At 39.7% G+C, this 112,321-nt stretch overlaps 6 protein-coding genes and 1 long non-coding RNA gene across 8 annotated transcripts; 5 read left to right on the top strand and 2 right to left on the bottom strand.

Annotated features, from left to right (window-relative positions):
• The first annotated feature begins 10,819 nt into the window (after positions 1 to 10,819).
• Positions 10,820 to 60,569, top strand: notch2 (notch receptor 2). The gene is made up of 35 exons (XM_044128656.1): positions 10,820 to 11,171; positions 25,392 to 25,473; positions 38,527 to 38,801; positions 40,047 to 40,254; positions 40,383 to 40,516; positions 40,893 to 41,015; positions 41,492 to 41,725; positions 42,016 to 42,171; positions 42,269 to 42,454; positions 43,057 to 43,170; positions 43,283 to 43,396; positions 43,483 to 43,716; positions 46,108 to 46,218; positions 46,333 to 46,525; positions 47,375 to 47,520; positions 47,711 to 47,824; positions 47,949 to 48,068; positions 48,152 to 48,304; positions 49,084 to 49,312; positions 49,432 to 49,633; positions 49,853 to 50,006; positions 50,186 to 50,370; positions 50,465 to 50,597; positions 51,036 to 51,287; positions 51,451 to 51,563; positions 52,892 to 53,427; positions 53,521 to 53,850; positions 54,446 to 54,591; positions 54,836 to 55,037; positions 55,152 to 55,239; positions 55,322 to 55,475; positions 55,561 to 55,880; positions 56,376 to 56,523; positions 57,037 to 57,134; positions 57,343 to 60,569. The coding sequence occupies exons 1-35, from the start codon at positions 11,099 to 11,101 to the stop codon at positions 58,771 to 58,773; spliced, it is 7,491 nt and encodes a 2,496-aa protein (XP_043984591.1). The 5' UTR covers positions 10,820 to 11,098; the 3' UTR covers positions 58,774 to 60,569.
• A 2,325-nt stretch (positions 60,570 to 62,894) lies between these two features.
• slc35a3a (solute carrier family 35 member A3a) lies at positions 62,895 to 70,814 on the top strand. The gene is made up of 8 exons (XM_044128655.1): positions 62,895 to 63,363; positions 63,446 to 63,644; positions 64,771 to 64,925; positions 65,014 to 65,136; positions 67,194 to 67,368; positions 68,907 to 69,025; positions 69,162 to 69,295; positions 69,375 to 70,814. The coding sequence occupies exons 2-8, from the start codon at positions 63,455 to 63,457 to the stop codon at positions 69,463 to 69,465; spliced, it is 987 nt and encodes a 328-aa protein (XP_043984590.1). The 5' UTR covers positions 62,895 to 63,363; positions 63,446 to 63,454; the 3' UTR covers positions 69,466 to 70,814.
• Positions 70,815 to 72,847: 2,033 nt separating this feature from the next.
• fam78bb (family with sequence similarity 78 member Bb) lies at positions 72,848 to 79,784 on the bottom strand. The gene is made up of 2 exons (XM_044128654.1): positions 78,148 to 79,784; positions 72,848 to 75,699 (listed from the first exon to the last, which is right to left on the bottom strand). Exons 1-2 carry the CDS (start codon positions 78,501 to 78,503, stop codon positions 75,177 to 75,179), a joined length of 879 nt encoding a protein of 292 aa, XP_043984589.1. The 5' UTR covers positions 78,504 to 79,784; the 3' UTR covers positions 72,848 to 75,176.
• Positions 79,785 to 79,955: 171 nt separating this feature from the next.
• Positions 79,956 to 82,822, top strand: rex1bd (required for excision 1-B domain containing). Its single transcript, XM_044128653.1, has 5 exons — positions 79,956 to 80,140; positions 80,425 to 80,507; positions 81,327 to 81,531; positions 82,232 to 82,320; positions 82,449 to 82,822. The coding sequence occupies exons 1-5, from the start codon at positions 80,138 to 80,140 to the stop codon at positions 82,519 to 82,521; spliced, it is 453 nt and encodes a 150-aa protein (XP_043984588.1). The 5' UTR covers positions 79,956 to 80,137; the 3' UTR covers positions 82,522 to 82,822.
• A 142-nt stretch (positions 82,823 to 82,964) lies between these two features.
• crlf1b (cytokine receptor-like factor 1b) lies at positions 82,965 to 97,721 on the bottom strand. Its single transcript, XM_044128651.1, has 8 exons — positions 97,664 to 97,721; positions 95,747 to 96,025; positions 94,473 to 94,602; positions 94,175 to 94,347; positions 91,337 to 91,494; positions 90,904 to 91,072; positions 84,743 to 84,924; positions 82,965 to 83,963 (listed from the first exon to the last, which is right to left on the bottom strand). The coding sequence occupies exons 1-8, from the start codon at positions 97,719 to 97,721 to the stop codon at positions 83,940 to 83,942; spliced, it is 1,173 nt and encodes a 390-aa protein (XP_043984586.1). The 3' UTR covers positions 82,965 to 83,939.
• On the top strand, positions 91,481 to 92,599 carry LOC122838201. The gene is made up of 3 exons (XR_006371858.1): positions 91,481 to 91,584; positions 91,953 to 92,167; positions 92,254 to 92,599. It is a non-coding gene; the product is annotated as an uncharacterized LOC122838201 (long non-coding RNA).
• A 1,637-nt stretch (positions 97,722 to 99,358) lies between the features above and the next one.
• Positions 99,359 to 110,716, top strand: tmem59l (transmembrane protein 59-like). Of its 2 annotated transcripts, XR_006371857.1 has the most exons (9): positions 99,359 to 99,739; positions 100,893 to 100,998; positions 101,336 to 101,430; positions 101,615 to 101,767; positions 106,516 to 106,621; positions 106,843 to 106,957; positions 107,410 to 107,527; positions 108,866 to 109,667; positions 109,778 to 110,716. XR_006371857.1 is itself a non-coding variant. In XM_044128650.1 (8 exons), exons 1-8 carry the CDS (start codon positions 99,401 to 99,403, stop codon positions 109,022 to 109,024), a joined length of 1,191 nt encoding a protein of 396 aa, XP_043984585.1. In that variant the 5' UTR covers positions 99,359 to 99,400; the 3' UTR covers positions 109,025 to 110,716. The 2 variants fall into 2 exon arrangements, 1 of the variants encoding a protein (XP_043984585.1); XM_044128650.1 differs by having other exon boundaries at positions 108,866 to 110,716.
• The last annotated feature ends 1,605 nt before the right edge of the window (positions 110,717 to 112,321 follow it).

Below are 112,321 nucleotides of genomic sequence, written 5' to 3'. Positions count from 1 at the left end.
TGAACAAAGGGCATGAACACATTTGCAAGGTTCTGTAAGTGAGGATCTATATCATTTTTGCACAGACGCAGTGTGGTGGGAAAGTGAAACGTAACAAGGATCCGCGGATGTGTCCATCATCTGATCCAGCTTCCCACCTCATCCCAGCTGCTTCCCTTTCTCTTCCCGATCACCATCTCCTGTCAAACTCCTGCATCATCCAATCAGAGCAAAGGGAAGCTGCAGAGACAGCAGCTGTATGGCAGAGATGAGGCGCCATAAAACACAGAAGGCCGAAAGAGGAAGTTGAGGGGGTCTGGTGCATTATTGGCACACAAACACACACAGACACACACCGGTTCCTGGGAACTATAGGAACTTCTCACGGGAGGTGAAGGTGCAGCGGGAGGGGGGTGGGGGGATTAGTGTGGAAGTTTTTTTCTTTTCTTTGTTTTCTTTGGCTTGAACCTGCATTGCATATTGTCTCAAATCTACAATATCATCTTGGATGACTTTCCTCTCAAGACGTGGCATGTCTACTGCAAAAATAGCTGACCTGAGATTCTGTGGGTGTCAGGAAGGCTTGTGAAATATTTATACATGTTCACAAATACAGAGTTAAGATTAGAGGAGAGAAATAAGAGCCAATGTTAGGAGGAAAAAAAAAACAAAACAGAAGCTTGTAAATCTTCTTCACATTTGTCACATTCTCAGCAAGGTTAACACAGCGCAATGAGTCATAGACCGGTCAGAAACACACCTCTGGATTACACCTCTTCATCCATTCTCTCCATTACCGAGGAGTCCATCCGAATCCCACATCTTGACTTTATTACACTCGCAAACACTGTCTTACGAATACTCACCTAATTCATCATTTCCTAAAACTATTTATTTCGACATTTGTTTAAATAATGACAATGTCCATTCGTAGCAGGGGCACAACCACACACCCACACACACACCCACGCACACACACACAGACACACAGACATGCAGCATGCAATCTGAAGCTGTTGGCTGGGAGAAAGTAATGGCTCATGTGTGAATTCCAGCCATGCCTGTCTTTTAGCAGCTTGTGAATTTATGATACAATTAGCCCTGGAAGATGAGTGCTGCGTCCTCATTTTACACTCCATAACTTGTGCCGTGTGAGTTAAAAGTGCAAAATGCAGACGAGCATGGCTTGGAGGCCCAGTGTGTTACACTGGCCGGTCTCCGTACCTGAGACCAATAGAGAAATCTTTATTTACATCCATTAACATTTTTGTAAAGTTTTTCATATTTTGTATCAAAGTAACATGACTCCAGTGTATTCTTAGAGCTGGGCGTTCACGTGATATTTAAAGCGTTCCCGTCTATGCACAGATGTTCACAAACATGCTTCCATGCATTTGAGTGTACTACATAAACATACAATGCACTTTCTCCTCTGTGCACAGACATTTTAAATATAAATTCGGTGGAAATAATAGTTTTTAGCGTTTTTAGAAAACAGGAAGATGAGGCTGAAGGCTGTGGTTTTCTTGTAGGTTTTTGGTGAACTTGTTGGTCCACCTCCTGATCAGACCAATGTAAATGAGACAACAACCCTCAAGAGATTTTTCTGCATAAGTAAAAGATTACATATTATATCGGCGGTGTCATCTGCAATCTTTAGGAGCCTGCTGATCAGGAGAGATGCAGAAGAAGAGACTAATATTTGCGGATTAAGCGTTTTATATGAGAAGGAGTATTCACTTTTGAAATATACACATTTTTAATTTATTTTACAATTTATTAAAAAGGGATGGTGAAGATGACATGTTTTTGTCAATAATCAATGGAAAAATCTTGATTTGATTTATAGAAAATAAACCTTCCTTTAACCAGCTATTTTAATGTTTCCACTGTTATTTTGAGAAATTATCTTTGATTCTGAGCTTCAAGTCTCCACAGAACCTCCATCACCTCCACTGTACTTTCTTTTATAACTAATCTCAACCTGTGTTTTACTGAGTCTTTGTTCAGGGTGGAGTTATTCAGTCCCCCTGAATAACTCCACCCTTAGTCCTTAGGGGGACTAAGGGGACTGCTCAGTCGAGGTCTGAGCAGTCCCCTTAAAAATGGCTTTGAACCGGAAGCGATCACCTGCAGTCTAGAGTCCTTGAAATGAATCAGATCAGTTGTCTGATTCATTCATTCATTCATTCATTCATTCATTCATTCATTCATTCATTCATTCATTCATTCATTCATTCATTCATTCATTCATTCATTCATTCCTTATTCATTTAATTTTATTTCAAGCATCACCACACACTTGTGGTGAACACAGCGGGTTTTTCACACAATGAGGGGGTAGGAGTGGGTAAAACAGGGGGTTATGCTGACGCTGCCACTACTTGTGAAATCATTTATAGTGGTCTTTAGCTTGGCTTGTGTCTGTAAACAGTTACTGCAACAGTTTTTACAATTTGTGGTCCAGGTTATGTAAGGCGATATGGTCATTTTGGACTAAGATGACCAAAAGCCACAGAGCAGTTAATATCAACACCCTGTACTACATTAATCATTTAAGAGTTTGTGACTTCCTCACAGAAATTTCAGTTAGACGAGCCCACAAAAAACAAACCAAAAAAAAAAAAAACACCAACTCGAACGCTGCTTTGCATAAGTATTCCAACACGTTGAACTTTTTCAAATTTCATCACATTGCGACCGCAGATTTAGGTGTTTTCTGTTGGGGTTTGATGTGATAAACCAGCACAAAGCAGAACATAGCAGACTGAATGAAAAATCTACTTTCAATTTTCTTTCACAAATAAAAATCTGAAAAAGGTGTGGCACTGATTCAGCTTATTTTATTATCATTTTACTACCCCAAAATAAAACCCACTACAATTAAATGCCTTCAAAATTCACCTATGAAATGAACAGAGCTCTTTGGCGTGTAAATGCAGCTGGCCTCAGAGGTTTGCTACAGAAAATTAGTGGGAAAACACAGCAGACAGGTCAGGATAAAATCTTAGTTTAAGATGAGGTTGTTTATACTGGGGAGAAAAAACTGGCGAGGTCTGCACATAACCTGACCAAAGAAGGTGGTGGCTGCATCTTGCTATAACAATCATTTTGTTCCCCGGGAACACTGGCTAAATACAGGACGGTCCAGAAATAAATCTTATTAGTGGTTTGTAGAGGACTTGAAACTGGAGAAAAGGCTCACAATCCAGCGGGACAACAGCACTAAACACACAGCTGCAGCTACAACGAGATGTCAGAATGTCCTCATAAAAGTCTCGGCCGAAATCCAGTCGAGATTTGTTGGAAAGCACTGACGCTTAGAGGCGTTTACTATCCAGTTTGACTGAGCTTGAGTTATTTTTGCAAATAAATGTAGGTTAAATTTAATGCAATAATTTCTCACTGTAATAATTTCCCAATTTCCCACTGTGCACTACTTTCTGTTGGCCTACATAAAATCAGAAAAAATGTTCTGACGTTTGTGGTTGTAAGAAGAGCAAATATGAAAAAAACAGTTTAAGAGTTTTGAATACTTTCACGTGGTTATGCGCTAAATCCCTACCAGGAAACAAAAGATGTGTTGAATCATCATTATAATTAATATTTGTGCTGCAGGTTGATCTTTGCCTTTTATAATCTGCTCAGGATATTCTAATCTGAGGTGCCTCCACTGGTCTGGAGATAACCCGTCCTCTGAGAAGTGACCATGGCTGAGCAGAGTGTTTGAGCGACGTAGGGGTTCGTAATCATCCCTCAATGTGGTTATGTGCTGCAGTTCAGCCGGGAGCTGTTTGTGACCGAGGGAATTGGGAACGAGGGTGGTGTTTTGCATGTGTGCGTGTGGGTGGAGAGCGTAAACCTTGCAGGGCCCGGATTGCACTGCTGGGGATTTTATTTTCCCACAGCGTGGTATAAATAGCCCGCTGGTGTGGGGTGATGGCGGGCATGCTGGGGCGCTCAAGGGAGGATCCCATCCACACACAGCAGCACATTCCTGTCCACCTGGCCCAGCCACAGGTCAACTTACAGGATGTGTTCATATTCAGACGCCCTTTCTCCTTCCACTACTCCTTCTCACCTGTTCAGTCACCCCTCCTCTCCTCAAGATATCTGCCATCAAGGGGCGTCTCTGCCAGCGTCATGCCGTGGCGGTCACTGACTCTCCACCTTTTGACCGTCGTGGAACGCTGTGACGCAAACATTCACTCATGGACGCTGTCTGGGCTTCTGACACAAACATACTGATACATTTCCCTCTTTCCAGCAGGAAACCATCAGACACTAAGTCAGTGTATCAGGCTCTGGAACATGCACTTCACTGCACGAGTATGACCTTTGCAGATGACCTGAGATGTATGTTAACAGATTGTACAAACAGAGTAAATCACCTTCAAGCTAAATTGCGAGAGATGAATCTGAGTATTTTTTTTCAGATTTATGACTTGGCTGCAATCTGTTTAATAAACCTTGAAGCTGAAGCTCTTTAAAAACTTCCACAGGCATGTTTACCTTCATTGGAGATTATCCCATGCCTAGCCGAGTGAATGATTACACCGACACTGAGTGGATTGGTGAGCTTTTTATTTTTCTCCTGTGATAGCATTACTGTCCCCAGTGTTGACACTTGAGTCATAAAACGTGAAGTTCACACAGGAAAATTATTTAAGCCGATTAAATACCTGGAAACCTTTGAGTCTGATTTACATCACTCTCTAAACTAGAGGCGATGTGGCTTCTTGTCAACTAGATGCTTATATCGCTGGTGCAGAGAGATTCGACTCTAAACCTATCAGGGCATCAACTTCAAATGTTACACAAGTTATTTTCTTTAAACTGCTGCAGAATTGATATATAGGCGACATTTTTGCAAATAGGATGCTAGTGCAAAAAAGATGTACTAACTAGTTTTTTTTCTTTCTCTTTTGCAGAGGCCTTAGCATATCACTAAAAAGGGAAGAGGTGATTATCAGACCTAAATATGCATTCTCTAGTTTCCTGTGTATGAGGCAAAGCATCAGAAAGAAAGTTTCATATTAATCAGAGTTTGTTTGGAACAGAAGTCTTGATAGTCTTGATGAATGCACATGAGTTATTAAAGATTTACTCTGGCCTGTCTGAGGTTCGCAAATCTCTACAAAGCTGCAAAATTGTCAACAACTGAATGAACCAAAAATTAGTTCTAAGAACAGCAACATAAATTGCATTAACTCAATAAGTGCATAAAGAGCAAAAAGGGTCTTTGAAGCTAAAAGGAAACCAGAACCTCTGTTCTGTTCTGCTGCTGATGCGTGCAAATCAGCTGCCAGAGCCAAGTAATGAAAAGTGTATCATTCCCTGCTGCTGCTAATTATAGAAAGGCATCAGATGCACACTTCACACTGGCTCTGATGTCCAAAGTGCAAAGGCAGAGATTCTTCCTGAGCAGCAGGTATGGATGTGGTTTCCCATGGCTATGGGACTGTGGGAAGATGGCATGTTTATGGTTAGGGGGAGCACACCAGAGCACACACATCCTCCCCAGCATAATCAGTCAATACTATCTGCCCTGCGAGAGCCGTGAGAGAGAATAAATCTACAGTCTGACAGCTGGAGTCACCCTGACTGATGAAGCTCCATATCAGTGTGAAGAGCCCCCCGACACTGATGAGGGCAGCTCTCTCACCAGCATGGCAGCTGCTGATGGCTGTGATCCAGGCCAAGTTTTATTACTGCTCTGCAGTACACCTGATATACAAAGGCTTAATACTCACGGGAGGTGATTTAAAATGAACCGCGTTAAAGGTGAAGCGGTGAGGTCACAGCTTTGGTTTTCTTTCTTTTCAAAAAGGACTTCATGCCGACGTATACTTACAGTGTCTTGCAAAAAGTATTCCTACCCCTCGAACTTTGTCACATTTTGTTGCTTCACAGCCAGAAACAGGTCCTTTGGTTGAAGAAATGTATATGAATCGTCAACACAAAACAGTGCTAAACTGTGATGTCTTAGTAAACGAATCCATTTCAAATAGCAAATATTTTCCTGATGAAAATTTTAAACGTTTGGCATGCTTATGAGTCAGGTATGGATTCTGTGTCTTTCCTCTATCTCTTTTATCTGCTTACACACACACTGTCGCTGCTCACATAACCGTATCACATACGACTGGCGACAGTCACACATAAACAAAACGAAACTGATTACACTACCCTTTAAGGAGCGTACAGAGTAAGAAGAATAAAAGCAGAACTTGTGCTATGCTCTTTGCTTCACTTGGCGTCAGCCCTCAGGTGAGCTGAGTGAGACCCGTCACTGGACAGTGGATGTCACTCTGTATCTGTTCCATTTGTATGACTTCTAACATCTGATCATTTTTCGGCATTAAAGCCTGTTTTATATGTGACCTAATCTCATTATTTCTCAAGTTAATAACACTGAGGAGTTTTGCTCAGGTCCCAAACTGGTAAACGGACCTGAGTAGTGCACAGAGGGGAACGTGGATGAACTACAACGAGTCAATATTTTATATTTCTGGGCAGTTTTCAGCTGCTACACTTTTTAGTAGAGTACAAGGCACAAAGTTCCAGCACAAGAACATTGAGGCTCTGGCTGCATGTAGAGGGTCTTTGTCCTGCTGGAAGGTGAACCTTCACCCCAGTCTCAAGATTTTTGTGGCCACTAATGAGTTTACATCCAAAACATTTTTGCATGTAGGCCAAAAACAGTTACATTTTGTCCTCATCTGACTACAGTACCTTTTTACCACACATTTTCCATACCTCCAAGTGACTTGTGCCAAACTGAAAACAGCTTTGACTTCCTTCTAATATCCGCTGTCTTCTTGCAGCTTTTTCATAAACAGCAGATTTGTGGAGTGTAAAACTTGTTCTTTTTACAGATTATTCCACTTGATCAAAGGATCTCTTCATCTCCTTCAGAGTAACCATGGCCACTTCTCTAAATAATGCTCTCTTTCCCATGTCTATCTGTTTAGGTGGATGATGCTTTATAGCTGCCTCATATTCTTTTTGTTATTGCTTCCAACAATGTTTGCTTGAACATTATTTGCATGACTTTATTTTATTATTTTAAGTGCTGGCTGCTCACATAAAAAAAAAACCCAGAAACCACATTGAGGTTTGCGCTTGTGACATGACAAAATTTGAAAAGTCAAATGGATTGAACATCTTCCGTGAAAGTGTGTAGAATCTTTGGCACGTAATCCAGAAAACGGGGTTTTGGGGAATTCAATATGACCGCTTAAAGAAATATGGCACTTTCTTTGCACCTTGTTTTCAAGTGTTTTCTCACAGACTCTACGGCCTTTCATCAGTGCAGTGGCAAGGAAGAACTAATCAGTATTTTCTGCCTATGCGGCAGAGCCGCGCCCTGCTCTCAACCCATCTCTCCCAAACTACAGAAGCCCACATCTGGAGTGACATCACTAAGAAAACAGCCCTGCAGACAGAGTGATCCTTTGACCAGATGCATCTCACATTACTGTATACTCTAAGACTGCGATTGGATCCACCAAAGGTTCGTTTATGACCCTACAAACAATTTAGAGAGAATCGTCTTGCAACAAGTCAGTGAGCAGATAGTAGGTGGGGGAAAGCAAACACAAGGCCAAAAGGCAGACCTTTTGAATATGAAATGCGTCTAGCCAAACGTTTGAGCACCGCTGCCGCGCCAGCACATGATAACAAACCACACATGAAGAGCAAAAGTCTGACACTGGCCAGAGCAACAAAAGCACTCTTGGTACGAACCCCCTGAGGAGATCAATTTGCTCTCCTCTGGTTCCAGGCTTTTCAACGGGGTTGAATAGAGGACAAAGGGCAGCTCGCAGCAGCAGGAGGTTCAGCAATGTTTTTCTAATGGGGTGTAAAGATAAACAAATGAGCAGGAAGAGACATGAGGACATCCCAGACAATTTGGGGGAACTTGTGATTTACACCTGGATTATTCACCTTGATAAGGGATAACGAGTCTGAGATTACTGAGATCTGTCGTGGTTTATAAAGTATAAGTGTCAGTGAGTACTATAATTATACTGAAAAACAGGACTGCAGGGATAACAAATCAAAAAAATTTAACTTAGCGAGACTTTTTTTCTTATATTAAGAAAATTAAAATATCATCACCTTTCTAAAATAATGGCCTAAGTCCATTTTTTGTTGAATTTTTTATTTTTTATTTTTTGGCAAAAATATCATCCCAGCTTTATTGCCAAAAAAAATATTTAGGGGGAAAAAAAACTTGGCAAAAAATGGCTTAGACCATTATATTAGGACGGTGTATGTGTGATAAAGAAATTCATCAAGCTATTAGGAAGAAAATTGTGGATCTCCAGAGGTTCGATTCATCCTTAAGTGCAGTTTTCAGATTCCTGAAAATGCCATCTGCCCAAGCAAGTATGTATCATAGAATCACAAAAACCATGGGAATGTCACAGTGTTCAGGAGGAAGAGGTGGCTTTCCTGTTCAAGTGATGAACAATCATCTCTGTTAAATGTGTGAATCAACCCCAAATATATGCAAAAAGACCTTGAGAAGATTCTGGCTGAAACTGGTAAAAGTCCCCATGCATAGTGAAACAACCCACGTCCAGACACTCAGAAAGGAAGACCATATGACTCCAAAAGCATACAAGGCCAGAGATCTGCTTGCAAGTAGACAGAGGGACAAAGGGTTTTAATTCTTTGAAGTGTTTTGTCATAATTAGAGTCATTACCATTACATTTGGAGGACAAGGAGAAAAGCTTGGAATACTGAGATTACCATCCCAAATGTGAAGTCCTGTGGTGTCAGCATCTTGTTGTGGGGGGTGTTCTGCTTAAAAAGGAAGGAACATAATGGGTCATTATGTGGAAATATCAAAACAGCATCACAGCAACTTAAAGCCTGCATGGACACAAATGGCTCTTCCAAATGGACAGCGACCTTAATCCTTCCTCTATTTTAGTTGCAGTGCAGATTGGCTTAAAGTCAATGTTTTGGAATGGCCGACACAAAGCCGTGTGAGAAGAGCTGAAATACAAGGCAGATTACAAGCCTGCCATAGTTACACCAGCTTTATTGGAAGGAATGGGACAAAATTCCAGCAACACAATTTATAATTCAACCAAATACCATCTGAGTTTAAATATCGGTAAAAACTATTAACCAAAAGTGATCGTACCCATCATTCTAGGATTTAGCAAATACGTATGATTTCTGGGATTCCGAATTACTTACAGAAGAATGTAATGTATTCTTATTTAATTTCACACAGAGAGAAAAAAAGGTATGTGTGTCTTTTTAAACAGCATAAGTAAAAATGTTTTTTCCAGTCCACAACGCTGGAGCCAGTCATCAGCATTTGGAGAAAGTGTTATATACTTCTGAGGTTATTAAACTGGATATTTTTACAAAATTCCAAAACTGATGAAAAGATATGAGGAAAATTGATCAAAAAGGCTGCCTACATACCAATAGCAACAGAAACTGCAGAAATGTATTACAAATATCACTTCATGTGACAAAAGCTTTCATACAGTTCTGAGAGTAGCTGTACGTTTTATTTCTTCCAATAAAACATAAATGTACTGTGCTTTAAACTGAAACCAATTGTTTTTAGTTTAAACAACCTACATGGTGAAACATGGTGGTGGCAGATTTATTATCTAGGATAACCTTTCTCCAGAGGGCACTGGTTGTAGTTAAAATTATAAAAAGGTCCATATCAGTTTAGACCCACAGTCTTCAGGTATTTGTGAGAAAGCTTAAGACGATGTTTCTTTGTAAAAGTGAGACCAACGTAGGTCCACTTTCGCAAACTTAATTAGACAGAAACTTTGTGCAGCAACCCAAAAAGGGCTGCGTACAAGAGATGTCTCCACAACCTGATAGGAAAACATTAGCAAAGACCGGGATTGTTGTTTTTTTTCAAGTCACATATGAATGGATGCTGAAGCTGAATGACAAAGTCCCCCAACAAAGCGTCAGTTTAAAGATTTGCACTTTTAATGCAGCTATTTTATTTTTCCAGTTTCCCACTGGAGCAAGTTTGTTTGTTTGTTTTGTAGTTATTTGGCAGTATTTTTGGAAAGAAGGGCAGATAACTTTTTAAAATAATGTTGTAATTTAACCTTGAGATATTGGACCTTTAAGCTTTTGAAACGCACTGTAAATGTCTTTTATCTGGTAAATTCTACTCAGAAATTTTAATTTTAATACCATAAAAAACGCTACACCAGTTTTTAAAAATATTAACAGTTTATTTTATTAGTGTGAGGACAGCCTTATTGACTCTAATCATGCAGTTATCAACAATTCTTTGCATATTATAGATGTTCTAGTCTGCTAATCCACCACTACTTTGTATGTAAACTCCAGTTTTTTTCAGCTCAGATTACCTGGAAGCAGGTAATCTGTGGACATGAACCCTGGCTGCGCATTATGGTAATGATCAGGGTAACTTAAGGTTACTTTAAAAGCAGACATTTAAGGCGTAGGTGTTAAAAGAAATACCGATGGAAAACGTGCATTTCACGGTGAGCAGAGAAGAAAGAAAACTCATTGAACGGGTTAACTTTGAGTCATACCAGACTCGCCAGAAGTAGAAAAATGAGAAGAAAAATTCCTCCGCCACAACGACACTAAGAGCGACTACTTCTATATTTTTACTTTTTACACACCCTATCTACGACAAAATGTCTCTTCCCCCGTATAATTTTTTTAAAAAATGCCGATGAATGCTGCCTTAAGTACATGAACCCTGTTATTTTAAAGACCAGCCATATTTTTAATCTAACTAATAGATCCCCTGGGTTTCAGCGGAAGGATATGATTTTTTCAGTGGTAGTGACTTCAGCGCTCTGGCAGCATAGAGAGGTGCGAGACTTTTTCAGCGCCGTGGCTACGCAGATGAGGTTAACTTTTTTGACGGGGTTATTTTTTTCATAGTTTTAGAATAACAACCCATAGAACACATGTAGACGAGTAATGGGATGTTGTAAGTAGCCGCTGAAGCTGATTTTGAACCATTTCAATTTTGCGTTAATCCTCCACTGAGACCTTTTTTTTTTGAGAAGTAACCGTTGAAGGGGGACAGCTCAACTTTTGGGCTGGCTGCCCTATGTGGATTTTACAGAAAATATGGAACACATACCCGGTTTCTGCCTTGGCAAGGCCCTAGTCTTGGTCTTCTACTTCACTCGGCTAACTCTAGGTAAGTTTTCTATTTGTTGAATTGTACAGTTGTTTTGGCACGATTTCATAGTTTTTGTGAAACACGTTTTGTCGCCTCGGCATCTGTGAGACACGGGGCAGGCATAGCATCACTTTGCTTCGCTCTCCGCCTATGTGCTGCTGTCTGACTTTATAGTTACGCTAAGAAGAAGTTGAGCGATGGTTAAGAAAACCCTCTAACTTTAAGGGAAGTTCACATTTCGGTGAATATCGTTCTTTTTGCCTAAAAATAGGTGCACGCGTGGTTTTTTTATTCACACCTTTTACCAAAACTTTTTTTTTTTTTACCTTCTACTCACGCACTGTAAATTTGTGCGTAAAATGGTTGCCTTCTTCCTAAAATGTTTAAGGAATGTATTTTACATTTAAAAGAACTGTGAGCAGTTTGTTTCTGATAATATGGTCATAACTTGCGCTGTCTTGCACCACTGTCCAGATGTTTTCAAGCAGAGCTAAAAACTCAAAATGGACACTTTACATTCATTAGGCTGCTGTGCTGAATTAGTCGAGCTGTCAGTAATGATGAATTGGATACTTTTTGAATTTTATGTTTCATATGCTGCAAAGTCCCTGCCTTTTCTCTCTTATCAAAGACAGTGAGCTACCATTGTAAGGTTTTCAACCTGCTGGGTTAAATGTCAAGTGCACATCTTCACAGTGTGTGGGATAAAAGGGCAGGGAGGGTGAAACATAGCGATGCACTCTTGACCTGGCCAGATCTGACCGTCTGACTTCAGATTTTGACTGATTCAGATTGCTTTGTTTTAAAATTATTTATACAAACAATCAATTATGCACAGCTTTATAGAGAATAGGTCATTTTTGAATGTAATGATCCCTTCACACAGTTGGAAGTGGGGACCTTAAATACTGTTGTCTGGTTTTCTATGAGGTGTCGATTTCGGATTTTTACCAATTCAAGTGCCTTTTATTTTAAGTACTTTAATACATATAAAGCAATAAAAAGTCCAGCAGGCCCTTTTATACAGGTAGCCATTTTAAGTTTAGAAATTACAAGATTATTCCCATTCACCCCTCAGAGCATATATCCATGATCCTGAACTTTTATCACATTTTCAGAAGTTAAAAAAACCCCCAAAATGCTGTTTGTTTATGAGTTATTGACCGTAAACAGGGAATGCATAATTTTGATGTATTTAATGAGTAATTAAATAAATAATCCTAAAATGGCCTCCAAAGTAGGGGCTGTACACTACTGTGTTTTTGACACAAATAAAACAAAGTGCCCGTACATTATTACTTATTGGCTATTACTAGATTTTGTAAACAGAGCAGCCATATTGGTTCCGAATATTGGGTTACGTTAGAAACCTTTCACTCCCCAACTTCAAATTGTGACTTGCATGTAATATGTATTCTCATATCAAGCAGGCAGTAAGTAGAGGAAAAAAAACAAACTTTTATGATATTAATGCAATTACAGCAAATCTGCGCAACATATCATCGTAGCAACAACAGTGTGTGCACTATTGCAGTTGTAAAGGATGCAGTGTTGTTCAGGCTATTATATTTCAGGTGACATGGATTAATTCTCTGTATGCAAATAACATATTTGGCCAGTTGAAACAACTCTCACTGTGTGTGGGTCAGCTTTCCCATACATTGGATGGGGAAAAAAAAACTTTCAACTCATGGGAAGTGGTGGAGAAATCATGATGATGATAATGAAGATGATGGGGAAAAAAAGAGAAAATTGAGGGAAATGTGGACTAATTGCAATTAATGTTATCATTGCAATATTAAATAACATGATCAAAATGACATATTTTCCTGAGATGCAGGCCTCAGGCACATGCTGGGAAAGGACATTTTTACAACTGGATTTAGCTGGTTCCATGAACAGAAACATGTATAACAGAATATCTTCAGTATCTATGAAAATCAACAATTTCATACTTTTGTAATTGGCTGTTTTATACCCAAGTCTTTTGACTTGTTCTTGTCCAGTGGGGGAAGGTTTGGTACCTCTTTAGCGATCATGGATTTAGAGTAATTTTCTAAAATCTGATCATAGTCCACTGTAAGGAAATGTGATTGTTGTCAACCAGATATGGATTACAGAGAGTTATTTTTGCTTTGATCAGAGCTCATAATCCTGAAGCATTATCGGGTCCATCCATGAGTCAGAACCACATTCAGAGGAAGGGGAGTTCAATTTAAAGTCAGTTATAATTCAATTAGACAACAAAATTTCATTACAGTTTAGATTGAAGCATTTTGTGTTAAACGACCTAATTACAATGAAAAATAAACGTGGTTTAGTACATGGTGACAAAAGGGTTTGTATGGGTCTAGAATGCACAGTGGGGCTACAAACTGACCAGGATCCCTTATGAACTGATCTATGGATAATAATAATAATAATAATAATAATAATAATAATAATAATAATAATAATACAAGTATTGGACCTTCTTGTGTGAAATTGACTTGTAGTGTGCTAATTTGCTATTTTTCTTATATTTGTGATTATGCCAGCTTTTATTTTCACACTCTGCTGTGGATGTGAGTTAAAATGTCGCTATGCAGTTTTCATGCAAATCTACCAAAGTGGTAAAATATATTTTACATCAAAGGTCTTTGAAACTATGTAGCTCACATTTGATTGATGTTTGTTTGCGTTTCCTGTTTTTTTTCTCGGTCGTGCTGTTTTTTCTTTTTTTCATGCACCATAAGTTACTTATGAATGGTGATATCACACAAAGGACGAAAACACAATGTAGATGTGCTGCAGGCTGTGCAAGGAGAAACACTGGAATGCTGTTGGTGTTTGACATTCCTCCCTTCTCTGTTGTTTCCCTCCCCTTCTTTCTCTTAAGCACACACACGCACACACACACTTACGCTCGTTGCACTGGGATTTTCTCTTCTTTCTATTTTCTGTGTTTTTACCTGCTAATGATTGTTTGAGGCTCTGCGCTGTTCCGTCCCATTTAAAACTATTGCAGCCTTTAGATTTTTAACCCCTAATGGAACTGTGTTTTATTTTTTGAGTGGAAACAGCAAAAAACATGCAAAGTGGCTCCTTAATTGTGATTAAAATACTCTCGTCAACTACTTCTTAGCAAACAACGGATGAATCCATTCAATGTAAAAGGTTCAGTGTATTCTATAAGCGTAAATCAGCATTCAACGTTTGCTGATACTGTAAATTGGTGATTATTCAGCTTTGTTTATTCATTCAGCCACTGTGCTTTGCTATGTTGTAGAGTTAGAAATGTCTTGCATATCTGTGCAAGACATGGGCCCGTATGAGATTCTCACTGTCTTCAGTAAATACACCATGGTGTCACCACAAAACCTTAAAACTAAAATGTCAACCTTGGTTTAATTGCCGTTATTTGAAACAAAAAAAAACCTACAAGGTATTCAAACTGGGTCACATATACAATATGACCGTTGTCTACAACATTCATTTATTTTGGTGAATTTGATTTATAGACCTAGGCACAAATACAAACTTGTTTAATTTATTACTGCCAATGTGAAAACTACTACACATGCTGTTATGTTTTTAATAGCATAACAAAAGTAGAACAAACGTTATTGTCTTGTTAGTTAGTCAGGTTGTGTGCTTCGGTAGCCAGCCTTAACATATACACATGACACTTGTAGATTCAAAACTGTGGGATTTTAAACAGTTACTTAATAGGAGTGATTTGTTGCACTCCTTTAATGTCCACACCATGACTGTCTGCGTTTTTTGAGACTGGAATTATTTTTAAACACTAAAGTCCGACATTCAGCAAGCTGACTTGCTGTGCATAGCAACAGGTGGGATGCTGTGTTAATCAATGTTTAATAAATCTGGAGATGAACTTCAGCAATTTATCTGACATCCCATTAAAAGCGCTTGGCAAAATGAAGTTGTAGCTTGATACATGCCTCGTTCTAATGTGTATGCCCCACTAACATTTATGAGCAAAGATGTAGACAAAGAAGTAGCAGTGTAGTTTAGCCTTTATGTGGTAAGTAACAAATAACATATGAATCTTTAGAAAGAGAAACTTCACAATATCAAATTATGGAAGTATGTTATAATTTATCATTCTTCGGTTCAGCTCTTCAGGTGTTTAACTACTGTATTCGGTGAAATATTTTTTGGGCCAGCATGCCTCTGTGGGTTTTGCATTTCTGGAATATTCACTGTTGACAATTATTTATTTATTTATTTATTGTCAGGAAGCACAATAACACATATATTGTCTTTCTATTGCTAGAATGGTCATATGTGGTTTGTAGAGATCCAACAAGGTCAGCCTGTAAAAGACTTCCTTTGTATTTGGGGTGTGGCACCAGCAAAGTAAAACGTCTGCAGGAGGTTTGCAAGATAATTTAACATATGAATGTAGCACATTTAACACGTTTTCTGGAACATACAGAGAGTGACTTGGTGTGCAGGCTATTAAAGAGTGGCTCCTTCAAACTTTTGTATTGTGGCTGCCAGTGTGTATGCTTCTTTTCCCTCATTGGGGGATCATGTGAATGACTTCAGTTACAGAAATCCTGAAAAAGTCCTTAAAGGCCATTGTTGCATTTATTGAAAGTAACACAGATTCATTTCATCCTCCTGTGCGTTCCAACCAAAGCTTCCCCATGCATTCCCTATGAATTCATCTGACATTTTTGAAGTTTATGCAGGAACAGCAACAGTTTGAATTGTCATGACTAAATTGTGAACAGCTCTTATTCTCATTAGTGAAAACTGCAAACCCCCCCATTGGGCAAACTAAATCAAGATCATATGTAATCATGTGTAAATATTAGGTCATCTTCTGGTGTTGTAAGCAACACTGCTGAAATCTTTCTATGTGAACTGAAGCCTTGGTGTGGAGTTTTTATATCATCGTGTTGATTCATTGCATTGTTGAATATACAAGTTTTCTAGTGCATCTTTGTGAGAACATATGCCTGGCATAGATAAAAAGGAATCAATAATCTCAAAGCATTTAAATTTGATGGCTGAGACTATTTGGAAAAGTCTAAGATTGATGCTGTCATTGCTTTCATAATCACACAAAACAAAGCGATTAAAGCTGAGCGCCTCAGGGGACAAGCAGTTTGACCGACGAGTAGGTGCACAGCGTTCTCCTTCTTGAACAAGCGTTGGTGTCATTGTTGTGCCACACGACATAGTGCCACTCTTTGGGTGTGGGCATGTGGATGGCTACATATTTTAGCCTAGTGTGAACTGTAGACAAGCCACCATGCATATGTGTGTCTGTTTATGCACGTTGTGCTCTGCTTGTGCAGACCGACAAAGGCCAGCAATTGTGCCATCAGTGGTTTACTTCCATTTGACCCAAGCCGGAGCGTGGTGTGAAATGTGATTTATCTCCATCAAGCTTTGGCCTATGCGCTGGAAGACAAAGATTTTCATTGAACAGCCCACAAGACAGCATTATTTACTGACCTCCAGATTGGAGCGGAACATTGTCGCTGTTTGTTATAATATAAAATATAATCTCCATCCTCTCTGAACTCTATACTGACATCAGGTTGGGCTTAATTCATTGCTTTTGCATTGTCAATTTAATACCAGAAGGCAGAATTAAAAAATGCTGTTATTTTGTTCTTCTATTTGTATTTTTATTTATCAGTAGTTATACAAAAATCCAGAATCAACATGCATGTTGGATCTTCCTTCACATGTTTAGAAAGCTTATTTGATTAAAAATTAGTTAATTTTATTAAAGGTAGTGAAATTTAGACCAGACTTACACATCAGATTGTAGTATGGAGGAGAATGGGAAACCTTTAAGACAAAAAGCTTTCCCACAGACAAGAAGTGGGAATGGTTTCTGATTTAGCTAATAGTTCTCCTCATAAAAGTACAAAACATTAATTTTTATAATCTATTTCAATTTAAATTGTTCAATGCCGATAACTAACTAGACAGTAACAATTATGCCTTGGATATTTTCTCACAGCCTGTAATCCTGGCTATTTAGAAATATTTTCTGAAATATTAATACATTTAGCTACGTGGGTGAGGAATGCTGTGACTGAGTAGCCCGAGTGTGTGAAAAATTATCAAAACATCCAGATAATACGATAGCAGACTCCTATGTATCATCTTTAGCTACCGTGATTGAAACAGAGTAGAAATGATTAGTAATGCTTTGAATGAAGGAGAATTCTGAATATGAAAAAGGGTGGGGAAAGTCCCGAGGTTTGCCTTCTCTGGACTGCTCACCTTGTTTTTGTCTCCTTTTCCAATCACATTCTGACGCACGCTGACTGTAACATGTGCACAACAGTATGCTCTGGTGTCCTGGTGTTTCAAAAACAGCTCAGCCCAACGTTATATTCTGCTAAGACTCTACCCTAGTTTTTCCAAGCGTTTAGCAGGGCCACGACTGACACTTTAGGTCTTTTGACTTTGAACTTAATGGCTTTCTTTTGTTCTTTGTTTCAACCACACTTTTATTTTTTTAAAAACTACTGACCTGCTTTTATGTATTTTGATTGTTACTGGTGAATTATCACAGACTTTGTGACAAAAGGCTGTGATATTCTTGAACCCCTTTGTACTCTGAGTCTGCAATACATTAGAGTTTAGAGTTCAGAACAAAATTCTAGAGAATTAGCTTAAGACATCTCAGTTAATCACATAATTTACCTGTTTTTGCTGATGCTCATATATCTGTACAGTTAAGACACCACCCTGAATCTGAAGCAGACCTTGAAACCTGTGTGAGGTTTAGGCTGAGATCATCCGCTTGGACCCAGTGCTGTTTGTGTGGGCCAGCAAAGCTCCCTTCGGGGTAATACTGTTTAGTTAGAGGTTTCGCTCTCATACTCTCTCTCTCTACTTCATGCTGAGCTAAAAGTATTTTATTGCAAATTACCATGGCAACATTTTTTTTTTCACCTTGCTAGATAAAGAGGCTTGTGGAGCAATTCCAGGAAATGGGGTTACTTCCTCACTCAGCGCCAACAACTTCCTGCCCTCTCCTGTATGGATATGTGCCAGTCGTCAGCGACAGCCCCTTGTGCCTTTTGACTCCAGTTTCATAATTACTTCCTCTTATCAGTCCACAGCTTTTAGCTCAAAACGTCTTTTCTTCATTCTGCTACCTTTATGACTTTAATTTCTTTGCGGATTGAGCAAACCAGAGCTTGTTTGCTGTTTTGTTTTTAACAGCAAAGGATGTTCGTCCTACTGTTCTGCTGAAGACATTGTGGTGTCACATTGCTGTAAAGCACCAAAAATGTTAAAGAACAAGAAGGAGCAAATGAAACAGCCGTTGTGTTGCACTGCTGTTACACTAATGCATTTTTAATGTAGTCCTGAGTAGTCTGTGGTACAAACAGCTTACTGTGAAGACTACGGTAACTGCTCAGCTGTGATTTGTCGGTGTTGAAAGTGCTGCACACAGTGTGGGGTATCTTTTTTCAAGGTAAGCCAAGCTACTTTGCTGAATTAATCACAAGCATCTCCACTCTGTAAAAGAATTCATAGCACAAACATCCATCACATGTATTTCAGAGTATCTGCGATACACCAGCATGCCACCTTACAGATATATCACACAGGTCGTGGCACGTTTTTAATACTTGCACAGTGTAACCACATTGATTTCTTCTCCAAGAGCTTCTGAAGTATTTAAAGACGTACAAGTGCTATTTTAACACACAGCTCTTGACATTCATTCATGACACAGCCTAGTTAATTAGTGTGATTCTTATTTGAAATGATGAAAACAAACACTAAATCTTTTAAACAAAAATTGTGTTGTGTCTTTGTCTTTTAGCTGCTGGAAAAGGTGTTGCAATATTAAGGGCGAAGGCCCGGTTTGATTATATTAGGAAAACATGGATTAACTGCACGGTTGACACAGGGCTTTGTCGTACTAACTTCTTTTCCTGTATTTTTTTCCACCCAAAACCTATGAAAATACAGCTCTGTTGATTTTTAGCTTTTGAAGGTTTCTAGAACATGTGCAGGACTTTCTACATGTAGCCATTTTTGCTTGGTTACCTTTTTACCTAAATGAACAACTGCTTTCTGATGCAATTGCAACTCAGGCCTTGCAGAAAAGTCCTCCATCAGAAAACAGGGGCCATGCGGTTTGCTAAACCTCCCTCTGCTGTTATCCGCATTATGGGAATAGTTGGTGGTAAATGAAGCACGACAATAATTTCAGTGTCACACTGAAATAAATTGATGATAGAAACAAGAGTGAACAATTTTCTTTATCCACCATTTCTGGTTTATTCTAACTGTAAGCAAACCTGTTTCCAGTGTTATGATTTTGGGGTGATATGTGTGTAGTTTTCATTCCTGATCCCTAATAATAACTGCTTTCAGAATGCAGTTGTTGAAGTAATCAGATGATATACAGTGACTCTCGCGCATACACACCCCTTTTAAAATTCCTGGTTTTGAAACCCAACAAACTAAGGAAATAAATAATCTGTGAAGCTTTTCTACTAAAATTATTTTTAATTTCTTTATTTTGCACTTGCCTTTAATTCTAGTGAATTTGATAAACTTGAAATAAAGTTCGTATGTCCTAGTATCCAGCGTTTCCTTTAGCTAAAGCAGTAGTTTGCAGAGAGGTTGCAGAGCATCAAAATAGACTGGTTGTACAAAGATACAAGATAAAAGGTGGGAGTCTTTAGTCATGATTCAATTGGATTGTACTGCAGAAGGCTACGATGTGATTTTAAACTGACTAGACGTATCGCACACACACACACGCACACGCAGACGCACGCCCACACACACAAAAGCAAGACATTTTCGTTCAACCACCAGCTCTGGGAAAAAACATTTTTGGAGAAAATGACACCAAGGTGACAATATTGCTGTCATGTTTTCTGTCTGTAGCAGATGTAACTTCAAGTATGTGCTAGGAGACTCAAGAAGAAGATGTACCTACCTTTTCAGCATCACGTTGAGTCCAATCAAATATCCAAATCAACACAAAAATGAATTCACAGAAGAAATGGGAGGCTTTGAAGTTGCCTTGTTAGAGTCCAGAATTAAATCTGATAGGAAATCTTGGAAGTCATCTCAAGAGAGCTTCGGACAAGAGCTCGCCTCACAATCTGACAGAAATGCAAAACTTTTGTAGACTCAAGTGGACAAATATTATCAAGTTCAGATGTTCCATGCTGATAGATTTCAACAAAATAAGACTGAATGCTGAATTTGAATCTAAATGTGCTCCAGGAAGTAACAGTTAAAGGGTGTACAAAGTTATGACACCAGGTTATTGCGCCTTTTCTTTTGTTTTTATATTTCAACCAGAAGGATTTGTTTCCTTTTCATGAAATTGTGGAGAACTTATGGTTCTGCGAAGAAACAGTAGTACCATAAGTTGTACAAGTTGTAATCATAATCGAGATTTCTCCCACACTGACATTCACTTTTCACTGAGTTTGTTTTACATGTAAACCTTTCATGTTGATCATACTTATGCAGACCAAGAGCACACAAAACTAAAAGGTGAGGTGGAAGTCAAGTTAAGTCTAAAATAAAGACTTTTATTGAAATGACAAGGATCCAATTCATGGTTGAGGTCAGTCGGGCAGGTAATGTCCACACAGTCTGGTTTTTGTTTTACTGTTGACTTGGTCGATCGGGCCAATGTAGGTTCTCACTCCTGGGAAATATTTCTATCTGTGCTCCATTGATAGTGAGGTGTGAGAATAGTCATGCAAAAAAAAAAAAAGTCCTAATGCTGGTGTTCACATTCAGGATCACAATCTGAATGTGTGTGAACTTCCTGCTTGTTTTATTTTCCAAGAAGCCTGCTTTGGAAACATTTTCAAATCGTTCAGTCAGAGTGTTGGTAACCCCTGCAGGATGAGATCATTGACCTTTATGTGTCTGCTGATGTGGTATATTGCAGGATGTCCCAAATTTGGTAAAGCTATCGTGTCTGTGGTTACAACAGGTAGAATCGGAAGCTTGTCAAACCTGCTGGGGTAACAAAGGCCTTTGGTCTGAGCTTCAGTTCTTTGTTTATCTATATTTGATTAAAATGGATGAACTATGTTAAGTTAAAAGTGATAGGTAATAAAAGTTGTAAGGCCAGAATGAATTTCATGTAGCAGGCCTAACCACTTACAGACATAAAAAGTATACATGTTGTCTGAAATAAAACTTTTTTCTTCATTTTGATTTTTTCTTTGCTAGTGAGATTCATGTCTATTTTGGATCTTTTGCTATGTGGCTTACTTAGGGTGTTTTTAGCTTTCTGGCTAGCATCTGTGTGGTGCTGTGTAGTCAGCAACAACAACATGTGTTTGAAAAGCTAGTTTGAAACGCTACACAACTTAAAGAGGGCTAATGTTAATTCAAAATCTATAAAAGGTTTTACTGGAAGAATTTCTGTCTAGAAGAGATTTTGTGTTGCTGTGGATCCATACGCATTTCAAGTTGGTCATTTCACACAGTCTTGGTCTTTGTCTACTAGCTATTGTGCTTTTGTCGTGTTATGCAATGCAGTTTCGAGGAGAGGACATTTCATTCAGACAAATAGTCTAAGATTTGACCCATGACTCAGTAATTACCATATGGTTGGATGCTGTGGCTGTAAAAAAGAAGCAAGAAATGTTACCCCTCCTGTTGGTATGAATTGTTCACATTAGCCTTGTATTTCTGAAGCACATTTTTGGATATTTTTTTCAGACAGAGCTTTGGAAATCTCAGGGAATGCTCTCTCAAACCGGGAAACAGGGAATGGTTGGTGCAAACAAACATTGCACCAAAGAAGCAATGTTTGTTTGGCTGTTATTCATGCTGATTGCTGCTGGGCAGTTTCTCTTGATCAGCACTGATTAAGTAATGAGAAGGTCAAACACAGAAAATCAGAATACAGTGAGCCCTCGTTTTTCGCTGGGGTTGCGTTCCAAAAAGAACCGGTGGTAGGCGAAATCCGTGAAGTAGTTACCTTTATTTTTTACAATTATTATACAGCATAATTAAATACTCTACATTGAAACCAAAGAAAAAAAAACTTGTTTATAGGCCCAAGCATTTTTTTCAACAAATATAACTCTTTCTTACAAATAGCAACAGTAAAATAATCATTTTAATCATAAATACGAAGTACAGTAGGACAAATTGTGACTCACGTATTTCTCTGTGCCTCTGACTGTGACGCTGTGGCCTCACTCTGCTCTCTACTGTCTTTTTCTTCTGGAGCCTGTGGTGCAGGTGTGTTTTTTCGAAAGAAGAACACAGTTATCGGTAGTTGTTGTCGCTCTTTTTTTCTTCTGGGCAAAAACATTTACCAAAATTTGCCAAATACCGTAACGTTATTGGCACATACGTAGAGAAGAAGCGCGGAGACTGTTTAGCCAATCAGGATACAGAATACAATGCACTGTGAAAAAAAACTGCGCAAAAAAATCTGCAAAGCAGCGAGGCTGTGAAAGATGAACCGCGTTATAGCGAGGGTTCACTGTAATTGCGTTTAAATGTATCAAAACTCAGAACTCCCACCATGTTTGCCCTGTAAAAACATCAAACATTGTGTATTTTGATGCAGTTCTGAGTTTATTGAGAGATGGATAGATGTTAGTGAAATGTTCTTAAATGGTGTTTAGTTTTCTCTTAGACTCAGAACTAATAACTTTGTTAAAGAACCTGAAGTACATGTACTTTATATTTTATTGGTTATCGCCCTAACCCTTATGAGCAGACCGGACCTAAAACTCACTATCATCCAGGAAAAACTTAACCCGTTCATCTTACTGCTGGTGCATTTTCCATCTTACTATTGAATTACTACATTCCTCAATGTCTGAGAGCAGCAACATATCAGGCCTTTGTTCTTTTTAACATACATGATGATGATCAGTTAATGGAACAACACTTCATTTCTATTTACTATTGAATTACTACATTCCTCAATGTCTGAGAGCAGCAACATATCAGGCCTTTGTTCTTTTTAACATACATGATGATGATCAGTTAATGGAACAACACTTCATTTCTATTTACTAATTGAAGCCATAATTTCACTCAATACTTCCACAAAGTTGTTTATTTATGTTAGTGTAGTGCTAATGGTTGCTATTTATCAGAATTTGTGTTTAATAGATTTATGTACTAGTCATGTCCTGCTGTAGAAAACATTAAAGTGAAATGAAATTTTACTTATTTTGCCAGAATGAACAAATTCTTGTTGCAGAATTTGCATGATCTACTTCTGCAGTTCTAAAAATAGCTAAGCATTTTCTGTGGTTTTCATTATGCAGCAGCCTACACTTCTTTTTTTTTTACTCAAAAGATATCTAATAGTAGCAAAGGCTGAGTGTGTGTGTAAGTGTGTGTGTGGATGCCTGTAGGATTATAAATTTCACAGGGGTTTGTGTATTGTATCTCCATGTCTAAATGGGTATGCCTGTTTGCCACACTCTAAGGCATTAGTTTGCTCTCTTGCCTCCGCATGTTCAGAGATACTTCATACACAACAATTCGCAATAAACTTCTGACACTTCATAAGTACATGAAGTAGTCCAAATATTGGTGTTTGTGTCATCACAGGGAGTTCCTTAGTTGGGTGACATTGAGATTAATCTAGGTGCAGGAAGTAGCACAACTGCTGAGTGCACTTCCTGTAATGCAATGACTGTTTTGCGAAGACACAGTTTCTTCAAAATCAGCTGACCTGCCCCGTGTTTTGAAAAAAAAAAAAAAGCATCTTAATACATTAGAGGCTATTTAAGAAGAAAATATTATTTAACTACTGGTAATAACTCATGCCAGTTCTCTTTATAAAAAACATCCGTTAAGCATTGCTTTCCAGCTGTATCACATTCATAAATAAAATGTGAAAACCCCACTTCTGCTTGGCATGTTGTCTTGGCCTGGTGCGCGTGAGGACCTCTTGAGCCATGTGTCTCTGGTGGCTTGAAGGCACAATGGCTGATGTGTCTGGCAATAAGCGTTTCATTGGATGGGGAATAGTTGGCCTTTGTTGTCTTCTGCAGGATGATTTTTTTTCCCCCCCTGCCTAGCCATCCAGCTTTCTCGTGGCCGATGACTTGTTCCAGGACGGCTTTGCCAAGTTGGAAAAGAGAGTACAGAGTCTACTGCCTAATGTTATTTCTAAAATAAGCAATGAGGGGAGATTTAGCGCAAGCTTTTGGGATCTTACCATTTCCTTTGAAAGATTTCCAGGATTAATGGGCATAGCTAAGTTTAATTTTAACTCAATTTTAGCTTGTATGTTCCTCCTGGTAGAAATTTTTTTTTTTCACTTAAAGCTGTAGTAGTTTACTTTTGTTACATATTTTTTAAAAACTGTCACTATTTTGTGACAGTATAATAGCAGGCACATAATCTGTGAAAAGATCAATATCCTCCACCTCCTTTCTGAGCTTATTATTGATGTCTGAAGAAATGCTCCACTCCTATCCAAGAATAACCAATCAGAGCCAGAAGGAGGGTCTTAGCACTGTCAATCAACCATGTGTACTCGCTGCTTAATGTGCTGATGGCAGAGAAACACCCTAATATTATGAAAACTGTGTATCCGCCATCATCTGTGGTCTTGCTAATTAGCCTGAGCATTCATGACTGGGGCGAAGCCGCAGCGTAACAGAGAGCAGAGGGGGAGGGAGAGAGAGGGATGAGCAGCGCCACATGAGATTGTGATTGACTGGTTCTGATTGGTTGTATCTAGTTAGCACTTGGAATATTTGGAGAAGGCAGAGGAGTTTGATTTTTCCCCACAGATTATGTGTCTCATACTGTCTCATACTGTTGAAATCTGTCAGTTTCAACAGATGTAAAAAAAAAATAATAATTTTTTTTAATACAAATTACATAGTGAAGCTTTGAAGTGACAGCATCTCACATTTAAATTGGTATTCATAAAATAATGTTACTTAACTGACTAAGAAAGCAAAATAGTCATAATCTTAATGGTTGGTTTTCTAAACACGATCTGTAGCATATATTTTAATTTCATTTAATTAATTCAGAGTAGACAACAATTCACCAACACAGATGCATTCCAATAGGAAAATCAATATTTCTGCCACTGTTACTTTTTGTTACTCTGTGATACTGTGAGAATTGTCAAAATTGACCTGCAAAAAAAAAGATATCTTGTTCTGATTTCTGATCCGTTTTCAATATTTTGACTGAAACTTTAGCAGCAAATTAATGACTGTTACTGTAATTGTCTAACATGACTCATGTCCCTTGCAGGTCTGCAGTGTGTGGATGAAAAGGCGCCTTGTATTAACAACGCGACATGCCTGACCTTTAACAATGGCACAGAATACTGCAGGTAAGATCCACTGGCAAGATTCACAACCAACCACAAGCCTTTCAGTTTACTTTCCCCAAGTCACACTGTGATCTGAGATGTATAAAAATATAAGCACAGAGGTAGACATGTGTTTATGTAATAGTTGGATATGAAAGGCCAAGCCAAAAATATGGCTTCTAGGTCAACCACAGTCTCTTCAGGGAATCAAGAGGTTTGGTTTGATTGACAGATGGTTTTGATTGATTAACTACTTTTCCATTAGTAAATAAAAAAACAATTAACATTTTTTATTTCATGCCTTTATATCAGCATCATGTTTCAGGTTTGTTGGAAAACTATCTTGTTGCAATGACATTTTACTTTAAGAAGCAACAGACATATTTCCTCTCTCCATGTTATTACTCTTAATGAGTCCAGAACAACACATGCACACACATTCAGTGTGAACAGAATGAAAGGAAACTGTCCAAATCCCAAGGAAATTGAAGTTATCGAAGAGTGCCAAGTCCATGTCAGCTAAAAGCTAAAAATAAAATTTTTTTTCTGCTACTGGAGTAATCAAACCATGTAGGAAAACGACTGCAATGTAAAGAGTGCAACTACTACGTTTTGATGACTTATCCTAGTTTGTAATTAGGCCTGAGCTTTCTTTTTAATTCTGTTGCCACTCCCAAGCCCAATTCCCAACAAAAAACACACCATAGCTGGTTCATGAACCTGATCGTGTTTCATCAGATGTGATGAGAATGCTGAAACGTGTCTGTTCCCAGAGCTTTTGGAATGTAAGTACTTGGCTGCCGTTGTAGAAAGTGAAGATAAAACCAACAGCTCTTAATCACTATTAAGCATTTTCTCTGTTTAACTGAAGGTCAAGTAAACATTTTTCCTGCAGGTGCAAAGTTACCTGTTGTCAGCTTGCATGTGTGAGAATAAAGCTTTGTTGGAGTCAGTTAGGCTTTGACATTTCTCTAATCAAGGCTTTGCATTGTTTAAGGCAAAAAATGTATTGGATTTTGAATTCTAGTCACAATGATAAATGCAATGTGTGAAAGAAGGTCGGTTTTAATATGATATTCTGTGGTCTTCATTCAAGTTGTTATATCTCGAGAGATAAGAGATGGTTGTGGTGACCACTTAAAAGATGTACATATTGTAAGAACTGTAATATCGGTAGAAATTTTTCATCAACCATAAAAGACCTGACTTTAAATGTGGAACTGTGTGCAGTTAACACAAACATGAGCCAAGTTTTAGGGAACCGATGTTTTACAGTATGGATATTATTTTTAGGATATACATTAAAAAATATATATGCTAAGCAACATTTAGATCAGTTACAACTCAGCAACTGTGTGTCTATGTACAGTTGCAGATGATGAGGAGAAAGACAGTTAAAGACAATACAAATTAGGCCAAAAATTAACCAACACTGAAATTTATGACAATGACCACAAATGTCTTTTTTGTCTGTATATCGGTAGACTATGTTCATATCCCGTCAAGATGCTGTGCTACGTGTGCTACTTTTTATGATTTTAGTGATGCTAGCCTTGTATTGCTAATAGAAGATGGTAAACCCAGATTAAAATGTTGGCTTGGTAAACATTTTGTCTTTGTCACAAAGTGGTAAGTGGTGACATCATATTGTGTGTGTGGGAAAGTATTTGGTGTAAATGGGGACTTCTTTAAAATATAGGGATTATTTAATTATGCTCTTCCCGTATTTGAATAATGAATGATTACTCACCACAGAAAGACTAGAAAAATCTGTTTTGAATTGCCAAGGTATTGGTAGAAGGGCTAGCATCCCTGCGATCATACATGAGTTTCTCAGCATAGAAGAGTCAGCTGACAGAGAGCAGGCCTAGTGTTTGACTGATTCAGTTGCAAATTTTTTTTCCTACTGTCTACAAGCAGAACAACATGTGCCTTATCATACAGGCATAGTGTATGTACCCATGAGTGCATAGTTGGCTTTGTTGAACCTCTTGGCTTCTATTTCTATAATATTGTCGTTCAAAAGACACATTGTCCAAAAATCTGATTATACGTTTATTAAACTCTGCTGCAACTTAAACTCAAATAAACAGTCACTGTGACCTTTTGACATCAACCAGCTACAACATCACATGGATCTTTGTGGGAGTCAAACTGATTTGCAGAATAATTAAATAAATCCTTATTAGGAAAAGCTGGAACTATAAAATGCATACAGTTATGCTATCTGTTTGACATTAATAAAAAAGAACAGCATGTTAGAAATTGATGTTTTGTGCCACCTTTTATAAACAGAAAGCACAGAGAAATGAACACCGAGCTACGGTAATTTTCTCTGGTTAACTTCAAGATTAGCTTTGAATTGTTTCCCATTTTGATGTATTCCCTCCATGGTTTTTGTGTCACCAAACCTTTAGAAACTTCTGCTGCTAAAGCTGCACTGTTGAATCACATGTTTCATATGTGCTCGTTGTTGGTGTTTTGATCAGACATATTCACCTGTTGTGGCATAGTAAGCCATTTGGGTTGCTGATGTCTGTTGGTGGCACGTGTGGCTTTGTTGATCTTATTTTATTATCTTGATCTCTGCCACTGAGAGATTAAGGTAATAATCTCTCAGAGAGGTAGTATTGGACAGAAAGTAACAGAACAATAGAGGGAAAATGTTGTCCAGTTTAGTTATTCATGCTCTATTCAAATATAATCGTACACCTTTGACTTCCCACATTTTTAAAGAATTTTACAAAGTGGGGCATAACTATGAAGTGGATAGAAAATGAAATTTTTTGAACATTTCTTTTTTCTTTTTATGAAGACTGGGAAGCACATGTATCTCCTTTGTTTTGTTCACCATAAATAAAATCCAGTTTAACCAAATGTCTTCAGATGTCAGTTAGTTAACAAATAAACTCACTGTTTGTGTTTGATGGGTGTTGTATTTGTTTGGGAACATTACTACACAAACAGTTTAAGTACTAAGGAAGACATTAGACAAGTTTAGAGCAAGTTTTTAAGCAGAGTTAAGTTTTACAATTTCTGAAGCTTTGAAAATCACACAAAGTGCTTTTCATCCTCTTGTAATGGGAAAACCTCAAACTTGACAACAAGAGTTGCCTGACAGGGTAGGTAAGGAGTGGTTTATTCAGTGAACCAGCTGAATCATCCATTACTAACTGTGCATGAGCTGCATAGATCCACTGCTTAGTTGAGAGAATCTGTTGACAGGAAAGAATTGTAGTCGTGCAATCTCCAAATATTGCCTCTTTTGTATGGAAAACAGAAAACATGTGTAAAAAAAAGTGCAAATTGACATCATGCTTGTTAAAACAAATAGCTTGAAAACCAGACATTTCTTCTATTTCACAATGATGTACCGTTTTGTGTTGCTGAGTCTGTGTTGCTCTTTTGCATAAAAAATAGCTATGAATATACCTGAATGTTGTGTGGAGTATGATTATCTCATATGCCTGTCTGCCTGCTAAAGTGGAGGCAGAAGAAGCTGCTGCTCACAGTTCATGACTTCACTGACCTGCAGAAATCCAGTACATTCTCTAAATTCTGCAAATCTCATTTTAATCATGAGAATTTCATTTCTTTTTTCTCTAAACTTCTATTTAAATTAACTAAACATTTCCGCTTCCAAAACAAGTTAATAAGATATGTGCCTACGAAACAGCAGCATAAACTTGACTATTTTCTCAAAGACAATATCGTGGGATTGTCTTGCACCTCCATGTCTTCGTGGACTGAAATATTTTATCAGATGAAGTGAATGTCCGTGGGAGATGTCCATTGGCTGCTTTTGCAGGGCAGGGTCAGAAAAGCTGTCTAACCGGTGAAACTGCAAACCATCGGCTTTAGGTGTGTTAGGTGCAAGCTACAAGTCAATCCCTGTGAGGATCTGTCTGCGTTAGCCTGAATGGTAGGTATTTGTAACTTGCATCACAGTAAACAAGTTACCTGGTTACAGAACTAAAGTCCTGGTGTTGTCTTCAGGCCTGTGAGGATTCATGTTTAACTTAAGCGTGAGTTTGAACACCATGTTGTCCAGATCCTCTGAACAAGACCTCTTTGTCTTGCGCTGGCTTCGGAGCAAACTGATTACTTCTTCCTTCCTCTCTCACTTTGTGAAGCGGTTTTTTCTTTGCAAAGCTTTTCCGCACCATTTTTGAAGAGATTTACGGTGTTGTGTGGATCTGGTGCCTGTTTGATCTGACAGGTAGAATTAACCTGCAGGGCAGGCAGAGGAAGAGAAAGGGCCAAAACAAAAGAGGATGTCTCTTTTTAGGTAATGTGAGAAGGAATACCTCAGAGCACAACTCCTTACTAATGATGAGAGACTGTCGAGTGGGGGGGGGGATGGGAGGCTCGGAAGAAGTGGAGAGAGGAGTGTAATTTCCCTTCTTGCTTTGCCTCCTTCATCAAACTGTCACTCATCCATCCATTTTCCAGTCCAGCCCACCGCTGAAGGGATTTAGATGCCTCCAGACAAGTCACCTGGTCTGTTAATCTTTTCATGACTATTTTCTAATCTAGAAGAGGTTTGGAGGCAATAAATCACTAGTCTTTGTTTTAATAATCACGACTTGATCTCTATTTAGAATCTTAAGGCTTTGTGAGCTTTGTTCTGAACTTTCCCTTTCTCACTAATTTTTTCTATTAGTCACCGTATAGAATCACAGAAAACCTTCTCGATTTAAAAAGTCTCTCACACACACGCACATACACGTTCTAGACATCCCCTCTAAGTTTTGGGAATGGTTTCAGCACAAGATTTTAAACAAAGCTCCCCATACCCAGATGTGGAGGACTGTAAGCCAAAGCAGTGATTTCCCAATCTCACACGCCAAAGATTTATCTTTTTCCCACAGCTCAGCCAACAGCAGTCTAGTTGTGGTTCAGACTGGAACCACAGTGATAAGAGTTTTATTGTGAATGTGTGTTTGAACCCCTATTTGCTGTTTTATCTGGAAGTCTAGGCCAACCAGAGCTGAGTGCAGGCTCACATGCTGCCACTTTATATAGCTGGCTCTCAGTTAGCGCATAAAATCAATATTTGGATGAGTGAATTTTAGCTTTGCATGACTCATGTGGTATGTGACACTTCATTAGTACAGAACAGCATTGCAGCAACCTTGTGTTTCTGTATTGTTTGCCCTCAACTCCTTTTTCTTGCACAGTTCAGTGGACTGGAAGCTGTAAAGAAATTTGGATTCCTCAGAAAGGGGAAGACTTTCAAAGCAGTGGGGAATGTAGCAACCAGACCATAACCCACATACGGTGGAGTGGCAAGTGTCCCCTGTCACACATGAATGTCACACCATCAGGTTAAATGTACATCGGTCGTGTCTTAAGGTCACACACATTGTCCGCACATGCATTGTGATGATGAGTCCTTATTTGACACTACTGTAGTATTTAGATTTTTTTTTAAATGAAAAAAATTCCAAATAAAGCGTCACTCTAAGATTGGGGGAAAAAAAACAAAAAACTTAAAGTTTGTTTTGTTATTTGAATAAACGTCTTAGGGTAATGGTGATAGTTTGAATCTACATATTTATTCTAGTCAAAGAAAGACTAAAGAACACGTAATAATAATGAAACTAGAATCAAATAATCAAAACACCAAAACAACCCAGGAGCTGACATTTTTACATTTTTAAATTCATACATAGTTTTCTTCAGTGTATATGCTGAAAAAAGCAGTACCAAAAACACATCTTCTCTTTGTTTAGTAAACAAAAAGTAAAAACCGGGAAGGTACATTAAACTTCATGTTTTTATTTTTCTGTTCAGGAAAACATTCAGCCAGACAGTATCTCAAAACGTCCTGCTTTTTTCAGTTTCCAACCTATCATAGGCTGTCATTATTCTGTGTTAGTTATAACAATTTTTTGTAGCGTACTTCCACATTAGCCAGTGGTGTTTTATGCACAGTTTAGAGCTAGATGTGGAGCTTTTATATGTCGACCGACCCATTGTTGGAAACCTGACTTTAAGCAACCACAGGAACAGCATAATGACAGAGCAACATACAGAAACAGGCACTAGGAACATTCGCAGGCTGAACGGGACTTGTGCTGTGTACCATGGCAGCTTGGATGAGTCTTTATGGATGCATTTCTAAACATGGCTTGTGATTTTACCACTTGATGCTTGTGTGGACTCCACCCAGCGCGACACTCCTTTTTTCGGTCAACACTGATGGTTTTCGTCTGCCTGCCCGACTTCCTTCTCTTTCTGGTATGTCTCGCGCTCTCTTTACTTTACTTGGCTTTTTAGTTCCACCTCATTTTTCACTCTTTGCATATCTTTTGCCGTCATTTGATTTGTGTAGCTTTGAATAACCTTGATAGTCGCTAGCCCTCCTTCACTTTGTATCAGAATGAAAAGAAAATATTGGTAAATCATAATATGGTGGTAATTCACTTCCAGATCATGAAAAAAAGACTCAATTGAAGTTCAGTGTATCAGTAAAATTACATTTTGTTTCCTCATTTATTCAGCAGGCCCTGCTGTCTGAATTTAACCACTCAAGGCCCTTTTTTTTTCCAATTATTTTGTAGTTGGAAATTTTATTGTGCGTGTTGTTTGACGTCTGTTGTGCCATTTCCAACTTTTACCAGAATGGAATTTGTCTTTAAGTGAAGAATCTTATGTGATGCAAACTTTTTATTAATCAATAATTTTGAATCCGACATGAAATGAATGAATCACACTAATATCGCCATTTACACATCAAAGCAACTGCTTCCAGAGCTTTATCTTACCTTTCAAGAAGTGCTTGAAAATAAGGACTGTTGGTTGATGCTGTTATAGACCCAAATAATGAAAGGTTTTAGTTATGGTGCATTTTATGAATTGGATAGAAAATCTGATTTCTCAGTGTTTGACTTGCTGATCAACAATCAAAACCAATAAAGAGGCTTAAAACCACAAAAATAATGACCTTATTTCTCAAAAGCAGCTCTAAATACAGCTGTTTTTGATTAATTTATGGATCAAAAGTGTGAGACCCTTTGCTTTTGCTGCATTTAGTATTCCATGAAAAAGATACAAGTATTTGACCTGATGATCAGCAGTCAGAGCTGGTTGAGGAAACACTGACTGGCTCTGATCGTTGATTAATTGCCTCGTCTCTAATACTTGCTTTATTAGTGTTTTTCTCCATGAAATGAAATATTGTTCAAAGCTCGATCTCCATGCAGCCTTGCACAAACATTCAGTGAATAGGCCACCTCTGCTCCAGCCAAGTAAGGGGATGATCCGGGGATTGAAATTTGAGCTGGTTTTTACTCCGTCTTGCTTCTCTAACACCAAGTCTTCACGATGGCCGCAGGGGCTGAGCAAGTTATTAACCGTAGCTGGGAAAGGAAAAGTAGCAAGAGGAGGTTGTGGTGACATAACTGTAGCTGAGAATACAGACGTAGGTGGGAAGATTTGGCAGCAACAAAAACACAATTAGGCTGAAGAAAATCTTAGGACAAAGAAATGGGGGATAAAGAAATTTTGATATTAGATGGCTTAGTTCACTGCTCACTGAAAACCCCCCGCTGCTTGCCAGGATAGGCAGAGGTCAGCATGAGGTAGAGGAGGGGAATGAAGAAAAGGAAGGAGCACAAAAAAAAAGAGAGAAGAAGGGTGCGCATGAGATGGGGGCGTTAATGTGAACCAGCTGTAGAAACCTGACACCCCAAGAGTGGGTTTGAAAGGAGAGGTGGAGGACTGAGAAAGAGAGGGAAAGAGGGGCTTGCAGGAAAAGGCATGAGACGAGGGACGGAGAAAAGAAGAGGGGGGGAAAAGTCCTCATGAAGTACAACAAAGGAAGCCATAGATGAGTGAGGTAGCAAAGTCTTTCTCTGGCAGGCTGTTTTATAAAAGTAAAGGTATTATAAAGGTTTCTGACTAATGATTTGTGAGGAAATATTTGACTTTGTTGTGTGTCTAGAAATTTGTCAAAAGAATCACATTGGGGCCTGTGTTGTTTTTAACCACAGAGTGTGTGACAGAGTATTTGGTTAGAGCTTCCTCTGTGAGACACCACTCCCTGACAATAATGTGAATCATGCACAGCCTTGTCTGTTTGCCTCGGGCTCTGGTGATACAGCCAGTGGCTAATAATGAGCTCTCTATCTGGCAGCGAAACCTGAAGGACGGGGTATCGCTTCCTGACGCCACTGCGTTTAGCTCTGTCAACACTGGTTAGATAGCAGCGATTGAATTTTAATAGAGCCTACCATGCATCTTTCCTGTCAGCACTTCTAAATTTTCCCAAAAATCCATGACAAGCAACTAATTTTTGACAGGTGAGGCTGAGTTCAAAGAGACCTCCAGAACAGATGTTTTAGCAATTGAGCTCTGCTCCCTTAAAAAACCCCATTAAAAACACAATAAATCACCAGTAGATCCAGTGATTTAAAGCATATTTTATCTTATTAGGTCTGATGAGGTGGTATTGTCTCACTTTGAAGATTTTGGCTGTTTCCCACCTTTAAAAAAACAAAACAAAACAAAAAAAAAAACAAGTTTTAAGTGATGAAAGGTAAACCTTGTATTAACCAGGACATGCGGCTCTTTGTGTGACAGTCTGCTAATGTGATTCATGTTGCAGGGCACAAGGCCGTGTCATTACTCTGGGACAGAGGGCGCGGAGGTGGTCTGAACAAAAAACCAGCGAGCTGAGTTCCCAGGATGGCCGTCTTGTTGTGACATTGTGATGAAGCTGTGTTTGTGTTTACAGTGGGGAGTCAGACTGGGGAGGAAAGTGTGTTTATGTGTCATCTTGAATATTTGTGTTGTGGAGGAGTTGCGCTGCAGACCAGCTGATACAGATGGGGAAGACTGAGTGTGACCATGTCTAATTTGAAGTTTGTCCTGTTTTGAAGATTTCACATCTCTAATTTATCATCTTGTCTGCCTGTGTGCTGACTTCACAACACTATTTACGTTCCAAGGGAATTGTTTAGACTTTCAAATCATATTTCCATGAATACCGCTTATGATGCTCTTTGAATTATTATTTATGGGCCCCAAATTTTTGACACAAAACAAATATAACTCTCTAGGATTTTGTTTTATTTCTTAGCTCGTCAGCTTGTAGAGTTTTAGACATATGGATATTTTCTATTAATTTTAGCATGACTGGGAAATTAAAATAATACAAGTAAACAAAAAGGATAGAACGTTCAGTAAAATCTAACAAAGTAATGAAATTTCCGACGAAGGATAAGTTTGGACACCAAAACTTTTATTCCCCTGTAAAGTGGCTAAAATCACAAACAGGCTTCTCACAGTAGATTCACACGATTAGAACGTCGTTACTGTGTGTTCTGAAGGAGGTTTGCCCAGTAAACCTCAGACCCACAGTTTGATGTGCTCCTGACCAATGAAGTAAGAGTGACCTTCATGGTGAGATTGGAAGAGTTGTCTGCGGTGCTCATAAGGAAGATTGTAGCAGCTTATGTCAACATAGTTGGACCTGAACGACCAGTAAAGCTCAACCGATACAGCAGACTCTTACTATTGTTGACATGACAGTACATGTCTGTAGAATCTGAAAAACTCACATTTAACTTTTGTTTATGCAGACAAGTCTAATGCTGAATAATTTAGTCACCAAGGCAGAGAACTTGTTCAGCATAAAATCTACATTTAAAATATTCATTGTATTTGAGGGTTTCTGAAGAGATTGTGAGACCATCTATCAAAAAGCTACAGAAAAAAAAGCTGGAGCAGAACTGAACCCTGCAACATGACCTAACTTATACCAGTGAACTCATCAAGGACTGGCTGCAAAGTAGGAAACTGAAAGGGTCCAGTCAAAGCCAGATGTACCACTGGGACCTTGACCAATGTCAGAAACTCATGGATGGAATTGATTTCAGCCAAAGGGGAAAACACTAGCTATCAGGGCGTTGAGGGTTTGTTGACGCCTTGTTTAATGGATGAGAATAATATTTAATGAGTTGTGATATTTTTCCACATGGTTGTGGAAAGTTAAAAGAGTTAACTTTTTTTTTTTATCATTTAACTTTTTATTAGTTTTTTCCATTTTTGCTTACATATACAATATACATGAACACTTTACAATCAACATAACATAACATAAAACTTTGGCTTGGGAGCTGTTCCTCTATTTGACCTTAGTTCCATCTAGTTTGTCTAGTTCTTTATTTCCTGTCGCTGACTTTTGTCTTGAATGTTGTCCATTTCTTCCACTTCTCTTCCATTTGTGTTTGCTGTAGTCTCAAACGATGTGTCAGTTTTTCCATAATGTAGATTTCTTCTATTATTCCAGTCCATTGTTCTTGACAAGGGGGATCCGCCTTTCCCCATTTCCTCGTAATAGCTTTCTTGCTAGCTATTAACAGTATCTTAATCAGATACCTGTCTTTTGCCCTTACTTTGATCTTATTAAAATTGCAAAGATATAGTACCACACTACTCATAGGGATATCATATCCCAGAACCTTCTCCACTGTTACATGAACATTTTTCCAGAATTGGACAATGACAGGACAGTTCCAGAATATGTGAGAATGATCAGCATTCACTGATCCACAGTTCCTCCAACACCCCATGTTTGTGCCCTTGTACCTATTCTGGACTTTAGGCGTGACGAAAAATCGTATTAGATTTTTCCATGAGAATTCCCTCCATATCCGTGAATTAGTGGACGTCTGATGTGTTTCCCACATATCCAACCAGTCTTCATCTGTACTTGTCGTGTTAAGCTCTGACTCCCACTTTTCTTTTATATATTTAGTTGAATGTTTGTTCGTCATCAATTTTTGATATAGAGTAGAGATTATTTTAATTTTTGTTCCACTGGATGAATTTATCACAATTTTAATCACCCCATTCACTTCCACAGAGGGATCCCACCTGATTTCTTTCTTATAATAGTCTCTCAATTGCAGGTACCTGTAAAATTCATGTTTATCTAAATTATACTTCTCCTTCATTTTTTGAAAACTCTCCAGCTCCCCATTTTAAAAGAGTTAACTTTTTAATTATTTTATCCAAACACTTAGTATTTTCTTCAGAAAAAATTTATTTTATTACAATTATAGGTTGGTTTTGCAGCTGTGCCTAAGAACGTCTTTCTTAATTTGCCAGGAATAAACTTATGAGTGAATGCACTCGCAAAAGTGCTTTCTAGTTGAACTGCTGATAAGTGAGAGCTAATTAATTAAAAATGATCTGATTACTGTCTTTCTGGTTTATCTGTGCATCCATGCCTAACGAGACTGAAAACCATCAAAATAAACATATAGCTTTGTACTTTTTTTTTTTTAGGTCTGTTTATTTGTCTGTGCATTTCATCTACAAACAAGCTCCTTTAGACTGGGCTTTAGTGTCAGATGTTTGTTGTTGTGAAGATTTTTCTGGTAACTCACACATGGTACCAGGCAGAAGCTTCTAGGAGGTGATCGATCTGTGGGCCTTCGGTTTGACGTGATTCATAGCACCCCTCCTTTCTCATGCGCTTACAACCTAATAGCTTCAAGCTGCTTTGGGGTGGAGCAGCAATTTCTAACTATAAGTTAAGTGTGAGATTGAATTTCACACAATTCTCTTCTCCACTACCTCATTTAAATGTTACACTGCTGTTTTCGACTTGTTTTTCTTCTTCTTGTTGTTCTTTTTCTTTTTATTATTATTATTTTTCTTATTTTTTTCTTCTTCTTTTTTTTTTTTTACATTTTATAAACTTGTTTATTTGTAAAATGATTTAAAATGACATGTTAATGTGTCCTTGTGTACATGTGCGTGTTAGTTCCTGCGAAGTGTATATCTGCCCTCTATTGTATTACCTCAGCTCCTCAAGGGAGGAAAGTTTAGAGGCCTCAGAGAGAGGCAGCAGGTTGCTCTGTCGCCCACGGTCCCCAGACAGCATGTCTGCCATGTGCCACTGCCGACACAAAGATGACGAATCTATGCAGCACACACAGGAAACTGCCTGACTATAGACATTTTTGTCACTTACAGTGTATTAGCTATGACCAAAAACAGCCTTGCATAGAGAAGTGGGGAGTGAGAGTGGGGAGTGGGAGTAACTGTGTAAAAACAGAGGAATAGAAAGTCACAAAGGGAACGTTGTCTCAGATAAGATGCCTGGTGGACACATTGTGCAATATTATAAATATCTCCATGCTGCCCTGCATGTGGATGAATCACTTTACTGAAAAAGAGCAAAATCAAACCAAAAAGGATGATGAATGTGATTTTGTAAGCTGTAATGAGTAAAAGGCAACTTTTTTTGAGGTTGAGAAACTTGCTATGAAGTGTTAATGTCGGGATTCATGCTGCGGCCCGCTCACTCTTCGGAAATGTCTTCTTGCTGTTGTTTATAGTTTCTGCCAGGCACATACAACAACTTCCATATGACCTTACTCCACATCCTTCTGCTTTTCAACTTCTCCTTGTCATCAATGACCTAGATTTTACCCTTTCACAGAACTCTGCCTCCCTAGTTCCTCTAAGAGGGGTTCTTGGGGCAACAGCTCTGGGTTCAAACACTACCTGTTGCAATTTTTGGGTTAGGGTACCTATGCCTGTCAGCATCTTCAGACATAGGGGTTTGAATTAACGTTGTAGAGCAAAATACAAACCACTAAGACAAACATGAGAAGACTTTGAATAAGCAAAATCAGTTACCCCTTAAATATTTCAACTAACTGAACACCACTTTCTTTCTAACTCTCCTAGAGGGATGTGGTTCCCCACACACTGCTCTTTAGGCCACTTTATAGCAGCAGAGAGTAATTAGGCACAAGTATTCTCTGGTGCTCTTTGATGTGTGTTTTAGAACAGGATTTGTTTTGCAGATGATACTTGCTGCATTTGGCAGCAGTTGTCTGATGTGGTGTCCTACATCCACCTCACTGAAACTCACTCCTGTTTTGTCTGTTTGGGTCTCTTTAAAGCACACACACACACAATTGTCTGCTTCTTCAATTCATGCTTTTTTGTTGCATTGTCTGCACTGGGTGCTGGTTAGCTTTAATTCCTTTGTGATTTTGTCCGTTTGATCGATAATTTCTATGTTTTTGTTTCCCTCTGTGTATACAGGTGTGCTCCAGGTTTTTTGGGAGAGTACTGTCAGCACAAGGACCCTTGTCAACCAGGATACTGCCTGAATGGGGGGAACTGTTCTGTGTCCATGTTAGCTGGGGTTCCTGTTCCTGGTAGCGCCTCCTGCACCTGCCCTCTCGGCTACACTGGACAGCACTGCCAAACTCCCCAAAACTCCACGTGTTATCCAAACAACCCATGCGCCAACAAGGGAGTCTGTACCCTGCTGTCCCTTGTCAAGTACAAGTGCGAGTGCACCAGAGGGTGGACAGGTGAGATGATGTTTAATAAGCTCTTCCCATAATTATTTGAAAGATAACCCAGCTGTCTATTTTTGTTTAGTTTTTGTTGCTTCTGAAGCTTTAAAGCAGTTAATTCTGGACTAAAGGTTTTTAACTTGCTGACAGTGGCATTACTCCCTTCATAAGAATAACTTCCCTAAATTGTTTCAGCTGTTTTTTTTTTGTTTTTTTTTGGCAGTGTCACGAGAAGAAGGGAGTTTATGAAGTGAAAAAGAGCTTTATTAGCAAATATTCAGATCAGGAAATTCCATTAAACATTTTGAAACTGCTCTGATTGCCTAATCTATTGCATTTTCCCCTTTAATGTCACACTGTTGAGTCATCGCTACGCTTAATATCTGGCTGAAAAAATCTGACTTTCTTTTGCGTTAGGCCCCGTCAAAGCACACACTCTCACAATTTGCCCATCTTCGCCTCTTTCACCAACCTATTACCTCAATACAAAGTTACTGAGAAATCTAGAACGTACTAATGGGCACAAATTAGTCAGGGGCCACAGGTGAGTCTATGACAGGCTTTCGTAAATGTACCACAATACATGTAAAACTTTCACATCAAACAAAAAAAAATATTACTGCCACTATTTCTCTAACAATATGACATATATTTACATCTGTAATAATTAACATAACAATAATGTAGTAAATAAACATTTATTGATTGCTTAGAGTTCTCCAGCAAAATTGGAAAACTCAATATGGCAAAATGGAATAAATTCGAGCCAATTTTTGTTTTAATTTTCAAATAAACATGTTTGTTGTACGGAAATTTTTTTACTTTTTGGTGTTCTGCTTATTATAGAGCAGCACAAGTCTAACAATGTGACATTGCTTCTTAATTAATGGGCTATTTACTCAGGTAGCCAGCGCTTTCCCATCTATATAAGGTTAATGGCAGGAGGGGTGTTATGCAAAATTGACTTTTTGAGCTTTACATAATCTTATACCTAATCACTTTAGTTATGTCCTTCATCAAAGACATAACTAAAGTGTTGCTTTGACACATTTTAAAACAACTGAAGGTAACATAATTACGATTGTGCCGTAAAATGGCATTATGTGCCTGGAAAATACATAATACTGCCCCTTTAAGGTTGAGGAACTCCATGCAGGTTTGATGTCTAATCCCTCAACATCTGTAGAGTGTCACTTTTTCTATCGAGACCAAGAACATCTAATGCACCAACGTTAAGCGCTTTGTTCCCCCAATTCCCAGGTCCACGCTGTGAGCATGAGGACAGCTGCCTCTCCAGTCCCTGTGCCAACGGAGGAAGGTGCAGCTCTCTGCCTGGTGGCAGCTACACCTGTTCCTGTCTTCCCGGCTACAACGGGCCGCGCTGCCTTAATGACACAAATGAATGTGCAGACACACCCTCTCCCTGCCAGAATGAAGGCGAGTGTGTCAACACCCCTGGCTCTTACAAGTGAGTTTCCACTGATCACTTGAAAAGCGTTGCTACTTCCACATGTTTTTTCTTGGAAGGAATAGCAGACAGATTATGCTGAGTTTGAAGGAGTTTATTGAATGAAGTGAGCTGTCCTTTTGCTACAGGTGTGTCTGTAAGTCAGGCTTCACGGGCCTTCACTGTGAGAGTTCATACATCCCCTGCTCACCTTCACCATGTCTAAACGGAGGCACCTGTCACCAGACCTCTGAAACCACCTACTCATGCCACTGCCTTCCAGGTAGGACCATTAAGTTTGTATCCTAGCACACCTGCCACCACACTCTTACTGAGATGTAAACATTGGAAAAAAAAACTAAAAACTGTTACACGTTATGAAAAAATAACAGTCATATTTGAATGTTTTAATTGTTACTCTGTGCTGTTTGCAGTGCAAACAGTTGGATCTTGATCTTTGTTGTATTAGCCACATAGCAGCCTGTTGCTTTTAGCTTGTGGAAACAACAAACACACTCCTGTATGGTTTATATTGCACCAGGACATACTTTATTCTAAAATTAATGTTCAAAATAGTTGTTTGTTTGTCTCCATGGGCACACCGTTGAATCGATGTGCGCCATATCTTTACAAATGACTCTGTATTTTATTGATCCCAGGTTTTAATGGAACTAACTGTGAGAACAACATTGACGACTGTCCTGGCCATCAGTGTGCCAATGGAGGAACATGCATAGATGGAGTCAATACCTACAACTGTCAGTGTCCTCCAGAGTGGACTGGTAAGAGAATCTTATGTTTATCTGTAGTTGGGATTAAATTAATCTCATTCCTAGATCTGGTCTAGACATGTCCTTTTGGGCTCATGGCTTTAAATATTTATTTAAAACTATACATTTGTAGTAATTTCAAATATCTGTACAAAGATATTCTAAATGAAACGTGTCCTCTGTTGGTGAAAAAGAAAAAACTAAAATATTTATATATCTGAATCTGTTTTCAAGTGCCTGGCATGAGTTTAAAACCAGCCTTCAGAAACACAATCAAAGGAATAAATATCTAATAGAAAGTTGGACACTGTGGGAAAGTTCAGTTATTATATGTTTTCAATCTCTTTCCAAAGTGACAAAGATTGAAAATATATAACCCACTGGTTATGCCGTTTCACCAGAAATCCACCTACCTCAGTTAAGATGATAGCTGGTACCCAGAGTGTTATTCTAACACGTCTTCTTCTGTGTTCATTTCCCATCCACAGGTCAGCATTGCACAGAGGATGTGGACGAGTGTCGGCTGCAGCCAAATACTTGCCAGAACGGCGGTACATGTAGCAACTTGATCGGTAGCTACGTCTGCGTGTGCGTCAACGGCTGGAGCGGCCCCGACTGTTCGGAGAACATCGATGACTGCGCCACAGCCGCATGCAGCCAGGGCTCTACTTGTATCGACCGTGTCGCGTCTTTCATCTGTGTCTGTCCCCTAGGAAAGACAGGTGCGCTTATATTAAGAAGATAGTGAAAGAAATACTTTGATATGGATTTTCACTCTTCCTTTGAAAAGAGTATTGTGTCACTTCAACTTGATACTGATTTATTTTATTTTTATTTTTTGCTTGGAGATATTGTTGAAATAGTATTCCTGTCTTCTTAGTTTCTGTGTAAAAGCCCCATTAAAGCACAGGCAGGAGCTTCAGGAGCCGTTTCAAAAGTTTTGTTGTTTTTTTTACTTCACATGGGAATAGATCGTTTTTACTAAATGTTTCTAACATGTTGTTTTTGTCAGGTTTGCTCTGCCATAGAGACGATGCCTGCATCAGTAACCCCTGCAGAGAGGGCTCACATTGCGACACCAACCCCATCACTGGGATGTTTAACTGCAACTGTCCACCGGGATATATAGGCAATACCTGCAACAGAGACAGAGATGAATGCAGCATTGGTGAGGCAGCATCTGGAAATATTTTCCTGCTTAGCTTTCTGCTCTTTGTTTTTTTTTGTGTGGTTTCAATTGTTTTTTTGTTTTTTTTCGTTAACAGGTCCTAACCCATGCGAGCATGGCGGTCAGTGTGTGAACACTGACGGCTCCTTCACTTGTAACTGTGTCAAAGGATACTCAGGGCCTCGGTGTGAACAAGATGTCAATGAATGTGCCTCCAACCCGTGCCTGAATGATGGCACATGTCTGGATCGCATCGGGGAATACAGCTGTATCTGCATGCCTGGTAACTTCCTAAGAAGCTGAAAATCACCACACAAATTCAAAAAGAAACCTTAAATGAAGCTTTTTCAAATAGTCAGACTTTGTTTTTGTTTGTAAGTAATAAAGCAAGGCAACTTTATTTATGCTACACCTTTCATAGATAAAATCACAAGGTGGTCCGATGTGGTCTTAAGACAGTAAGAATAACTGTTAAAAACAAGAAGTAGAACATTTAACTAAAAACTTTGTCTGACTAAAAGTGTCCTAAGCTGATTTTAAGGAATCAACAAAATCGGCAACATGGTCTGTCTGTCTTCAACAGACTTCAAAATATGTTTTGTGACTTTTAAAGCATTTTCATATTTTTGCTTAGAAATCATTCAGACAACATATGTCTGCCCAGATAGTACTTTTAACTTGGTTATATTAGTCAACGCAATGAAACCACTTTCATTTTGTTTGGAATAGTAAAGTGATGCAGGTGGATTATTTCATTTAAAAAAAAGAATAAGAAAAAAAATAAAAACTACAGTATTTTTGTTTGTTTTTGTGCCAATTTTTGAGCCAGCTTGATGTAAATCCACTCACATAATTATTATTTTTTGCTTCCCCTAATACCTACAGGATTTGAGGGGACTCATTGTGAGACCGATGTGAATGAGTGTTTGAGCTCTCCCTGTCTGAACCAGGGTAAATGTGTGGACCAGGTCAGCCGTTTTGTTTGCCAGTGCCCAGCAGGTCAGTTTGGCACAAACCTGTTTTCACTTATTTCTCTGACAGATCCAAGTCTTCTAGAATTTGCTTAGCACATTGCTTACTTCAGCTTGTTTTTTCTATAAAATGTCCTCAGGTTTCAGCGGAGATATGTGCCAAATAGACATAGATGAGTGCTCCAGTACGCCTTGTTTAAATGGAGCCAAGTGTATCGATCGACCCAATGGATATGACTGTGAATGTGCAGAAGGTGAAGGCGAATGCCACGTTTGGCTTCAGTTGAAAAACTATTTCAATTCCTTATGTCTTCACTTTAACAAGAACTTTTCTTCATAGGCTTTACTGGTCTGCTTTGTGAGGAGAACATCAATGACTGCGATCCACCACCTTGTCATCACGGTGTGTGTAAGGATGGCATTGCCACCTACTCTTGTGAGTGCTACCCTGGCTACACAGGCTCCATCTGCAACATCCAGGTCCAGGAGTGCCTCAGCAACCCATGCCAAAATCGAGGGCGCTGCATTGACTTGGTTGATGCATACCAGTGTAACTGTCCATCAGGAACCTCAGGTAAGTGATTGGCCCAACTTGTTTTTCTTAGAAAAATGAATCTTTATTTATTCAGAATCAGCTTTATTCCCCAAGTTGGTGAATGCAAATAAGGAATTTGTTTTTGACTTCCACATTTTCCTCAGTGAAGACATTTTAGATATGAGTATATGAAAAGTGATTGTGTGTACATACAGTGTTTTTACAAATGAGGAAAACATGGTTGGATTAGTGTGAATATGCAAGTTATCTGTCTGGGCACTTTCATTGTTAATTGTTCATCAGAGAAACAGCCTGGAGGCAGAACCTGTCTCTGCTGCAGCTTTACAGACGGTGCTATGCAGTGCTGTACGGGGTCTGCAGAGTGTTTAGTTGCTCTTTTCCTTATCCTCGACCTGTATAAGTCCTGGATGGTGGATCTTGGGTTGCCACAAGAAGTACAGTCTTTGCTGGGCCTTCTTCTGAACAGTATCTGTGCATGAGGATGGATCCTTTGATATGAAAGGATCCATATCTCTGTTAGAGACATTTTGTTGTTTAGAGGACAGAGAGTGGGGAGTATTCACCAGAAGTCCACCATCATCTTCACTGACCTGAGTGGGTTAAGCTTCAGGTGGTTTTGATCGCACAAGTGGATCAGTAGAGCCACCTCCTTCCTGTATGTAGGCAGACTCACCAAAATCCTGGATCACACCACTAACACTGGAGTCATCTGGAAACTTTGGGAGTTTTACAGATTACACCACTGAGGTGTAGTCCTTTTTGAAGGGATAAAAGAAGAGTGGGGAGAGAGCACAGCCCTGAGGAATGCCAGCCCTGATAATGTGGGGCAAGATGCTTCCCAGCTTCACCTGCTGGTTTTCTGCCAGTCAGACTGGTGACTGGTAGTATTTGCTATAGTAGCAGCTATAGCTACAGCTGCACAAGACTCTTTTGTGTTTTTTTTGTGTGTTTTTTTTCAATTACTTATATACTTTGAAAACCAAGGTGTCAGGCTTAAGCACGTACAACATCAAATACAGACACAAGGAAAGACAAGAGAGAGTTAGATTCTTTTAACTCGTGAGGAGAACAGACAGAGATGTACTCAGTTACAATCTCCACCTGCTCCGAAAATACGTCCTGCCGCACCCTCTCTTTTTATTTCAATCATTCCCTAGTTACAATGCACTTTTCAGCTCTCTCAAAACAGGATACAACGTGATTCACAGTTTCATAAGATAAACTAGAACATTTACTACAAACAGCATGCCTGTATAAGGCTAATCAACACCATTATGCTAAAAACTCTTATTATAAACAAGAAGAATAGGATGTCCTTCTTCTGAGCAGCCGTCTGATTAGAACAAGCTGGTGCCGGCTGTCTCTGCATCCTTCAGCAGGGCTTTCAACATACTGATTAGTATTAATATAGGTTATTATTTTAATTCTATCACAAGGGAAATGCAAATTCTGATTTAACAATGTTTAATAGTTTAAGTGTTGGTTAGTTTTTATGGCCCTAAATTCTTTATAGTTGGCATTTAAGTAAGGTTTGTAGTTAATATAGCATCACATTTTCTTGTTAATATGAAGTTATTTTAAACATTATTTGCCCAAATTCACACCAAATCCTTGATTATTTTTATAGTAGTAAGAGTTGTAATTAGATGCTTTGAGTCATGTTTGTTTGAAAAAAGCTAGTAGAATTTAGTGGATTACTAATCCTTAAACATAGAAAACATTGATGAAAGTCCTATTGCCACTAAGTATATCATATATTTCTTTCCATTTAAAGCTCACATGCACAAATTCACTTCATGCATTCTATCTTGAACAGTTTAATGGAGAACTTTGTTAAATGCTAACTTTGTGAAGATGTGTTCCCAATTTGTTGTTGGAGAACTCAAATCTTTGTGGTGCATTTTGGATGTTTAGAAATGTAAATGTCTGTTGCTTGAAACAAGTGCCACCAACGTAAAAGCTGTATGGATTATTGGGTTCAGTACCACCCTTAAAACTGGTACTGTTTTTACTAAGCCGAGCGTCAGGTCACCCTACTAGATGTTATGCTCCACTTCCTCTCTGCTGTACCTTCCCCTTCTTTCTCTATCCCATTTCTCACTTCACCTTTAGTAAGCAGTGTAATAATGTTAAGCACTTATGTTGTGCTTGCAACATTCCTGTGTGCTACTTAGTCTATCTCAGTTCTCCTTTTATAAGGTCTTGCTAAATGTGCTTTACTTTGAGTCCACCGCCCCCTAGTGGTGTAATCTTAGATAAAGTCTCTTTCCACAGTAAGAGTTTTAGTGTTTTCTCTAACTCCAACCTTTATTTGCATTGGTCATCAGCCAATCAACATGAAGCTTTTGCAGCAACAGCAGTAAGGTATTACTTAAACTGTCCTCATCTTTGCATTTCTTTTCTCTTCAGGCATGAACTGTGAGATCAATGAGAATGACTGTGCCAGCAATCCTTGTAAGCACGGAGAGTGCCAAGACGGCATCAATGAGTACAAATGTGTGTGTTCCCCTGGATACACAGGTACGTGTTTGCTCTGAGCCTGAGTGAAATCACTAATAATAATCAATTTAGTTTTAGTCCGAGTATGCTACTGAACTTTTCAATGTGACTTACACCTGAATAACTCTTCAACAGGAGATCAGTGTGATGTCAACATCAATGAGTGTAACTCAAACCCATGCATGAGTGGGGGAACCTGTGTGGACATAGTGAATGGGTTCCAGTGTCTGTGCCCACCCGGCACCTACGGCCTGCTGTGCCTTTCAGGAACTGATCACTGTGCTTCCCAGCCTTGTGTTCAAGGAGATTGCATCGAGCAGCAACACGGGTACTCAAAACCACTGATTCCTGGGCTTCAATGTCAATAAGAACATTAGTTGTACACTAAATTAATATTTGCTTTCTGCTTGTTGTAAATGTTATAGTTGCGTTATATGCTGCCTTTACACATGATAAGTCTGCCCTTTGGAAATTATGTCTGAAATTAATGATTGATTGAAAGCCAAAGTAAGAGTAAATTGCATTCACTAAATTATAATAAACTGTTTTTAAGTATTAATTACAACAGCCCGAACATGTATTGACTCTTCTCCTCACATTGAGATCAAGAGGCAGATTAAGGTTATTTTATCCAAGTGGATCCAGTTACCATCTGAAGTCATTTAAGTAGTCTGTTTTCTTTATTCTAGTTCTTATTCATCGTAAAAATCAATGTCAACACTGATTTTCTGACATTTTTTGAAGTTCTGTTCATCTTGTTGGTTGTTCTTGCAAACAAAAACACTTTGTAAAAACCTATTTATAAATTTCAAATGAATCTCATCATCATTTGTCATTAAATGAAAGACTTAAAATCAAACATTTAGGACATGGATGTCTTGACTGTGGACATAACGAGGGTAAAGAAACTTGAACAATGAGTCTATCCCACCTAAAGGAACAGTCTGTTAGCTACCATCAACCCATCTTGTCTAGATGTTTTGATTGTAGCTTTTTGTGCTACTGATTCAAATAGCAATTTGTTTCTTAAACTTTCCATATTTTCCGCACCTTTGCATTTTTACATTAAACCGACTTCATATTCACACATGGTAATCAGACTCATAGCTAAGGACACAGATAACTGATGCCTTTAACTGACTTCACAGGCTGAATTATTGTTTTTTCTCTCATTAAGGTACCGATGTGAGTGTAAGCCCGGTTGGGTTGGGCAACACTGTGAGCAGCAGAAGAACGAGTGTCTGCCGAATCCATGCTTAAATGGGGCCATCTGCCAGGATCTGCTCAATGGCTACACCTGTCATTGCAAACCAGGATTCAGAGGTAGAGCTATGAATTGATTAGGCAAATATTACTTCCCTGGAACCTGGGAATGATGTTCCCATTAACCAGTGTGTATTTCAGGATAGTCAATGAAGGCTTTATAAAGTAGTTGTTAGATGAAAGCATTCTTCCAAAACAGCGACTAAAAGGAGATGCGAAAGCTGAGCAGAATTATTTCTTGCCTCGTTAGGGGTCAACTGTGAGAAGAACATAGATGAGTGTGCATCAGGGCCATGTCTGAACCACGGCATTTGTAGAGATGGAGTCAACAGTTACACGTGTCTGTGTAATCCTCCATTCACAGGTTAGAAATGTCACATTTACATCACCATGAAAATCCAAGCTTTGTCAGAAGCAGTTGAGGCAGCTTGAGCTTCTTTATTATTGTGTGAAAAGTGTTTGATTGTACATATTTTCTGCCACATTAGGAAAACACTGTGAGGTGGAGCAGGTTCCCTGTGCCTCCCATCCATGTGAGAGGGGAGGGGTTTGCCTCCCATCGCAAGATTATACCTCTTATACCTGCCGATGTCGCCCGGGCTGGCAAGGTACCTGTCTGAGACAGACATGTGATGTGGTGCACAATTTAAATGCTGCTGGCTTTGCTAACGGAGTTCATTTATGTAAATAGGAAAACACTGCAATGAAGACGTGAAAGAATGCATGAAGAACCCCTGCCTGAACGGTGGCCGGTGCATTAACACCCCAGGAAGCTACGTGTGTCAATGTCAGCGTGGATACAGCGGACATAACTGTCAGATAAATGTAGATGACTGCTCACCAAGTGAGTTTTACTGAAACTAATGTATTCCCCTCATTTGCACAGTTACCTAAATAAAACTTGTACTGGTAATTTCTCTTTTTTGAATGTTGTGTGCATAAAGCTGAAGCAAGAGCATCATACAGTTATATAGTCATATTTATATTTTATCAACAAAACAATAAACACAAAACAATGATCATGGATCAATAATTGGCAGCCACATTGATTATGTTGCCTTTTATCCAGCAGCAGCTGGTTTAAAAAACACTCACCTGAGTCCCTATGGTCTGCAGTAAAATATATTTTAGATTTTAATTATTTATTTTTTTTTTGCTTTAAACAAATTAGTCTTTTAAAATTACTTCAGCCTGAAATATACATATCAAATACACATAGACACATATGTTACTGGTAAATGTCATCATTAATTTAGCAACATTAAAGGTGACACTTATTTTAGTAGAGATGCACCCTTATAGGAAACAGTAAAAAGTGTAACATTTTCAATGTTTCTTTCATGTACTTAGCTATTTTAGGCTAATTGTATTAATTTAGACAACAGTTCTAAATGTAAAAAATATTCTTGTTACTATATTATTATTATTATTTTTTAAAAATATGAATATTTTTAAGCAGTCTTCCAGATTTGAGCCATAGCCTTTTAATACAGCAAAAGTAGCATATACATATTGCTGGGGTTTCTCAAGGGATAATAGAAGGCTGAAGTGAATTCCATATTGTATTTAAATGATCATTTCTGTCATAAATCACCTCTATTTCCCTTATTCTGCCCTGACTAGACCCCTGCCTGAATGGAGGCCATTGTGTGGACAAAGTGGCGAGTTTCTCCTGTGATTGCCGCGCGGGTTTTGAAGGGGATCGCTGTGAGACTGATGTGAATGAATGCGCCAGCGAGCCCTGCAGGAATGGAGGCGTCTGCCATGACTACGTGAACAGCTTCGTGTGCAGGTGCCTACCGGGCTTCAATGGAATCCAGTGTGAACACAACATTATTGAATGCACAGAGAGGTGAGCCGGTGGATCAACTTTTTATCCATACAAAAGGAATGTTAAGATAGAGAAGAAATCTTCTGCTGTTAATCCTTCACAGACATCAAACATTACTTTCCTGTTATTCTTCTCTCCAGCTCCTGCCTCAATAACGGAACTTGCATTGATGACATTAATACCTTTTCCTGCCGTTGCCGGCATGGTTTTTACGGAACGTTCTGTGAGTTTGAGCACAACGAATGTGATTCTGAGCCCTGTAAAAACGGAGGCACTTGCACAGACGGCCTGGGGACTTACCGCTGCACCTGTCCTGTGGGATACAGTGGACAGAACTGTCAGGTAAAGTGCTTATTACAGTGATGGTTAGGGTGTACTATAAGAAATGTTTGTTCAGTTTTGGATGATGAATCAGCTGATATTTTGTCAGTTATAAAGGGATGATTCGTTTTTGGGTTTTTTTTTTTTCAAAAATATTCAATGTCTGTGGATATTTTTTGTTGACTTTGTGCTGTCATTTTTACATTTAAAAGATTTTTGATTTTTGATTTTTTTTTGCAGAACTATGTAAACTTGTGCAACCAGGTGAAATGTAAGAACGGTGGCACCTGCTCTCAGACAGCTACATCCTGGACTTGCCACTGTCAGATGGGGTGGACAGGACTTTACTGTGATGTCCCCAACATGTCCTGTCAGGACTACGCTGCCAGGAGTGGTTAGGGATTTTTTTTCAGTTTCAAAACAATTGGCAATTTATGCCAGTGTTATGCATGAACAACTGTTTTATCTGCGAACTACCCGTTTTCTGTGAAAATCTTAACCTGATGTTTCTGCTCAATATCATTGTTCTAAGTTACATTCTAAACATTTCGGTCCTTGTCTACATTACTGCAGGTTTGGTAGTGGAACGTGTATGTAAGAATGCGGGCCACTGTGTTAACGTGGGGAACTCCCATCAGTGCAAGTGCCAGTCAGGATACACTGGCAGCTACTGTGAGGAGATGGTGGACGAGTGCCAGTCGAATCCCTGTAGAAATGGCGCCACATGCAAGGATTATCAGGGCACATACGAATGTGTAGTGAGTATATTCCTCGGGGTTTTTTTCTCTGCACGTCTCTGAAAGTGGTTGTTGGATGAAAATAAATAAATAAATCTTGTTTCATTGTATCTAGTGTAAACCAGGCTTCCAAGGAGTGAACTGTGAGTATGACGTTGACGAATGTCACTCTAAGCCCTGCCTCAACGGAGGAAGATGTATCAACCTCATCAACCGCTTTTCATGCATCTGCCCACCAGGAACACACGGTAGGTCGAAACCCTGCTTGCCTGTTTTAGGTCTGTTTGGATTAGCTAAATTATTTATTTTTGCTAAATACCAGAATAAGGAGCAGGGGATTTGTTAATTTTTTTTTTTAAATCAGAAGGTTTCATACATTTCTCAGGCTAAAAAAATATTTTCCAAACACTTTAGTTTTAGTCTCATTAGAAAGTGAAGGTGTTGTTCCCTGAGTGTTTTTGCAAGCTGTAATCAAAATTTAAAAGCTTGTTTTCTAAAATTGTGGATTTGAAAAAATAAAGGGAAAAAGAAACCATACAAAATATTGCATTCATTATTATTCTGTTTAGTTAATAAAAATAATTTAATGGACATAAAAGATGGGGTGAAGTTTGTGTAAAATCCTCTCTGAAAGATTAGCTTTACATGATGCATGTGTGAAGTAAGATCTTTTCGCTGTTCTGCAGGCGTCCAATGTGAGGTGAACGAGGATGACTGCGCCCCCAGCCCGGGCTCCTCTGAGCCGCGCTGCAGAAACGGAGGACAGTGTGTTGACGGCGTGGGCCGTTACACCTGCACCTGTCCTCCAGGGTTTGTTGGGGAACACTGTGAGGGCGACGTCAATGAATGCCAGTCTGGACCCTGCAGTGCTGCTGGCAGCCTCGACTGCATCGAGCTGGTCAATGATTATCAGTGTCTCTGTCGCCTCGGATACACAGGTAAGTGCATCTTTCCTGCGCAAACTGGTGGTACACAAGTAGAGCGATTTTCTGTTGTTGGTGTGAGAGCATCACACAAGACCCTATTGATCTTTCTGCCTTTTGTTGCTGATTATTTCTTAACCTTCTCATGGGTCTGTTTCTCCCCTCCTTGTTCCTTTAGGTCGCCATTGTGAGTCCATGGTGGATCTGTGTGTGTCGAAGCCGTGCCGTAACGGCGGCGTTTGCACCATGAACATGAGCTCAGTACACGGCTACACCTGCACTTGTCCCCCTGTAAGTCATTCTTAATTTTAGCTTTTATTTCCATCATTGTGAAATATAAATATTACAAATTTTCAATACTCGTCAACTAATTTATTAAATGTATTTAATGGTATGCAGCTATGTTTAATTTTTAAGATATCCAACATTCAAAATATGAACTGAATACATTTCAAAGTCTTGTGTTATAAGAAAGCAAAAAGGTTTTTTATTATTTCCTTAGTATTTCTGTATGAATTCTAAAAATTATATATTAAAATCTGGTATATAACTAATTTAAGATAAGTATCTTTATTCTGTAGTTACAGAAAAGTTACAGAATGCGCTGGTGCATTTTAGCTTGCTTTGTCTATAAAGTATTTAAGGTGGCAATAGAAAAATGCTCTTTTAACTTTAAATAATTATTGCAAACCACTTTACTCCTCATCAAAGGAAACCCTGCATTCATGTAACATTTAAGGCTGCAACTTATTATTTTAGTAATCGATTATCCTATTGACTATTTTGACAATTCATTGGATTAAAAATTGGTATATTCTGCAGATTTTTCATTTTACCACTTAAGCCTTTTGTGTACAATATTAGAAGTATATTAAACATGCAATTAGTCAATTTTAACTGCCTAAAATGCCAGCATGTGAAAAACTCAGATCTTTTTGATACAGTTTAGAGCTGATCTGTTGATTACTGATGTTGGATGAACTGATAATAGTCGGATTATAAAAGATATTTAATAGAGTTGTTGAGCAAAATTTGAACCAGGTGAAGCTAAAACTACGTCACTTGTGGAGTTTTGGGTAGAACATATTTAGAGACAAATGTATATTTATGTCAGTTGCAAAATGAATACATTTTTGGACAGTTTTGGCGTAGTTATTGCTTTAAGTGTGTTCTTTCAGCAAATGGCCTTTTTTAGAGTCTATATCCTTCAGTTAATGATTAATCTATTATTAATTCACTTGATGAATTTTTCAGTAATCGATTCATCACCATTAATCTGAATAATAGTTTGAGCCCTGGCAACACTACTACTTTCTGTTTGCGTATCATGAGTTCAGGCTAAAGGTGACAATGCTGTCAGCTGTTTTCTGTTCTTTCGCTGCTATTCGTCATTCTCTCTCTTTTTACTAACCATTTTTGTTTGTCTACCCTAACTTCTTGCTGCCTCTATATTTTCATGCTTGCTTCAGAGGGCTAAACCATGGCTCAGGTAAAGTAGAATCTCTTTTGTAGGACCAACTAGTGGCAGTCATTGGAAAATAATCTACAAGCTTATTCGGTGCATTCTGAGCCTATGAAATATCAGTGTAATAACTCAGCGGTAACACTGTGTTTCTCAGGGCTTTTCTGGATTCAGCTGTGGTGAAATAGAAGATTTCAACTGTGCAAGACTGAGCTGCCAAAATGGCGGCCGCTGCATGAAGTCACCAGTAGGACAACTGTATTGCCAGTGCCAGCCGGGCTTCAGCGGGTCACACTGTGAGAAGGAGCAGGTGTGCTCAGTGTCCTGCCAGAACGGAGGAGTCTGTGTCAAAGACCCGTCCAACCCATTTCAGCACAGCTGCCGGTGTCCCGACAACTTCTTCGGACGATTCTGTGAGAACAAAGCACGTGTGCTTGTGCCTACGAGATGCCCTTATGAACAGTGTGAGGTACGACTAGGGGATAACGTGTGTGACGAGCAATGCAACAACCATGAATGCCAATGGGATGGAGGCGATTGCTCACTCAACTGGCTGCAGCCGTGGGTCAACTGCTCAGCCAGTGTTCCCTGCTGGGATCTCTTTAAGAACGGACAGTGTGACCAGGAGTGTGACAACCTTGGTTGTCTCTTTGACAGCTTTGAATGCATGGAGGTCCACACAAGCCCATGCAAGTACGTCACTCTCCTCCTTATTCTCTTGACGATTTATAAAAAGCACGAAAATTATTTAAAGCAATTAAAAAAAACATTCCATGTGTTTTTAAGGTATGACATGTACTGCAAAGACCACTTTGGAAATGGTATCTGTGACCAGAGCTGCTACACAGAGGCCTGTGGATGGGACGGACTGGACTGCTCTAACAACGTACCGGCTGATTTGGCAGCCGGCACGCTGGTTATTGTGGTCCTACTGCAGCCAGAGGAGCTGCTGGGAGACCTGAGAGGTTTCCTGCGCTCCCTGGGAGCCCTGCTCCACACCAACGTGCGGGTGAGGCTGAAAGAGAACAAGGAGCCGATGGTGTACCCTTACTATGGAGAGCAGAGACAGACTGAGCAAAGCAGAAGCAAGCGGGAGCTGGCCAGAGAGGTTATTGGGTAAGGGTGGCTTATAATGGGAAATGCCACTATCTGGGGTTTCTGCTCGGTCTGGCAATAATGGAAGAGTTTATTTTCAGTACAAATGTCTGGTTAAATAAGAAAAGAAAAAAACAACTTTGGAGAAATATGTTTGGGTTTTTTTTTTCCAGAATTTCTTCTATTTTTCCTCCCTTCTTTGTATCCTTATTTATGTCCTCTTTCCACTATGCTTTCCTGTGTCCTTACTTCACTTCTCCTATGTTTGCAATTGCTTGCCTACTTTGTTCCTTCCTCCTATGTTTTTGCCTATAAGATCCTTCAAATCTCATAGACTTTCCTCCTTACTCCCACAGTATCTCCTTCCTTCTATAATTTTCGTTTTCTTTTCCTCCTTAACTTCCTCACATTCTTCCTTCGGTGGGGTATCTGCCATAAATGATTCACTTGATGTTTCTGAATGGGTGTTAAGGAGAGCTCTGTAAAAGTTCAGTCTGGAAAACTGTTGAACTTTTGCATGACAGTGTGTGTAGGAACTTTGTAGTTCCCTAATCAATGGGTTAAAACAATCAGTTGATATTTTATTGCTGACTAGTTTGGTGTTTTGTCGATGCAGCTCTGTGGTGCACCTGGACATCGATAACCGTGAATGCTCCAGGAGCTCCACCTCCAACTGCTTCTCCAACACTTCTACAGCCGCCTCCTTTATTGCAGCGGCTCACATCAAGGCCGACCTGCCTTACCCACTAGTGTCTGTTAAGAGTAAGTAGATCTACCATCACACATGTGCAACGTGATTGAACAGTTTCTCTTTTGATAAACAACACTTTCTCTGAAATGTGTTTTTGCTTCTCTACATCTCACATTTTCTGTTCTTTTTCAGTAAAATGTCTTCACTTCCTCGTTTTATGAGAGGAGTAACATAAACTCCTTTAATCATATCTTTGATTCTACTGAACTGGATGATTAAAAACTCCAACTATATTTACCTTCCTCTTAAAAACAGGTGCTCCAACAGAAGAACCCCCCAAGGTATATCTGTACCTGATTGGAGTTGCGGCTGTCATCGTTCTGCTGATTCTGGTGCTGGGGATGCTGGCAGCCAAGAAGAAACATAAACATGGAGTTCTGTGGCTCCCCGATGGCTTCCTGGCCACCAAAAATGACAAGAGGAGAGAACCGGTTGGACAGGACGACTTTGACATGAAGTGAGTCAATATTCACATCAACTACAAGTGAAACCCAACATATAAGAAACGTGTGATTCATTTCTGTAACAGCATTGCTGATTTATTATAAAATATGCTCTCATCTTGTGTTAGGAATTTCAAGACCCATGATGGAAGCATGGCTGATGGCGGTCAGAGTCAGAGATGGCTCGATGATGAAACTCCTTCCAAAAAGCCAAGAGTATGTGGATGATGACTCTTATGTAACGGTTCGTGGATAGTTAAGGTGTGGGTTTTGTTTCAAACGTTTTATTTTTTTCCAGACTGAAGACAAGCCTCTGCTTTCCATCCCAATGGATGGAGGTATTGACCGTAGAGAGTGGACCCTGCAGCATCACAAAGCTGCAGACATCACTCTCACTCCTCCCCAGGCTGACTTAGATGCTGACTGTCTGGATGTTAATGTCAAGGGACCTGGTGAGACGGTGCTTTTTCTATCATTTTACAAGTTGAAGTATGAGCAAGTGCATGTAGTTCTTAATGTTCCTCTTTCCTCACTCAGATGGCTTCACCCCTCTGATGGTGGCGTCCCTGCGTAACGGCGGAGGTCCAGACTGCAGCCTGCATGGAGACGAGGAAGAAGAGAGCGGAGGAGACGAACCGGGACCGAGTGTCATTTCAGATCTGATCGCTCAGGGCGCAAATCTGATGGCTCAGACTGACCGCACAGGCGAAACCGCTCTCCACCTGGCCGCCCGCTACGCTCGGGCCGACGCTGCCAAGAGACTGCTGGACGCCGGAGCGGATCCCAACGCTCATGACAACATGGGCAGAACCCCGCTTCACGCCGCCGTGGCAGCCGACGCACAAGGAGTCTTTCAGGTAAATCAGCTTCCTGATTTACCTGAGGGACGAGAAGTCCTGAAAAAGCCAAACACTTTTTTAAGGTTTTGTGACATTTATCGCAGAAATGATTCCAATAAATGATCATGTTGTTTGGAGACCATGTTCAATAATATATATAATAATAGTGTAATAATGCAAGCTTGCCCACTCAAAGACCAGTAAACTTTAATTTTACAAGGAACACATAACACAGGAACTGGAATATATACAAAATAAAACATAGCCAAAAATAACAAATAAAATGGAAATTAAAACTAACAACTGAAACCATAAAAAAATCTCTTAAAATAAAATTTCCCTTCAAAAAAATATTAATCATCAGAATGGAAATTATCAAGCTCATTTTAATTTATCATGCTATTAATTGCAGTGTTGTTGTGGTGTATTTAATTGTGGTATCAGCTTTGCATAGTCCAAGACAAATTTCCCCAGGTTTGTTTTCTTCATGTATTATTCTGTTTGTTTTTCCAGATTCTGATCCGTAACCGCGCTACAGAACTGGACGCCAAGATGAACGACGGTACGACGCCGCTGGTCCTGGCAGCACGGCTCGCTGTGGAGGGCATGGTAGAAGAGCTGATCCACTGTCACGCCGACATCAATGCTGTAGATGACCACGGTAAGACAACAAATGATAATGTGGTTGTGAGTACGCTTGCACTTGGTGAGCAGGTCGGGCTGCAACATTAGGTTCATCAACCAAAATGCGACTTCAGAGGCATTACGCCATTTTTAAGAGGCTCCACCACATCTTGTTACTGTCGATGCAGCGAGTGCCGAATTCTGAGATGTACTCAAAATTTACCAGTTCCGAGTGCAGCTGGAATGCAGCATTACTGCCATATTTAGGGAGAACAAGCTGCCTGCAGCCACCCTGTTAGACAGAAAGTCGAAGCTAAAAAAATAAAAGCATGCTGCTGAAATTAGGAGTCAACGACATCACTACAGAAATCTCAGAGGAACCAGGAAAATATTAACATTGTGGTCATTTACACCCCTTTTTGAGTCATATTATTCATATTTTGGCTGAATTTTTAAAAAGCAAAAAGTAGAAATGGAGATCTGATTTTAAATGTCATCTGAAAAAATATCGCCTATTTAACAATTTTTTATTTTTTTTATCAACGTTTAGGTAAATCTGCTTTGCACTGGGCAGCTGCAGTGAACAATGTGGAGGCTACTCTTGTGCTTCTGAAGAATGGAGCCAACCGCGACATGCAAGACAATAAGGTATGCTGTTATTGTAGTTATATTTTGTGTGTGTTTTTATGTCCAATAAGTGTTTCAAAAGCAGTTTTTTCTGACAGATAAATATATCTATCGTCATGTGATGCGCTTGTTACTACACATTTGTTACTGTGTAAATATTGAGGAATGTTTCTGTTGGATCATCGCAGCCTGACATAAATTAACAAGATGCTTGCTGTGTTTGTTTCAGGAGGAGACCCCCTTGTTCCTCGCAGCACGAGAAGGCAGCTTTGAGGCGGCTCAGGTTCTCCTTGATCACTACTCCAACCGCGACATCACCGATCACCTGGACCGGCTGCCCCGTGACACAGCTCAAGAGCGCATGCACCATGACATAGTCCGCCTGCTGGACCAGTACAACCTGGTTCACAGCCCACACAACGGTCCCAACCACATGGGTGGAGGTGGAAACTCTGTGATGTGTGGGGCGAACGGTGGAGGCTTCATCGGCATGCGGCCCGGACCCCAAGGCAAAAAGAGCAGAAGCAGAGGAGCTGGGGCGAAGGCCGGGGGAGTGGGCGGGGGGCCAAAGGAGATTAAAGACATGAAAGTAAAGAGAAGGAAGAAACCAGCTGGAGGAGAGGGTCCGGGTCTGAGTGCAGCGGGTGGGGGAGGCGGAGGAGGTGCAGGTGGAGGCAGCACTAGCGGTGTAAAGGCAGCAGGAGGACTTCCTCCGGAGAGCTCAGTCACCATGTCGCCTGTCGACTCCCTGGAGTCGCCTCACTCCTACGCAGGAGACGTTTCCGCCGCAGGCTCCAACACCGCCAACTCTCCTCCCCTCCTGAGCAGTCCCACCTCCAGAGCAATGCTGCCCCCGGTCAGCCACATGCTGGGGCAGCAGCAGGGCTGGGGGGGAGTGGCCAAGCACGGCTACAGCGGTCACATGTTCGGTCTCCTCCCGCACACCATGAGAGGAGCGCACCCCGGCATGAGCCACAGCCAGGGCGCCATGATGACCCCCATGAACGTCACCATGATCAGGGAGCAGCTGCCCCCCATCGTCACCTTTCAGATGGTTCCCACGGGAACTGGCCAGACCATGCTGAAGCAGCCCCAATCAGGGCAGGTACAAGTCAGCCAGAGCCAAGGCCAGAACCAGAGTCTGTGTCACACCCAGCCGGTACCGGGACACGTCCACTGCAGCCAGGGGATGATCTACCCGGACCAGATGAACGTGGTGCAGGGCCCCTCCCACACCCTGCAGCATCCACACAACATCAGCCACTCCAACGGGATGGAGGGCCAGTCTCGACCGCTGCCGCCCTACACACCCATGCAAAGCCCGGTGGATAAATACCCCACCCCTCCCTCCCAGCACAGCCACGTCCCCACTGGGTCAGAGGGCACCACCCCGGGACGCTCGACCCACCCGCAGAATGAGCACCCATACCTCACCCCCTCCCCCGAATCCCCGGACCCTTGGTCCTCCTCCTCTCCACACTCTAACTCGGACTGGTCCGACGTCACCACCAGCCCCACTCCGCTGGGGAACTCCCACCACGCACTCCCATCGTCACGCCACACACACATTCCAGAGCAGGCGCAGATGCAGCCGCCGTCGCAGCAGATGCAGCCGCCTGCGCAGCAACCTCAGCTCGGAAACATGCAGGTGTTCGCATGAAGGCGCCAGAGGAGAGCAGAAACAGACTGACTCTTCGGTTCAACACATCAGCACACACCCAGTGCCTTTCTTGTACACTCTCTGTTCTCTAAAATCCTAGTCACCCACCTCCCCTTCTGTTTCCAACTAAGAAAACAGTATATAGTTTGTATAGTGTAATTTGGTACTTTCAGCTAAAATTACATTCTCTGGAGCAGAAGCTTGGTTCTAAAAACTTTTCCATATATTTACATTCATCAGTCAAGACTTTTTCTCTTCATTTGGAGCCAAATTTGCACAATAATAACCACTGCTACGCCATCCAGGTGCATCACGAACTGGTTCTGCGATTCCCGAGGGATCATGAAGAAAAATTGTCGACCAAAAGAAGTTCAGCTCTTCTTGCTTAAATAACAGAAAAATGAGACTGTTCATCAGAAATCTTCCACACTGACACTCTGTCTCTATTCTCAAAAGATCTGTTAAATTTGTTCGCTAGATGCTACCTTTATGTGTACTTCAGTGTTATAAACTGGCGATACTAACTTCTGGTTGACACCGTTCACTCTAAATCTTTTAATTTAACGAGTCTCAATCAGCTGATGCTTTCATTAACTAAAAAAAAAAAAACCTTGCTTGTGGTTCCTGTTTATTGTTGTTGTTTTTTTTTATTCCTGTTTATTGTGCCAATGGGTAGGTTTTTAGTTTTTGTTGTATCATGGTTTTACATTTTCTGTCTGTTCAAGTACATTGATTATGTCAGGAAGTTCTTTAAATGGGGGTTTACAGTCAAAACCAGGTGTTGAGATATTTATGTTTTGTCCGTTTCCACTCTCAAGAAGTATCGGAGGGATTCATTCTGTTGCTTTAAAGCCGTTTGTGTTGGCTTTGTCCGTCGTTGCCGTCTGCATTGTTATTATTCTGTAAGAAGAAATGTACATACACTTAGAGCAATTTCTGCGCCTTTTAGTTGAGCTTAATGTGGTGTTGTTGCCTTCTTAAAGTGCCTGTTTTTTTATATAAATATCTGCACTTCCTGAATGATTTTGAATGTTACAAAGGTGTATGTTTTTACCGTTAAACTGCCTCTAAGCAGTTGTCTTCCAAAAATGTATAAGATTTGTTTATCTACAATCAATATTTGTCATGATTCATAACCAAGTCTGACCACAAGCAGTAAAAGATGTTTTGTTTTTTGTTTTTATTATTATTATTTTTGCTGTTTTTTGTCCTCTGTCTCAAAGCGGATGGTGAGTATTTTTTCCGCTCCGAATTCACAGACAATCATAAAATTGTTGATTATTTTCAAAAAGGGGTGGGAGACCAAATTGTGTTTCGTTAAGCCAAACATGCTCACTGTGTACATACATTTGTTGCTTTTAAAAGTTTCGCGTCCGCTCAACGGTAAGAGACGGAGTGCTTACATCCTGCACCAGCAGAAACGTTGAATCACCGTCAGAGAGGTCGAGCTGATCAATATTCCTGACCTTTACCTCCGTTTCTGTACACACAGTCTCTTTAGTTTCACAAACCAATGTACTGTACGATGAGATGTCAGTCTGTATTCTTCATAGTCATAATCATCTGGTACCTATTCAAGGCTGTCTGTGTTCTGTATATAAAATGTTTTTTGTATGTTTACCATTCTTTTTTATGTTAACTAAATAGCCTATATTATCCATGCAGTATGAAGTAGTTGTCACCATGTTTGTTAAAAGTAGAACCAATGTCGATGCAGGAGGTAATCTGTTCAGAAAAAAAAAAAAACAATAATAAACCAAATGTGTTTACTTAAATAAAGCCCTGATCTTCGTAGACCTCTGCATGTTTGCCCATTTTTCTCATCTAAACTGGAATAATCTGTCGTTTTATAGCCTATCGCAAAAATATTCACGTTTCCACTTTTATTGGGATTCTATGTGACACACCAACACAAAGTAGTGCATAATTATAAAGTAGGAGAAAAAAAGACATAATTTGCTGTTGTTCCCTAAACGTGTGATGGAAAGTGTAACTTAAATGGCTCACATCCTCAAACAAACAAATAAATAAATAAAATAAAGTACTAATAAAGCTTCCAGATGATCAATTCATTTATTAAGGGGAAAAAAGTATCACTCATCTTACGCCTTGTTTAATCATGAATTGTGACTAAGCACCATTTTGAGACAGATTTTGTTTAATATAACTGGCTGCACTCAGACCCGATTACTGTCACACCTGTAGAACCTGAAAGACTTGAATAATGTGGAACTTGTCTGAAACATGAAGTAGGGCCAAAAGGTCGCAAAAAGCAACACAACATGCTAAAATAATGTGTTTTTGAATTGAATTTGAACCTGTTAAAAACATTTTTTTGGCATGTGAGACTGAAAAAAGGTTAGAATGTTGATATGGGACTGAGTGAAAGCCATCATGTGCAAATGGAGAAAAAATTACTGCACGAGCGCATTAATGACTCATGCAGAAGGTTCATAAAAGAAGCAAGAAAAAAAACAGTAAAGCACAAAAGGCTGTCTTTCGGCTAAGGTCAGAGTTCATGTTTCAACAGTAAGAAAGAGACAGGGCAAAATGGGAGAGTTCCAGAGTGAAAATCTGCTGGGCAAAAAGAATAAAGTCCTGTCACACATTTACAAAAAAAAACAAAAAAAAAAACATCTTGGTGACCCCCAGTTATTTTGAGAAAATATTCTGTGCAGTTGTGACACAAAAGTGGAACTATTAGGAAAGTGTGCATCTTGCTACATCTGGAGTAAAACTAGATGTTCTTGAAGCCATCACGTTTCAGGGGAAAAAAATCGTGATGGTGGTATTTTTGATGTTCTGGTGCTGCTATGCCGCTTCAGAATCTGGACATGTTGCTGTCAACTGAGGAAACCATGAGTTCTGCTCTCTGCCAGAAAATCCTGGAGGAGACATCTGGCCGTCCGTTCGTGACCTTAAGCGCAAACAAACTTGGGTAATGCAGCAGGACAGTAAACCAAAGTTCACCAGTAAGTTCACATTGAAATATCTACAAAAATAAAAAACTGAAACAAGGTTTCACAATGTCCATATACAACCTGTTTATGTTTGAAAAGGCAAGGCAAAATGGATAATGAGAAAAAGAATTAGTCAGAGATTTATGTATGTAAATGTGCATGTAAACTTCTGATTCCATCTATACCTACTTTTCTCTGAAGCTCCTAAAGCATCAAGTTCCCTTCAGAAGTTGAAAAGAGTCAATTTGTGTATTTAATAACATATTAAACATGTGTGTTCTTGATACTGTGACTAAATGAAAATAAACATTTCCTATAGATCAAAAATAAATAAGTAGAGTCATCTATAGAATCAAAAAGCCTGCAAATATGGCATTTTACTTGATGTCATTAAAATAAATTTTAACCAATATAAATTAATTGTTTATCACTAGACAGCCTCTTAAATTCTTAAATCTCAACCCCCTGATTTGTTTATTTTTTGAATATGTATAAAAAAATTTCAGCACGATTAAAATTATTTTTACATATTCAAGAGAGTGGGTGGAATAAATTTAACAATATTCCCACTCCTTATCCACTTATATAATATTACATTTATTGCATCCACAATCCATTCATCTAAAACCAATGGGTGAACTACATTTAACAGTTAACACATCAACATAATATTTATTTAATTTCAATTACAAAAGTGGATGAATAATCTAGTTTTAACAACAAAAATACCCAAAATTGAATAATGTTATATATTATATCCAGCAATAATCATATATTTATATGACAATTATTTTTGGACATTGTCTTGTTCAATATTCAAATTATTCCACGGTATGACTCCACTTACTGATTGATACACAATACTTTTTTCTAGTATTTCTGAATTTGCTCATTTTAAAATGTGATTTCCTCCCTAACTTACAAATTTTCTTCTTAAACTTAAACAATTTTGGTTTCTTTTTGCCTTTGTAAAGAATTAGGGCCGTCTGTAATTTTACTGTGTGAAACTGAATTTTGTCTCAGACAGACAGGACAAACAACCATGCACACACACACACACACACACACACACACACACACACACACACACACGCACGCTCACGCACACACACGCACACACACGCACACCTAGGGAGAATTTAGAAAGACCTCTTGGAAATAGTGTGTGTTAGTATTTCCTAAATATCCCCACTTTACGGATTATTCGTCCACACATTTAGACTTGAACCAGCAGGTGGCGTAATGTGCAGCAGTCAGCCGTTAAAATAAAAAACAAGGAAGAGATGTGAACAAGGAAGTGATCCAGGACCTTCAGAGGCATGAGATTCCTCCAGTAAAGCGCTTTCCTGCGGATTGTGTGCATCTCTTCTGAAGCGTGGTTGAACCGTAATGGCTCGGAGCTTCCCGACGGTCGGTGCGGAGAGCCGGGAGGAGACCCACTGGACTTAAAGGGACGGACGGACGGACGGACGGACGGGAGAGGAGCTGCTGTTTTGACAGCTGGGATTATCCTCCACTGTCCCTCTGTCTGCCTCAGAGAGACAATCCGAACCGAACTGAGGTAAAAACTTCAAGCAGAGGAATCCTCTTCATGCTGAGGGGAACCTGAGGGGCTGACGGTAAAGAAAAGGTGAGCTCACCTGTCTGTTGCTCACCTGTCTCTGGTTCCACGTCGTCCTCCACGTCAGTCTGACTGTCCGGTCTTTCATCAGGTTCCCACCATGGCTTCAGCCCGGCTGAAGTACCTCTCCCTGGGCGTGCTGGTATTCCAGACCACCTCGCTGGTGCTGACGATGCGGTACTCCCGCACCCTTCAGGCCGAGGGCCCGCGGTACCTGGCGTCCTCGGCTGTGGTGGTGGCAGAGGTCATGAAGATCCTCGCCTGTGTGCTGCTCGTTTTCAAGGAGCACAGTGAGTGGACCGGGTGGGGCGTTCAGAGGGCTTCACCAGCTTGGAAGTGCTGGTCCTTCCAGGGCCGATCCCAGGATGTTTAGGGTCCTACGTAGTCCTTGATTTTGGAACCAAATCGACCTGGTGTTACTGGGAACGTGTTCTGACATCAGTCAGTGTCACGCAGGGCCGATTTTTGGACAGATGAAAATGTACTAGTTTCACAGATAGATTATTTCACTTATAACAAGTACTTTTTTTGTCAATATTAAGGAGTTATTTACTTAAAGCAAGCTTATATTTCCTGTAAGTAGGTTTTGTCTTGTTTCAAGCGTATTAAGATATTTGCTCTAGAAATTAGACCAAAAATACTTGGTAAAATTTTGTGCTTTTGCACTGAATCCTTTTTGAACTGGTGACATTTTGGTAATAACAATGTTTGGACAATATGTAAATTGTTGTTTATTGAAGACATGAAAATGCAAAATAGGAGTACTTTGACTCAACTTTACCATTTTTATTATACTGCCAGGATGTTGTTAGAATTGCGAGATGTGTGATCTTTCCACCGACAACCAGAGGGTTACTCGATGTCCCCAAAAATAAATCTTTTGGTTTGCATAAAAAAGAAAATGTCAGCCGTTAAGCATGAATCATAACCTCCAACCAGAGCTGCTGCAGTCCCCGATTTGAAGTGAACTCAGTTTCTGTCATAACACCGACTTGACAGAATGTCTCTATTTGTAAAGGAAACAGAATAAAATACCATTAATTTTCTCACGCAGGTGTGCGTGGTAGATGTCAACGTATAGCAACATGTCTGATTGAGGAGCACATCGGTTGAAGACGCTGTCAGCAATCGAGAACCTCCCTAGTCTGAACCTAGCTTTTTCCCTGCTTGTCGTTCTCGTCTGAATTAGGTTAAGGCTTTTAATAAACTTCTAAATCTTCAAACTTTTAGACCAAACATACACCAAGTTTAACTTGACGTCCACAAGCAATTAAAAACAATTCGGAAAGACTCAGGCTTCACCAAACTGCGCTTTCATTGCTGCTGGACTCGTATGAGGGCAAGCAAACACCCCTTGCCTCTTTTACTCTATCCCAGCATAAAGGCATTTTCATGGCTCTCCCTGCTCTGCTGCAGGTTACAGCATGCGAGCTCTGAACAGCATCCTGCGTCAGGAAATCCTCCATAAACCTTTGGAGACGCTGAAGCTGGCCATCCCCTCGGGGATCTACACGCTGCAGAACAACCTGCTGTACGTCGCCCTGTCCAACCTGGACGCCGCCACATATCAGGTACGCCCATGGGAGGGACTGACAAATCTGTGATTTTAAATACAAAAACATGTCCCTCTTTCTTTCTTTTTTTTTTTTTAAACCTCAGGTGACGTACCAGCTGAAAATCCTGACCACGGCCCTGTTCTCTGTCTCCATGCTTGGCCGCAGGCTGGGGGTGTACCAGTGGCTCTCCTTGCTGATCCTGATGGCCGGAGTGGCTCTTGTGCAGGTGAGGTACATTGTTTGGTTTTAGTTTGTTCGAATGAACAGGAATTATATTGCTTCAGCTTAAGATGTCAGAGATAAAGCTAAGCAGTGGCTTTGTTGTGCTCTGAAATTTCAGAGCTGGAAGTATTATTGTGCCACTGGCCGAAAAAAAACATGTAACTAAATCAATTGCAAAAAGTAAATGAAAATGTCCTCGGTCTTTGTGTGTTGCTTTGTCGTAACAATGCTAACTGGCAATACATCTTATAGCTATTTATTTCCTTTTAAAAGGGTCGTATTCAGAAGAAAAATGCATTTGTGGTATGAGCAGCAGACATGAGTATGTGATCCTTCTTCCTCTTCGTCACTTGAATAACAGGGTTTTGTTGTTATTGGAGCCAAACACCCTTAAGCTACCAACACAACCAAGATGGCCGATTTGTAACAAATGCCGGGCGAAGCATTTGAAGAACAGGACTGTGTCCTACAGCAGTGTGTGACCAGAATAATGAGGTGCTTCCAGGAAGCTGTTGTACTTCCCCTGCTTGTTAAATGGGAAACTTTGAATTGCCAAAATGTCTCGTTGCTTCAAATTTCAACCCAATTCGATGATTTAAAAAAATTATCAGCCAACAAATACATTCCAAATACATCTGAAGAAAAAATAAAGACTTTCAAGCAGTGTAAGAATTGCCTGGACCCACTGTAGCAACAAAGTAATAATCAACCGAACACGTTTCAAGACTGTGGTGCTTAAATCTGCTGATATTTGATTAAAAAAACAGGATAAATATTTTTGTGTCATTGTCTTCTGATAATATCTCAGTTTTTAACATCTTTTATAAATCTCTAGACATTAAAAGATAACTGTTTTGGCTGCAATCTGTCTCAGCTCTTCACTTCAAGGTTTTACTCTGTTTGCACTTGGCAGCAGCTTCCAGATTCAGAGAGGGAAAAACAAAGCAAAACAAAAAAACACTAAACGGAGCAACTGTCTTGTTTTGAGTTTCTCTCCGCGTTGCCGTTTTTTAATGCAACTGTCTGGATATTACATCTAATCCTGCAATTCAAGCAAATGATATTTGTATCTAAACCAAAGCTTTCAGTCTATTAATCAAATTCCTTTTTATTTCATCTCTCCGCACCACCACGGCTCATCCTTTCCCTCTGTGTGTTGCCACCTTTTTTCCAGCTTACGGCAGCACAAAGAGCACAAGAACAATTTTCTCACAACTCAGCAAAAGCGTGAAGATGCCAGCGTATGGATTTCAGACATCTAGTGTTATAAATCTACTGACCTGGATGCGAATATAAATGACTAGAGTTCGAGCCTTTTTTTTATTTTTTTTATATCATGTTATATATGTGATATCATAGTTAATCCAAAAGAACAAAGCTATGACCCCACAACATCGGGGGTGGTCTTGTACATCTTGGCAAGCTTCTCCCTGATTTCAGTCTTTGGGACTGTGGCCTTGCCAGGATGGAGGACATCAACAACCATCTGCTTCCTCTGAAGCAGTCGGTTCGTCATAAACTTGCGGGTTGTTTAAGTCTACTCTTCTCTCTTCATATTGGCAAGGCGTTACTAAATGTCAACCAGTTAAATTTACTACGTGATTATTTGCATTGGTGGGTTTTTTCCTTCTCCTTTTTTCCACTTGCCATCAGAAAACAAGGTCATTCTCTACCATCTGCAAGTCTGTCAGCTCGACTTGTCGGCTTGCAAAATTAAAATGAAAGCAGAAGTTTATCTGAGATGAACATAAGGCGTACTCAGGCTGACTCTGTTACTTAATGAGGTTGGACTCCAAGCTGATGGATGGATGAAAATTTCCATTGTGTAGTTTTCAATTATTTACAAACCCTGCAATAAATTAATAGCAACCCAGTTTCATAACAAAGAATAAAACTCCTGTTCTTCAGCCATCCATTTGAAAGGTTTGAACATTTTTTTAAGCTAATGCAGAAGTGAACCTCATCTCAGATGCAAAGCCACACGTTTGACCCACTTTGACATGAGTTTTTAGGATTCCTATTATTAACTTATTAAACTGTGTTTTCTGTTTTTGCTCACAGTGGCCCTCTGACTCTGCGGCGGGCCCAGAGAAGGAGGCCCGCTCCGCAGGCTCCCAGTTCGTTGGGGTCACGGCCGTTCTGGTGGCGTGCTGCTCCAGCGGCTTTGCCGGCGTCTACTTTGAGAAGATCCTGAAGGAGAGCAAACAGAGCGTGTGGGTCCGCAACATCCAACTCGGTCAGTGGTCAACAGAGACGTTAGATCGGGGCGTTACCGCGTGGCGTTGCGTGTGCTGGTGTTTCCAAAGTGAGAACAGAGGCAGCTGGGTTTTCTCTCCCTCCTGTGAATTTCTGTTGAGACAAATGTTCCTGTTTGGGTTTATTTTTACCTTGGAACATGTGAGGCATGTACTCGGTCTCCTGTGACTCCTCCTGCGAGCTCAAAGCTTTTTCACCGGCGTTAAACATTTGAGAGCCGACTTTTTCTGTTTTAAGGCTGTTATAGCTAACCTACTTATTTTGACTCGAGCTAAGCTATGCTAAACATGATTCAGTTCTCTCTAAGGCCAAATCTTGTTTACAATCTATAGACTTGAGAGCTTTAAGTAGCCATCAACACTTCAGGTACACAGCCTCTGGGATATGCAGCAATATAAAAATAGTATTTTTTTTTTATTTTTACATCATTCTCTTCTTTAAAACTCAGACAAAAGCCTAAACCGCTAAAAGAGTCTTGAGATATTACTTGAACCTTAAGGCAATTAAGATTAGCTTCTTTCCATCAGGAGGTGGCATTAGTCATTAGGCTAGCCCAATTCTAGAGTTTAAAACTCTTCAACTATAAATTACAGCACTGCTAAAACTGTGAAGGCCAAAAATTAAGTCTGAATAAAATACGACTTTAACTTTCTTTTTTAGAGAAACTGTTTTAATGATGTTATTTGAACATTAAATCTGCGCAAACACTCTGTTGCTAGCTAGCTGAATTATTCAGACAAACATTGCAGCAGACCATTAGATAAGCTGCCTTCTCAAACTGGATTCTTTATCCTGAGCTGGTGACCTACCAATTTGGAAAGCATGCAACACTAGGGGGCACTACAACGTACGGAGCTTTACGTTGAAAATTCCCCATAGAAAGACTTGTTTTTCCTGATTTTCTGGTTTTCAGCATGATATTTCTTTTGTCTGAACCCGATGCAGTTTATCTTCTGTCTTAAACTCTACTTTTTAGGAATTTGTAATTTTCTTTATACAATCTTAATTAAATTCTGCACACATCTTCCCCACCGTTTCCCTTAAAACAATTGTTCTCCCAATTTGTGCTTCTGTTTTTATACACTTCTGTAATATTTGTTGAAGCTGGTGTGCTGGGGATTATTGCAACCATTGATAAATATGTTTTGATTTGCAGACATGTTAAACTAAATCTTGCACCAGACAAACCTGTTCAACAGAGCAATTTTTTTCGGAATTTTTAAAACCATTTAAGTCAGTAACATTAGATTATTGTGAGAGTCGCCCTCAGCGGACACTACAATTATTTTAAAATTTTATGTTTAGAAAAAAATCCCACTACAAGTTGAACACTAGGAGCGCTAAAGATAAGACTCTAGCAGCTACAGTAAAGGGCCCAGAAGCAACCAGTTAGAGCAGACCTACCAAATTCACATGAAATGTGGATTGATGTATTTATGCTGTTTTAGCAGCTTGTGTGTTTTGTTTTGTTCTGTTTGGGTTACCCCATTTTATTTGTGTGTGTGTTTCTCCTTCCAGGAATGTTCGGCCTTGTGTTTGGCCTCTTTGGCATGCTAGCATACGACGGGGAGCGGGTGAGAGAGTCTGGGATGTTTCAGGGATACAACACAATCACCTGGACGGTCGTAGCCCTGCAGGTAACTCCTCCTCCACCACCACGGGGTCGGATGTCATTTCCCTGCCAGCCCATCCAGTTCTGCTGAAAGCGGCTCTTCGGGCCCCTTCAGGTCGTGCCTTTGTCCATCTGCGCCTGTGTGTTTGTTGTTTCTCCAGGCGCTGGGTGGTCTGGTCATAGCAGCGGTCATCAAGTATGCGGACAACATCCTGAAAGGTTTCGCCACGTCACTCTCCATCATCCTGTCCACTCTCATATCCTACTTCCTGCTACAGGACTTTGACCCCTCAAGGTAGAAGAACCTGTATTTCTTTTGCATATATGGATGTTTTTCTTATTGTTTCTGGTGCTCATTGTTTTATTTTCCACAGTGTGTTTTTCCTCGGGGCAGTTTTGGTCATCACCGCCACTTTCCTGTACGGCTATGAAGGCAAGCCGCCAGCCAACCCCAGCAGGGCATAAGCTGACTCTACGGTGGCTTCAGGAGGTCCAGTTGAAGCCTCAAGACGGCGGGAAGGAGAAAGGACAGACAAGAGCGCTAAGGGGACAGAAAAAAGTACAGATGAAGGGGAAGGTGGAAGGTCTTCATCACATATTGTGAGCAGAGGACAGAAATGCAAGCACAACACTGTGGTTGGTCTCACACCGAAAGTGCCTCACTTCTGAAGGAGAAGTGATTTTTATTTTTTTTTGGGGGGGGGGGAGAAAACACAAGAATGTGTTGTTCTCTTTTTACTGTGGCAGAGAGGTCCTGGCTGCCACGTCTGCAGGGAAAGGACGGACTGATTGCGTTCATGAAGGACCAGTTTGACAAGCAGTAACCGTTTACTGCCACGCCGGTCACACCCATGCAGTAAATGATTGCAGAGGAAGAGAGAACCTCTACAGCCATAGTATTTATTGCTCTTTTTGTCCATTCTAAGCAAACATTAGAACTTGATGTGAGATGCTGACTCACTCTGGCTGAAAAGGGTCCAGTGTAGTTCAGGTGTTACACGCCCTTCACACACACTTGAACTGTAGTGGCCTGCACACTTTATGGCACCCCTAATGAAGACGGGGGGGGGGGAGGGTCAACTTAAATTAGGCTGTTATTGATGACGTATAAATTCACTCTGAGCAATTTTTAAAAACCCTAACCCATCATCCTAACCCTAACCCTTTATTTTAAGGTGATTTATCCCACATTGCAACAGAAACAGCACATGTGCTAACAGTGAGTTTAGTAAAAAATTATTATTTCTCAATATTCTAAATATTTCCTAGTGTGTAAGTTCGCCTAAACGAAAGGTTAGAGTTCTCTCAGCTTTACCAGGGCTGCCAGTGAGTGTGAATGGTTCTACAAACACATTTTAGAAGACAAGTCTTAAGACACTGACGGATTCAATGACTACAACTTGTGTTTTCTGAAGGACTGCTTTCTTTCTTTAGACGCAGTCTGTAAAATGTCTTCTTGTTGGCAAACTCAGACAGATTCTGTGACGGGATTGCTCTGCCGTTGTCTCAGCCAGCTGGAGTCAAACGTCTGACTGTAATTTGGAGTAAAATGTTTGACTGATGAATGAACCGAGCAGCTTCTGTGACACCACTTAAAGTAAAAACTGGTGATTTGGTTCATTTTAGAACTTGAAATAATCTTTTAATCAGTAATCAGTCTTTAGTTTAACTGCAGTAATTTGGCTTAGGTTTACATTGTTCCGTTTAGGCCAATGATGATGGTGAAGCTCTTTGTTTTATATTTTATTTTTATTTTATTTTTATTTTTTATTTTTTGCAGCATATTGCATTGACTCTGTGGCCAAACAATGAAACACAGAATCCTTTTAGGGAATTTATGATTTATTATGTTTTTTTGTTTGTTTCTGTTTTCTGAGCTACGTTGGGATAAAGCGGGTATAAATATTAAGTTTATCTTAATTATCTATATGTGAAGCTTTTCTGTAAGGACAGTGTGTAACTTATGAGTATGGGTTGTTGTGTGGCTCCTGTTTGAACCTTTCTGCTGTGCAACACATTAACCCGTATATTCAGACTGGAATGTATTAAAACAAAATATAAAGGTGACAATATGGAGAGTTGGTGTTTTTTTTTTGTGCGGTTTGGTAAAATGGAAAGAAATTCAAGAACAAAAGCCTGATCTTCTGAGTTGACATCACTGCACGGTAAACAAAAATAATTAACCAATAATTCTCCTTATGAAGACTCCTTTACAGAGAAAGGGATACTTTTGATACCCTCGTACACACAGACAGCAGATATGATCAGATGTAAATATATTTCAATTTATTTATCTCATTAAAACATTACAGTCTACACTATTTTCACACTAGAAAAGCCACAATTCGTTGAACGATAATGAATTCCTCTGTCACAAGTGCTGCTCTGTTGTTTGTTTGTTTTTTTCCTGATTGTCAGCGTGACTTCAGAAGTTTGAATCCTCAGATTTTTCACCGACCACTCCCGGGTCGAGGTCAAGGTGGGCGCATCCGTTTTCCAAAACACCCGGCTGCCCGCCTCTCTGATAGTGAAGTGTGTGTTTGTCTGTGCATGAAGCCTCGTTCAGCCGGCGCCATGATGAAGAAGCACCATGGGAGCGACTATATGGGATCGTCGTCTATTCCTCCTCTGGCTGGGCTCAGCGCTCCTCCGTGATCTGTCCAGTTTTTTGTGTTTCGATGAGGCAGTGTGGACTGATTGAACAACAGACGGACCGACCTGGCAAACCAGTGGTATTACAGCTGTGCTGCACTAGTTTCACTTTCAGCCTTCCTTCTTTTTTTAAAGACATGACACCGGAAGAGGCACCATGACTGCTTTTAATTCCCTAGGACATTTTTTTAAATTGATCTGTTTGGGTTTTGAGCAGCAATTTTGGACCACTTTTCAATGGATTGTCATGAACGTACAGCCAGCCTTACAATGCCTTTCAAAAGTATTCCTACACTGTCATATTTTGCATATTTTGTTACTCGATTTTTATGACACACCAGTAAAATTTGAGTGTATCTTTGGCACTATAAATCTAAAAAAGGTGCGACATGAATTTGCATTCAGCCTCCTTTGTTCTGATACCTTTAAATAAACTCCAGTGTGACCTTCAGAGGTCATAGGATTAATAAATTGGGAGACGTTTCATATAAATACAATCCCAATAAAGCATGTCAAGGTTTGTGGCTGTGTGTTACAATCCTTGTGGTTAGGCTGGGCGTTTACCGTTCGTGTGAACATTGATTATTGATTAGGGACAGCTGTGGAGTAAGGCATGCAGCTGCATTTTGTTTAATAGACTATTTTGATTGCACATGATTCGTCAACATGGATTTCTTATATCATTTTTCATCATTGTCACATGACAAAATGTAAAAAAAAACATCAACAGATAGAAATATTTTGGAAGGCATCATGAAATGGGTTGACCTGAGTCAAGAGCAAATTTTCTAGTGATTTTCTCATTTTTGGTTTCCTTGAAATATTCAGTGGTTAAACTGAAATGGGGAGCATGGTAAATATTAAAATATTCGTATAATACTTTCCCGTACTTTTGCATTTTGACAGCAGCCAATAAGTGCAAAATCCCACAGCATTTAAAAGCACTCATGAAGGAAATTTTGTGGTCCCCATTTTATTGGGTGAGGGGCAAATAAACATGCATGATATTTCAGAAACTTGCCGCTGCGAGCTTTTTTAAATCCTAGGGGGGAAAGAGAGATTCAGAAAATCTTGGGACATTTCTACACAACAGAGGGAGGTTGCGAAACAAAATTAAAACTCTTCCAGCTGACAACACTGTACGTATCAAAAACACTGGTCTGTAGAAGAAATCTTTTAGTCGCCTAAATATAAGGGGAAAATTACAAAAACAAAAACAAAAAAAACTAAAACCAAAACATAAATAAGGTTTGGAGGTAAAGTGTTTATGGACATGATTATGGAAAACTTTCAATTTTACTCAAATATTAAAACAAAACCTCGAGTTGGTTACTCTGTGTCCTTCAGGCTGAAGAGAAACCCAGCCGTCCCTGACCACAGAATAAATCCACCAGAGATATCAGGAGGCGAAATGCGCGAGTACACACATGAGATATGCAACTTACCAACCAGAGAAGGCACCAATAATACCGACTGATGCATGCATTCATGTACTGGTGCAACCCTTACTGATAATGCTAACCCCTGTTTCAAATGTTTTTAGCAAATATCTCTAGTGCAGAAAAAGGAAAAAAATCCATCTGTCAAACTGATCCACCTGGACGTCGGAGCTGACACAACAAGATGGAACAAAAATACAAGAACATTAAACCACCGAGCAACAAAACCCCTTAATTCACACAAGAATCCGACACCTTTGACTTTTAATACCCCAGCTGCTGTTTCTGCCATGTTTTTAAATGCTAAGTGTTGTAAAAAAAAAAAAAAAAACAACAACAAACAAAAATAAATAAAGATACATTCGCCTCTCGTCTTGAATATGTTTCAGCTTCAGCCTTTGAAATAATGTCTTTGTATTATGTATGACTAAAGAAAAAGAAGAAATATTTCTAATCATTTCACATTGTGTTTCTTTTTACTTTGCAGTCAGTAACCAATTGCGGGTAGAAATTGTTCGTTATTGGCTAAAAAAAAACACAAAAATCTGTAGAAATCTTGTAGAATCTGGAGACTATCCAGACACTGTGACTGTAACACTGTAAACTGAATCCACGACCCAAACCTTTGATACTCTTCTAATTAGAGACAAGCTTCAAATCCAGGGATGGGTAAAGGTCTGTTCTCTGCCTGGATGAGAGCCACACTGTTCCTTGGTTCAACAATCAGTTGGATCTTGCTGTGCAGAAGCGGGAAGAGCAAATTTTCCCAGAGAGGCAGGAGAAACGTAATTCATCAATAGTTGGAACGCACTCTCTGATTTGCCTTCTGAGAAATTAAAAACTATGATAACGAGTTTTTAAAGCAAGTAGTCTATTGTAGAGACAGATTTTTAAACCGCATTTTAAGACTGGATGCGAAGCTTAAGAGCGACAGGCAAGGTAGAGAGGAAAAATGAAGAGTTTAGAGTTCCTACAAGCCACTCCCAGCCCCAAACTCTACTAAACCCCATCTATGTCACGATACCAGTCTGAACACACCTCCCACTGGGAGCCAAAAGCAGCACAAAGCACCTGTAAGTAATACTGAAGGACCATGAATTTATGGAGGTGAAAAGGGGAACAGAGAGTTTGATGATGTGGCATGTAGTTGTGATTCAACATGGTGGTATACTACTGGTTTCCCTTTCTAACAAACAGTCAAATCATTTTGGCGTACGTTTGCCTCCGTACATCTTCATTCTTTCCAGATCTAAAAGGAGGGGCCTGAAAATCCCACCAAAAAGTAAAATAAAATGAAAAAAAATCCGGCTTTACTGTCGATATCTGCAGGCATCTCTGGCTTTGCAAAGGCAGAACTGGAGCAACTGGGAAGCTTGGATGAAGTCTCTGTTAGAAAAGGAGAATCTCTCTGTAGGCTTCATTCATGTGTCATTGTGTCCGTGAGGATGTGTACGTGTCGAGTCTGTATTTCCTGTGATCTGAAAGTTGAATCTAAAACTAACCTGAATGAGGCCTCTGGCGTGTTTGAGGCAGTCTGGTGTGACAGCAGCAAGCCCGAACGCAGCCGTTATAAAAACACATCTGCACAGACAAAAAACACCTGAATACGTACATTCACATCATCCATCAGAAATGAAAACGATCAATTAACCCCCACAGTAGAGTTGTCTTTCCTTCACCTCCACCTCCAAAACTTTTCCTCTGGAGGATCTTTAAGGCTGTAAACCTTTTTGCGTATATCTGCCCGTGTCAAGGCTTGATCACGTCCTCCTGAGCCTGAGGAGCTACATCGAAGACTAATGATACATCCCAGCACTGACGGTGTTTTCTCAGAGTTAAGCAGCGCTCTGCTCGGGTGTGCTGGGTTAGAGTGCACCTCCGTACGCTCCACAGTTCTGCAGCACCAGAGGCTGAAACCTTCTGGATGGTCAAAGGCAGCGGTGGGGAATTAAGGCAGAGTTTTAACACTGATTCAACAATTAAATACTTAACTCTGCTTCGGTCTTTCATCATCGTTTTCAGTCGTTTGTGGCTCTCTGTGATGTTGTAGCAAAAAGAAACAGCTCTGAAGAGCCTCTCTTGGCTCTATTTAGGCGGTATGACAACAAGCGGAGGACCTCTCCTCGGCCTCCACATCAAAACCTGGGCGTCGTTGGCGTTCGGCTTTCCCATGGCGTTTGGAGGGACGGGCTCCATGCGGCTCAGCACCCGCGGTTGTTCCTGGTACAGCCGGCCCACCAGCCGGGCTCTGGAGCCCAGAGGCTGGGCTGGATCCACAACTATGTCCACCCTCATCCGCCACTTGATGGTGTGCAGCAGGATCTTCTCCTTGGATGTGGTGTTCAGTGCCACCAGCCAGGTGGTGAAGCTCTGGTCCCGCTTGATGTTGGTCAGCAAGGGCGTGTTGGACTCGCTGACCGGCACGGCCCAGGTGACACTAGGGTAAAAGTTATCGTTCATGCTGACTGTGAAGCGGGACGGTTTGGAGGTGGGCCCCACTATGGTGACGGTCTCTGTCGTGTTTCCGTACCAGGGGTAGCTGATGCCGTCGGAGTCGCTGATGGCTCTCACCAGACCTTCCCGCAGCTGAGGCAGCTCCCAGCTCGACCTGCAGGGAGACAGAAATGAAAACCCCTTCTGGGCGACCAAGCTTTAGTTTCACAAGCTCAAGGGTACTAAAACAAGTTAAAACAACAACAACAACAACAAAAACCTTCTGTCTATTTATCCGTACATACTTGCAGGGAAGCAGCGAGGGTCTGTTTACAGTACTTAATGGGTAAAAAAATCAAAAAAAAAACAGGGTACACCCTGGATATCATTCATAAATCTTAAAACCACATGACTTCTCTTTAACGGAAACCAAGTTTAACCCAAGTTCAAACCTCTGTTGAACTTTTATAAAAGATGGAGTCTACAATAAAAAGTCCCGTTCAATGCTAAAGAATTTTGACATGCAGGCGCGGCGGTGGCGCAGGTGTAAAGTGGGCGGCCCATACGGAGGACTTAGCCCTCAACATGGCCGTCATGGGTTTGAACCCTGAGCTGTTGACCTTTCCCGCATGTCTTCCTTCTCTCTGATAACCCACTTTCTGTCTGACTGCTGTTGAATAAAGGCCACTAGAGCTGTAGGAAACCTCAAAATAAAAATAAAACAAAATAAAATAAATTACATTGATATTTGGAGGGCTCTGCTTGATCCACATTTATTGTGAAACTGAAAAATGAATGGTTTACCAGTCAACAAACTGGAAAAGTTAGCTTCATATATCATCAGTTATACCATCCACATAAGTGCATAAGAACACAAAGAAATCTAGTTTTCTTCAAGCTTTATGGTTGAAGCTTAAACAAACCTACTTTCCATGTCATTTTTGAAGATGGGGAGTTAAAGATGGAGTGTCTAGCACCTATTGGTGGAGGGTTTTTTTGCAAACGTAAAAGTCCGTGTTTGACAATACTGTTCGTCAAGTGAACTCATTGACTTCTGCCTGTCACTTTTTATTTCGCAGACAGTCTTGTTCTTTGGTCACATCTCTGACTGTGTTACTAATTTGACGTTTGAGTGTTTTCCTGCAAGACTTTTAAAACCCTTTGAGGGCTTTTTATCAAACTGGTTAAAGATTATTTTCTCAGACGTTTGACAGAAGAGAACTTCCAACACTTCAACACCTCAACCACTCTTGATGCTTTATGATGAAATAATTTGGAAATTCAGAAGAAGAATCTTAGAGACTTTTGTGTCATTATAGTAAAGTTTTTTTTTTTAGTTTTTTTTTTACAGGGACAAGTTTGACACTGGGGTCAAAGTCACTTTTTCTGTAAACAGATAAAAATATAGAGGATGACTTAAAGACAAAGAGCTGCTTAAAATTTTATGCAACTTTGCTATTTATTATAATTTATTGGAAACAATATTGTATTGATTTGATGTAATGACTTTGAACTCGCTCTGTAACTCAAACGTACTTTTTTGTAACTAAAACATGCAAACCATAACATAATAGCACAGATGTTGCTTGAAACACTGAACTACGTGTTTCCTCTTTAATTCTTTTTGTATGTCATCTAATCCTAAACTCAATAAAAAAAATTGTAGACTTCTCTTGAAGGTGTAATTCTTTTATTTTGATTGCTTTGCGCCTGTTTTTATCCTGTATATTTTCTGTAATTTTATATTTATCGTTAATATTCTCAGTCTTATTTGAAATCAATAGCATTGGTGCAAGAGGGGGGCATTTATGACCCCGTTCACCCTTTAGCGTTTCCAGACTGTGTGAAATGTATTTTCACTTTTAACAATTCTGTACATTTTTATTGTTATTATTATTTTGTTTTTTGTCTGTTGATTTGTTTAACACCATTGTCTCTGTTGTTGGAAGCTTTTTTTAGTTAGTTTGTTTTACCTGGATCCCCAGGTAACAGAACAGCGTTAAAATCAATCCATCTTTTACAGCTGCGTGCTAACCTGATACTTTTTTTTTTTTGCCAGCGGTGCCAAATAAAAACGGAAAGCACTGCAAAACCTTGACAATGCAAACCAAACTGCTGTAAGTGCATGATCATCTCTTTGTTCTGCATTGTTTGCTGCCCTCTCTTCCTCCACTATTTGTCGACCTTTTATGATTCCGAAGCCCCTTTCCTCTCCCCAGTTTATGCAGTCCACCCACCTTAGACCTGGACCCCGCAGGATTAAACACCCCCTCACATATGCCTTCGCTGATAACGCGTGTTTGTGCGTGTTGTGGGGGACGGCATGTCCCCGTGGGCACAGTTTGAGTGCCAGAGAGCGAGCAGCAAATGTTGTTTCATCTAATAGCAGCTTTTCTATTTACGTGCCAGAGTCACAGGAACAAAATCTGTCGGTGGGCGTCTGAATGAAGAAGGGCTGACAAGCACAGTGAACCTGCTGTGTGCACAAATGCTCCAACTCCCAGAGCCATGCACCAGCATCAGCATGCTGGCGCAGCATTGCCCGGAAACTGCTCACTGTTTGCGCGATAAATCACTCAGTCGGGGCACGATGGAGACTCTGGTGACTTAGATAGTAACTTACATGCCGATGTCTCCGTAGGTGTTGTAAAACTCCATCTGAGTGCACGCCTGGATCCAACCCACCACCCAGGTCTCGTTGCGCGGAATGGGGGGCATGACAATCCGCGCAGCGGCTTTAAAGTAGGGCGTCTTGTATCGGAGCACAATGGGGGAGTTTTCCTCTATGACAGTCGGGCAGTGGTCTATGGTGGCGGACAGGTCATGTACCACGATGTTCTCCCGCTTGATTCGCGACTTGTTGCAAGCTATGCTCTGAATGCAACCCATGACTGCGCAGGAGAAGGAGAACCTCACAGGCCCGGGGAACCTCGCAGCTGGCTGGGACTCGACCAGTATCAACACTATGAGGCCGTACATCAGATGAGACTGGGAGACAGAGGTGGGTGTCACCACACTGAAGGTATACAGATCAGAATAAGGATCACGGGGACTTTCTGACCCCCTGGAGACTCCAAACCAGTCGAGCGCTTCTCTGCTTAGGCACTGTCAAAGGGAAACTTTCAGGTTCTTTGCACCCTTTCCTCGAGGATCTGACCCATCCCTCTGCAATCCCTACCCACAACCTTTGATCCTGCTCCTCCTGCCCGGAGTTGTCATGTCATAAGAGGCTTTGGCGGACCGCCGGACACCGTGGCGCCGGCTGGGAGAACCGGTGTTCGGGCGGCGGCAGCTGTGATAGCGGATGCGGCGTTGTGCATGAGAAGATGAAGCACCTGGACTGAACCCGAGGGATGGTTTTAGTAGAGTCCGTCATGCCTTTGGACTCGAAGCGAAGCAGACCCGGCGAAATAAGGGAAATCTGTGAAGCATCCGAACATCCGTGATGCTAGATCTCCTCTGAAGACAAGACGAATCCGCCGATCAAACTGAGCAATATCCTGGCTGGGACTACTTGCTATGGATGGATGGAACAGTGTCATGGAGAGTAAGAAAAGAAGAAAAAACCCGGTGTCATAGTAACCGTGTTGAGCAGCTTCCGTGGCATCCTCATCAGACGAAACTGCGGAGTGTCGCTGTTCACCCTGCGTGGTGCTGAACCCGTTCATGGACCAATGAACTGCAGGGGGAGACTCGGGGCGTAGGAGTCTACACTGTAGTAGATCTACGATCTGGTTCCTCCATATTGGAATAATGTTTTCTAATCCCGCAATAATAAAAATACAAGCCCCCAGTGGATGGGATGAAGACTACACCAGTCTATAGGCGGTGCCCCTGGGCTCCAGCTTTCAACTGGTTCTAACCTCATAAAGACACCTCTGGTTCATATAGTGCCAGTCTACTGTATTGCTGCAAAACAGAATTTTATACAAACCAAAGCTCTAGGCAACTGCAAGGTACTAGAGTTTCAAATAAAAAGGCAGTTATGAAAATAAATTAGAAAATGAAATCTTAAAACCATGTTCAATGTTCAACAGCAGCTGGCTTACATGAGCACAATTTTAGTGAATTAACAACCACTGTTGTCATCCCCCACATAAATGAGTTGTTTTTTTTAACATTAACTTGACAAGCTAGATTGTAGACTACATTAGACTTTATTTGACTTTAGAGGTCTTCAAATCCAGAAAGTGTCTTACAACTTTTAGGTAGTCTCTGGTCCATCACACTTGAATTAAATGGCTCAATCACCTCTTCAGTATGCAGCCAAGTTCTCCAGAGTCCTGCTATTGACCTCATTTAGGTGTGTTGAAGCAGAGACACGTATAAACATTGCAAGATTTTAAATAATTAATAAATAAATAAATAAATAAATAAATAAATAAATAAATAAATAAATAAATAAATAAATACATCTCCGTGCTTTTACTTTGAAGGTTGATCATTTACGCAGAACCGAATCGTCATTTCCGGTGTGCGCAGCATACACGCTGCTGAATCGTAACACTATAGAAAAACAGAAACGACCTGCGTTGCGTTTACCTCATGTAAACATGCTGCTGTTATAAAACAGCTGGAGCTGGTTGGCGGTATTTCGTATTGATTAAGACAACATGGTAAGAGTCCGTTTCATTTGACTATATATTTAAACATCTCAAAGCTAATGCTAAGCTAACCAAGCTAATAATAAGGTAATGTGGTTTGAATAGCAATTTAAAGCATCGTCAGATATCAGGTTTGACTTTAGTCTAGTTTTGTTACTTTCTAGCCTAGTTTTGTTACTTTCCAGCCTAGTTTTGTTACTTTCTAGCCTAGTTTTTGTTACTTTTTTTGAAAGCTGTTTATCCTCACTATAGCATATGCCTTTTTGTATCTTATAAAACCTTTCTTTATTCATCAGGTTCCATCAGACTGTAAGGCCCTGATAAAGAGGTTTTATCAGCTTCAGTCTGAGCGGTTAGAGACGTATCAACTATTTGAAGAGTGAGTTTGTGCCTTCTTTTAATGTCTCAAGGCTTCACACTATTGTACACGTACAATATTTTTTCTTAAGGTGGTACATAAACTTTAGTTAAACTAAAGACGCTACATTTTGTTGTAGTTTTCAAGTAAGCATGCTTTTTGTGCAAGATATTCTACTCCTTGTTCCACTGTTATAGAAAAACAGAAGTATAATTAGTTACTGCTATTAGTTAGGTCATTCATTAAGGTAGTGGCACAGTTTCAGTGATGTGAGTGATAGATTTTGTTCCTTTAACGACCAACAAGGACAAAAAAAGCCATATTTGCCCTTCTTTTAAGCAAGAATGAAGTGAGGTAGTCTGCTTTCAGTCAGCTGACTGGCAGTGCTCCCAAACATGTGGAGGACCAGCAGCAGTGTGTTTTGTTAAGGTGCGTTTAATCTCATTAAGATTAAGATTGCAAACCAATCCCCTGTTTACGAAATGGGGGGAGAATTGAGGTACTGCTATAAATGTGATGTAATAAATTAGAGTTTCAGCATTTTACATACACTCCGATGTGTGATTTCTCCTTCTGCGGGTATCTTAACACAATCAAGGACTATTGCGTTCCATAACAGTCAAGTTTGTGATTCCCTTGAAATTGTGAATAATTTTATTTATTTTCATGTCAGTGTTATTTATTTATTTAATTCTTAACATCCCAGTCTCATTTTTTTTTTTTTATGGTTGTTCACATTTTCTCCCTGTCAGAGGGGCTGAATCGCACAGAAATCTGAATTGTATGTCGGTATTAAATTTATTATTATTTACTTATTTTTCCTTTTCTGCGGCTGCTCAGAGGACACGAAGCCTACTTGAGGACTGGGCCGCATTATGACTTTGAGCACTACAAGCAGTTGGTCAACGAGATAACGCAGGCCTTCAGTGGCATTTCTAAGGAAGTTCTGGAGATCAAGGCGAGGCTTCATCGAGATTTTGACCGAGCCGACCTCTCGGAGCACATCGAAAAGCTGCAGAGCAAAGAGAAGCAGAAGCTTGAACTGGTGGGTAAACATCACCGCTAAACACAAAGAGCAAAACATTCAGCCATCCATTGTCTATTCTCATGTCTGTGCAAGGTCAAACGCTGTGATCAAGTCACCCGTTCATCACAGGACATAAAATATTCACTTTTTTTAATATTAGTTTTTCTTTATTTCCTCTTTGTACTTCTTGGTAGAATTGTCTTGTAAGCTGCAAAACTTTGGTACATTTGTTTTTGGACAAATTTCTCACAATATTTTGCTACAAATTTGTCCTATTTCTCCCAAAGTTACTGCTGTAAGTGAATCAGCTATAACAAAGCTGGTTTGTTCAATCTAAGGGGAAAAAGTTCTCTTTGATAGAACGTCGTTGTTTTAACCACCAGGAGGCAGACTTCTCAACCATCAAAGTAGGTTTTTCTGTATAAAACATATCTCACTGCTTTGCTTTCTATCAGACATTTTTCCAAGGTATTACGTTCTCAGCACTGATGTCAGAAAGTTATTTCAGAAGCTTTGAGAATAATTTATTTTGCAGCCTTTCTCAAACGATCAACCTGCTTCACGCTCTCTCTCGGGTTTTACTTCCCGAACATCCTCGTTTTCTGAAGCTGCTTTCTAGAAGGGATGTTTAGAGTTTGTTTTTTTTCTCGGATACATGTTTTATTCTTGTGAAATTCCCGTCACCCCTGACTTTTTACCTGCTGGTGCTTATGAACAGACGGCCAAGCTGCAGCTGGCCAAGCAGCAGGAACAGGATCAGCCGGAGGACGAAGGATGTCAAGAAAGAATTCAGGAGCTCAAGCACGAGTACGAGACACTTGATCAATGCGTTGCTGACTTCTTTATTCACTTTTCTACTAACGTATGAAATAAATACATTTGGTACAACTGATATGGTAGTTATAAAGAATGTCTCTTTGTCTGCCGTTGGACAGGATCATAAAGAACAAAGAGGCTCTGAGTGAAATCATGCAGGACTTTAAATACGACTCAGAAGAGTGTGATTGACAGCCGGCTCCCTGGACGTCTGCACCGGCAGCTCTCTCTCATGACGAAACGGCGGTGCCGACTTCGCCCTGATGCTACTTCCATCTCAGATCTTATTGATTGGCCTCAGGCTGCGCTCTGCTCACTGCTGCAGTCTGATCCCGCCCATGGGGGCTCTCCCAGTCCGCCTCGGTGTGTTTTTTTTATGTGGAATCTTGTGTTTGTATTTGCTGCATTGCTCAACACATGGAATATTCATAATGTGATGAAATGTTTGTTTTAAAACACCAAGATGAAATCATTATTGGAGGTCGTCCAACTACTTCTTGCTTATGTCATTACTTTAATTTTTTTTTTTTATTAATTAATACGCATAGAGTTAAGTTTGGACTTTTTACTGGATGAACTACATAAGTAATAAAACTCAATACAAAACCTAAAAACCAAAATAGAATCTCTTTCAAGGTTAGAAACAATTATTCTTATTCCGACAATAAGACTTATGTTTTGAATTACCGATGCTTTACTTGAATATCTGAATATATGTTCTGAAATATTGAAGCGAACAGTGATCATTATTGTCCCTGTAGATATCAGTCAATTCCCCTTCATATCAAATAAAATAAAATAAGCAGATTAACCTAAAGTTTATCTACCTCAGGAGGATTGACAGATCTGAACTGAGGAAACACAAAGGGCTGCAAGGGAACCAAAATAAGCTTGATTGGACACACCTCTCCAAATGTTAACATCAAAAATAACCCAAGTAAAAAAAAAAAAAAAGTAATAGCTTATTTTTATTTTCACACAGTGATGACTTATTAGAAAAACCCCCAACTTGACCCTGTTTGAGAAAGTAATTTGTCTCTATTTGCAAATAATTTGTGACTTCCAGGATTTTTTGGAGGAAAGTTGAGTCTCATTTAATCAGGTTGTTTTGATAGTTTCCCCCGTATTTGAAAACTGCATTATGTTATCTTTGTCAGATATTAAAGTCTGTTTCATGATCTGACAAAAACAGAAGAAATCCATAAGGAGGCAAATAGTTTTTCAAAGCACCGTATCAGATATAATCATTACTATAATAGTGTACCTTTTCTTCGTCTGTGTGGCATGTAGCCAGACGGAGCAAACAAACAGCTACTTAGTAAAACATAAATCCATTCAACAAAATAAACATTTGGCCTAGAAAAGAAACTTACAGTTCAACATTTCAAGCGTCACCTTAAAATGTAAACGTCTTTGACAATCTGTGCTCTTGTGGGATCCCCCTTTAGGTTTAGGGAATAAAGTATAGCTGCTTAGTTTTCTTATACAACGGCTCTGCTATTTTACAAACTTTTTTAAAAAGTCAGGCTCAAATCCTCAAATCCAGGACTTCTTACCCGACTGGAACCACGACGACCAGTTAGACTCCAGAGCAGCACTGAGCACCCGGGCTATGAATTATTATTTTGTGGAACCTGCAAAGAAAAAAGTAGGTGGTTCAACCTGAAAAGAATACGAGAAAAATATGTTAAATATAAATAAAACTCCACTAATTATTCCCCACCAGCCTCTCTTATCTCTCTCTCAGCTTTTCCTTCCTGCTAACTTTTCTTGGAGGGAATCAATGAGTATCTGTCACTCTTGGTGAACAAAGACATTACTCAGGAGACGGTTTGTGCCTTAGAAAGCAGAAAAAAAGACTGGGCCTTGCTGAGCGAACCAAGTCAGGTGGACTGAAGGTTTCTCTGAGTTCATGGACTGAGGACGTGGCTGAAGGATCTGAACTCTTCACACAGGAACATTCTGAGCTATTTTTTTTATTTTATTTTTTTTGCAAAAAACGAATCTGCATGGTAAAGGCGCACATGAGAATGGACTGTTAATGATATGCAAATGTTTTTTTTTTTCTTTCCTTTAGTCTTTGTTGTGGTCATCAGCTGAAGATCACAAGTCTGCTCATTAAAATATGAAACAAAATCAGGCGTCTTGACGAAGAGCATGCCCCTCTCTCTGCTCCCACTTCTGAGCCCGTAAAGCTCAAACCGCACATTTTTTACCTGATCATAAAGCACAGACTGAAACTCCACAGAGCCAGTTCAAAGGAAATCTTTCCTCTTTTTGCTTGTAAAAATGCCGAGCAGATGGCCAATGGAAAAAAGGCCGGGTCAGAAATTCAGCTCGGCGTGTATTGATAGAGTAACGGGGTGTTTTTCCCACAGAAGGGGGGAAAAAAGAGCGTGTGCCGCTTACCGACCTGGTTGCGTGTTTTGTGGGTTTTCTGCAGCCACGCCCTCCACTGATCGTACAGTTTGATCGACATGCTGCCGCAGCCCGAGGCGTGCTTGCGGACCCAGCCGAAGAACTGCTTGAGGTCCCGCCGCAGGGCGGAGTTCTGCTCACCGGCTTTAGGATCACAGGAGCCTCTTTGTAGCAGCTCTGACGGGAGGAAGGAGAGAGAGAGAGAGAGAGAGAGGATGAGGAGGGGGAAACCGTGGGAGAAAATGTCAGGAGCATCATGGTTAGAGTGTCTCGTACTCAGCTTGAATATTCTCATTTTATTGCCTTGAAAGCATAAAAGTAATCCGCGGTTTTTAAGTAAGCTTACAGACGTAAACAAAACAAACGTCTAGCTTGAACCCACATTCGAGTCTGTTTTTTTTTTTTTTAAATCATCTTTTTCTGCAATTTTAGCTGGAAATCTTTTGAAGCCACATGTTTCTACCAGCTGTGCACGTTTGTATTTGTCGATTGTTCTTTGTAAAATACCTCAAACTCAATTAAATTAAATTTTTTTAGCTCTCGCCATAACTGGCTAATTAGGTTAAGGACTTGGACTGGGCCAATGTCTGGCTGTCGACCAGAAAGGTTAATCCATCCCATCCTGGTTTGCTCAGTTTATCATCCTCCATCTTCCTGGCTTCTCTGCTCCTGTTGAAGGGAAGCATCCCCTCAGCACGATGCTGTCACCACCATGTTGCAGAGTGGGGATGATGTGCAGTGAGTAAAAGAGAAAGAGAGGGTTGGGAAATATTCTGAACTATTGCAGCGTAAGAAAAATAACAATAGTATCTGTTTAACCAAAAACTGTCCAGTGAAACGTGGTAGTGGCAGCATCATGGTGTGGGGAGAGACATATTGAGAAAAACTGTATTAGCCTGATCGTCCAGCAAGACAATTTTTTTTATACACTGTTAGACTTTTTATTGTAATTTTACAGTACCTTACAGGCAACACTGTTGCCAGTAAGTTACTGTAATTACCATTCTACAGTAACTTACTGGCAACAGTGTTGCCAGTAAGTTACTGTAGTTGCCATTCTACAGTACCTTACTGGCAACAGTGTTGCCAGTAAGTTACTGTAGTTGCCATTCTACAGTAACTTACTGGCAACAGTGTTGCCTGTAAGTTACTGTAATTACCATTCTACAGTACCTTTACTGTCATCATATTTCACAGTTAATTTTTACTGTGAGTGTGCTTTGCAGTTACAACTGCTTTACTGTAAATGTAGTTTATAGCATAAAACTGTAAATGTATTTTATAGTAAAGCTGGTCTACTGTAAACTTGTTTCACAACATAATGTCAGTTTTACTGTAAATTAAAGTTTACATTTTTTAATACAAGAATATTTTACCATAAACCGAAAAATTTCATAAAAGAAATTTTAGTCCAAGTACTGTGAATAAAAACAGGTATTTATTTTCAGCAGATTTGTTGAAATAAAATCCATTTATATATTCACAATGTCATAAAGAACAATGTCACAATACAATATAATGTGCTATAAAACAACAAAACCATAGAACACACTACAGGTCATGTCAATATTTTTATGGCACATGTATGTAGCAACATGAACGTGTGTGCATCAAGTACCAGCCATAAACTATTAAAGACTGACTTTTAAAAATATATAGAATATACTTAACTTCATTTGAATATGAACTGTATTTCATTCAATATGGACACTTGAATGCATCTGGATCCAATAACAGTAACAATCTTTACATAACCTTTTCTATTTGTTGCACACTGTACAACAAAAGAACAACTAAAAAAATTGGGCACTACAAATTTTATGTACCACATCAGGTATGCACCAACATGAACACGTATATCATTCAAATGGTGAACAGTCAAAAACCAGCAGAGGCTGCATTGTCAGAAAGCAGTTAACAGTAGCTTAAATGTGCACTGTTACACAATACATCACAATAACAGTGCAAGTGTGATAATGTACTGTATGGTAAGCATTCATATCAATAAATATTGTTATATCAGATGCATTTCCTACATCAGAAGAACTTTTATTCCATTCGTCAAACAAAACCAGTGAGATCCATCTTGTGGAAGCTGAACTGTAAAGAATAAGACAGACGATGTGGGAGGTCATGAGATGGTCAGGAAGTTATCTACATTTTCAAATCGACAGGAAGGCTGACAAATTAAGCTGAAGTGACAATGTCCAAATGCATAAAATCATTGGCATAAAGCAGCATTAAGGTGATAATTTGTTTTAAAAAAAATCAATTGCACTGAAGTGATAATAGAAGCTGCATAAAGAATGAGCAGGACTGGCTTCACTTCAGGTTTTTGGATTGTTTATGGCAAAAGCAGTCAGTCAGTCTTCACTAATTCAAACGATTGCGTACTGTATTGAGACCCTGCAAATGTCCCCAAGGAGACGATGAAATACAACATGTCATAACAATCTTTTTAGTCATTTTGTTGGTGGACAATAAAGACAATAAAATAATAAACATTTGGTAAAATGCTTACCTAGTTGGAAGTCTTCCATTCGAATTCAGCGAGTCGTTGGAGGAAGGTGGTGATCCGGGAGTTGACACTGACTACTTTCCTCTTGACAAGACTTCCCGTCTTGCGGCTTGTACTGACTTTGGCTGTGCATTTGGTACCAACATCTGGATTGATCCTCACAAAGAATCTTTTAACAGAAATAAAATATATTAATTGTATTTTTTAAAATGAAGACATACAATACAGCAATCAGCTATGGTTCTTCATCATCAGTCAAACTGTCATTAAATTTAATTCATAAATGGCTTGGTGTAGAGTACTTACCGTTGTATCATCTCCAGCGTGGTGGATGCTGACTCCTGATACTCCAGATTGAAGTCATAATATGACCCAAAAAAGACAGCAAGGACGCTGGCAAAGTCATGTAGTTGCTCAGGCTCGAAAAATACCTTCTCCTCCATACTGACCATCCACCGGGTTGCAGACATCAAGCTATTTCCTAAAATAGACAAACCCTTGTCAGGCTAACGCTAGTGAGTAAAAGTACAGACTACCATAACTATTACATACATTGCTACAAAAAATTATAGTGATAGAAAATATTCCTCTTACCAAGCATGATTACCCTTGGTGTTGTAGGTAAGGTCATTTCCATCTCAACAGACATCTTGGTGGAAGATACCTTTGAAACATAAAAGGAAAACTCTTAAATATGAATTACTGGTAGTAATTTATATTTAAAGGGCCGGTTCACCCAGATTACAACAGGTTTTTGAGAACCTCACCCCAGAGACTAGACTAGACTTTACCCCTACATCCTGCAACCACTCTGAAACAGCAGATGTGAATGACAGTTTGTGAGGCTAAATGCATTTTTGAAAGCATTACATTCCACAAATACAGTATCTGAATGGCTAAGTACAATATGGGTTAATGAAATGAAATGTTTGTGATTTGGGTGAATTGATACCTTTAACAAATTAATTGAACAATTCTGATTTAAGATGTGTGTTTTAAGTTAAGAGTCGATATAAAATTACATCAACCAAGATGAAGATTGAGTCCTCTTTTTCTTCGAAATGTTTTCTTTTTCTCTGACGGAAGTAGGACATTGCTCTATTCCACAACGAAACCGATAATTAGCTGTGTGTTGATGTTTCTTCACATGAGTACAAAATTCTCTAAATTCTGAAGTACAAATACTGCAGAATTTACACCTGTATATAATTGCACCTGTTAGTACTGACTTAACTTTAAATTTGCAAGAGCATGGTTTAAACAGGTGAACAGTCCTTATATGGAACCAGGGTTGGAAATTAACTTTTTTGTCCACCTGCCACTGTGGCTGAACCAACTCAAAAAATAACAGAAACCACTTGAATGTTTTCCACCTTTGTCCTCATTTACAGACTCTTATACACTATGTTGGAGATGTAATGGTACTTTAGCAGGCTAACTAGCTGTAGCAAGCTCAAAGTTATAGATTAGGTTAGCTGCTCCTCTACATTTCCAGATTATTTTGTGGCTTCAAATATGTTTGAAGAGCTGTCTTTTTACCTGTTGTCTTGTCTTTTCAAGAGTTGAAACTATGTTAGCACTCAGCAGGACAGAACTGCACAGCCACTTGGAGGGAAAAAGCTTGGGAGTTAAAAAAGTCATCTGACAAAAAGGGAAAAAAAAGAACAGGTTAGAATTCATCCTTGTTGACCTAGCTAATCTGCACTCTTAACATTTGCAAGGTCATGGTTTAAACAAATGAACAGTTATTAGATTATTTTATTATCTAATAAAATAATTAGATAATTAGTTATTAGTTGTTTTTTTTTTAAAAAGGGGGATCAATTATCAGTTAACGTTATATTGTTCGACAAAGGATGTAACAACAATGCTAACAGACACTCAGCACTGAGCTTATCTCAACCCAAAGCTAGTCGCTCGAGGAAGATTTAGCGGCAAAAGTCAAGCTAAAACCTTCGGTAAAATTAGCACCTTAGCTAACGTTAATTCCGAACCAGCTCAAAAAATAACACCATCATATTTTTCTATCTTTCACCTCATGCTAAGTTATAGCATTATAGCATGATGCTATAAGTTACGTTAGCTCCATCTAAAATGTACATATCCAGATTAGGTTTTGGCTTCAAACAGTTTTCTAAGAAGTGTTTTTTACCTGTCTTGAAGAGCTGAAGCAGTGTGAGCCCACATGACAGAGCTGCACTTGCACTTGGACGGAAAAAGCTCGAGTTTAAAACAAACGCGTCATCAGAAAAACGTTGGAAGCGAAGCCACCCTTGATGACGTAGATAAACTGCATATTAATGTTAGCTAGGATGTGAAAAAAAACAAAAGTACATGCTCTCTTTCTGCCTTAAAAATATGTTAACCACTAAAGGAGTAAAAATACAGAAACAGGGAACCACGATGAAACATCTATGATGACCGTTGGAAATCAAATAGAATTCTTACATGGCCAGCGCAAAGACATTATAAGTGCAGTACCACTACTGCAATGTGTAAACAGTAAATTACAACTTCAAAACATACAGTAAGTTACTGTAATACTATGTACTATACCCATAATGCAATGCAAATTACAGTAACTAATTGTAAAGATGTTTTATGTTAGTTTTACTGGGCATTTTGTGGTATTTAGCTGTAAAAAATACAGTAAAGGCTAACAGTGCAAGACATTATAAATACAGTACCACTACTGCAATGTGTAAACAGTAAAATACTGCAACTTCAAAACATACAGTAAGTTACTGTAATACTATGTCCTTTACCCATAATGCAATGCAAATTACAGTAACTAATTGTAAAGATGTTTTATGTTAGTTTTACTGGGCATTTTGCGGTATTTAGCTGTAGAAAATACAGCAAAGGCTAACAGTGTATGAAGAGTGTGGTTGGCTTGAAGCTGCTTCAAGCTAAATGTATCTAATAATAAGTTCCTAATAGAATTAAAATTAGAGTAGAGGTTCAATCTTTTCTAAGTCTTTCTATTATACAGAGTTTATAGAAACACTGACGCTTAAAACAGAAACATTTCCCTCAGTGCAACGACCTTAGCCGAAGAGGTGACATTCCATATTTGGGTTTCAGAAAGAGAATTTTGTCATCTGCCAAAATCAATCCTTTATGGCAAACGACAGAGCTCGATAATGACTTCCTCCCCTCCTGGGAAGTAAATACCGCCATAACTTATGTAGCTCATTATCTGCTCCCAAACCTGCTTCCACTCAAGCTTTATAGGCTCTGTGTGTGCCGCAGACTGACAGCCAGCTCCGTAACTGGATCAATCTTTGAAGCGGACGAGAGAAATTCATCAAATGTCCCCCCGGCTCTCTGCCGTTCCCTCTAATCCTCTGAGAGGAGAGATCTCTATCTAGCCAGCGAGCCGACTGATGTTTGGTTTCCTGCGGGTCACATGCGGTTCGGATCTTCCTGCGTAGGATGTTTAAGGGACATTGTTTCTCTGGCTTTAATTGCCAGCGAAAGGCCGATTATCAGAAAAGAACAAATGGTACAAAAGCGGAAGGATTTCAAACACTTGGACTCTTTGCAGCCCTGTCATTTGAGCATCAGAAGATATTACCACAAAGTTCCCATAAATTTCAGTGAATGCAGTGTGACGAAGTCTGGAAAGTCCTCCTTACCTCCGCTGGGTGTGGAGGCTGCAGCCGGGTGGCTCCAGTCACTCCAGATTCCAGGCTTCCTGGAGCCAAAGATCCCCACCGGGTTGCACCTCACCTGGACAAAGTAGACGGTTCCAGGCCTGAGGCCCGCCAGCCGGCATGACGTCAGGTTCCCAATGTTATCCGCCGCCTGACGGAGGAAACAGCAACGTGATTGAAGAGATGAGAGGTCACAGAAATGCTTCTCACTGAAACATTCTTTAAAAATGTACGTTCACTACAGAAGACGGTCGGATACTTTAACAATATCACAAGGACAATGAGGGTGAATCTAAAGTCCTCACACGTTCATATTTCTATGCAGACAAACCCTGACTAAAACGACGGGGTTTAGTTAAAGCCCGTCGTTTTAGACACGAGCGGGAAAGCTTCATCCAGCTGGTGTGAGGATCACCTTCCAGTCAGCGCCGTCCTCCATTCTGTAGCGGATCTGATATGTGGCCTGAAACAGGAAGTCCTTGAGCTCGGGCGGACTGGCCCAGCGGACCAGCAGCTGGTCGTCGAGGCTGCCGATGCGACTCAGCCGCACGTTTGCAGGAGGGTCTGTTGTCACTGCAGGGCAAGAGGGTTGCAGAGTTTCTACACAGCTCCCCTCACTGTGCACACTGACAGGACATGTGGGTGAAAACTGGACAGACGAAGGTAAAAAACCCCAAAAACCTCTAATGGACGCATTGGGAAATACCGAGGAGGAACATTATGCAAAATCCATAATGTGGGTTTTTTGTTTTTCCACATTCTTTATAAAAATATATGTAGGCTGTCTGAGTTTAGGTGATATTGAGCTTCAATAAACCAATAAGCCTTAAAGACAGAATCCCTTTATCTACAGTTCCTCTCACGCCTTCTTCACAAATGAAGACAAAAAGACGAGCTAAAAAGGGATTGTTTTATGTATAAGCAAGTTAAATAGTTACTGTGTTACCCCAGGTTTAAAGTTATCTTAAACCCCAGATTCCTAAAAATATGAAGATCTCAAAGATTTCATCTTGTCTTTCTGTGGCAATCAGGTGGCTTGTGGACTTTGGGTGTTTCCTGTGTGAGCATGATGTTCCCCATTAAGACACAACGGGCTGCGATAAAATAATTCAGCCCCTTCGAAGGAGAGGAAACCAGAGGAAATACGAACAAGATAACAGGACAGGAGACAAAGCTGATTTATGAACCTATTAAATATCTGTTTGTAAACTTCTGCTCGACACATCCGCCGCTGCTCCCACTGCTGGTGGGTAACATTATTTATAAGGTATGTTTATTCTAATCAGAAGGACAAAGGAAATCCACACTTTGCTTTTCTGTTCTTTGCCGTAGCTTAATGCAGCTGACGAGTCCTCCATTTTAACCCCCAAGAAGCTTCCAACCTCCAGGCTACTCTGCAGTTTGCAGAGTGGATTTAATGCGGAGCGAAAGCTCCAGGTATCAAACACGGCTTAGAAGAATGTGGTATTTGCAGAAGGTTATGGGGAACTACAGTATATTAGTGCTTTAGTATTACGGCTGTAAACCTGAAACCTCAGAAGTCATTAACTGGGAGGAATCTGCTGAGCCGATACTTTTACAACAAAACTTCTGAGAGTGTCGCACCCTGGGAATTATTCTTCCTGTCTGACTGGAGAGTTGTTATTTATTGGCAGGAGATCTGAACAGCTGAGGAGAAAATAACTAAGCAATAAATAAAGTATGGTGGCGAGTGTTCAGACTCCTTTGTATTTCTTTCTCTTGGTTTCATTGCAGCCATTTGCTAAAGTCAAAAAAGTTCATATTATTTCTTATGAATGTGCGCTGAGCATCCCATATTGACAGAAAAACAAAAAAACAGAAGCATAGAAATTTTTGCAAATGTATTATAAAAGAAAAACTGGAATATTACATGGTCCTAAGAATTCAAACCCTATGCTCTGGCACTCATATTTAACTAACGTCTTTTTTTTAAATTGGTATTATTTTGGCAAATGGCTGCAATGAAACAAAGAATGAAAAATTTAAAAAGGTCTGAATGTTTTCTGTACCCACTGGAAGGGTAAGATACACTACCATAGAAAGTGTTTCCCCCCTTTAAAGATGAGATTACTAAACTAATTTTGATACCAGATCGTTTATGAAGGGGAGAAAAGAATGTCCTCATTAAAGTCTGAATTAACTATGATGAACCACAAATGCTTAGTTTAATTTTCAATAGTCACACTCAGGCAGACCTATCGAAATGAAGTCTCTGTACAACCTGACTTGATAACATGAAGTAGGCTAAAAGAAAGGATTAGAAAACCATCTTCCAGTGAACCACAGTGAGAGCCTTCATGTCGAAATAGAGAAAACAGAATAATAATTGTTTCCAGAAGTGGCCACCCTACCAAAATTACCATGGGAGTGCATCAAAAACTAATCCAAGAGGTCAGAAAAGATCAAAGAACAGCATCTGAAGTACTGCAGATTGAACAAAGAGAAAGAGACTAGTTGGAGCCCAGATGAAAACCACCGCTGATCAAAGTGATGCTGACCTTTTACAAGCAACATCTTGATGTTTGAAACAACTTTTGAGACAAATATTCTGTGGAATGAAGAAAGAAAACTCTTTTGAAAGGTGTGTAAGTATTTTATACACAGAACTTCCCTCCAACATGACGGAGTAGCGGGACTGCCTTGCTTCTTCGGGACTTGGATGAACTGTCAAAATTGATGGCAGAGAATGCTGAGGCATTAGATTTTGACCTTGAGTTCAGAAAAACTTGGGTTATGCAGCAAAACAAGTTTATATCCAATTGAGAGGCCGGGGCATGAACTAAAACAGGTTGTTAAGCCTTAAAAAACTCTCCAGTGTTCCTGAAACAATACTAATCTTCACATAAGAATTGTCCAATCCAAAACCTGACAGAAAGTTGCCAGTTGTTGCTGCTATGGGTGGAACAACCTGTTGGTAAATTTAGGAGGCAAAAGCAGTTTTATGATTTATAATTTGAAAACTGATTTTGGTGTAACTGGAGTTATTGTTTTCTGTAAAAAAAAAAAAAAAAAAAAAAAAAGACAATCTAAACTATTTTAACAAAAGAGAAAAAACTTAAAATTGATAAGAGATCAATTATTTTTCACAACACTGTACTTGGGCTACTTCCTTCAACAACATTTTTGAATCATCGCCTTATTTAATCACTTTGTCGTGTTCTCGTCGTGTTCACCTGCTGTGTCTCCAAACATTTTTTCCATGACATGAAGGCCAAAGAGTTTCCTTACTGACCTACATCCAGGACGTCGAGCGAGCTGATGTCGGAGGCGGCTGAGCCCAGCTGATTGGTGGCCTCCACCCAGATCTCATACGGCGTGAAGAGAGCGATTTTTGCTGAGATGCGACAAGCGTAACCCTTCTTCTCTGAGCTGTAATTTTCACACTCGTTTTCTCTCCCATGCCACCTGAACACAAGATGACCCCACATCTTTTGCTCTGGAGATCACCATCTACCAACTTGTGACTCATAAAAGACTGATAAACTACACAAATCAGACATTTTATCTGTGTAAGCGAGGAGCTGCCTCACCTCAGTTTGTACTTCAGGGTGTATTTGGTCGGGATGTGGGTTTCTCCTTGCCCACCGACGCTCCACCTACAGCTCAAATCCTTTGCGTTGTGGGACCAGCATGTTAAATTTACCGGCTTCTTCGGAGGCACTGGAATATAATTAAAGTAGCAGAATTAGGTTTAAGAAATCTCCCCAAAAATTTAGAAATTAAAAGTTACGCTCAAACATGTGCGTAACCATGTCTTTTTGACTTTTAAAAAAGCAAGGACGTTTTGCTTTTTTAAGAGGTAAACTCAAAGCGAAAGGTCAAACATTTCAGGTAAAGTGTTGCACTTTTTTTTGAATAGATAAGGTTTTTATATTTTCTGTTTAAATCAAATCTCACACCTACAGCTAGAGTGGTGTATAAATCTCTCCTTGTGCTAAGCAGCAAACTAATTTCATTCAAAGTCAAACACAATGATGGACTTCTTAACAACGGAGTCCAGTCTTTGTTACTTCAAACTCATATTTAAAATAATTTCTGCCGATGTTTTCCGGATTTCTTGTTCCATCAAAGATTGGCCTTGAAATGCAGCGTCAGTCGTGCTCTATGATCAGGAAGTTAGCAGAAGAAAACAAACAGCTTTCGAGAAGCAATTTCTTCAACTCAATTTTAAACCAAATGCAAGCAAGATTTGCCAGTTTTTCTGTTTTTCTCCAGCAGTGCATGAAGTATTTGAGGAAATCATCTTGATTCAAATAAATATCTTATTTCTGTTTAAATGCAGAAATCCAAAACAAGTAGGCCCAAACATCTGAAAACAGCTGCGGCTGTCGTTGCAACAAGTTATCAAGTTACAGCTTGAACGGACGGACGTTTTAAAAATAATTCTCAAGCTCAGTCATATTGGACAGATAGAAAATCTGATCTCTAATTTTCAAGTCAACTATGACCACCTTCCCAGTCCCTGCCGAAAATAAGTATCCCCACAGCATGATGCAGCCTCCACCATCATTCACAGTGAGAATGGTGTATAGTGTTCATGGACTTCCTCTGCTTTGTTTCCTCTGATACTTTTCTTCTGGCCTCTTGATGTGAAATAGACAATCAATATTTAACACTAGACTGTATTTAGTCACAGAGAGATTAAAATTGTGAACCATGTCTTAGTTGCTTTCCACTTCATGATTATACAACATTTTGTGTCAGTCTGTTCCGTAAAAATCTGATAAAAGCATCCAGGTTTGCTTTTCATAGAAATATCACAAAATGTGCAAAAGTTCAAGGCAGATCAAGTCTCTATGCATACTTCCCACATGGAGACAAGAACCAGCGAGGATCCGTCCGTCTGCTCCGTGACACATCAGGTTGTCTCCAGACTTCTGCTGGGAGCCGTTCAGGCTGCGGAGCTCGATGCTCAGGATGTCGGCGGACACGACGCTGTAGGTGCTGCTGGACAGGCGGATTCCGTTCAGGGTCCAATACAAGGAGCTGGCGTGGAGACCCAGCTCCGGGCTGAGCGTGCAGGAGGCCGTCAAACCAGAGCCGATTCTCAGGACGGGATCCTGAGGGGAGATGACGGCAACATCTGGATGAAGGAAGCACAGCGCACAAGCTTTTAGGCTGAGCTAATTTTTTTTAAAACACTTTCTACAAAACAGACTCGTTTCTCAGTGAATTAGACAATACAGAATTGTTTCAACTGTATTTTCAGGTCTGGATATTTAGTGATTTTTCTATATAAAATGTAATCCCTAATGTTGCATAAAACCTTGTAGAATCTGTTGATATACTTATGAGCAGACGTAAACGATTTTTAATTTATAATGAAAAAGATAAACCTTTTATGGTTACTTCTATGTCAACATATGCTACGAGGAACTTTCAGTTTTGTCATCAGCGCCTTCGTATTTCTCTAAGGTTATAAACGTTATGTTGAATCCCAATTCAGCTGCTTCTCAAGATAGGAAATAAATTACATGAAGTTCACATAAAGCTTTATAAATCAGAGAAATCATAAAGTAGCTTCTCACTTGGCCACAGTCAAGCAACTGGAAACATAGCAGCATTTAAAAAAACAACAACAAAACATTTAGAGTAAACTACACACCAAACCTAAATACTTCATTTTTAAGCTATTCTTTAGTGTAGATTAGTCCTCAGTAAACATTTCATTATTACCGATTATTTTACAATATTACAGGCTTTTTGTCTGTAATATTTCATTTGTTTCAGTGTTTTCAACGAGAGGGATCCTAAAGAGACATGGCCACGTTTTAAGAGATCATTCATTTTAGCAAAATGTTTTGACTGGTTTTTTCTTTAATCTTTAGAGATTACAGCCACGCTGCCCCACAACAAAGCAGGAGCTCAGATCTTATTTACGCATTCAGCTCAGAAAGAAGATGATTTATGGAGCCACAGCAGTCACTCAAAAAGACTCCTCAGATTTTTCAGAAAAAAGTGTTTTGCTTTTTTTTTTCCAACACCAGAACCACCTGTAAAACATAAAGATTGCTTGCCTGATCGATGTCCATGAAAAACTCTTTTTGTTGAGCTTTAAAAAATGTATCTGGGTTTTATTTACCGGACTTCAGATTTGTGATGGTTGTTAATTTTCTCATGTGGCTCTGCACTTTTAAAATCTGGTCATAATAATAAAAATACTGGTAATAATAACTCATTCAAGCAAAGAACAAGATGTTGAGTACAAATATTGGAAAAAGATTTAGATTTTGTCTGAAAAATGCAAATAGATCATTGCTCAGTCTATAATTAAATCTTTCTTTCTGAAAATATTTCTTCATGCCTTAAAGTGTAAGTAGAAGATTTTATTAGGATAAATTATACTGTTTTATATTTTCGCGCTGTACAACGTTTTTGAATTTCATTTTGATATAGATGAATTGTGGTTAAAAAGTTATTCCTTGTAATATATTAGTTTCAAGAAAGCCACCAAAATAAAATTAAAATAAGAAAGCTTGCTCCACTGGCCACGCAAAATAAAGTTGCACATTTAAAGTTCAGTTGACTCAGTGTTTGTTTACCTTTTCTGAGTGACGTAGTGACAGCTACCGTATGTGAGCAGTATGTGATAATGAACCAAATGAAAACAATGAAGTGGTAGAAACAACATCAGAAATGTTTGTCTTTTGAATCATAGTTCTGTCTGTCTGCGTGGATCCTCGTTTGGAGCAACAAAAGATAAAAACGACTGATCCCTTACGTGTCGAGGAGAACTGCACGTCTGGAGCGAGGAGCAGCAGAAACATGAAGAAAATCATAGTTTGGAGGATGCTTCCCTGTTGTTTTCCTGCGTCTGTCTCTTCGTCCCTTGCCGGACGGATGACCTGTGCAGCTTCCCAGTTTGAATTCTTGTGACCAAGAAAAATAACTGCTTACAATCTGAGAAACACAAGTTGTACCTCGTTACGTCTCCAGCTGCTGCAACACTTAGGTTGGGTTTCCTCCTCTGACTCAGATCTTTAGTGTTTCCAAGCCTGTTCCCTCCCAAATACTCACACACACACACACGCACACACACACGCCTACATACACACACCTTCTCAGATGTTAAAACAAGTCCTTGGCATAGAGAATGACAACCAATTCAGGAAAATGAAACAAAACATTTTCATATATTTGTTGACATAAATATTTCTTTCTAACATGAAAGTAGGGTTTGAAGAAACAGACAGTTTTTTTCAGGATATTGATTTCCACACCAGCTTGAAGGAATTTCTTTATTGTGATTTCTGGATATTGGAAGATTTTTCCTCACATTCACCTCTTGGTTCAGACTCTTCCACAGATATTTTTGGTATCAAGATCAGAACTCGCTGCTCATTTTCCGTAGGGATTCATTTCACAGGTCGTCATTCTGAAATTACACACAAAAAAAAAAAAAAATCTGCTAATTTAAATTTTGAATAAGGAACTGGTAGTGAAATAATATTTGTTGTGATTTGTGTGGATTCTTTTTCTCATAACAAGAAATTTGCTTAAACACAGGAATATATGTTTTATGCATCCTAAATCAAAATGTTCTATGTTGGTATGGTAACACATAGTTCAATGTATTTTGAAGAAAAGTTGCTTTTTGGTCCAATTATTCACCAGCTCACACATTAACTCAAACATAAACCAGTTTGAGAGGAACCTTTACTTTAGTGACCTCCCAGCTTAAACTGGAACCTCTGACACACCAATTTCTTGGGTTTATTAATGGGAAATCCCTGGGAAAATCAAGGTATCCACATATTTTGCCATTGATTCCTAATTTTTGACCAAGTGTTTCCAAGTCTTGGTCATTACTCTGCTTTCCATATCTTAGATGTTTTTCCGCTTCAAAAACATCTGCTTTCAGTTGATGGGTCTCCAACTACATTATTTCAAATGTGGGTAGAGAAGAAGAACAAAATGTGGTTTTACAAAACAAAGCAGATTACGTTGTTCATTGCGTCTAAAGTGTCTATAAACATAAATGTGTTTGTGTAAAGATGTTGGATACCATTAAAGCACTGTTGACCGGGGACAGACTTCTGCCTCCATGATCAGATTAGGCAATTATACAAGAAATGGTGGATGGATGGATGGATGGATGGATGGATGGATGGATGGATGGATGGATGGATGGATGGATGGATGGATGGATGGATGGATAGATAGATAGATAGATAGATAGATAGATAGATAGATAGATAGATAGATAGATAGATAGATAGATAGATAGATAGATAGATAGATAGATAGATAGATAGATAGATAGATAGATAGATAGATAGATAGATAGATAGATAGATTAGCAGGATGAGTCATTACGGCCAACATCATCTTTCCTTACCATCTTCTAACTGTGTGTGCCAAAGTCATCAGAGGCACATTACACACTGCAGTGAAGGATGCGCTGCAGGTTCAGTTTAAAGAAGAACGGCGCGTTGGTGCGTGCGTGTGCGCGCGCGGAATGGTGATGATGCGCGTGACGCCACGAGCAGGAGCGGATCGGAAGAGCAGCAGACAGACAGGGCACGAGCCGAGCCGAGGCAGCAGCAGCAGCAGCAGCAGCACCATCCCAGGTAGCTCAGTGCCGGTTGAAGGCCGACTCTCCGCTCCTCTCTCCAGGCTCCGTCAGATGCTCCGGTTCGGCAGCAGCATGCGCGGCTGGTTCCCCGCCCTGCTCTCGGTTCTTCTCTCCGGGCTCGCTGCAGCGACGTCCTCGGATCTGTTTGACAACCAGCTGGGTGACATCAATTACTGCAAAAAACAATGCCAGCTTACCATCAAAAACAAAAGCCCCGCTAAAGTAAGTTTTTCCCGTGCGCTTGGCTGTCTTTGAAAGGAAAATCTCGTTAGCACTGGCTGAAAGCGGGTACGATCGTTATCATAACCTATATTTCAACACCAACATCAGCGTCTTTTATGACGAGCTATTTTCGGTGGTTATGGTGTGGCAGTTATAATGAGTAGCTGAGGTAAACGCATTTCTGCGCAGCTAGATCCAGGCTCGGACATTTCTCTGCATCTTCTTGGATGCGCTTTACGGGGCGCACAATTAGGCCGAAAAGATGCAGCTCATTTTCGTCTGCGCCCTGGAGGCAAGTCCAAGATGTGGACTGCATCCAAGACTCATCCCGTGATTTAACCTACTCAACACTGCACCATGACAGATTAGGATCAGGGGATACCAGTTAGTGAGAGTTTGCGGTTCTTTCTGCGCACAGAAGGAGGCCAAACTGGACCCGAGCGGGATGCGGGGATGAAGGACATTTTTCTTGCGGTTTCTTTGATTTAATGCGGTTAACTCTGCAGCCTTTATCCGCTCTCCCCTCCCTCTGCTTCTCTGCTGCCTTCAGGTGTGGTTCAGACATCCTGCAAGGCTGCGAGGAGCAAACCTGCAAAGCGAGCTTTATAGCACGCTCGAGAACTGTGCGATGCGAAAGAGTAAGAATGTAGGCTTATAATGTATATTTATCGGCCTGCTTTTGTTTATCGTGTTTTGGGAAATACATTCAAACCAAATATTGTTTGCTGAAAAACGAACAGGTCTTATCTCGGCTTTCTCCGAATCATCAACAATCCCCCCAGAAAAGATGCTGAAAAAGCTGCAGTAAATATTTCAGAGGATCTCTTTGTCTCTCCCGTGCTCGCATTGGACGCTAGAGGGTGCCGTTTCTACAACTAGCAGAGAAAATCGAGACCCTTCCTCCCCGCTCTCCCCCCACCATCACATTAAACGTTTCACAAGTCTAAATCAGCCAGCCTTGTTCATTACAACACGTTTTCCCTGACAGTGTCTAGGAGTCTGTTATAAACTGTATATGACAGCCCATAATATGACAGCCGCACTGTGTCATTGCTCCATCCTTGTCACATTCTCAAACAAACTTAAGTGGACTTTCTCCCAGACTACCAGGGGATGTTTTTAATTTTGTTTCCCCTCTCTGTCTGGCTGGTAGGACTCCATAATGAACGCCTGTCACCGCGGCTGCCGCCTCTACTCCATCTGCCAGTTTGTCAATGGGGACGCCGGCTTTAATACCAGCAAGGAGGAGTGTCAGGGAGGTGAGTCAGTGAGGCAATCTTTGCATGGGACTGTTTGTCTTTTTGTCCCCAGATAGAATCATTTCACAGATATTGCATCACTGATGGAGACGTAAGTGACCAATGGCGGACATTTGGGTCAATTTGGAGGGTTTTTTTTAATTGATATTTTCTTGCAGCAAGAGGCTAGTCACCCTTTTCAACTGCCACATTGAAAATCAATCATGTGATTTGCCATCCATGCAGGTGTTTGGTTTCAGTGGAGAGAGAATTCTCTCCGCAGGAGCCAGCAGAAGCAAATTCTCCCTCGTTATCGTGCAGCCTGTCCTTTATTCCGTCCTCCTCTTTTTCTGTGCAGCTTGCCAGGAGGCATACATCAAGCTGCTGGAGCAGGAGGCCTGCAGCACCGGCTGTGCCAGCCAACCCTCTGAACCTGAGATCATGAGGAGGAAGGTGAGGGAAGATCAGCTCTGTACACATCAAATTCACACTCCCATACCTACGTGCTGCTTTTCAAAACGAGCAAGACTCACCAGTCACCGCTGGAAATTACCACTACAGACACGTTTGCATACACACTGAGGTCAGCCAGGCTTTTCTGGTCTAACTGTTTGACCTGTTCCTGTCTCTTTGGCAGCTGAGGGCCATGACCTTGCGCCCGAAGCCCCCCTCTGTGATGGAGGCCGTGTCCAGCTGGTGCAACGACATCGTCAGCTCGGCCCAGAGCTTCATCTCCTCCACCTGGACCTTCTACCTGCAGGCCGACGACGGCAAGGTTGTGGTTTTCCAGGTAAGAGGCCCGACCAGATTTTAAAAGTGCTTTTTAATTTCAAAGAAGAGAACGTTAATACAAAGTTATTATTTACGGGGCAGTTGTTTGCTTTTATATTTTTAGAAACTTAAAATCCCATTTTCTTCTACTTTTTTTCAAAACCAACAGAAACCTATTAAAGTATTTTCATTCCAGTAAACCTAAGCCACTTCACAAGCCAGAAACATCCAATTCTTATTTGATTTCTTAACAGAGCGCTTTGGTTTAAATTCAGCTCACATCAATTGAATTAATTCAAAAATACTCCAGTGAAGTAGACAAGTGAAGATACTGTCGCTGCGCTGTGAAATGATTTCACCCTCTCACAAACTTCCTATGTGCTTTTTCCTCATACTTTAATATTTCAAACGATCAAACACATTTTAATCAAAATAGTGGTTATTTTATTTTTAAGGTAAAAGATTTCAAACCAAAATGACCGCATGAGAAAATACAATTGGCTCAAAATGAGCCATGGCCATTTTCTTTATTTCATATGGTTGCAATTTGGGGTTTAAAGGAACTCAGCAGACCCCTGCAGATTATTTGATGCTGCACTCTGTTTCCTGTTAAGATTGGGAATTGTACCCTCCACTCTATGCCTCTCCTAAGGTTGGATGAGTGCCAGCAGCTGTCGCAGCCATTTGGCAGTCATCATGTACTGAATGTGCTGCATGAGTGAGCATGCAGCTGGGCAGGGAAAGGTGGCTGAGTTGTGACAGTGACAAGCTAATTTTTTTTATTCTCACACAACTTTAAAGGTTTTAAACATCCTTTTACATTATGCCATGGCACTCAGTTTAGCCTCACCGGTGAAGTCACAATTAAATGGGACACAATGCAGAATTTAACAACCGCATAATGGCTATAAATGAAATGTGAATGTGGCAATTACATTCTACCAAAAATATTAAGCGACAGCATATAGATTTGTTATAATTTCACTTCCCTGAAACATCTTGACCAGTTGTTCTTAAGCGACTAGGTAGGTGCATTTCATTTGAGATTGCGTCCAGATAAAACATTCTTCGCCTTGTTTAACTTTGAAAAGTTCGGTTCATGCAACTTTTTTTTTTTTTTTTTTTTTTTTTTTTTACAGAGATGCAATGTTGCATTGCTTTCTAGAAGAGTTTTAAGAATCTTAAACTAAAGTCAACACAATAAAACACCCATCTATTGAAGCTGTGAAAAAGATTTGCTTTGTGAAACCACCAGGCTGCACAATCAAATCCTGCAGTTTTAAAAAAGCTGACCAGAAACCTGCATCTCTCTCAACTGTTTGGATGCATGGATGACAGTTTTAGCTGCATAATTGAACGTTTCAGAGGGAAATGATAGTGTTTATGCTCTCTAACCCTCACAGAAGAGCTTCTGTATGAAAAGAGCCCTCTTCATGTGGGAACTCAGAATTGCGTCTGAGGATTGGTGCACTAACTTGGCTGTCAGGCAGTGCATCCTTCTCAGAGTTGCTTTTGGACTTGGTGATGGGTGTTTGCATGCAGAACAACACTGTGAAGGGAAGCCTGCCTCAGCAGGGCTGCAGGGAACCTATCAGGCTTATGTTTAGCTTGCAGTTGATACACTGCCAAAAATGTGACAGGTTCAGACTTGAAAAAATAAAAAATAAAAAATAACTAAAAAAATCCAACACACTTAGGGATGGCAAAGGTGGGAAACGCTCTCTGAAATACAAATTACAGTATGAGAATATCCACAAAGGGCTGACAATCTACAAGCAGCCATTGCTCTGGTTGTGTCTAACTTTGTTTTCAGAAATACACATTTGAAATGAGATACCAGATGTACGAAAAAAAGCTTTCCTTCCCCCCATTCTCTGTCATTAAATCAGACCACACTTCTATGACCATAATTTTAGTTGTTTCTGTTTGCTAAATGCCAAAAATAATGAGACAGATACAAGTTTTTATAGTTTTCCATTTGGTAGCTTTGCCTTTTAACAGTATGACTTGGATTAACTTTCTGTGTGTCCTTCTACAAGAGTTTCACAGTTTACTGAAATTTTGGCCCATTCTTGATAAAACTTGTGGAACCGAGTCAGGTTCAGATTTATTGTCTAATTGGAAGACTCATTTGTATCCAACTAAAAGTTTTTTTTTCTCATCATGATGCAATGTATTTTTATGAAGCAGCCAACAGTTGTCCCTCCTGCAGCAAACAGGGCCATCTGGGGATGTGCTCAGCAAATTAGCAAGGCTGTAAACGTTGCAATGTTTTGTTTTTACCACTTATCCCCATGCAAGTAAAGAACAAGGAAACATAAAAGGAACATTCAAAAGATTTAAAGAGTCTGCAGTTTTAGCTGATCGATTCGGTGTGATTCAGTGCGGATTTGTCTTTGTTGGTAATGCATTTAGCACAGGAGTCTCAAACCCCCGATCTAAAAACTGGTGCCGCGTAGCTTTTATATGTGTTTGTTTCGCTACATTAAATGATGAGGCCATTCAGCCACTTGGTACTGAATTGTGTTGATGATAAAATACACTATCAACTACTGGCCATCAGGTGAAAATGCAAGAAATTATTTTAGTTACCGTAAATCCAATATGGCCGACAGACAAAAAAAATCATGCCAACCGACCCTGTCCCTCCTTCTACTGTAGACGACTCTACAGGTAAAAAAAAAAAAATATATTGTGACATCAGTTAACTCCTAAAGAACAATACTGCTGGTGTGTTTCTCAAATAACAACTTTGTATTTGGAGAAAATTACAACTGATCACCTAATATATATATATATATATATATATATATATATATATATATATATATATATATATATATATATATATATATATATATATATATATATTTTTTTCACAAGAAAAAGAAAATAAAAAACAATTAGAAAAAAAAGATCATAATTCATGATAATAAATCAATAACAATAGACACATTGTTATTTATAGACACATGATCAATATCAATAGATAATACGTCTGACAGAATGTTCAATAGTTTCGCTGAACTCCGATCCAGAACCGCACAGCATTCTGGGGGATGTAGGCAAAGGAAACGCTTTGATTGCTCAAAGGAAGGTTGGTGGCATCAACTAATTCACTTGCTCTTTGGTTACCTAGCAACAACCTGTTGAGGATCTTAGGGTTACCTAGCAACAACCTGCTGAGTAACTTGTAGTTTAAGGTTACATTATCAAGGTTAAAGAAAAAAGAACAGAGGGATGAAAACTGTGGATTCACCACCAGTTTGGCAGTATTTCACATGGAAGACACTCAGGTATGTCCAAAGCGTAGCCAAGAAATATTCATTTAAAAGCCATGAACCCTTCAGATAAGGCCTCCTATTCCAACTCTTTTTAATACAGAGTACATTTATCTCTTCTTCTGATCATTTCAGTCTACAGCACACTAAAATCACCCATATACCTTTTTCTCTCACAGTGTCTTACACTGGTGCTACATCTTGTTTCAATACGCTCGGTCAGGAAAACATGACTCATGGGAGCTTTCCTAAATTCAGTTGTAAAATTTTGCCATTTTGGGAGGTGAACTAACCTTGCATTTTTCCACTGTGACTCCAGGACGCTGCAGCACTTTGTTGTCTCAGACTAGTGACTGGCTTTGGTTGCTGCAAACCAACATTCTGGTGCTACTATAGGAGGTTCAGAGCTGGATGAAACACATAAATTAATACATGAACAGGAAAAAAAAATAAAAATACAGTTGGGAGGATTCAAGCTGCAGCGGGAGATGATTTACCGTATGTGTTGTTGCTGAGGCCAGCAGCACTATTATTAAAAGTGACTGCAGCTGCTGCTGTAGGGAAAAGAGGGTCAGCAGTGGGAAAGCAAAATCCTTTTTTAATGAGTCCTCTGGGTGAACCAAAACCACAACAGTGAAAACAGTGACGACAGGCAATCTTATGTGTTTAAGATGTTTTTGTTTTTTTTAGAAACTACCTCAGTACTAAGTTAAAACCCATTTAAGTGAGTGAAATGAAATGAAGGAACACAGAAAATCTTAAATAAATAAAAAAAACAAACCCTGTCCTTAATGAGCTTCAAGGAAAATGATTAGTGCTCATAAAATTCTGATGTCAGATGGAAACTTTTAGTTTACCAGAAAATTATTGTATTCAAAAAGTTCCTTCTTCTGTATGCTTTCTAGCCACATTTAAACATTTCAGATCATCAAACAGTTTTTGTGGGTTAAAAAGGTAATCCGAGTTAATGCGAAAAGCAGTTTTCCATCTAGGATTTTATTCAAACCAACCTGGCCCTTTGTGAAAAAGTAACTGTGATAAGTAATGTGCTAATGTTTTCTTTTACTGAAGTCTAAAGGCTTAGAAAGTAGAAACATTGCTTTGCTTTCAAAACAATTCTCAGCTGTAATTTTGGAAGAGTCATTTTAATAAGCAAAACACGCAAGAATTTGTATGGAAAAGATATATTTTCTTTGCACCATAAACTAAAGCTGTCAACCCAATCTTGAGGGACGCCATAAAGGTTACAGATTATTATTTATATAATTCTTGTAGAACAAGGGGCTTAATATGGTTTGGTGTGATCTTTGAAATATTGTCTTAAGTGGCTCATCAATCATCTTCTGTCTAGAATAATGGTACAGATCTGAAATCTGTATATTAATGAAGAAAGGTGGAAAGTTGTGCATGAAATTGGTGAAAGTTTTCTGTCTATATTTCCACTCGCGATTAAATATCTTTCTGCTCTTGTTTATTGTGACGTCAGAGCCAGCCTGAGATGGAGTACTCCATGCCTGAGCTGCAGGCTCCTCGATCCAGCGTGGCCGACAAACCCTGGCCTCAGGTCCACTCCCACACCCAGAGACCCCATGGTAGGAACATTTTCACAACACTTACAAACAGTCATGTCACTTGGATCAACATTCTGGCTGTAACAATCAGTCCATGGAGCTGTCCTGACCCTAATGGTCTCTTGCATGAAATCCCAACATATTGCGTTGAACGTCGTTGGTGTAATGTGGCAAAATGCGAAAGAGTTTAGTGAGTATTGAGCATGTCAGCAAAGCAGAGCCTTTTTCTAATTGTCTGGCAGGCGTTAAGGGGCGAGGAGAAAAAGGAGCAGGCAAGCCAGCGATCAAAGGGAAGCACCCCATCCAGCATGCAGATGACGCTGCAGCTGACCACGACTTCCTGGGCTGCATGTCAAGGTCAGAAACCTTTGAGAGAGAAAAAAAATATATATATTTTTGGTGATCTCATTGACATGATTAAATGAATCACAACTTGTTTGTATCAAATATTATTCATGCTAAATTTGAGATCAGATGCACCAAAGCTTTCCACCCATTCCTTGTTCTTTTTCCTCCTATTCGGTTGTAGCTTTTGATAATCTTTGTGGCATCAGTCCACAGTTTGAAATACCTCCTGGCACTAATATTTGACTGAAAAAATTAGAACATGTGATCATAACTGGGATTATCTCCATCTCTGGACACCAAACCTTGTACTTACTTGACTGCACTTGCAGTAAATGAGTGATAACATTTAACAGAGAATGTTATGCATTTTCATTTTTGACTGGTGTAGTTATGAATGTTTCTGTGTTTTTTTTGTTTTTTTTTTAGTGTCTCAGTGTCAGTCTCCCTCTTCCTTGTTTCAGACGCTCAGGTCTTCCGCGGTGGATTTTAGCTGCGTGTCTCTTCCTGTCCATCATGGTCATGTTGTGGCTGAGCTGCGCCAGCCTCGTCACCGCACCAGAGCAGCACATCAAGACGCAGGTACTTACTCAGAAGAGTATCTCCACGTTCTGTCCCCTGCTGTATTCTCCTCCTCTGCCTGCAGTTTTGGATTATTAGTGAAGCATACTATAGCTTGGCAGGAAATCCCGGAAGATGAATTACAGTGTTTCTGTTCAGTTTATTAAATCCCTTTTCATCACCAAATCCTTGTTACGCAACATATATTTTTGTGGTTAAATAGTTTTAAGCCTTGCCCTATGTCGATCCACTTTAAAATTTTTAGTTGATTATTAATATGCTAACAAAGTATTAGCGGTGCACATTATTAGCTGCACTGCTAATAATGTGCAGCAGCAGCTATGAAACATTAGATCAAACTTTTAAAAAAATCATAATGTTCTGTGTACATTTTAATATGACTCCGCATTAAATGTGTGCATAAAAAAAGAGTAAGAGCCCACCAAGTACGTCAAGCAGTTGCGTGTAAGTTTTTACATATTGATATTTTGAGCCTGACTGGCATTTCACACACATGCCATTCTGTTAAGATGGTTGATTTAAAGATCGACTATCTTTGAATCCGATGTTGTAATTAGTTCTAGGTCGGTGAATGGTTACAATTCGTTTAAATATTTAACACGGTGGTGTCCAAAGTCAGTTCTCAGTGGCTGGTATTCTTCAAGTTTTAGTTCTTCATTTTCATGTGTTTTTAAACGCATCAAAATAAATGGCAAGATAGGGAGCAGTGTTGCAGCAGATTTGCTTAAATATCACTGGGTTACAAAAAATAATTTTTGATAGTCGTCTATGTTTTTTTAAAAATCTGAATTAGGACTATTTTGCACTGCTGAATCCCAAAATGATCCATTTTTCTCAGTCAGGTTCGATTTTTATTCTAATTCGATTTGGAGACTCACTAAATTGCTAACATTTTTGTGACATTATTTGTTAATTTCCCTTCATATTTCTTATCCAAAAAATGATATAGGAGAAAAAAAAGTTTTCTAACAGAGTGTATTAAATGTTAACAACTTGGATTTCTGTAAATTGAACAATAAACACTTATAGCGGTAAGTACATGTAAACTGAACATTACGTCCTGACTGTGTAAAATTCTCCATCTCTTTTCTATCCTGTTGGAATCTCTCCCCCTGTTCAACACTCACTGATCCATACATGAGAACAAGTCGTGCATTTGGATGCTCATGTTGCACCGCTCAGGCTGACCCGATTGAGCAAAAACCAATGTGATTTTTGGATTCAGCACATCAAAATGACCCTAAAACAGTCGAAAAGCCCCTGACAATTTTTTGGCCAGTGCAGTCATGTCCTTGTTGGCTCTTTGCTATTGTCTTGCTTTTTCTTTGCGTTTCTCAGCTGAGCATCAATGGAGATAAGGAGTTTATGGAACATGTGCACAAGGTCAACCCTTTCCATCTGAGCTCCATGATCGCCGTCAGTGTGAAGCAGTCGGAGGAGACCCAGGAGGCAGGACCACTTCCGGTCAAAGTTGATCTCAACAAAACCTGTGTTTAGAGAGAAAGCTGCTGTTTCTTGTTACTTTTGGTAACCACGTGTAAAACATGTGGCCTGTCATCAACGCGCCACTCAGCAGAGTTTTTAAAATAGGCTACGTTTAATAAAAAAGCACGGCTCCATGTCCTGTTTATTCAGAATGATCAATAACATCTCGTGTCAGCAAGGTGTTTTTTTTTCTTTCTCTTCTTCAGTTTTTCATTGCAAAGTCCACTTTTCTGCAAGCTCATCCTCAGATTATCATTAACGATCCGCTTCGCTCACCGCGGAGAGACGCAGCCTCGTCTCACATCCACACATGAGACGAGCACAGAGGATAGATTACAGCTGAGAGCTCCGCTGTCATTTCTAATGTTGAGTTTGGACAAACGCAGGAGATTCGTGTTAGATTTAATTTATCTCATTTTCGCAGAGCTGGGATTAATTAAAATGGCTCGCTCAGACTCGAGAGATGAAAAGCGGTGGGAGAGAGGAAGATGAATGAAAGGTGAGCAAAGTACTTGACAGCACCGCAGGAAACAAACACAGTAACAAATACGCAGTTTATGATCTGTTTACATAATCAGCTTTATGAGCTCTTCAGAAATATCGCCTTTGCAAACGGCTCTGAAATTGAAAATCCTCTTCTTGACATCGTTCTCAGGTGAGTAATCCTCACCAGGGAGACAAAAACTAAATTAGCGTCTTTCTGTAATCTAATTCCTGTGTGTGTGTGCGTGTGCGTGTGTGTGTGTTTGGATAAATCTGCAACAGCACTCATTCATCTGCGGAGAACAAATTCAGACGACAGCATCTGGGCGTGCTGACTGGAAACGAGAAAAGCTGAAGCTGTTATTTATTTTCTTCCCTATTTATTCTGAATCATCGACATAAGTAATCTGCTGAAGTGTTACTGAAGTGCCATGGACATTTAATGCATCACACAAGTGTAACTGCTTTTTGTGTATGACCATTACAGCACAGACCTTACAGAGAAACACACAGGACAAGATGGCACCAGATACTGTATTAATATAGCTATGATTATTATCTTATATCACTTCAAGACTTTGTAGCTGTTACCTGTGCCATGTGCTTTCCAATAGCTGACTATTTTGTATGTCCTAGGAGCACATATTGAAGGATAACCCCTGTAATAATGTGTAATGCAAAGCTTTGAACATAGACCTTTGTTATTGAACAGAATTGCACAGTCTTAGAGAAGATATTTTGTTTTCCTCTCTGTGCTTTTGGTGTCCCGTAATGCTCTCTTTTAACCCCCGCTATGTAGACAATTAACCGTGCATGCAAGTGATAAATCCTTTTTTTTTTTTTGGTTTGTTTTTTAGATGATAGTTTGTTCTAAGCACTCGCCATGCCAGTAACGACACTTCTCTATTGTGGACTTGTGATTTTTTATTTTTCGGTTTTATGTGTTTATATTTACAGTTAACCTACAACATATAATAATGGTTTATAGCTAGGACCCTAGTTTAAATAAGCCATCTGATCAGTATATGTGCAGCTTCAAACTCAAAGTTACAGGATATGAATTTCCAACTGTATTTGTTTCTTTTGACTGTTTATTTCCAATGAAACGATACAACATGATGAAATAAAGTGTTTTCACTGTAACTCAGTAAAATATGCAAGCGGAAGTTTTTGTTTTTGTTAGTAAGAAGAATATTTAATAAATGGATGATTGACATTATAGATTCAGTGTCTGTGTTTTTCCTTTTTCAAAGTTCTTATCACTTGCAAAATGTTCATTGCTTTCATAAATGTGAGAAATAAATGGTTCTGTGCAAAGGTTTTAAGTCAGTACTAATATGGTGATACTTCCAGGAAGCCAGACTTCCCTGTATCTAAAAGTCATTGGAGGTTTTCTCTCATTTAAGCTCAGATAACTGAAGAACCAAGAAGAAGTCCTGGGTTTTAAAAACACAACTAGAGCAGACGGACAGTGTCTAAATATAAAGTCATGAAAAAATAAAAAGGCCACTGCAAAGATCCAACTTGCTGCATGCGATATGTCTGGAGTTGCTTTTAATAAAGCAGTGCATCACTTCTTAACCCAGTCAAAGACCATTTAGAGCCACCCTCACCTGCATATTGGTGGGGAACTTTGTATTAACTATCTTCTTTAAGAGCATTTTGATGTGCAGAAGGAAAGAATCTGGAATCAAACTTGCAACTTTCAGATTCCTCTCTTGCTGTTGAGTCTTCTAGATTGTTGTGGTTCTCAAACTTTCTACAAGATCAGCCTGAGTCACTGCAACATTTTTGAGGCAATTTTGTCAAATTAATTTGCTTCAGTCTGTGTTTTAATTCAAATGTAGAGTAGCCTTTCACTAGTCTGTAGTTATTTTACTAGTCACTGTGAATTTCCTAGGAGTTTAATCTACAAAAAACACAAAGGTAATTAAATCATACAAAAAAAAATATGTATGCCCAGGTAAAATGTTCATCCTACAATGTAGTGTAGTTAGCTCTGGTTTGCAATACACTGTGCACAGACATTTTTTTAAAAATAAAATAAAATCAAAATAACTTTATTTTGACTTACCTGTTCAAAAAGTTTCACAACTCCAATCTCTTAAATAAGATGTTTATTATGTATTAAAAGAAGATCATTAGTTGTTTAATATGATGTGAAAGCAGTACAACTAAGTACAACAGTAACTCTAAAACTTCAATTTAGCCTTTATCTTCACCTCAAACATTAAAATTAGCAGCTTTTCAAAATTCATCAGAACAGCTTGACCTGAACAATATACTAATATATGAGAACATATTGATTTGGCAATAACATTCATTTAAGGTAATAAAAGCTTTGTGCAAAAAAAAAAAGAAAAAAAAGGAAGAAATAAAAGAAGCAAATCTGAAAATCATTCAGCAACAAAATTATTCCTTGAGGACATAATGTATCAAAATGTAATCTTCTGATTTAAAAAAAACAAAACAAAAAAAACTCCAAAAAAGCATTCAGCCAGAAATGCATTCAAATGGCGTAGTAAATAGAAATTCCACTTGGGGGCAGCAAAGTTCATGAAGTCTGACAAGTGCTTCGCGCTTCGTGTTGTCTGTTTTTATCATATTTAAGAAAATCTAAAGCAAAACTCTCCTGTTTGGGTTCAAAAAAAGTTCAGACCAGAGAAGAAACTGTGGACAAATTTCAAATCAAAAAATCTGAAAAAGAAGATTTGGAGTTCATTTAGGATTTGTGAACTTGTTTGACAGACAGTTATGTAGTCTTTTGAAATGCATCTTCGCTAAGATGGCCGAGAAAGAAATTTTCACAGAAAACAAAACAGTTGA

The sequence above is a fragment of the Gambusia affinis genome, linkage group LG10, assembly GCF_019740435.1.
Source record: "Gambusia affinis linkage group LG10, SWU_Gaff_1.0, whole genome shotgun sequence".
In the NCBI taxonomy this organism is placed as follows: Eukaryota; Metazoa; Chordata; class Actinopteri; order Cyprinodontiformes; family Poeciliidae; genus Gambusia; species Gambusia affinis.
The sequence above is the reverse complement of the archived record's forward strand: the minus strand, read 5'-3'. Positions and strand labels throughout refer to the sequence as shown.

Coding starts and splice junctions, on each gene's coding strand:
- notch2 (XM_044128656.1), top strand. CDS start 11,099: ATGGAACACATACCCGGTTTCTGCCTTGGCAAGGCCCTAGTCTTGGTC. Junction 48,305..49,083: donor TGTAGATGACTGCTCACCAA/GTGAGTTTTACT, acceptor TGCCCTGACTAG/ACCCCTGCCTGAATGGAGGC. Junction 54,592..54,835: donor CCCACTAGTGTCTGTTAAGA/GTAAGTAGATCT, acceptor TCTTAAAAACAG/GTGCTCCAACAGAAGAACCC.
- slc35a3a (XM_044128655.1), top strand. CDS start 63,455: ATGGCTTCAGCCCGGCTGAAGTACCTCTCCCTGGGCGTGCTGGTATTC. Junction 63,645..64,770: donor GCTCGTTTTCAAGGAGCACA/GTGAGTGGACCG, acceptor GCTCTGCTGCAG/GTTACAGCATGCGAGCTCTG. Junction 69,026..69,161: donor GGACGGTCGTAGCCCTGCAG/GTAACTCCTCCT, acceptor TTGTTTCTCCAG/GCGCTGGGTGGTCTGGTCAT.
- tmem59l (XM_044128650.1), top strand. CDS start 99,401: ATGGTGATGATGCGCGTGACGCCACGAGCAGGAGCGGATCGGAAGAGC. Junction 106,622..106,842: donor CCACACCCAGAGACCCCATG/GTAGGAACATTT, acceptor ATTGTCTGGCAG/GCGTTAAGGGGCGAGGAGAA. Junction 106,958..107,409: donor TTCCTGGGCTGCATGTCAAG/GTCAGAAACCTT, acceptor TCCTTGTTTCAG/ACGCTCAGGTCTTCCGCGGT.
- rex1bd (XM_044128653.1), top strand. Junction 80,508..81,326: donor ACGTATCAACTATTTGAAGA/GTGAGTTTGTGC, acceptor GCGGCTGCTCAG/AGGACACGAAGCCTACTTGA. Junction 82,321..82,448: donor ATTCAGGAGCTCAAGCACGA/GTACGAGACACT, acceptor GCCGTTGGACAG/GATCATAAAGAACAAAGAGG.
- fam78bb (XM_044128654.1), bottom strand. CDS start 78,503: ATGTACGGCCTCATAGTGTTGATACTGGTCGAGTCCCAGCCAGCTGCG. Junction 75,700..78,147: donor ACCTACGGAGACATCGGCAT/GTAAGTTACTAT, acceptor GTCTCCCTGCAG/GTCGAGCTGGGAGCTGCCTC.
- crlf1b (XM_044128651.1), bottom strand. CDS start 97,721: ATGATTTTCTTCATGTTTCTGCTGCTCCTCGCTCCAGACGTGCAGTTC. Junction 94,603..95,746: donor TTCTTGTCTCCATGTGGGAA/GTATGCATAGAG, acceptor ATTATATTCCAG/TGCCTCCGAAGAAGCCGGTA. Junction 91,495..94,174: donor GCTCGACGTCCTGGATGTAG/GTCAGTAAGGAA, acceptor CTTGCCCTGCAG/TGACAACAGACCCTCCTGCA.